At 34.0% G+C, this 136747-nt stretch overlaps 23 protein-coding genes and 1 non-coding gene across 38 annotated transcripts; 6 read left to right on the top strand and 18 right to left on the bottom strand.

Annotated features, from left to right (window-relative positions):
* Positions 1 to 1205: 1205 nt before the first annotated feature.
* TRNAN-GUU (transfer RNA asparagine (anticodon GUU)) lies at positions 1206 to 1277 on the bottom strand. The gene has a single exon. It is a non-coding gene; the product is annotated as a tRNA-Asn (tRNA).
* Positions 1278 to 2937: 1660 nt separating this feature from the next.
* On the top strand, positions 2938 to 5727 carry LOC127248481 (laccase-11-like). The gene is made up of 5 exons (XM_051270838.1): positions 2938 to 3176; positions 3450 to 3601; positions 3714 to 4087; positions 4279 to 5202; positions 5298 to 5727. The coding sequence occupies exons 1-5, from the start codon at positions 3069 to 3071 to the stop codon at positions 5426 to 5428; spliced, it is 1689 nt and encodes a 562-aa protein (XP_051126795.1). The 5' UTR covers positions 2938 to 3068; the 3' UTR covers positions 5429 to 5727.
* A 125-nt stretch (positions 5728 to 5852) lies between these two features.
* LOC127248484 (putative glucose-6-phosphate 1-epimerase) lies at positions 5853 to 8332 on the top strand. The gene is made up of 10 exons (XM_051270841.1): positions 5853 to 6000; positions 6109 to 6216; positions 6493 to 6603; positions 6769 to 6820; positions 6934 to 7071; positions 7185 to 7283; positions 7438 to 7535; positions 7673 to 7780; positions 7876 to 7957; positions 8100 to 8332. Exons 1-10 carry the CDS (start codon positions 5933 to 5935, stop codon positions 8163 to 8165), a joined length of 930 nt encoding a protein of 309 aa, XP_051126798.1. The 5' UTR covers positions 5853 to 5932; the 3' UTR covers positions 8166 to 8332.
* LOC127248485 (phosphopantetheine adenylyltransferase) lies at positions 8278 to 11215 on the bottom strand. 2 transcript variants are annotated; one of them, XM_051270842.1, is made up of 7 exons: positions 10844 to 11215; positions 10589 to 10730; positions 10438 to 10509; positions 9448 to 9507; positions 9201 to 9295; positions 8810 to 8879; positions 8278 to 8729 (listed from the first exon to the last, which is right to left on the bottom strand). In XM_051270842.1, exons 1-7 carry the CDS (start codon positions 10906 to 10908, stop codon positions 8610 to 8612), a joined length of 624 nt encoding a protein of 207 aa, XP_051126799.1. In that variant the 5' UTR covers positions 10909 to 11215; the 3' UTR covers positions 8278 to 8609. The 2 variants fall into 2 exon arrangements, with proteins under 2 accessions (XP_051126799.1, XP_051126800.1); XM_051270843.1 differs by having other exon boundaries at positions 10839 to 11212.
* Positions 11216 to 11657: 442 nt separating this feature from the next.
* Positions 11658 to 14405, bottom strand: LOC127248482 (uncharacterized). Of its 2 annotated transcripts, XM_051270840.1 has the most exons (5): positions 13783 to 13965; positions 13576 to 13694; positions 13374 to 13476; positions 12219 to 12427; positions 11658 to 12135 (listed from the first exon to the last, which is right to left on the bottom strand). In XM_051270840.1, the coding sequence occupies exons 1-5, from the start codon at positions 13813 to 13815 to the stop codon at positions 11862 to 11864; spliced, it is 738 nt and encodes a 245-aa protein (XP_051126797.1). In that variant the 5' UTR covers positions 13816 to 13965; the 3' UTR covers positions 11658 to 11861. The 2 variants fall into 2 exon arrangements, with proteins under 2 accessions (XP_051126797.1, XP_051126796.1); XM_051270839.1 differs by having other exon boundaries at positions 13576 to 14405.
* Positions 14406 to 14860: 455 nt separating this feature from the next.
* Positions 14861 to 20409, bottom strand: LOC127248609 (protein MODIFIED TRANSPORT TO THE VACUOLE 1). The gene is made up of 5 exons (XM_051271046.1): positions 19970 to 20409; positions 18268 to 19020; positions 17916 to 18071; positions 16811 to 17764; positions 14861 to 15235 (listed from the first exon to the last, which is right to left on the bottom strand). The coding sequence occupies exons 1-5, from the start codon at positions 20174 to 20176 to the stop codon at positions 15194 to 15196; spliced, it is 2112 nt and encodes a 703-aa protein (XP_051127003.1). The 5' UTR covers positions 20177 to 20409; the 3' UTR covers positions 14861 to 15193.
* A 4922-nt stretch (positions 20410 to 25331) lies between these two features.
* On the top strand, positions 25332 to 26839 carry LOC127248877 (putative germin-like protein 2-1). Its single transcript, XM_051271424.1, has 2 exons — positions 25332 to 25449; positions 26274 to 26839. The coding sequence occupies exons 1-2, from the start codon at positions 25332 to 25334 to the stop codon at positions 26837 to 26839; spliced, it is 684 nt and encodes a 227-aa protein (XP_051127381.1).
* A 4453-nt stretch (positions 26840 to 31292) lies between these two features.
* LOC127248683 (germin-like protein subfamily 1 member 13) lies at positions 31293 to 32326 on the bottom strand. Its single transcript, XM_051271151.1, has 2 exons — positions 32146 to 32326; positions 31293 to 32057 (listed from the first exon to the last, which is right to left on the bottom strand). The coding sequence occupies exons 1-2, from the start codon at positions 32258 to 32260 to the stop codon at positions 31504 to 31506; spliced, it is 669 nt and encodes a 222-aa protein (XP_051127108.1). The 5' UTR covers positions 32261 to 32326; the 3' UTR covers positions 31293 to 31503.
* A 7510-nt stretch (positions 32327 to 39836) lies between these two features.
* Positions 39837 to 46501, bottom strand: LOC127248518 (ferruginol synthase-like). Its single transcript, XM_051270880.1, has 5 exons — positions 46319 to 46501; positions 46197 to 46274; positions 45815 to 46099; positions 40934 to 41830; positions 39837 to 40539 (listed from the first exon to the last, which is right to left on the bottom strand). The coding sequence occupies exons 1-5, from the start codon at positions 46499 to 46501 to the stop codon at positions 39934 to 39936; spliced, it is 2049 nt and encodes a 682-aa protein (XP_051126837.1). The 3' UTR covers positions 39837 to 39933.
* Positions 46502 to 47088: 587 nt separating this feature from the next.
* LOC127248465 (ferruginol synthase-like) lies at positions 47089 to 49249 on the bottom strand. The gene is made up of 2 exons (XM_051270814.1): positions 48297 to 49249; positions 47089 to 47993 (listed from the first exon to the last, which is right to left on the bottom strand). The coding sequence occupies exons 1-2, from the start codon at positions 49176 to 49178 to the stop codon at positions 47388 to 47390; spliced, it is 1488 nt and encodes a 495-aa protein (XP_051126771.1). The 5' UTR covers positions 49179 to 49249; the 3' UTR covers positions 47089 to 47387.
* A 1684-nt stretch (positions 49250 to 50933) lies between these two features.
* LOC127248517 (cytochrome P450 76T24-like) lies at positions 50934 to 52901 on the bottom strand. Its single transcript, XM_051270879.1, has 2 exons — positions 51938 to 52901; positions 50934 to 51566 (listed from the first exon to the last, which is right to left on the bottom strand). The coding sequence occupies exons 1-2, from the start codon at positions 52829 to 52831 to the stop codon at positions 50958 to 50960; spliced, it is 1503 nt and encodes a 500-aa protein (XP_051126836.1). The 5' UTR covers positions 52832 to 52901; the 3' UTR covers positions 50934 to 50957.
* A 4636-nt stretch (positions 52902 to 57537) lies between these two features.
* On the bottom strand, positions 57538 to 61808 carry LOC127248712 (ent-copalyl diphosphate synthase 1-like). Its single transcript, XM_051271201.1, has 15 exons — positions 61502 to 61808; positions 61341 to 61412; positions 61096 to 61184; positions 60687 to 60993; positions 60422 to 60605; positions 60120 to 60334; positions 59890 to 60010; positions 59686 to 59798; positions 59342 to 59568; positions 59138 to 59253; positions 58699 to 58797; positions 58376 to 58624; positions 58189 to 58300; positions 57913 to 58113; positions 57538 to 57836 (listed from the first exon to the last, which is right to left on the bottom strand). The coding sequence occupies exons 1-15, from the start codon at positions 61584 to 61586 to the stop codon at positions 57633 to 57635; spliced, it is 2394 nt and encodes a 797-aa protein (XP_051127158.1). The 5' UTR covers positions 61587 to 61808; the 3' UTR covers positions 57538 to 57632.
* A 6288-nt stretch (positions 61809 to 68096) lies between these two features.
* Positions 68097 to 69882, bottom strand: LOC127248772 (cytochrome P450 76T24-like). 2 transcript variants are annotated; one of them, XM_051271291.1, is made up of 2 exons: positions 69024 to 69882; positions 68097 to 68782 (listed from the first exon to the last, which is right to left on the bottom strand). In XM_051271291.1, exons 1-2 carry the CDS (start codon positions 69791 to 69793, stop codon positions 68698 to 68700), a joined length of 855 nt encoding a protein of 284 aa, XP_051127248.1. In that variant the 5' UTR covers positions 69794 to 69882; the 3' UTR covers positions 68097 to 68697. The 2 variants fall into 2 exon arrangements, with proteins under 2 accessions (XP_051127248.1, XP_051127247.1); XM_051271290.1 differs by having other exon boundaries at positions 68097 to 68798; positions 68915 to 69881.
* Positions 69883 to 73553: 3671 nt separating this feature from the next.
* LOC127248878 (glucan endo-1,3-beta-glucosidase, basic isoform-like) lies at positions 73554 to 74727 on the bottom strand. Its single transcript, XM_051271425.1, has 2 exons — positions 74630 to 74727; positions 73554 to 74515 (listed from the first exon to the last, which is right to left on the bottom strand). Exons 1-2 carry the CDS (start codon positions 74712 to 74714, stop codon positions 73554 to 73556), a joined length of 1047 nt encoding a protein of 348 aa, XP_051127382.1. The 5' UTR covers positions 74715 to 74727.
* A 443-nt stretch (positions 74728 to 75170) lies between these two features.
* On the top strand, positions 75171 to 81211 carry LOC127248636 (uncharacterized). Its single transcript, XM_051271089.1, has 15 exons — positions 75171 to 75363; positions 75631 to 75781; positions 76497 to 76594; positions 77291 to 77352; positions 77465 to 77556; positions 77640 to 77763; positions 78108 to 78194; positions 78902 to 78992; positions 79108 to 79215; positions 79480 to 79580; positions 79739 to 79804; positions 79890 to 79977; positions 80081 to 80141; positions 80610 to 80673; positions 80899 to 81211. Exons 1-15 carry the CDS (start codon positions 75303 to 75305, stop codon positions 81034 to 81036), a joined length of 1392 nt encoding a protein of 463 aa, XP_051127046.1. The 5' UTR covers positions 75171 to 75302; the 3' UTR covers positions 81037 to 81211.
* A 1076-nt stretch (positions 81212 to 82287) lies between these two features.
* On the bottom strand, positions 82288 to 84983 carry LOC127248632 (patellin-3-like). The gene is made up of 4 exons (XM_051271081.1): positions 83472 to 84983; positions 83273 to 83397; positions 83048 to 83183; positions 82288 to 82813 (listed from the first exon to the last, which is right to left on the bottom strand). The coding sequence occupies exons 1-4, from the start codon at positions 84498 to 84500 to the stop codon at positions 82526 to 82528; spliced, it is 1578 nt and encodes a 525-aa protein (XP_051127038.1). The 5' UTR covers positions 84501 to 84983; the 3' UTR covers positions 82288 to 82525.
* A 246-nt stretch (positions 84984 to 85229) lies between these two features.
* Positions 85230 to 89635, bottom strand: LOC127248633 (ferrochelatase-2, chloroplastic). Its single transcript, XM_051271082.1, has 10 exons — positions 89409 to 89635; positions 88864 to 89182; positions 88577 to 88720; positions 87885 to 87986; positions 87141 to 87244; positions 86934 to 87060; positions 86708 to 86860; positions 86448 to 86548; positions 85947 to 86148; positions 85230 to 85848 (listed from the first exon to the last, which is right to left on the bottom strand). The coding sequence occupies exons 1-10, from the start codon at positions 89453 to 89455 to the stop codon at positions 85624 to 85626; spliced, it is 1524 nt and encodes a 507-aa protein (XP_051127039.1). The 5' UTR covers positions 89456 to 89635; the 3' UTR covers positions 85230 to 85623.
* Positions 89636 to 89867: 232 nt separating this feature from the next.
* Positions 89868 to 94044, bottom strand: LOC127248634 (TOM1-like protein 5). 6 transcript variants are annotated; one of them, XM_051271085.1, is made up of 10 exons: positions 93674 to 94044; positions 92553 to 92666; positions 92347 to 92425; positions 92160 to 92246; positions 91958 to 92071; positions 91651 to 91808; positions 91501 to 91570; positions 90898 to 90983; positions 90643 to 90801; positions 89868 to 90540 (listed from the first exon to the last, which is right to left on the bottom strand). In XM_051271085.1, exons 1-10 carry the CDS (start codon positions 93691 to 93693, stop codon positions 90159 to 90161), a joined length of 1269 nt encoding a protein of 422 aa, XP_051127042.1. In that variant the 5' UTR covers positions 93694 to 94044; the 3' UTR covers positions 89868 to 90158. The 6 variants fall into 6 exon arrangements, with proteins under 6 accessions (XP_051127042.1, XP_051127040.1, XP_051127041.1 ...); XM_051271083.1 differs by having other exon boundaries at positions 92148 to 92246; positions 93674 to 94043; XM_051271084.1 differs by having other exon boundaries at positions 91501 to 91567; positions 92148 to 92246; positions 93674 to 94043.
* Positions 94045 to 97009: 2965 nt separating this feature from the next.
* LOC127248631 (uncharacterized) lies at positions 97010 to 100497 on the top strand. Its single transcript, XM_051271080.1, has 8 exons — positions 97010 to 97380; positions 97732 to 97867; positions 97987 to 98056; positions 98159 to 98252; positions 98775 to 98988; positions 99371 to 99512; positions 99855 to 100025; positions 100121 to 100497. The coding sequence occupies exons 1-8, from the start codon at positions 97014 to 97016 to the stop codon at positions 100310 to 100312; spliced, it is 1386 nt and encodes a 461-aa protein (XP_051127037.1). The 5' UTR covers positions 97010 to 97013; the 3' UTR covers positions 100313 to 100497.
* Positions 100498 to 101622: 1125 nt separating this feature from the next.
* On the bottom strand, positions 101623 to 107741 carry LOC127248630 (uncharacterized). The gene is made up of 11 exons (XM_051271078.1): positions 107557 to 107741; positions 106854 to 107006; positions 106592 to 106764; positions 104655 to 105091; positions 104481 to 104568; positions 103757 to 104103; positions 103300 to 103661; positions 102998 to 103169; positions 102666 to 102827; positions 102490 to 102578; positions 101623 to 102037 (listed from the first exon to the last, which is right to left on the bottom strand). Exons 2-11 carry the CDS (start codon positions 106964 to 106966, stop codon positions 101887 to 101889), a joined length of 2094 nt encoding a protein of 697 aa, XP_051127035.1. The 5' UTR covers positions 106967 to 107006; positions 107557 to 107741; the 3' UTR covers positions 101623 to 101886.
* A 4121-nt stretch (positions 107742 to 111862) lies between these two features.
* LOC127248885 (protein PSK SIMULATOR 3-like) lies at positions 111863 to 115671 on the bottom strand. Of its 2 annotated transcripts, none has more exons than XM_051271436.1 (13): positions 115291 to 115671; positions 114805 to 115124; positions 114168 to 114484; positions 113982 to 114074; positions 113815 to 113905; positions 113636 to 113729; positions 113434 to 113561; positions 113167 to 113236; positions 112962 to 113068; positions 112761 to 112877; positions 112599 to 112675; positions 112467 to 112514; positions 111863 to 112386 (listed from the first exon to the last, which is right to left on the bottom strand). In XM_051271436.1, exons 2-13 carry the CDS (start codon positions 115114 to 115116, stop codon positions 112041 to 112043), a joined length of 1800 nt encoding a protein of 599 aa, XP_051127393.1. In that variant the 5' UTR covers positions 115117 to 115124; positions 115291 to 115671; the 3' UTR covers positions 111863 to 112040. The 2 variants fall into 2 exon arrangements, with proteins under 2 accessions (XP_051127393.1, XP_051127394.1); XM_051271437.1 differs by having other exon boundaries at positions 113455 to 113561; positions 115291 to 115669.
* A 1326-nt stretch (positions 115672 to 116997) lies between these two features.
* LOC127248572 (farnesylcysteine lyase) lies at positions 116998 to 125191 on the bottom strand. 6 transcript variants are annotated; one of them, XM_051270984.1, is made up of 6 exons: positions 120588 to 121106; positions 119156 to 120516; positions 118695 to 118868; positions 117836 to 118195; positions 117580 to 117752; positions 116998 to 117377 (listed from the first exon to the last, which is right to left on the bottom strand). In XM_051270984.1, the coding sequence occupies exons 2-6, from the start codon at positions 119663 to 119665 to the stop codon at positions 117104 to 117106; spliced, it is 1491 nt and encodes a 496-aa protein (XP_051126941.1). In that variant the 5' UTR covers positions 119666 to 120516; positions 120588 to 121106; the 3' UTR covers positions 116998 to 117103. The 6 variants fall into 6 exon arrangements, with proteins under 6 accessions (XP_051126941.1, XP_051126937.1, XP_051126936.1 ...); XM_051270980.1 differs by lacking the exons at positions 116998 to 117377; positions 117580 to 117752; positions 117836 to 118195; positions 118695 to 118868 and adding exons at positions 121126 to 121197; positions 121284 to 122325; positions 122437 to 125191 and having other exon boundaries at positions 119705 to 120516; positions 120588 to 120808; XM_051270979.1 differs by lacking the exons at positions 116998 to 117377; positions 117580 to 117752; positions 117836 to 118195; positions 118695 to 118868 and adding exons at positions 121126 to 121197; positions 121284 to 122325; positions 122437 to 125191 and having other exon boundaries at positions 119705 to 120516; positions 120588 to 120750.
* Positions 119879 to 120502, bottom strand: LOC127248516 (uncharacterized). The gene has a single exon (XM_051270878.1). The coding sequence runs from the start codon at positions 120500 to 120502 to the stop codon at positions 119879 to 119881; it is 624 nt and encodes a 207-aa protein (XP_051126835.1).
* A 5652-nt stretch (positions 125192 to 130843) lies between the features above and the next one.
* LOC127248803 (S-adenosyl-L-methionine:benzoic acid/salicylic acid carboxyl methyltransferase 1-like) lies at positions 130844 to 133428 on the top strand. The gene is made up of 4 exons (XM_051271337.1): positions 130844 to 130963; positions 131101 to 131514; positions 131979 to 132233; positions 132853 to 133428. Exons 1-4 carry the CDS (start codon positions 130889 to 130891, stop codon positions 133180 to 133182), a joined length of 1074 nt encoding a protein of 357 aa, XP_051127294.1. The 5' UTR covers positions 130844 to 130888; the 3' UTR covers positions 133183 to 133428.
* Positions 133429 to 136747: the final 3319 nt, after the last annotated feature.

The following is a 136747-nucleotide window of genomic DNA, read 5'->3' as shown; positions in this document are numbered from 1 at the left end:
TCATTTTTATTTTTGGAAATATAATTATGCACTTTAATCGCATTTTAAATTTTATAATTTTTTTAATTTTAATTAAATTATTTACTTATTTTAATCTTAATCTATAATTAGTTTTACTTTATAATAATTATTTTTATTAATACATTTCTTAATTACTTACTGATTATACTTTACCTAAATTTTCGTATCTACCGTAATAGTCCCATATTTTCTGGGACGGAGGGAGCAACTTTCAAACGCATATATAAATAGATATCTTGAATTCGGCTCCAACTTTTATTAAGTAGAGTTCAAGCTTGTTTAATTAAGTAAATTAGTTAGAATTTCATTATATTTATTTATATATATATATATATGTATATATGCGTATAATTGTAAATAAAGTCAATTGATCTTATTTTACTTTAATTAATTTATTGTTATTGAGTTATGAGGAAATGATACCTCATCTAATATTGACAGCTCTAAACATCCCCGGACAAAACCCTAGTTTCTTTCTTTTAACTAGGCGTGTGAATTCGTGTTTTTGGGTCGTCTTCGTGTCGGGTTGAGTCATAGGAATAACAAAAAAACTGTCAATCCAAACCCGACCCGAACCTAAAATTTGACTTGAAACCCTAGACCCAAACACAATACAAATTTTTTCAGGTCGGGTTCAGGTTGACCTGAATTAGTTTCAGGTCACCCGAAACCCGAATAAACCCGATATGAACTTGACACGAAACAGACCTGAAGATTTTTAAAAAAATTAAATTGACCTAAAAAATATCATTTTTATTTTTATATTATTTTATATTTAAAATAATATAAATATTATAAATTAAAATAATAATAATAAAAATTTCAGGTCAATCCAAAACACGAAACCCAAAACCTAACTTGATTTTGATATTTCAGGTTATCAGGTCAACCCGAAATACGACCCGAACACGACACGAATTTTTTTCGTTTCAGGTTCGGGTCGACCCAATTTTTTTCAAACCTGAAATACCCGAACCTGAAAAATTTCAGGTCGAAAGGGTTCGATTTTTCGCGTCGAGTTTACTTTTGACACCCCTACTTTTGACACATAATCCAAAACTATAGTTTGCAAATATCGCAGAACAGAATGAGACACGATGAGATAGAAACAAAGAAAGGGAATGGTTCCCTACTCTTAACGGTCAAAGTGAGCCCTGAATTCGTTAATTCAGAATAAATCAAATCTCCCCAAATAGGATTCGAACCTACGACCAATCGGTTAACAGCCGACCGCTATACCACTGAGCTATTGAGGAACAACGGGAGATTCGATCTCATAGAGTTCAATTCCCGTTCTCAATCTATGACCAATATGAGCTCGAACCCTCCTCCGTAACTCCCGGAACTTCAAACATTCAGTCATATACTCCCTCCGTCCTAAAACTATAGTTTGGATTGTGTTTGGCACCGGATTTAAGACATATTGATATTATATTGGTAGCGGGGGTAAAAAGTACAGGTAAAAGACATTTTTGCCATTGTAAAAGATAGTGACAATTGTGTAATAATAATAAAAGAATAATGGAAGTTATATAGTGATATGATTATTTATGAAAATAAGACTATTATTTTGAGACGAATTGGGGCTGAGAGAGTATATATTAATATCAAATTCAAATCAAAATTTTTCCAAACCCATAAAAAAAACAATACTCATCACACGAACCAAACGAGTGCTTGCAAGTCAAGTAGTTTTAACTAATTTTAATTTTAAATAATATTGTTGGCTAAATTGGCCATTTAAATAAATATTATATATATTACATATATACATACCCGAAACCATCTCCCTCGTATTACACTCAAAATATTTCTGTGCTCTCTAAAATACCTAACAGACCCTTCACGCCATTGCTTTAACTGTTACACACTCCTACCATATATATATATTTAAAAATAAAAAAATAAAAAATTAATAGGTGCTTCCAGTAATTTATTTTTATCAGCTAGCAATTATAAAATCAATTCACAACTCTATATACCCTCATTGGGTATATATTTATGCTAATATGGTTGTTATGTTTCACTAAAAAAAAGTTTGACAATTTTCTTATAAAAGACAAAACATTCACTACAAAATATATATATATATATATATAACAAGAATTTTGTCTGCAAAGTTCACGTAGTAACGCCGTCAAATTACAAGAAAATGGTATTTTTATAACGAAATTTTTATGTCCTTCAATCCATTTTTTTCCGTTACTAATGACATTAGAGATAAAATTAAATGAATCTCGTTAGCTACGTGAACTTCAAGGACGTAATTTCTATTACAAATATATTATTTTCTCACATAAAATTAACAATTTAATAAAAAATATTAATTTTTATATGATCGATTCGTACTTCAAATGAAATACACACCTCAAATTAATTAATACACACACTTTTTCTTCTAATAAAATACTCCACCCATCTCACATATAATGTCATATTTTTCATTTTCATTCGTCCCACATCTTATATCACTTTCATTTTTTGAAAAAGTATTACACACTTTAATCATATTTAAAAAATTTCAAATTTTTTAATTTTTAATTATACTATTTAATTATTTTAACCTTAATCTATAACTATGTTTATTATATTATAATTATTTTAATAATATATTTTTAATTATTTGATAATTATATCTTTCTTAAATTTCTGTATCTACAATAACACTGACATCAGAGAGTATCGTTAATTTAATTAAAAAATCCAATCTTCCAAACACGACTTCATGAAATGAAACCCTAGCTGTTGGTGTCTTAAAAATGGAGGGTTTCTAAGCCTTGAAGTTAGTCAATGGCCCATGAAGCATCGCCATCAGTATCTTGCTTTTAAGGTTTGATTTCGGATTTTATATTACAGCCCACTCTTACACATCCCCTTCACCTACTTCTTCTTCTCCATCCATCGATCTTAATCAAATTATTTGGCAATGTCATCAAGAACCATGTTTGTATGTATAAATACAGACAACATATGATTCGATCCTTTCATCGATCCTCACCTCTCACAATTAACTAATTACTCGAAAGAATAGTTTCTCTTTGCTAGACATGGCTCGTCCCTTCTCGTTGCGAATGCTCGGCTTTTGCATCGGCTACTACGTTCTCCTTTGTGTCGCGAGTTGGGTTGAAGCCGACGTGAAGAGATACCAATTCAATGTAAGTAGCCGGCCGGTCCTAAAAAGGACCGGCCAGATAAAATTCAATTGTAGTATGAGTCGATTATTACTGCAAGAAAATATCATTTTTGTAACGAAATTTTTTCGTCTCTGAATTTATTTTTTTTCGTTACTAATGACATTAGAGAGGGAATTAGGGATGAAATTATGTTAGCTACGTGAACTTTAGAGATAAAATTTCGTTGCAAATATATGATTTTTTTTTATAATGTATGGTAACGTGTAGTAATGTACATGTCGATGTGGTGTGTAGGTTCAAGTGACGAATGTGAGCCGGTTGTGCCATGCCAAGCCGATCGTGACGGTCAACGGGATGTATCCCGGGCCGACGATCCGTGCTCGCGAGGGAGACCGGGTTGTAATCAATGTCACCAACAATGCTCAATACAACATGTCGATTCATTGGTATGATCGATCGAAATCCCTAAACACGACTACCTTTTGAGAGCTTTTGTAGCCATTTCGATTGGATATTTTTGTGCTAAGATATCTCGAACTATATGTTTGATATTTGTAGGCATGGATTGAAGCAATATCGGAACGGGTGGGCGGACGGGCCGGCGTACATTACGCAGTGTCCGATCAAGACGGGGAGTAGCTATGTTTATGACTTCAACGTAACTGGACAACGGGGGACTTTGTGGTGGCACGCGCATATTCTTTGGCTTAGGGCTACCGTCTACGGCGCCATCGTGATTTTGCCTCCGAAAGGGACTCCTTTCCCCTTCCCCCAACCCGACCGGGAGGAACTCGTCGTGTTTGGAGAATGGTGGAATGAGGATGTGGAGGAGGTCGTGAAACAAGGGAACGACCTCGGATTGCCTCCGAACATGTCCGATGCTCATACCATCAACGGCAAACCCGGGCCGTTGTTTCCATGCTATGAGAAACGTAAGATATAAGATTATTTGTATATAAATTAGTCATTAGTCGAGTACTTTGCATGCTGCTATGCTCTATTTATACTTACTTCATTTACAAGGAAGTAAACATAAATGTAGAGGACAGAAGGAGTCAGATCAAACTGGACCTGTATTACATGAGTCAACTAACAAACAATTTATCGCGATTTTATCGATCAGATACGTTCGCGATGGAAGTCGAGCAAGGGAAGACGTACCTTTTGCGCCTAATCAACGCGGCCCTCAACGACGAGCTATTCTTCGCCATCGCCGGGCATAACATGACCGTGGTAGAGATCGATGCGGTCTATACGAAGCCATTCTCGACGCACGCTCTACTCATCGCGCCCGGCCAAACGACAAACGTATTGGTCCGCGCCAACCAAATCCCGGGGAGATACTTCATGGCGGCGCGGCCTTTCGTCGACGTCCCCATCCCGATCGACAACAAAACCGCGACGGCTATATTGCAATACAAAGGAGTCCCCGACGCCATCGTCCCGACACTTCCTTCCTTACCTTCCCCGAACGACTCGGCATTCGCCCTCGACTACGCGCACCGCCTGAGGAGCCTGAATTCCGGCAAGTATCCGGCGACTGTCCCGTTGAAGGTCGACCGGAAGCTGTTCTACACGATCGGGCTCGGCCGGAACGCCTGCCCGACATGCGTGAACGGGACGCGCCTAACGGCGTCGCTCAACAACATATCGTTCGTCATGCCGGAGGTCGGACTGCTCCAGGCGCATTACTTCAATAGGAAGGGAGTTTACGCCGCTGATTTCCCCGACAAGCCGCCGACGGCGTTTAACTACACTGGAGCTCCGGTGACGGCGAATCTCAGGACGGCGAGGGGGACGAGGCTGAGCAGAATACCGTACAACACGACGGTGGAGCTGGTGCTGCAGGACACCAATTTGCTGACTGTGGAGTCGCATCCTTTCCATCTCCATGGCTACAATTTCTTTGTGATGGCCACCGGAATCGGGAATTTTGACCCGGCGAAGGATCCGGCGAAGTATAACCTTGTTGATCCACCGGAGAGGAATACCGTCGGAGTTCCCACCGGAGGATGGACTGCAATTCGATTCAGAGCAGATAATCCAGGCAAGCCAATTGTATACATACATACATACATATATATGTATAAAAGTTTTATCTTTTATCGGATTAATTTAATTTTGGGAATTGGATGGATGCAGGGGTGTGGTTCTTGCACTGTCATTTGGAACTGCACACAGGATGGGGACTGAAAACGGCGTTTGTGGTGGAAGATGGAGCAAAGCCTGATCAGAAAGTGATTCCTCCACCCAAGGATCTGCCGCCATGTTAGGGAAGGACGAACACGAACTTGAACAAGAACACGTTGTTGTTGAATCGATCAATGCTGCTTTTCTGGGGCTTCTAAATGTAGATAAGATTATTACAGTGCCTCAAAGCAAGAACACTAAGAGGCAGTCTTATGTATGTATATGTATATGTATATATATAGTCTGTGTGTTTGGATTTGAGGAAATTTCAGAGAGAAGACTTGAAAGAAGAAGAAGAAGGAGGAACTGTGTGTGTTTGTTCTTTGAGTTAAGGCAGGATTGGTCTGTCTGTGATTGAATTTGTTTCGTTGTAATAAAAAATTCACTGTGTGAAGAAATCGATGATTCTTTCTCATCGTCAAGATCGAATTTTTTATTGCATTGACTTTACAATTTCGCTGTAATTTTTTAAAAAATGGAGTAGAGAATATTCAAGAACCTGAATATTCGCATAATTAAAAAAAGGGAATAATTAAAGAAAAAGGGTAAAGGCAGCTCGAGACTCGAAGGCATTTAAAGCGAAGATAATGGCGGTGTCGACGACGTGGTCATTCTCTCCCACAATCTCCTTCGCCGGATCTCGCGGAGTTACGCGGTGAGTTCGAATCGAATCCATCAACGGCGGTTTCCGTCTGTCTACCTCTGCAATTCTATTGTAAAAATAAAGAAGAGGACAGTGAATAGCGTTTGAATTCCGCTGCAGGTTTTCTGGTGTGACAATGGCGTCCGCCGCAGCAAATGTCGAAAACGTGAAATTGACTAAAGGCCTGGGCGATTTGCCCAAGGTAAATTTGATTTCCGTCCATGGGAGGTGCGTTTAATTTTTCCCCCTTTTTCTTCGATTGTTTCGTAGTGGAATCAAAATATGTGTATATATGTTGAATTGCAAAGCTATTGATGCCTGAAATTATTCTAAATGGATACTGTGTTCTTCAATACTGCCTGGCGGATTGTGATCTGATTGATTCAATTTGATCGCCTGTTAAAAACCTAGAATGCTGTGTAATCGAACCATTACAACCTTGTCTGCATTAGCTATTGATTTGGATATGGAAGCTTCAATTTGTAAGTGATGTTCATGCTGCAGTGAAGCAGAGGTGTATCTGTTTGGAGGCTGTGTTACATCCTGGAAAGTATCCGGAAAAGACCTTCTGTTCGTCCGTCCAGATGCTGTATTCAATGGCCAGAAGCCAATCAGGTATCGAAAGTTATCTAAACCATACATTTGCAGTTAATTCGGGACACAAATGGCTGTGTTGTTTGTAATTTGATTTAGGCATTTAGGCATTTGTTGGTATTGAAATTGTTTCGATTTGAGGCTATCCAATGTTTTAATGGTGTTTTTGTGTTTGGGAAACAATAGCGGCGGCATTCCACATTGCTTTCCACAGTTTGGACCCGGCGCAATGCAGCAGGTAAATGATCTTCGTTTTGTAAGAGAAAATAGATATGTCAAAACCTCGGCTGATTTTTTTGTGTCCTGAAGCTAACTTTACCTGGCTTGATGTTGTCTGCTCGATTTACACAGCATGGATTTGCGAGGAATATGAACTGGTCCGTTGTTAATTCAGAAAATGTAGAAGGAAATCCCACAGTAACTTTGGAGCTGAAAGATGAGTCGTATAGTCGCTCTATGTGGGATTACAGTTTTCAGGCTCTGTATAAGGTAACTTGTTTCCATTTTTATGTTATAATCCTCGCCGTGTTAATCATAATCGGCTACATGATTTTGCCAAATTGGGTATGCTTTAAGTTATGTTGTTTGCACACTTTTTGCAGGTCACACTGGAAAATAAAACCCTCTCGACAGAATTGAAAGTAACGAATACTGATGCAAAGCCATTTTCGTTCACGACTGCCCTTCACACATACTTCAGTGTAAGCCAAAGATTCGATTTTTCTATGCAATTTAAGAAGAAGCATAGAACTTGTGACTAAATAATGTATTAATATTTCTAGACTTTTTGTCGATATATATACTCAGTTTCTTTTGGATTCTGAAATTTTTTGTTATTTGTTTCATTTAAATCAGGCTTCGGCAGCTGCTGCTTCTGTACGTGGCTTAAAAGGTTGCAAAACACTGAATAAAGATCCCGATCCCAAATATCCAGTCGAGGGTAAGGAGGAAAGGTGCGTATCGATATTGTGGCAGCAAACTGTTATGTTTACAGAAATTTTTAGATTGCATTTCAGTTGTTCATTGTCGGATGAGAGCTGCTCGATTTGAATGTGCGGTTTTTTTTGTTGATGTTTGTTATTGGAAACAGGGATGTGGTCGTATTTCCGGGATTCGTAGATTGCATTTATCTCGACGCTCCTTCGGAGTTGCATATGAACAATGGTTTGGGTGATGTGATTAGCATCAAGAATACGAAGTAATCGTGATTTTATTTGATTATTTCTCTTATTATTTCTCGATGATCGCATCTTCCCTGGCTTTCTTTCCTTATTCGTGTTTTTATGTCCGCAGCTGGACGGATACTGTTGTGTGGAATCCACACCTGACAATGGAGTCTTGTTATAAAGATTTCGTTTGCGTCGAAAATGCCAAGGTACAATGAGCCTCCGAGGTTTATGTTCATATCAAACCATCTGTCTCTATCTTAATTATGAGACAAAATGGTGCAAGATTTTCGTGGATTATAAGCAATTTTACCTAACATAAGTATTACCGGAAATCAAACTTTGTCTCAGATTCGACAAGTCGAGCTGGAGCCAAACCAATCTTGGACAGCATTGCAATATTTAACCCTGGCGTGATGTTCGAATCGATGATTTTTTTTGGGTAAGAAATGCTACTATGTTCGAATCGAATTGCAGTTTAAACTATCGGCAGTGAAGAAATCCCGAGTTTACATAAATAAGGACATCGTGTATAACTTATACTCTTATTTCTTCATCAATAATACGGTTTACTTCACACGCTAGTTGTCGCTGTTCTTGCTGCTACTAGACTAAGAATTCGAAACATATGAGTCTGCTAAGCGCTGTGGAATCCGTAAGATGAGTAACAAGATTTTTCGATGAATCTAGGACAAGGGCGATCGTGTATACATACAGTTGATGAAACAATACGCGCATGTCGTATGCTACTCTTGGCATTGATCCATACGTCTTAACTCTCCGGGTGAAATTATGCGCGCACACCTCCGTATCTCCGAAAAAAAAAAAACAAGATAATTGTCAAAGCAAATAAGTTCGGTGTTAAACTTGACCGGGTGTCAGGTGAAGGTTGCTCAGTTTCTCCGCTTCAAGTTTCCTCAACGCCGTGGAACTCAATTTGTCTCCGCCGGATTCTTCTTGGACTAAATCGACGACTTCAATCTGCAGATGTTTTAGATATTCAATTTAGAAACAACAATAGTTACAAGGGCGGTGCAATTAGATTCGACTATTTTCAACACCTTTAGCTTCGAAAGCCCTCTCTCTGCTCGTTTCCTATTCACGGATAATCCTCCCGGGAACGTTTCCTTGCTGCCGAACAAATAAATTGAGTGAGCTATATAACATCCTAAGAACTATAGATACAAGAAAGATCTGCGAGAATAGGCGAGATATGGAAAATTCTTCGATAGAAAGATGGATACATATGTGTTGCAATAATTTTACAATAACTACTGCTTGTTTTGATGAAAATCCACACCCATTCATCGATTAAGTTTAAACTTTTCAACGAGGTTTGGCATGCCACATTCTATGCCGAAAAAAAGGAGTTCTAAGGATATCGCGGCGAAACAAATATCAACACAGAGATATGTATGTAATCTATTTCAAATAGTCAGAATAAGTATGGACCTGACAATGATGGCCTCCAAATTATGGTCAACAATTGAAGGGCCATAAGGATCGACGATTGGCTCTACTTGCACAGCCAGCTCTGGCTTAATGGACTGGAGAGAAAATTTTAACAAGTTGCGCCCCGTAAAAGTATACAAATTCAATTTAAAGTGTGGTAACAGCAATCCAGTAGTTCAACAATAATAGAAAACATAAGGATATACAAATAGGATGCCGACTTCGAATGGTAGAACTTAAAAGTTACCTTAATGTAATCTTCTACATTTTTCATCCTTTTCTCAATTGGCTCTATCAGATGAGAATACTGCAAAATAGTTAAAACAAATCGTAAAATTTACCAATTTCTGCACGGATAGGAGTTAACACATTATCTTATCTAATCTTGGATCCGAGTTATAAATATTCAACAAGAACACTCGAACGACCATGGGAAAATCCAAGAAGTTGTGCCAACTCCAAAAAACAAACTCATCTATACTCCCAAAAAAGTGAGTAAAGATTGCGCAGTATTGCAAATGTTCCCTAACTCACATGTACCGCAAAGCAATGCAGCCCTTTTAACAATTCCAACATGTTCACAAGGATGCGCAAATACGGATCGAAATGCAAACCAAACTAAACAGCACATTACAATTTACTACAAATTCCAGTTCGTCTTAAAACCAATAAGTTGCTATATATATAACAATCTCAACAAAGTAAAACTATAGTTTTGCTTTATTAATCTTACTTACAAGTGAGGACTTTTGTATTAACAAGCAACTTATGATTCAAGATAAGTTCAGAACTTTCATAAATGAGAACACAATTTGATGCATTTCCATAGTTAATCACCACAACATATTATTAAGCTATAATCATCACTACTTACGATGAATTATTTCGCCACGATCTCTATTGGAAACATATTAAAACTCCATTCCAATAATAGGTACGAAGCATTATAGATATTGCAATCTAAATTTGCTGGAGGTGTGCAAAACTACTATTAGATTTTGTCCGAAAATTCATCAAACCTTATATATATATCACTACTAAACCCCAACAAATCCTATGGGTTGTCGTTCCCATCTGACAACGAAGTTAATTTTGATCTAACTTGGGTTCAGAAACACAATATGCAATTTATCAATCCAAAAACAGATTATGAATTTATCCAAACATAAAGTAGACTTCAACACCATGAAAATCCTTCTAAGTTCCATCATAAGAACAAATTAAGCTCAATCCGTACCTGTTTATTCGCAAGCATCGGGCCATCGCAAACGCCAACCACAATCCGATCCCTCGCCACCACCGCTGCAGCCTGCACAGCTCAATCAATCGATCAATCGATTATTCAAAGGGGATAAACACACATACACACGCAAAAACGGCGGGTAGACCTTGAGAAATTGGCGATGGCCGTCGTGCAGGCGGTCGAAGGTGCCTCCTAGAACCACCGCCCCGTACGAATCTGGAGGGGATGTGGTCGGATTGGGACTGTGATTGTGATCCGGAGTCGCCATTTCCGCCGAGGCACAGAAGCTGACTTGCAAGTGAGACAAAAACGAAGGAGACACAACAATTAATGGAAGATTAGGTAGACCAGCAATCGCTATCTGTATACATATATATATTTGCCCGCAAAATTACGCTACACAAATGAGGAGTTGGGTGAGCTAATGAGCGAGGCGCTTTCTTCCCCAATTGGGGAGTCCGCCATAGCTTGGAATTTCTTCCTCCAAGTACATTGAATCTGGACAGTGGCTGGATTTCACTCTTGAGACGGCACTCTTGGTTGGATCTAATCGAAATTAGGTATTTTTTTTCTTTTTTACTGATTTCAGGTGGAAATCAAAAGAGGGGAAGGAAATGCTTGCTATGCAATGGGTGGTTCAGATTTCACAAGTTGTCGTCGGAATGGGAGGAGTTCGATGTATTCTCTCTAAAAATTTTGTGTATTGGTGGAAGACGGACATGAAGATTCAGTAATTTTGTATTCCTTGAATTCAATCTCTTCGCCATTTGCATATAATTTGTTTGTCGTATAAATTATATACATTATCCTCACAAATTTCTCACTATTTATCAAATACATATTTTTTTATTTTTATAAATATTGGAGTATATTTTTCTTTTTATTATTTTCAAAATTTTATTCTTCAATAAATTTTTATTTTTTATTTTTATATTTCTTCTTTTCCGACGTCTCGTGTACACATTTCATGTTGCTTGAAAAACGATTATAGCATATTTAAATTATTTTCACTTTATATTCATTTTAAATTAGAATTGAAACACAGCCCAACTCAAATTACTATTTTAATAATTTTTGTCCGTGCAAGTCACATTGTTAAAATGAATCACACACAAAAATTTGTCTAGCAACGGCCTAACTTCAGATATGGACAATTATTTTAATACAATACATATAACAAAAAATATACTTTAATATAATATATGAACAGATGATAAGATCACTCAAACTATTCCCATATATGAATAACTTCAACAATTTTTCCAATCAAATACTACAAATTTCATAAATATCATCATCATCAAATCGAAGGAATGTGTTTTTCATTTAAAACGGAAGAACTGAGCAGTAAGATCTCAAAAGCACATGTCCGTACTTAACCAAAAATTCAAAATCAAACAATGCAGAAATGGATCAACTTAACTGGGCATAGGCGAAGCTACACTGCTCAAACATTTCTTCAAGAAGCTGTCCAGTTTCGAGGTATACACGTCCGGGAAAGTCCGGTAATGGTCGACGTGAGGAGATGGCCCGAAGTTGAAACACCACACTTCTTTCCCAGCCCTCCTCTGCTGCTCCATGAACGATTCTATTGCTTGAAACGGAATGACCTTGTCCCCTGAGCTGTACAGATAGAGCTGAGGGCAATGCGGCTGATCCGTCGACAGACAAGAAACGATCCTCAACAACTTCCTGTTAGAAAAAAAAAAAAAAATTAGTCGGGATAAAGAATGTTCGTGCTTTCAGACATTATTACAAGCCTTATGAATATTTACTCTTTGGCGAAAGGTAGGTTCAGAAGATACGAGAAAAGTTTCTCGAATGTAGATAACATCCAGGGTTCAATTGAAAACGTTTCCTTTGGCTCCGTCTTCAAGCCATTTTCCATGTTTCCTGATTGAGGTCCTGTGCTTTTATCCGGAGAAGGATAGATTGCCGAGCTGTTTTTCTTTAGTAGGGCTGTCGTGAATCCAGCTGCCCATACCTGAGGCGATATCAGGGCTTCATTGTAGGATCAATCTTCGACAAGTTCTTTAAAAAATTGTATGCATTTGTAAAGAATCGTTAAACATGATTGAACAACAGCAAGCAAGATCTTATGCTACATTGCATTTTTCCTTCCAACAGATCCCTTTTTGCCGAACAGAGTACAGATAAAAATTTGCCTAATTTTCATACTTTAAAAAGAAAATTGAGCGGCAGTTACTGTATAATTCAGCACAATGCTCATAACACACCGCATTGAATAACACACAATACACAATATACTGATAAACATCAGACGATTTATGTTAACATAATACAAATTACGTACGTAGTGATAGTACATGTCCACATGGTTTCAACTAATATGTATATGTGCTGTCCCATTGCCAATACATTGTCTCAAATAACAAGGTCGGAAAATCATTTAGGGTGTGTTTGTACAGATTTCACCAGATTTCTAAAACATCAAATCAAATACCTTTTATTTTTTATATTATATTAAAAAAACAATTTTACATTCAAAATATCTCAACACCTAATTATATCACATCGTACCGCTATACAAATTCAAAATTTTTACTATTCAAATCCTAACTCAAAATCCAAACACCCAAACAAACACACCCTAATTAGTCGAAAAGTTGCATAAACATTTAAAACGAAGAAACTCAAGCACCGGAAACAATCCATTTTCGACCAAAATTAGAGATACAGAAGGTAAGAACCATTCACAATCTCTAACCTACAGTACATTGCACATCCATTACTCCAATATAACCAAAAGTTCTTAACTAATCATATTTCAGCCACGACGAAATCCAAAGAACCACAATCCAGCAACTAATTACCACCTTTGAACAACCCACGTCGTTTCTAATAAACCAATTTTCCATTAACCAAATAAGGCACAGAAATCAGTTACAGAAAACAGATTCATCACAGACCTTAGGATCCAAATTGGGATCTCCTCCAGAATCCACAACACATCCTTTAATCTTCTCCATCAAATCCTTCCTATCTCTCAAATTAACAAGAATCGAACCGTACCTGCAGAAGAAACAACAATCATATCAAACAAGTAAAACAGTGCTCAAACACCTTAATCAGTAAGATCAAAATAAAGAGACGAAATTCGAATCAACCTACGCTAGCCAACCAGTATTGCTGAAGGTGTGGAACATCAAGAACCGGTCTCGGCCATTGCTGCTGTTCGACAGCCATTCGGCGAGCTCTTGAGCCAAATTTTCGATCCTCTCCTCCAATTTCTTCCCCAAATCAAACCACAGCACATCAGTCACCGATGCCACAAACGTCACAGCATGAATACCTTTACTGTTGTACATCTCCACGTACCTCCTTAAATGCTTCGGCTTCGACCCCAGCCATCCCAGCACGACGACGGTAACCTCAGGCCCTTTCTCGTCGTCAAAAAGTCCGCCGTGCGGACCATCGGAGATTCGCGTAGGAGCAAAGTTCCAATTGCAGGAATTCTCCTTTGTTCCGAAGAAAATCCGATCTAAGCAACCGCCGGAGACGGAAAATTGCGCCGGAGAGAAGTTTGCAAATGAGGTGAGTGAGAGAAACCTCTGGTTCGGGGAACCGAGTGAGAGTTTAGACACTCGCTGTCGCGATCGAAGGTGAAGGCGCTGGCGATTGCGACAAGGAAGCTGGAATCGGACGTTTTTTACATGGGAATTGAAATTGGCGGAACTGAAAATGCGGGCAGAAGCCGCCATTGATGAGAGCTCTGCAATGGCTGCAAACGGCGGAGAGATTACAGGAGACGAAACTTTCGAGCATCAGGGGGAAATTAAGAACAACCTCTGGCGGAGAATCCGATAATCCCGGAGCTGAACAGCTGTCGATCTCCTTCTCTCCTTGCAGGGACCGTTCAAGATCAACCCTAAGAACCCTAAATCCATCCCATCTTCCAATCCAATTGGTTCCCCAATTCGTTACGCCTCGTGCACTAATAATACTTGTCGGCTAATTTACGCCTTATTAATTGCATTTACGTACGGACAAGAAAATAAGTGTTCATAAATATAAACTTAATTTAAAAAAATACATCCAAATTGGAAAAAATATTCCATTGTATATCAAAATTATCGTCTCATTCAAATTTTTGATTCAATTAAAATTAAAATTTATCAAATTTAGTCTCAGCTAACAAAAATCGATAAATTTTAATTTAAAAGAAACCAAAATTCATAAAAATTGTCATTTTTTAATGACTACAAATTAGATTTGAACTTATTTCTATATTGATTTTACATATATATATATATAACTAAAATAATAATGAGTGTCATCCACCTGATTAAAAATATATTTATTAAAAAAAAAAAATTGAAGGCAAATTTTGGAGAATCATATATTAATTGCAGAAAACAAAAAAAAAAAAAAAAAAAAAAAAAAAAAACAAATACAGTTGACAACCTAAACATTACAAAGAACCAACAATGTAAATTGGGATGAACTGAGTAGAGTTTATTATAAGGAAAAATATTCAAAATGATGTAGTCGCATAAAAGCATATGCTGTTCATCAAACTTGACTTCACACGGATGCTATAGGAAAAAGATTGTTCACAAACTCTTTCTGCTTTCGAGCTGCAACGACGATGGCGTAGGCATGTTCTTTAATACGAAAAATAGAAGCTTCTAGGAACCACGGCCGTGCGAAACTTTACACTGACTGGATCGGCATTGCTGCTTGTTGGCTTCACACATTTGGGGATTGTTTGCTCGGATACAATGAAGAATCAGCTCACACGTTTTGAGTCGCGTGCTGCAGCCAGATGATCCTGCAGTAGCAACAAAGGGTTACCGTGTTGTATATAATTAGCGGCTCCAAATATTTCCCAGAACATATATAATTGACCTTCTATTCAGAGATTACGTAATAAGGTAAAACAAGAGATAAACTTGAGAATCCGAGCATAACTAACCAAAATCACAATTTTACCAAACCATCGAAAGCTACTCATATAGCGTTAAAGTAGACAAATTTGAGCAGCACCTGTGCTACTATCAACTAGAACAATAATCTACGCTCAAATAACATATTGAAAACTAAAATATTTTTCGTTCTTTTCCTATAATCTTTATTTAACAATTTCAATTTTGACTCCAGTTGTAGAATGTAATTACAATGATTCTACAGAAATAAAATTGTATGCATCAGCACAACTAGCTTGAGTACATCACATCACTTGTGGTTTTGATTTATACAAAGAGATGTGTACTCTAAGACTCAGTAGTAGAGAAAGAGATGTGCACTGTAAACTTAGTATCGAATATAAACCTCAGATAATACAAATAGTAATCACATCTGGAGGTCAGCTCAGTTTGAAGTGAGAGAGGTGTGTAGGAATATGTCAACCGTTGGAAATCAAGCAAAATCATTTTGTATGTAACTTTCCAATCATATAATCACTACACTCCCAATCTCAGAACTCAAAAAACACTGCTCTCCAAATCCTGGCACTTCACTATACCAGAGGGAAGGGATTTGGAACAATAAACACCGCATTGAAGTTAGCACCACCTAATTACATACAAACATCCAAAAAAATGCTTCAATGAAGGCAAGCCAACATATTGTTGGTTTCCCGCAGGTTATCCCCGAAGTCAACAACGCCAAATATAGAAGGATAAACTGCGTAATATACCCTTGTGTTTTACTAAAAATGCACAAACCATCCCGTGTTCTATTTATTGCATAAAATCTTATCGTGTTAGCATAAAGCCTACTTCGAATATCTTTCTCATCCAAAAATAACGACAACTAAGATTGCACAACTATTATGTGTATGACCTTATATTGAATGAAAAAAACATTGTAAAATTTCTAATATAGAATTCTATTAATAAAAACATATATATAATGTCGAGAGCTTATTTCTCCAATCTTGTTGAAGAATTTAGGCGAATTTATTATATTAACTTTCTAAAAACCATCTGTCTAGTATGCGAATGACCTTGTATCACATAGAAATGAGCATTGTACAATTTATTATAAATGTCTATCAATAAGAAAAAATTAAATAGATGATATCAACGGCTTGTTACTCCAATCTTGTCTCAAAATTTGCGTATATATCCATCTTTGAAAGCAATCATCATAATAAGTGTGTGATTTTACTAGTCATTAATTTTGGACAAATGAGGTACTCAATGCGACTTATGTTAACACAAGTAGATTTTATGCATTAAATAAATGTAAAGTATTCTGTTCATTTTTATTATAACACTAGGGTGAGTGACATAGTTTACCCAATATAGAATTATGCTGAAAAAGCAAACTGATTTGTGTAGTTTACTGAGATAAAATGTGCCACTGATTCATAAGTTAAATGGAGAAAATAACACAAACATACCGAGATAAAATCAAATGCTCTGTTGTCCTCTCTCTTGGAGTCATTCATCAGTGAAGTCGGAGGTTGACTTGCCATACCAGGGTTAAAAATATCAGGAAATGGTGAAGTACTTCCACTGTAAGAGCCAGCAGCATTTATGTTCGGATTCGATTGCAGATTGCCTAGTTGCTGAAAGTTAGACATGGTAGCAAGGAACTGCTGCTGAGCAAGAAGATTTCCCATAGCATTATAATTCATTGGGTTAGAAGCAAGCGCTGGATTGAACATCAAACCAGGTGGCAGGTTGTAGCCCATGGAAGCCATTGGAAACCCGGGATTTGTGCTAAGCCCGGCAGCTTGAGAAGCAAATCCACCATTCAAGATGCTGTTAGGAGATGTATTATCTTGGAAGGCACTGGATACCGAGCCCACCCTTTCTGGCTCCTTCACAGTGCTTCCATTTTGCTTTTCAAATGGATCACTTCCGCTTATAGACAGACTACCCATCAAGTCATTAACATCATTTTTTGTATTTCCATGCACCTGGGAGACCTCTGTAGTCGAGCCGAAAAAGTCGAATGGTTCTGGTTGAGTTTTCTGACCAGTCCCTTGTGCTTCGGTAACCCCCAATTGATCACCAGACATACCAGTAAAGAGATCAGCATCATGGTTCTTATTCTGACTGTTGTGAAAGGATACATCTGCAAAAGGATCATCATCAAGTTTTTGTTCAGCAAGGTTCTCACCACCGCTATGACTATCTCCAAATAAGTCATCAATCAGCGGGGCAGACGTTCTGGCACCAGTAATTTTTGCTTCACTTTCTGCTGCTTTTGAATCTTCCACTCCAAAAAGGTCGTCTGAATCACCAGTGTCTATCAAGTCTGGTAAATTTGAAGGCTGAGGAGTCTTCACCAATTTTTCTTCACGAACGATACCTCCGCCACCATTTCCATCACCAAGAAGGTTCAACACCTATAATGGTAAAAGGTTATTTTTTTATTTATTTATTTATTTATTATTATTATTATGTTTTTCCTGTGTGCATCCCCCCTCAAATACACACCACTCCTTTTCCCTAAATCCTAAGCATAACAAGGAAATCAAACATAAACTAAAATCTTACCTTATTTGCTTTCTCCCGCAGAGATGCTTGGGGAGATTCAGAACATTGGACAACCACATCCCTGTTGTCACTAAAGTATGATGATATAACTGAAAATTGCTCAGTGTCTTTCTTTCTCAATACTGCCTCAAGGACACACAATGCTTTCATGCGTACCTAAACAAGTAGAGCATATTATCAAGGCACATGCAATACCTTCTAATACTATTAATATAAAATGCTAGAACTAAGTATCAGGTTGGTAAATATAACTAACTTTAATCAACATTCACTTCCTCTAAATATCACCATCTCACTTTTACTGCTCGTCTGCTGGAGAAAGCACTAGTCAAATACAACTGTAAAGACAAACCTGCCACATAGGGGATCTCAGTTTTGTTTCAATTGCATGCCCAAGTGATATTGCATTTAATTTTGAGGCCTCCACCATAAAAACATGAAGTGCATCCCGAGTAGGCTGTAAACGAACACCACCAGATGTTACAATTGTCTCTATTAATCTCTCCTCACGTGTCTTCTGACCCGATGTTGATCTCAAATCTCCATTACTGGTTTCTGCTTGTGTTGCATTGAGGTCCTGTCCCCAATTTCCAGAACCAGCATTTTTTGAGAATCTAGAAGAGCTTTGGGTTTCAGTATAAGAACCAACCCCTTCGTATTGGTCTGAGTAATCATCTTCCCTGGTCAAGGATCGCCGAAGATTAGGACTTCTGTAAGTCCCAGTGTCATTATTTTTCCTGAGTGACGGTGACTGTGTTAGACTGCTCAATCCCTGTTTAATTGTGGCACTTCCAATGTCAACAACCTCACTTATGAAGGACTTTCTGTCATCTGAGGGCATTTCAAAGTTGGTATTTCCAAATCCTTGAATTCGACTGCCAAGACTACTTTCCTTAGGTGTAGCTTTGCTTTCATCTGATGAAAATAAAGCAGAGAGTGTTTCCTGTGCTGTTTCACGCACAGCTTTGTTCAGTGCATCACCCTTCAAAGGATCAGGCTTGCCCTTGTAGTGAATTAACTGCCGTACAGCAATGGAATGCCGTTGCATCTCCCTTCTGAATTCTGCACCTGATTTCCCTACTGCATATTTGATGACTCTTAATGCCTGAATACACACAAATAAATAATATTATATTGCAATTAACAGATTAAAGTTCCATGGACATACTAGTTCCACTAAGAGAAGATAACCTAGAGGTAAATGCATAAAACCTCTTCTTAAGAAAAGCCAAAATTTCCCAAAATGGGAGTTCCAACCAACAAAACTAGATCCCTCTTATACAACAAACTAAGATCCAGAACATGCAGGATTAAATATCACTTAAGAAATTTATATAACCAGCATACCCTACAAAGCTCTTACTAGACTTAAACATCAATATATTTGATTGTGTCAAGTTGTCAACTCAAGACCCCTATATTTGGCCTGACCAGAAATATATTTGATTGTGTCGTCATAAATTTTAACATAACTGAGCAGGCAGAAATACAGGTAAATATGATTGTGTCAAATCAAGACACCTAGATTTGGTGGGTAGCATATATGAATAAGCATAACACATTACAGCAATTAAACTGAGATGCTCCTACATCGTAATTCCCAACAGTAGTTACATTTATCTAATCCAATTTGCTAGAAGTTAACTAAGCCCATGAGATCCCAGTTATGGGGAAAAGTTAAACAAGTGTTAATAACGTCCAATTCTTTCAAATATGCCACAGAGCTCAGCACTCAACCTTAAAACTATAGTTAAACACTACACCAGCTGCAGCTCAGATAACAATCCCATATACAGATCAATTACCATCTTGACATGGTCTAAGCATCCTTTGAAGATTGTTCGTGCTAATTCGAGAAACAAACATGCGTCACTAATGCGCAACCCTAACTCACAAGGAAAACTGTGATACAACAAAAATTCCTCCGCCAGCAGTCTTGATAAAAACAAAAACAAAATCATCAAATACCCCGAAAATGCTTCATGTCGGCAACAAGAACAGACCACACGCATAAAAAACTAAAACTACCAGAAGCAACCTAGGAAGTAGAAAACCTTTTGCTTGACGATAGGAGACTTGTGATCGAGGCGCTTAAGGATAAATTCGGAGACTTCCTTAACGATAGAGACCGGCGACGACCTCAGCAAATCGCAAATCTCTTCCAATTTGTAAACCGGAGCAACTTTATCCTCATCCGCCGTCGCAGCATCGATCAATTTCGACCTCCAATAGGCCTCCACCGCCCTCCTGCTCTGCTCCATCCCTCCAGAATCCCCTCTCTACTCAGCCCCTCCCAATCGATCTAAACGGAGTAACCAAAATCGTTCCAAACAGTCGATCCAACGATTTGACTACTTAAATCAATAAAAACTTAACGGATCCACCGACGGGGGGGAGAGCAAACGCAACCCAATTTGGAGTGAAATTCGTCTCTTCTCTGCTCGGAATTGGGAAGGATCGGCGATCGCTAGCTATTTCTTTTCAGTATTATTATTATTATTATTATTATTATTTTGTGTGATTAAAAAAATAGTCTTAAAAAACATTTTAATCTGTTCCTTGTTTTTAATATTGATGCAATAAAAACAGAAAACATCCAATAACTTCTTGACAGCTCATCAGCGGGCTCCAGTCGGCGCGTGTTAGCTGGCTCAAGGTAGAATTGGGCTGCGGGTTCGATTTTATTTTATTTTTATGCCTATACAGTTACCTATACCAACATCTCCATTGTGAAACGAACGGCGGTGTCCGGTAGAGCTATTAAGCAAAAATCGAGTCGAAGTTCCTTCGTGGATATTAACGAGTCGAGTCGAGTTGAGCAACATAAATAGACTTGTTTAATTAATGAATGTATCTGAATTTTTTTCGAGATTATAATTATTATATAAAATTATAATTTATAAATAAATAAAATATTAATTTAAAATATATAAATAAAATAATTTTAAATTTTTTTTATAATTTATAAATAAATTTTAAAAAATAAGACAAACGAGTTTGAATGAATTCAAACGAGTTTAATCGAAATAAAACGAACATAAACACGAACTCAAACAACAAAAATTCTTAATAAACCGAACTCGAACACTACGAATAAGTTCGAAAGCTTGATGAACAAACACGAATCTTGTTCGCGAACATTGACGAACACTTAAAATTTGAACTCGACTTGAATCGTTAACTGCGGATTACCACTTTAAAAAAGAAAAATAAATAAATAAAATAAAATAAAATAAAATAAAATGAAATGGCCCGTGGAACAGAGTTCAAACCCTTATTTGATTGCGATTGAAAAGTTTTGACATGGACAAAGAAACTATTTAAAAATCAATTCTACTCTTGGGCCTTGGATGGATTTGTTGGGCTCGATCCAATCTCCTTTTTTATGGGCTCGACCCATATATATATATATATGTACCCTTGGTTGTTTTTGCACATATATATATCACTACAAAAAATAATATATTTGTAACGGAATTCCGTCCCTAAAGTTCATGTAGCTAATGTAATTCCATTCCTAATTCCGTCTCTAATGTCATTAGTAACGGAAAAAGTAGATTTAGAGACAAAAAAGTTTTGTTACAAAAATGATTTTTTTTTTTAATTTATATTTAATAAAATACATCTAGCTTTAATATTTTTTTTTACATTATCATCCAAAAATATGTATCTTTTAAATTATATATATATATATTAAATTAATCTTTATAATTAATAAATAGAACAATTTTGAATAAATTAATATGTAACTCGGATCATCACTCAAAATGTTTGAATTGTATTTGTTTGGTTTAACATTTCCAATATAGTATTAGAGTTGAAACTCTTGATCATTTTTATATTATATTAGAACAACTTTAGGATCTCATAACTCTCTTATGGTTTAATATCTATTTATTATTTTTTCTCTTTTCATATATATGGTTTGTTTATTCTCTAAAAATGAAATCTTTGAACTCCTCCACTCAAACCAAACAAACATGCATTGCATTATCAAACCTTTGAATGAATTGTTAAATTTATTAAGAGGGATGAAATATTGCAATAGTGTGACATTGAAAAGGCCAAATGATAAATAAATGGTTCATAACAACATATATATATATATATATATAGATTATTCATGGAAGAGCCAAATCTTGAAGATTATTCAGCATATTTGAAATTTGAGCAGCAGAACCATCTGTTGATGTAAGCCTTCTTACAAAAATGCACATTTGTTTTGGTCATGGGCGTGCCCTCGGATCTGGATCTGGACCTGGACTTAGAACGGGAGTTAGAGCTAGAGCTAGAGCCAGAGCCGTGCGCCGAATCTTGCCGGGCTGGGCTAGCCTCCCCTCGTTTCTCATTGCGGGCCCGGTCAAAAATCATCGAGTATTGCACGGCTGAATTTTTGACATCCCATGCGCCAAATTTTGGCAATGCCATATTGTTCTCTATTTCTCTCATATTTTTAATAATAATAATAATAAAAAGAGAATACGACGACAAGAACAACAAGGATGATAATAATAATAATTTGCTCGATAAATTTGAAGGCAAAAAGGGTAAAGAGTTTCCTCCTCCCTCTTTTTGCCTACAAGAAATCCTCGAAACCCGAATTTTCTCCACTTTGTTGTGCCTTTTTTATGGGGAAGGGCCTTAAAATTTTAGTGCAAATATTGTCTAAATATGGTTTCAATCCATGTGTATTCTTTCCTTCACCATGTTTTTAGGATATAGCCATATTATTTTCCAATGGCTTTATAGACAAGAATCATCGGAGAAATTAAGGATATAGGCTCCAAGATTGTTTTTTTTTGTTATTTCAATACATATATACAAAGCAATATATATTATTACCTCTTTTAATTTGTTATATGGTTTCATAAGATCACATCATATTTATATAAATTATTATTATATATATATATTTATTGTTCTCTAAACCTTGATAAAAGTGAAATATATATTAATAATGAATTAATATTTTTTTTAAATTTTTATACAATTTTTTTTAGTATTTGGACTTTAGGTTATAATATATATATATTTTTTAACAAAATATCATATCAAGTATTATTTAAATAAAAAATTCACACCTTCGAACTTATAATATAAACTAAAAAAAACACACTTTCTATTTTATACTTTGATTTAAATAACAAGTTGAAGATATTTTACGATAAAAATGAATACTTTGAGAATGTTAATTGAACTGAAAAATTATGTCGAGAATATAAAAATGATGAATGTGTGACATATTAATATTTTGGGAAAAACGTAAAAAAAAAAAAGTTAAAAGAAAACACCCATTAGACAATACATAATTTTAATTAATATACGATATGTTATGTTAGTTGAAACTATATGACTGACAATTTTATTTATAAAGTATGTGATACATTTATATGTCGCAATTTATGATGTTGTTAGTTCGTATACTATATTCATATTATATTAATATAAATAATATATTATTTTTGTTTGTCTTTCAGAGTCACGTTTATTTTTTGCATTATCATATTTACATTAAAAATATTTTTATATTTGTATAATTTTTTTACAAATGTCTTTCTATTAGTATTATAAAACACTAATTGAAGTATTTTTATAATTTTTTCTTAATTTGTATATATTTTGATATAATAATTAATATTTGAGACACTACAAAATTAGTATTACATGAATGATGAATTGCATTATAAAAAAATATTAAAATGATCTGAGTTGGGTACTTACACACGACCACAATTTCTTACATGATGCATTGTATACAACCCTAAAATACGTGCGTGTATATATATATATAGATAGATAGATAGATCGCATTTTAAAATACTCCTCTGTACACAAACTAATGTCTTACTTTTCTATTTGGGACGTTCAACAACTATTGTCCTATTTTTTTTTTAAACACAAATTTAATATTTTTACCCTTCATTCATTTATTACTTTTAATCTCTATCATGTACTTAAGGGCAAATTTGTCCATTCATAACAAAAAGACAATCACCTAAAAAAACCGTGTAAATATACTTTAGTACAATAGAAAATGCACGAAGAAAGTACTAATTATTCCATTAGCCTATCAATTAATTGCCCCCTTTTTTTTCTTTTTTTTTTTTTTAATATCTGTAGACAAAAAACATGCAATTTTCATTTATAGCAAATAGTAATTACATCCTCTTTAATTTATGCTTTTCAATATTCCAATCTATTTATATTACTGATATAATTAATTACATACTCAATTTATTGAAATTTTTTTCTCGTTTCATTAATTTACTCATATATTTTTCAAAATATTTTTATTTTATATCATAATTAACCAATATAAATATTATATTCATTAAAATTTGTATCCAATTCAAACCAACATATAATTGGTAGATTGGAGGGAGTGCTATTTTATCAATGATCTTATATCTATATTATTTTATATAGATGCATAATAAAATTAATTAAATACTAATTGCACTGTCCTTTTCTATAGTTTCTGTATCGAAGTTTTGTAGGTAATTCCATTTTAAGATTGTATACAAAATCTAACTGTGGTTTCATAAAATTGCACAAAATTCCCTATATTTTTAAAACTGCGTCAAACTCCCTAGTGGTTTCATAAACTTCGTGTCTAGCCCGGCGGTCCTTATTTAACTGTATTTGACCTAAATGCGCCCAAACTGCGAATAAATTTTAGAATCTCAATTTTTAAACCCCTAAAATTACAAATATAATTTATTTTTCTTATATTTAGCCTAAAAAAAAGTAAAAATGAATTTACTCGCAGTTTGGACGTATTTAGGTGAAATACCATTAAATAAGGACCGCCAAGAGAGTTAGACTCAAAATTTATGAAACTACGAGAGAATTTGACACAGTTTAAAAAATATGAGGGATTTTGCACAATTTCGTAAAACCATATATGGATTTTGTGCAATTTAGCCATATATATATATATAATGCATGTAATAAAAGTTGCCAGCAGTCATAATTTTGTATTTTACCCAAGGGAAGACACGCCATTAATGTCCCGCAAGCAACTAAAACCTCTCATCATCAGAAGGATGAAATTTTAATACGGCATTATATATTTCTCAATGACTGATTCTTTATTATTATTATTATTATTATTATTATTTTGATCGAAATGATTCTTTTTTTCTTTTAATTTAATTATAGTTGGGTATGGAATTGGAAATACGTAATTAGAATTGATCGTTCGACGAAGATTTATTAGACTCTTCGATACAAAAATTTCCAATTGAAGTAAATTTTAATTCAACGATTACTTCAAAAAAAAAAAAAAAAAAGGTTTTCTGCAATATTTTAATTTTTTATTTTTTACATTTAGTTTCGCCATTGCAACTATAAAAAGTCCTTTCATTAGCTGCAATAATTAGCCTCAGCTATATTGTCTTGAAAAGTTGTCTGATAATGTCTGAGTTTCAGTTGTTTATGGCCATTGTGGCTGTCGTTTCATTCACTGTGTGTGCTAATGATCCATCTTCACTCCAGGATTTCTGCGTAGCCATCAAGGATTCCAATGCTTCTGGTATGTATATATATATATGTATATATATCTATATCTGTGTGCATGATAATCAACTAAACCCTAGCTAAATCAAGCCTAAGGATTTGTGCTTATTTTTGTTATGAACAACACGAGTTTCATTTATTTCAGTTAGGGTTTCATGGCTCCATTTCAATCATTTTCTTTATTTCTTTCTGTGTTGTCTTAAATTGCATAGAAGTTATTATTATTATTATTATTGTTATGATTATTTTTATACATGGGTATGAAATGATGCTGAGAATAGAGTAGAGAGGAGTGAGGCTGAGGATCCCTCCCCACCTAGGGCGTATTTATTTATTTATTTATTTTAAAAATTTCTTAATTTTAGGTATTTTTGGTAATATTTTTTGTGTCATAAAAAAAAAGCGCTAAATTTTTGTGCTAACAGCACACCGTGTGTTGACAGATAACAGACAGTATTACTACAGATAATACACAATAAACGTTAATATAATACAAATATAACATATGAAATAACAACATATACTATAGTCTTATAGCATATACACCACATAGTGGTATAAAATACACTTGTAATTATGAAAAATAATATATTATCTTTATTATACACAACATGTACGGTGTATAATAAAACGGCGTAATGTTTGTATATATTAATTTGAGATTTTTCTATATCAGCACCGTAATTGTTCCCATAAAAAAGTTATCGGGCGAACAAACCCACAATTTTTAAGCGATCCTTAATAGAAAAAAAAAACAAGTTAATTTTTACCAAAAATCGTGACGGAACATATCCATCAATCGAGCTATTGTAACTAAACATGGATGAACAATGAACACAGTTTTCGTGAACGGAAAGATATGCAAGGACCCGGAGACTGTAACAGCCGAGGACTTCTTCTACTCCGGCCTACACCGGCGCGGCAATATCACGAGCTCATTCGGCACAAAGCTCACCCAAGTGTTCATAACTCAAATGCCAGGCCTCAACACCCTCGGCATAGCCATGGTCCGGATCGACTACTTGCCGGGGGGCCTCAATCCGCCGCACGTCCACCCCCGGGCCTCGGAGATGATCGTCGTCCTCGAAGGGACAATCCACGTCGGATTTATTACAGCAAACCCTACAGACCCTAATTCGAAGCCCAAGCTGTTTGCCAAAACCCTTTTCCCTGGCGACGTGTTCCTCTTCCCCCAAGGCCTTGTCCATTTTCAGCACAATGTCGGGAATTCCAGCGCCGTCGCCATAGCCGCCCTTAATAGCCAGAACCCTGGCTTCGTCACCCTCCCGAGGGCGCTGTTCTGGTCCGAGCCGCCGCTTGATCATGAAGTCGTGGAGAAGACGTTCCGGGTGGAGGAGAAGCTTGTTGAGTATTGGCAGTCGATGGCATGGAGAGGGAACAATTAGGGTTTAATTAGGGTTTGTAATTACAGAGTTACATGAATGTATGGTGTTATATATATATATATATAGATTGTTGTTGTTCTGTGCAGTGCAGCCCTGATGATTGTGTGTTTTTACTATGTATTACTTTGAATAAATTAGGGTTTGTTGCAGATAATTGCGATTGATTCAATCCATTTATTAAGTAAAACTATTTAGGTCTAGCATTTATGTATTTACTTTTTGCAATAACTAGATCTATGAATAAATTTTATTTAATGGTAAAGTTTAATTTTAATTTTGGATGGAAATAATTCTTTGATACATGATATAAATATGTACTGACGTCATTTTGAATATAAAATTAAACTTTAGTAGTCTCATTTATTTTTTGCTTATTGATTTTTTAATATTAATTATTTATGAAAATATAGTACAAATGAAGAGAAAGAGACAAAAATATTTTTATTAGTGTCTTATAATACTATTATAATGACATATATGAAAAAAATTATACAAATATAAGGATATTTTTAATGTTAAGTAATGAGACCTTTGAAGCCGGATGGAGGAAGTATGTGTTTTGATGTCGTAATTTTTTTTTGGAAAATTTTTATAAATAGTAAAAATCTAAAAAAAAAAAAAAAAAGAAAAGGTTAATGATCGTATCATCTTTCATTCACACTCTAAATATATTTATTATTAATTAGGGCTTCGAAAAGTTTAAAGAGACAACTCGGACAATATTAATTTTTTGAGGGAAAACAACATTCGAAAGAGATAAAGATTTGTTCCACAACTAACACGTAAAATATTGCCTTTGGCTGAATTTGTCACAGCTAGTGTATTAATTATTTAATTAATTACGATTACTTCCTCATAATCATCTTGATTGCATATGATTTACTTTCTGGCTGATTATTTCTTCCCAACATATATTATTTTATTTATGAAATGAGAACCTGAAACCATTATTTTCAAATGTGCATTGGATAAATTTTTGAATCAAGTGTAATAGTCTGTAAGCTACGTTACTCGGGTAACACACATTAGACAAACTCTGCGACTGCGTGATAGATTAACTCATTTTAACCTATTGAAAAAAAGGAATTTTTTTGGGAAAAATAAGTGCTGCACCAATATACTTTCGAATACTTATTCAAAGGCCAACTCTTGAAGTATAGTTATATCACAGTTATAACGATATCTTGTCAACGAAATAAATGCAGAGACCAAAACAATAAATAACAAGATATTTGGTAACCCGGTTCGGTTATAACCAACCTACATCGGGGGATTCCAATCCAGGATAGGTTCATTAATCAGTGCTGACTAAAAACAAAACACCCAAACTCCTTCAACCTAAACTACAATGCTGATTACCTAGGAAAACTCCTGCACAGGCGTACATTGTCACAAACGCATACGGACAACTAACAAATAACTGGGCTGCTCAGATTCTGAATATTCTCCTGTTCGGAACTCCGATTTCTCTTCAACCGACGAACTCTCCGGCGAGATAGTAGTATATATCACTCACTCAATACATGGAGATAGAAAGGGTTGAGATTGAGATTTTTCTCTCACTACACACTCTCAAAACCACCATACTCCTTCACCCTTCGCACAGACCGAGCTGTAAGGTCACCAGCACGTATGAAGTTGACATACAATTAATTCTCTTGAACCAAAAAATGAATTGTGTGTTTCTATACACTTCTGATCACAAGAGGACAAACCCAAAATATCTATTTTGTCTTCAGAAACTACCATCATAGGAAAGACAAATAAATACAACTAGATGGGACTGCACATGTCAGTTGTTGTTTATGGATTCTGACGACAACAGCAAGACATAGAAGATTTGTCAATATGCCAAAAATATGTGATGGGAGATTTTTCATAACAGAATTTGTCATTTCTTGACCTAATTTAGAATTTAGAATTTTATTTCTAGAATTTTATTTCTAAAATGAAACCAGTTTTGGAAATGTGAGTAATTAATATTATTATGCAAAGATGATCATCTCAATAATAATAATAATAATTAATTAATTAATTAATGATGATGGACAAGCATAACACATTTGAGTGGGTCAAATTAAACTGGTAAGTTTTGACAATGTAAACATGAGATGGATTAACTAATTTATTATTACAAATGAGGGGTTTACCAGGCAATATTATTATGGTTAATCTACGTGTTTGATCTTTTAATTTTTTATATTCTTTTCAATAAAAAAAAAAAAAAAAAATTTCAATAAAAATAAATTATTTTTATCACAAGATATTTAAAGTACATAGTAAAAGAACTCTATCCAAACAAAATTATAATTTCCAAAATTCTTTCACAATTTTCAACAAATCCTAAACACACAAAAAAATCTAACCAGTAGTGTTTTTTTTATTATTTCAATATTTATGATTATATATAATAGTATGTTTGTAATTTATGTAAAAATTAAGAATATATTAGTATGAATGCAAAATTATTTTTACTATAATAAGAATAAATATTATTTTAGTGAGACAAACCACAATTATAAAAGTTAATACTTTCATCAGGGACGGATGAATTATATTATTTTTTAATTGAGAATGGTTTAAAAATAAAAGATCTCATTTATATTTTATTATATTCAAAATAATTCAAAATTTTTAAAATATTTCTAAATATATCTAAACATGTGAAGTAACTATGGGTTGGAGAAGGGGACATTTTATATTAAGTTATAATTTGTTGATAGTATTATTTTCTTCTATCTTTCTCTCTTTGATGTTGTCAATTTTTGTTGTGTACACTCTTTCTTTGGTTACCCTTTTGGGTATATAAATTCTCAATATTCAAAATAGAATGTGCAGTAATGGCAAAAGAAATGAAAAACAGGAAAAATTTAAAAAATAAAAAAATGGAAGACTAATTTATTTTTTTTATTATTATATACTAGAAAATGAAAATTGAAAATAATATATTTTTATTGAAAAACGTATTAAATAAATAGCGTTGATTTTGATTTGAAATAATAAAAAAACAAACCTAATTTTTTTTTTTCTCTTAAATATTTTTTTTATTATATATTCAATTTTATATAAACTAATTTTTTTTTAGCCCATATAAATGCCTTTTTTTTTTATGTCATGTAAAATTTTATCCATTATAAATAATATTAATATTAAATATATATTGAAGTAATAAAAAATAAAAGGATTGACTATTTCTATGAGATAAAAGCCTCACAAATTTTTGATCAGATCAATCACTAATGAAAGACTTTTGTGATGACTTGTTCTTTATTTATTTATCTCGTATTTGTGTTTTTTTTTTTTTTTTTTTTTTTTTTTTGTGTTTTTAATATAAATAGTAGTTTTGATCCAAATGATGTTTTTCGACATAGATTTTGTTATTAAATGACTGGAAAGATTCCAGTAAATTTTGTTATGTAACTTTTTTGCATATCTTCTCTTTCATTATTTTGTCATTACTTTTTAAATTTTTGAGGTCATATTTTAATATTTTTAAAATAAAAAGAATTGTTCAATATACGCGTTTAAGGAAAAAATAAATAAATTAATTTTTTTTAAAAAAATGTTTAAATTACATCATAGCAAACATATATATGAATCAATATTTTAATAATCGATAATATCTCACTTGAAACATGTATGATTGTTGTAGGCTGCATAAAATATTTTTGACAAGAGAATATTAAAATAGCAACTAAAAAAATTGACTATCTTACAAATCTAATGTAGATTAGATTAAATGACAAAATTATTAAATATGGCAATTTGCTTATTGACTTGCTTCAATGGAATTTTAATTAATTATTTATATGTCCAACAAATCCAAATTGAAATCTAAGTGACATCTTAGTCTATTTGGGAAACACTAAAATCAGCACCGTGCTGATTTTTAAAATCAATATCCATAATATATACAAACATCATATGTTGTATATAATAAAAACATGTGTTATTTGTTCATAACTACAAGTTTGTTGTATAATAATATATGGTGTGCTAAAATCAACTATAATATATGTTGTTAGTTCATGTATTATATTTATATTATATTAATGTATACGGTGTACTGCTATAGTAATACCGTATTTTGTCTGTCAGTACACGGTCTACTATCAGCACGGTGCTGAATTTTTCTTTAACAGCCGCTTAATCTTTTGAGCTTCTTATAATATCCTCAATGATTAAAAGAAATGAGATATGTTTCAATGGTGCAGTTACTTTGCTGAGATACAAAATTTAATAATAATAATAATATTATTATTATTATTATTATTATACATGTACATTCTATATAAAAATATATTATCATATTTTTTCACAAAATAAGTTATATATGTTCTTTTGAATTTTTTAGTTTTATTATTATTTACTATACAATCATTGCAATTCGGTGTATTATTTTCTTCAATAATACATAGTAACCAAACAAAAAAACAGTCCAAACAATAATACATTACTACAATTTAAGGAAGTTTTATTTTATATCATCGAAGAAGTATACAAATTAAAGACAACAGTACAGTTATTCGAAGCCAGCTGAAAGGTGAATAACACAAATCACCTGTCGATGCAAAAACGAAGCAGTAAATTAAGTTCCATCCATATATATATATATATATATATAGTCGAAGTATCATCGATGATCATCTGCGCCATTAATTAATTTATTCGAAAGGTGCTTGGAGCTGGTCGACGACATTCTTCCCAACCTGGAAGGCCTTCGCCAATACATCATCGTTAATTGGCGGTTCCGATCCGAAGACAGCGTTGGCAATGGTAATAACTCCCGGATTCTGGCTGCTCAGGCCGGCGAAGGCGACGGCGTTAGTTTTTCCGACGTTAAACTGGAAGTGAATCAAACCCTCAGGGAAGACGAAGACATCTCCAGGGTACAAATATTTAGTAAATAGCTTATTTTTCTGGTTAGGGTCTGCCGGATTCGACGTCACGAATCCGACGTACAGAGTGCCTTCCACCACTATAAGGATCTCGGTGGCGCGTGGGTGCGTGTGCGGCGGGTTTTGGCCGTAAGGGGCGTAGTCAATTCGGACGGCGGAGATTCCGAGGGTATTCAGGCCCGGAATCTGGTTGACGTTCACCGGAGTGACCCTCGACCCGACGGCATTGTTGGTGTCGCCGGGCTTGTTCAGGCCGTGGAAGACGAAGTCGTCGGCGACCACCATGTTTGGGTTCTTGCAGATCTTCCCATTCACGAACACTGAAGAGAAAAAAAAAATTAAATTGAATTGACTGAAGAACAGATTAATTATTTTTAGGGTTTGGGGATGGAAATTGATTTGATTTACCAGCTGCAGCAGAATCGTCGACAGCAACGCAGAAGTCTTGAAGAGGGCTTGGATCAGATGCATATGCGAATTGGAGAAGATAGGAAATTAGAAGAATGTTGATGATGGCCGCCATGGATGTTGGAGTTCTTGGGTTTTTTATGTAAAAATTTGATCTTGAATTAATGTTTGGGGTTTGAAGGAGAAGTGAGATTTGGGGTCGAATTTATAGTGACTGTATTGGGAGACATTTTTATTATTTAATTTGATTTAGGGCTCTGAAAATTCAAAACACGATTACTTATGATTAATATGGATTATTATTATTTTAGTGACAACAATGTTTTGGAGATGAAGATTTAAATATTGTTCAATATCTAACACGCATGGCAATGGCAAACACAAGTCTTTGTATGAATTTGTCGTAGCAGCCGTACGAGTAATTAATTTTTAATGATTGCTTCCTAATAATCATAATTTCTATTTGTTTTTATAATATGAAAACCCGCCGCTACAGAATAAATTTTTGATCGAATTTAATAATCTGTAAATTAGTCCTGACAAAACAAATCACACTACACGAATCATGTGTGACAGACAATACCTGAAGACGTGAAGACGTCGGGGTCACGAGTCCATCCCCACGTCACCTGGCCAAGCAGCGCTTGATCTTAATTAATCTAAGGTGTGTGCCTTGGTGTTTATTAATTAATAAAAACACATTAGAACATAGCCCTAGTATGATCCATATTTGTTTATATATATAGTTTTGGTACTATCTATCAATAGTACATTTTATTAAAAAAGCAAAATTATATCAAGTTTTATTTATTTATTTATTTTTTTATAGAACATCACATAAACCTTTTTTTTTTAAAAAAAAAAAAAATTAAACTAAAAAACGTCCAAAACTTTATCTAAATTGAACGTTATGATAGCTAAAATGAATATTATTCCAATATTATCTAATTGAATTCAATATATTGGGATTTTTGGTAATAAAAGCAGTTTCATTTCATGCCATTCAATCATAAATTTTATTCATATACATAACTATATGTATTTATAAAGATTTGATCTTCTAAATTTTAATAAATTTTTGGATAAACAGTTAGTCCCATAATTGGACTTCCTTATCATTTTACTCTCATAACTAGAGCCTATCGTAAACTAGTATCATAAGTAAAAAATTTTCATTGTTTTAGTCCTCCAGTGCCGGAGACACCCACGTGGCTTGCTGGAAGCCACGTGTCCGCCAGGTTAGCGACACCTGACGGACACGTGGATTTTATTTTATTTTATATATATTTTTTTAATTTTTTTTTCAATTGGACCAAATAAAAAAATTAAAAAAGACAAATAAATTTAAAATCAAATCTTAAAAAATGAAAAAAAAATTAATAAAATCCACATGTCCGCCCGGTGTCGCTGACCCGGTGGACACGTAGCCGGCGAGCCACGCGGGCGTCTCCGGCGCCGGAGGACTAAAACAGGAAAAAATTTCTCTTATGGGACTACCAGTTTGTGACAGACTCCACTTACGGGACTAAAATGATAAGAATGTCCAGAACTAAAAAAACAGTTTACCTTAAACTTTTTTTGTCTAAATCAAATGGCAGAGAATTGTGACAAACCTACACAATTAAAATTGAAATTATATACCAGAAGTTATAGTTGTTTGTGGCTTGGATTTTGAGTTGAGATTTGAATAGTAAAAATTTTGAATTTGAATAATTATATGATGTGATATAAATAAGTATAGATGTGATGATTTGAATGTAAAATTGATTTTTAGTATAATATAAAAAATAAAAAATAAATGTTTGATTTGATATTTTTTTAAGAAAAAAAAAGGAGATGAATAGTATATTTAAAACTCAATCCCCAAACAAACATAACTTATATAATAATCAGTCAAATTAATAAAATTGGCCAAATGATTGACAATGTCTGCATTATATATATATATATATATATATATTACTAATCACCTACTGTAATATTATTATATATGGAGTAGTTTGGGTATTGAGTCAAAAAAGGGTTAGAGAAAATCTACGCGTTCTCTGTTTGTATAGTGATTTATTATGATATTATATATATATATATATAAAAATAAAAATTAAAAAAAAAATAGATAGCATTATGATTGTATAGTAATAAAAAAAAATGTTAAAAAAAAAATAAAAAATCTAAGGCACATGAAAACCGATGAAAGGTCAATTCTTGCAACTTTTGATGAAGTCTTTGTTGGAGACACCCACAAAGATTATTTGTAGAATTTGTATTACTAATGATAAGAAATGTAATCCAAGAGCTTCATATCAATTAGAATAAGCTAAAAATTGTTTTACATCGTAGAATAAATATTAACATTAACTTATTTTTGTTTGATTTTATTATTATTATTACTACTACTAGACTCTCTTATCATTTTAGTCCTCTAAGTGGAGCATGTCGCAAACTAGTTTCATAAGTGAAAAATTTTCGTTATTTTAGTTCTCCGGTACCGGAGACGCCCGCGTGGCTCGCCGGAGGTGACGTATCCGTCAGGTGTCCCGCCAGGTTAGCGACACCTGGCGGACACATTGATTTTTTTTTTTTTCATTTTTTAAATTTTTTTTAAAACTTACTTTTAATTTTTTTTATTTGATCCAATTAAAAAAAAATGAAAAAAAATAATAAATCCACGTGTCTGCCAGGAGTCGCTGACTTGGCGGGACACCTGGCGGACACGTCACCTCCGGCGAGCCACACAGACGTCTCCGGCGTCGGAGGACTAAAACAGCGAAAATTTTTCACTTATGGGACTAGTTTGCGATAGGCTCCACTTACGGGACTAAAATGATAAGAGGCAATTACGGGACTGAAAAAACAGTTTACCCTTCTTTTTAACAAGAATTATATTTAAACCATTATTCAAACCAAAATCCAAAACTAAAAAATAAAACAAACGTAACCCCCAAGGAACCATGTCAGACAAGTTAAAGAGATGTTACAATTTTGATGTTAAATTATTAATTTTTTTTTAGTGGATAAACTATATATGTTTTATGTATATGTTTTATATTTTTTATAATATTAATCGAAAAATATGTCAAAAATATTTTGTTAGAAGAACCCATCCTGAAGAAAAGCAAATTATTTTGTTATTTTTGGTTTTAATACTGAGTTGGATGTAATATTTGGCTATATATATATATATATATGATAATTTTACAAAAATCATATTAAAAATAATAAATAAAAGTAAACAAAGCCAGGCGCAATGTATGAACATTTTGATGATTACGTTACGATAAATAATTAATCTGCCACAATTTCAATGTTCAGTATGTTTTGGTAAACCTGCTAAAGAGTTTGTTAGAATATTTTGATTGATATGATACTTACATTACATGTTGTAATATTAATATATATATATATATATATATATTGGCAATCGTACGTACTCTGCATCCACTGTTCTTGTCTTCAATTATTTTACATATATTAATAAAATGACCAAAAAACATGTTATATGAGGACAGGCAGTTATCGATGTAAGAGACACTTTAATGGTAATTACTTTTATTAATATTTATAGATATATAGTTCCTCCGTCCCAATATACTATGTCCACGTTGCCTTCTGTCTGTCCCACGTACCATGTCACTTTTTTTTTCGAAAAATAATTATACAATTTAATCTCATTTTAAACTTTTTAATTTTATTTTTTTAAAATTTTAATTAAACTAATTAATTATCTTAATCTTAATTTATAATTATTTATATTATAGAATAATTATTTTCACTAATACATTCTTAATTATCTACTAATTACATCCCTACTAAAATACCGTGTCTACAATGTAGCAGACACGGTACGTGGAACAGAGGTAGTACAATTTTGGTAATATAAGTGATTATATATATATATAGTAGTCCTTTTGGCTGTATTATATTTATATCTAGAAATAACGGGTAGGTTATATATGGCCCTAATTGGATTATAACACATTGTGATAATATGCCAAAACAATCGTAGGACGTGCATATTATTAACACATATTGTTAGTTATATACTTCATTCGTCTCAATTATGGTGTAACATTTATTTTCGGCACAAAAATTTAGGCTAGTAGTATTAATAGGATAATTGAAAAATTAAACGATACTCCCTCCGTCCCACATACCGTGTCTGCTACACTGTAGACACGGTATTTTAGGAGAAGTGTAATTAGTAGATAATTAATAATATATTAGTGAAAATAATTATCATATAATATAAATAATTATAAATTAAGATTAAGATAACTAATTAGTTTAATTAAAATTAAAAAAATAAATAAATTAAAAAGTTTAAAATGAGATTAAAGTGTGTAATCATTTTTCAAAAAATGAAAGTGATATGGAATGTGGGACGGATAGAAACGACAACGTGGACATGGTATGAGACGGAGGGAGTATGATGAGGGAAAATAATGTATATTTATTGGAGCGTTGTGATGAAATAAAATTTGGGATAAGAATTAAATATATTTAAGTATTTCATATTTTAAAAATATTGGAGGATATTTGAGAAAAATAAAAAATGAAACGTTGTCTGATGTTCGGGACGAAGGGAGTATTATCTTCTTTACGTTTTGAAGGAAAGTATACATTTGAGTTTTTGTAGTAAATTAAAAAATAATAGTATTTTATTGGTCAGTAGAAGTGGATAAATGATTTTGATATTTTTGCTCTTTTGTAGTTTATGTATAAATTAATTGTATATTTGTAATTTATGTAAAGTTAAATATTATTTTAATATTAGTGTGATTATTTTTAGTATAATAGGAAATTGATATTTTTTAGTTGGACAAACAAAAATGATAAAAAAAAAAATACTTTAAGTTGAAATAGAGAATAAATATAATTCATTATGTTAACATTTGATATAGCATATATTGACACTTATATATTATATATATTATATTATGTTTGTCGGGAATAAATGTTGCATCAAAACTCCTTCAAACATCTAAATTAAACAATGGTCAATTTCCAAAGCGTAGTTACGTTATTGTCAACCGTATGCATGCAAAAATACAAAGTAATAAATGAGACAAGAATTGACCATTAATCCAAGAATTGACAAAGTAATAAACAAACCTACATCCGAGGATATCAATCCAAGAATAGTTTCACTAATCAATGTTTATTAAAGAACAAAGATAAACCACAACTTCTTTAACACATACCTTTACAATGTTACCTAGGAAAACTCCTCCACAGACTTACCTTGTCACAAGTTCGTACTGACAACTACCATAAAGTATGATTGCTTACAATCTGAACATATCTTCTGATCGGAACTCTAATAACTCCTTCCTCCGTCAAACTCTCTGGCGAATAAAAGTGATAAACACTCAATTAAAATATGGAGAAGAAAAATGGCAACGTTGAGAGCATGAACTCTAGTTTTTATCTCTAAACAAAACTCTCCAAACCCTACTGAGAACCAAACATATTTTCTCTAACGACTAAACAGCCACCATGTTGTGCATCCAAGACAAACCCATTAAATTCCCTTTGCACATAAGTGATATGAGGTGTTCCTGCATAATTCTGATGTCAAGTTGACTATCTCAATTCATTCTTTTTGTCTTGTGCATCCACCAAATCGAGAAGGGACAAAACAATCAGAGTTACTAACAGATTGTTGCAGCAACTTGATGGTTCAACATTGCTGCAATTGGTATCTGACGAGTGACAACGACAGCAACAAAAAGGGCGGTTTGACCATATGTCATAACAAGTGATACGATATTTTTCTATTTAACAATGTTAACACGTAATATGTATTGATGTTGAATATATTCCACATTGGAAATAATATTGGGACTCCGCTATTTTATAAGGGTGAAGGATTAAGTACTTAGCACCAATTGATTTTAAATTGGAGCCTCGGATACTATTATTATGTATTGCTATCACCCTGATAATTATATACTTGCCCGTCTACCTGGTGTATGGATCCCTCCCCGTCAAATATAGGATTATTAGACTAATGAGAACTAACATATGTGATTATTCTCTAGCAAATCAATTCAAATAAACGATCAAATTAATAAAAACTATTGTTTATAAAATAAAAATTACAAATATGTTTTCATCTTGATATATTATATTTATACCAACAAGAATTTTTTTGTCGTGAAACATGTGGATTTATGTAAAAACGAATTGAGTACATGACTCTGATGGCTAAAGACTTTAGATAGGCGATTGATGAGTGTATTATCTCACAATTGCTTAAGCTAATAATGCTATTCGATCGTTGTAATTAATATACAAGATCGGTATATAACCGAGCCATCATCATCGAATCAAGAAGTCACTTATGCCTAAAAACACAGCATTATATTGCGGAGATATTAGTGAGTGAATATGACAATTTTTGCGGCTTGTAAAATATACTTATCAGAAAAGGTTAAATATTAACAATAACTCAATAGAATAATAAACAATTGAATATAGACTTAGATATAAATCATGATAAATAAATAAAAAAAATGCTGGATTTTGGTGATAATAATTACTTAGAATTTGTAATAATTCTTGATCAATGATGGTGCTTGTTTGGACAAATTCCATATCTCGTGAGTTTTCTGCAACGACTTTATGTGTTCATTGTTATATTCATAATTCTATCAAACTTATTACCTCATATCAAATTATGATTATCAAGGGAAAAGTTTATTTACTACTATACAAATTTAATACGAACATTCATTCCTTATTTTAAATTATACCTTGTATATATTCTATCTTGTAAACTACACAGCAAATATTGATTAATCAAATTTAAAGTAAGATATATAATGTACTAAATTTTGGTGGCTCTATGTTATTACAAACGGCATGGATCAGCTGCTGATCCGATCCAGTCAACATAATGTTGATTTGATCGGATCAACATATATTACAGGGATGACTAGCATATATTTATACCTATCTCAAAATATTTATTATATATCATATATTATATTATAGGGTAAACAGATTTTAAAGTCTCGTAACTAGACTTTTTTATCGTTTTAGTCTCGTAATTGGAGTATGTTGCAAACTAACCTCGTAAGTGAAAATTTTTTGCACTTGTAGTCCTTCGGCGGCAGAGATGCCTACGTGGTACCCACGTCGTCGCTGGAGGACATGTGTCCGCCAGGTCAGCGACATCCGGTGGACACATGAAATTTTTTTAATTTTTTTAAAAATTATTTATTTATTTTATCTTAATTTCAATTTTTATTTTTTTGAAAAATTTTTTAAAAAAAAAAATTAAAAATCCAATGTTTGCCGGTGTCGCTGACCTGGCGGATACGTGTCACCCGGCTAGGTACGCGGGTGCTACGTAGATATGTCCAGCACCGAAGAACTAAAATTGCAAAAAATTTCTACTTACGTAACTAAAATGATAAAAATCAATTTATCTTATATTATAACTTAGCATATATTATCTTATAACACAACATAAATTGAAATATATATAAAAGATATATTGGTCATCTATGTACTTAGTTGTCTATTAGTTGTTTTTTTTTTTCATTCATTAATAAAATTACCTTCAATCTTTACTGCAAATTCTCTTGTTTAACTATCTTAATTCATGTAATTCGCATCATATGAAAAGATGTTAGTCAGAGTTATTCAACATATATTCAAAACAACATATTATTAATTTCCCTTTCGAGCAACAATACCATAAAAATATCAGAGTTTCAAAAACATGCTAAAGGAGATATATTCGAAATACATGAGTAATTTCAAACTATCAATTAGATTACGTTAAGCAATATCTCTAAGTGAAGGCACAGCTATGAGCGGAAGACGCTTGTGCAGTGCGACACCAAACCTGTCGCTAAAGTCGAGTTGTTGTCCTTCTTCAAGTTTCCACTCAAAGTTATGAATAAAAAATGCGATGACAAGATGCAGCATTCGCTCGGCCAATGGCATCCCCGGGCATATTCGCCTGCCGGATCCGAAGGGCAGATACTCAAAATGGTGACCTTCGAAGTCGATTTTGCTGTCTAGAAATCTCTCGGGCTCAAAGGAGTCAGGATTGGACCAGATGTTTGAATCTCTTCCTATACACCATACATTGATTAAAATTATTGTGTCCTTTGGGATCGTATATCCCATGACTTGTATGTCGGCTTCGACCTTGTGGGGTAGTAAGAGTGGTCCGGGAGGGTGATATCTGATCACTTCTTTAACCACAGCTTGCAAGTATGGAAGCCTCGATATATCCGATTCTTCAACTTGTTTGTCTTCTCCGATTACGGTCCTCAACTCTTCTTTTAGTTTGGCTGCTTTTTCTGGATTGCCTAGCAACTCTGTCATGCCCCAAACTATTGTGCTCGACATTGGATCTGCTCCCGCCATTAGTAAATCCTATAATAATTAAATGTTTATGTTAAATGATGGAAATGACCGTCCCATTTAAAAGATATTTGATACCTAAACTTCAGATATTATATTAGATGATGTAAATGATCGTCTCACTAAAAACTACTTGAGACCTAAGATTTTGATACCAGATGGTGTAAATGACCGTCTCACCTAAAAATTATTTAAGACTTAAGGTTCTAATACCATGTTAGATAATGTAAATGACCGTCTGATACCATGTTAAATTATATAAATGATGTTTCAACTAAAAATTTAAGCTATTAGGATACGTATAATTTATTTATTTCTTTATTTACAAACAGGAATCAACCGACAGTTTAATTAAACAAGACTTAAATGGGCTTCCAAAAAAAAAATTTATACGAATTTACGAAACCATGATGAGATGCTTGATCTCCTCGATGCTAATGTCGTGTTCCTTTCTGTTATTGGCGTCAAGAAGCGCGGCAAGAAAGTCGTGTTTTTGAGAAGACATCGACTCTAATAATCTCTTCTGAATCACATCTTCAAGAATCCCCAAGATTTTACCTAGAGATCGCTCTCCCCGGCGCTTGAGGCCCTGCAGATCAGTCCCTTTCAAAATGGCGAAGTAATCGGCGATATTCGGCGCAGAAACTGTGTCGATTACATCGTCCAAGGCCTTCTTGAGCTCGCCGGCGGCGACTGAATTGAACTCCCCGAGATCGAAAGAGAACATCGTGGCAGACATGAGGTTCAGCGTCGTTGTAAACACGACTTCTCCGATATTCACAGCTCGCCGGCGGGCGGCGCAGTCCTTCACGTGGTCGTAGAGCTGGTTCAGCTTGTCTCGCCGGAGGCCCTGGCTGGCCTGAAGTTTGGCCGGAGAGAACAGCAGTTCCCGGCAGATTTTACGGCACTTGCGCCAGAAAGGCCCGACAGGGAGAATGCCGAAGCAATACATGTGGTGGTCGCATGCCTCGGAAGCCGCCGGAGCGAACCTGCCGGAAATGGCGAGATCGTGCTTGGTGAGCATTTCTTTGGCGACCTCCGGCGAGGAAACGGCCACTATATTTCGGAACCCTATCTTGAGAGACATTAATGGGCCGTAAGTTTTGGAGAGGTTGGCGAGGGATCGGTGTGGGTTCCGGCCAATTTGGAAGAGGTTGCCGATGATCGGAAATGGATAAGGCCCCGGCGGCAGCCGGACGCTTTTCCGGTGCGCCGGCACCCCTAATCTATTGGTACGATGAAATAGATTAGGGAAAATGACATTTTTGTAAAATGGTTTTGATTGTACGGATTGAGAAATGAGCTGATAGGCTCACTAATATAGAGTGTCCATGAGGGGTGTATTTGGAATTTTAGGATGTGCGGTTGGCGCCCCAATGCACTATTATAATTTCTTTATTTAAAGAAAGAATAGATTGAATTTTTATTTTTTTTATATTATATTATATTATAATTTTTTTATTTACAATATTGTAATCTATATTTATATTATACTACCTCCGTCCCGCGTATCGTCTCTGCTACACACTGTACACACGGTAGTTTTTAGGAGGGGTGTAATTAATAGATAATTAAAAATGTATTGGTGAAAATAATTATCCGATAATATAAATAATTATAAATTAATATTAAGATAATTAATTAGTTTAATTAAAATTAAAAAGTTTAAAATGATATTAAAGTGTGTAATCATTTTCCAAAAAATGAAAGTGACATGGTATATGAGACGGACAGAAACGACAACGTGAACGTGGGACTGAAGGAGTATTAAATATGTGTTTAATTTCTTATTTTTTTTATTTTTTTCAAATTTATATCCGATTTATAATATTATATTATTATGATTTTATAAAATAGTAAAAATAATGAGGTGAATGTAATTATACTAATACAAGTGTTAAAAAATAATTTAAATATTGATGTAAATGAAAGAGAAAGAAAAAATAAATAAATAAATAAATTAAATCAAAAATTAAATCATCATTTATGTTATTAAAAATGTAGAATAGTTTGCAGATTATTATATTTGACGAAATCTTATCCAATATGTACTCTAAAAGTAGTGATTGCGAGTTCAGCAGTTTAAAATATTTTTAAAATTAATTTTGATTTAATAAAATAAAATAAAATAATCGTAATGAGTCATGCTGATAAGCATGCAGTAATAAACAATTACACCAAATGTATCTTTTCGAAACAAAGCATTGCATTGAAGCATTTTTTAAAAATAATACTCCCTCCTCCGTCCACAAATTAATATTTTATTGTCCTATTTAAAACATTCAATAACTACTGTCATATTTTTTTTAAAACATAAATTTTATTTTTTTACTTTTATTTATTTATTATTTTTAATATCTACATTATAATAAAAGACAAATTTGTCAATTCATACCAAAATACGATAACCTAAAAACAGTGTAAATATATAAAATCATGACAAAATCCGATAAAGGATAATTTAATAGTATGAAAGTGAATTTGTGACTATGAAATTATAAGTATAAACTATTGACACCTTCAGATTATTAAATTCAATCGAAAGATTTTCAGAAATTTGACGAACATTACTTTTGTTAAAATTAATATTTGGTCCAATTTTTATTTGGGAATTTGCTGACTGGTCAGGTTTGAGAGTTTAGTATCACGTGTTTATTATGCTACGGGTAGGTGAGATCTGGCCTCGGTAATGTGTTTTACAATTTGTTTTATTACACAACTAAAAATAAATAACAAAAAGACTAACTTCATTTTTCTATTTATCAAAAGATTAATATGGAGTAAATGTTTTCAGCACTCAAATTGCATTTTATTAATAAAAGAAAACATATATTTTTTTTCTGATTATATATTACTCCCTCCGTCTGTCTCAAATACCATGTTCACGTTGTCATTTCTGTCCGTCCCATATACCACGTCACTTTCCTTTTTTGGAAAATAATTACACACTTTAATTTCATTTTAAATTTTTAAATTTTTTTAAAATTTTAATTAAACTAATTAGTTATATTAATATTAATTTATAATTATTTATATTATCGGATAATTATTTTCACTAATACATTCTTAATTATCTATTAATTACACCCCTTCTAAAATACCGTGTCTACAGTGTAGCGGGACGGAGGGAGTACATTAATTAATTTTGGTCAAATATAATTGAAAATTTTAATCAATTTTAGTTCTATTAAAAATAAAATTTATTAATTCTGATTCACCATTAATTTTCAATTGAACTGTTTAAATGACATTATAAATGGATCAAATAGGACCGTACTGAATAACTTAAAACAATTGAGTGAGGTTTACAAACAATTACCAAGGTTGTATTGTCTGTTCATTTAATACATTCATTACATATTCATTGTCTAGTAAAAACTGATCTATTGCATCGAGTGAATATATATAATATTATTTCAAATAAGTAATACATATACTCACAACTAAAATATTTTTTTAGTTACTTAAAAATAATTAGAAAAATCAATAAATGATATTTTTAGCATTGATCCAAGAAAATACAATCCTAATAATTATAATTATATATATATTTTACATTTATGTAAACTTTTAAAAACTAGTTTTAATTATTTTAATTTATAATTTTAAAAGTGGATTAAAGAATAAAACTGCACTCGTTATCTTTCTGTCAATTTTCTTGTATTCAGTTTTGCTCTTGTCTTCGAGTGTCTCATCAAGCGCGGTATCTGAATATTTATCATACAAAGTTGATCTTCCACAATTCAAAGTTGACCCCACCAAATATCTTGACAACATGAAGATCACTCATCTTACTTCCACTCAAATGAAACTTAGGACTTTGATTCTAGTTGTTGTTAGGAAATGAAGAAAAGAAAAGAAAATATGTTGACTAAATACGATCAAAATGATTTATGACTAGAGACGGCTTAGTCAGGTATTTACACTAGTATTTTCATGTGTTTATTACAGAAAGAATACACCAAGTATCTATAGATGTGTCGACGAAAACCCTAGCTCAATCGGAGATAGAAGAATTGGATGTACAATATTCCCCGACTTGAACTTAGGTTTCACAACACATTAATAAATAAATTGTGTTTATTCTTCAAATTTAAAAATTTATAGATAAGATGATAATTTAACATGATATGAGAGCCGGAACCTCATGTATTCAAGTACTCCTTATTTTTCTATAAATAACAATTATATGAATATGAAAACAATAAAACATATTCTCGTAGATCTATTATAGTAACTTATCTTCAACATACACTCTATTTTGAGGGATAAAAAAATATTCTTTATATATTCTTTTTCTATATAATTTTTTAAATTTACAAATTATAACACTCAATATTTTACTATTTTTAAATATTTAATTTATAATAATAATTTTTATTAACATTTTTAAATATTATATGGGTAAACTATATTTATTATTCTTATTGTTTGATTATAAAAGATAATAAATCTTTAAAATAAACAAATTAAATTTTAATATTATTAAAAGTATCTAAAAAAAAAAAAAAAACACACACACACAGTGATCCACCTATCCGAGAAGGTGAAAAATGCATTTTCCATACTCCATTGAAGGAGCTTTTGGTGGCCAATCCTGCATATTTGGAGGAAATCATCTCCCGGTTGGGAGATGGTTTTAAACTAGGAAGATCGGTCGTTATTTCCTTTGACAATATGTGATTAAAGTTATATATGTATATACTTTTTGTTTTTTTATAACGGATTGAATACTCTACAAACTAGATTTGATAAGGCAAGTCACATTAGGCGAACTATTGTGGCAGATGGATTTGAAGGCGTGATAGATCTTATGGTGTTTATTAGTCAGATTATAAGAATTTTCCATGTAAAAATTCTCTACATTTCATTTTATTATTTCAGTAATTTATTGTCCATATGAAGAAAATGTGAGTGACCGGCTTCATGTGGGCTAGATCGGATACGGATCCAAGTTGTTTCTTATACAACATGAAAGATACCTTACATATGCATATTAATTGTTCAAATGCTTCTTACAAAAAATTATTAGATGATGAAGCTCTGCATCGAAGGAACAACAATAACGTGTTGGCTGCATCCACGGGCAGAAACGAACAACAGATTTATTCACAACGACAATGTAACTGATTACGGATTTCCTATCTCTAAGTCTCTTTAAATAAATCATGACAATATATGAAACGGGCTCAGCCCAATACTGGATACCGTCAGCCTGAGGAAAAATGACAAACTAGATTCGAGACATATTAAGGAAAAAAAAAAAAAAGGGAATGAATTTACTGACCACGATGAGATGCTTGATGTCGTCGATGCTAATGTCGTATTCCTTTCTGTTATTAGCGTCAAGAAGCGCTGCAAGAACGTAGTGTTTTTGCGAAGATTCATTGGAAGAAATCGACTCTAATCTCTTCTGAATCACATCTTCAAGAATCCCCAAGATTTTCCCTAAAGATTTCTCTCCACGGCTCTTGATGCACTGCAGATCTGTCCCTTTTAAAATGGGGAAGTAATCGGCCATATTTGGTGCAAAAATTGTGTTGACACTCCATCCAGGGTCTCCTTGAGCTCCCTGGCAGCGTTCGAGTCGAACCCCCAAAATCGAAAGAGAACATGGTTGCAGACATGAGGTTAGTCCAGGTTGTATAGACGACTTCTTGGATATTCACAGGCCGGCCGCGACTGGCGCAGTCCTTCACGTGCTCGTACAGCTGCATCAACTTGTCTCCCGGGAGGCCCTGGCTGGCCTGAAGTTTTTGTGGCGAGAACAGAAGTTCTCGGCAGATTATACGGCACTTGCGCCAGAAGGGTCTGGCCGGGCGAGGCCGAAGCTATACTTGTTGTGGTCACATGCCTCTGTCGCCACCGGCACGAACCGCCCGGATATGTTGCGGTCGTGTTTGGTGAGCATTTCTTTGGCGACATCCGGCGAAGAAACAACAACAATATTGCAGCACCTGGCCTTTAACGACATTAATGGCCCGTAAGTTTTTGAGAGTCGGGCGAGGGATCAGTGAGGGGATCGGCCAATTTGGAAGAGGTTGCTGATGATCGGGAAGGGATAAGGCCCCGGCGGAAGCCGGAGACTTCTCCGGTGGCTGGACTTTGATCTCCGGAGAAGAAACAAGGTTGTCCATATTGTGATCGAAATAATCAGGCAGATCTAGAAAGTTGACATTTGTGATATTATAATTAACGTATGATTTGTTTGATGCCTGTAAGTGATGAACTGTGAACTCGTGGGCTACAATCTCCAACTTTTAATTTTTGTCCATCTCTTTATTAAGCAAACTTTACGTTGGGACTCCCGTTTGCGGATATATAATTAATTTTTGTGTTTCGTTTTTCTAACCGTTCGAACTTTTAGGTAAGACAGTCATTCTGCATCCGAAGTGATATTAGAGCGGGACATCATAATTGTTTACAACATGTTTTTAGCAATGGAAATTATATACTCCATTAATGATCTTTGAAGTCAATTATTGATATAAAAAAATTTAATTATTAAATAACCAATCTCTACTATCTAAATAAATAATGTATACTAACTAAATTCTCGTACCCAAACAAAAGAGTTGGGACTTATAAATTTAGAAAATCCCCTAAAAGAGCACAATTGAATAGCTCGAGAACTCGTAGCCGCTATTCGAAAGTACGCATTAGGTAAACCTCCAGTCGAACCTAATACCCTGCAAACTAGGCCCGACAAGCCAAGTCACACCAAATACTCCATTCGCTTGCCATACACCATACACTTGTGTGGCAGGTAAACTTGGAAGCGTCGGAAATGCACACAAGAAATTAAAGCTATGTTACATATGCATATTAATTGTTACAATGCTTCTAATAATGCAAAATAATTATAAGATAAATCTGATGGAAGGAACAGCCATGAGCGGAACACTCTTGCGTAGAGCGATACCAGACTTCTCGCTAACATCGAGCTCTTGTCCTTGTTCGAGTTTCCACTCAAAGTTGTGAACAAGAAATGCGATCACAAGATGCAGCATTTGGCTACCCAATGATATCCCCGGGCATATTCGCCTTCCGGATCCGAAGGGAAGATACTCGAAATGGTGACCTTCGAATTCGATTTTCTTGTCTAGAAATCTTTCGGGCTGAAAGGAGTCAGGATCTGACCAGATATTCGAATCTCTTGCCATACACCATACATTGATTAAAATTTGTGTGTCCTTTGGGATCGTATATCCCATGACTTGTATGCCGGCTTCGGCCTTGTGGGGTATTAAAAATGGTCCGGGTGGGTAACATCTGAGCACTTCTTTAACCACAGCTTGCAAGTATGGAAGCCTCGGTATGTCTGATTCTTCGACTTGTTTGTCTTCTCCGATTACAGTCCTCAACTCATCTTTTAATATGGCTGCTTTTTCGGGATTGCGTAGCAACTCCGTCATCGCCCAAACTATTACGCCTGCTGTTGTGTCTGCTCCTCCGAGCAGTAAATCCTAATTTCAGAAATGAATATATATGTTAATAATAATGATATAGATGACCGTCGCGCCTAAAAATTTAAGCTATTAGGATACGAATCATTTATTTATTTATCTACAAACGGGAGTCAACCAGCATATCCTTCAATGGAAAGGGGATAATGCCACCAAACTAAATTTACCCGTGGACAACGACAAACAAGGGACGGTAGGACTCGAACTCGAGACCTAAGGCTCTGATACCATGTTAGATAAGCTTTTAGGTGAGTCGGTCATTTATTTCATTTAACTGACTTGTTTCCAGGAAAATTTACTGACCACAATGAGATGCTTGATCTCCTCGATGCTAATGCCGTATTCCTTTCTATTATTGGCGTCAAGAAGCGTTGCAAGAAAGTCGTATTTTTGAGAAGTCGTCGACTCTAACCTCTTCCGAATCACATCTTCAAGAATTCCCAAGATTCTCCTTAAAGATTGCTCGCCTCGGCGCTTGATGCCCTGCGGATCTGTCCCTTTTAAAACTGGGAAGTAATCCGCCAAATTCGGCGCAATAAACATGGCGAAAACTTCTTCCAGGGCCTCCTTGAGCTCCCTCGCGGCAGTTGAATCGACCTCCCCAAAATCGAAAGAAAACATGGTCGCAAACATGAGGTTAATCGAGGTTGCATACACAACTTCTTCGATATTCACAGCTCGTCCGCGAATCGCGCACTCCTTCACGTGCTCGTACAGCTGCATCAATTTGTCTCGCCGGAGGCCCTGACAGGCCTGAAGTTTTTGCGACGAGAACAGAAGTTCCCGGCAAATAGTACGGCACTTGCGCCAAAAGGGTCCGACCGGGGCAGCGACGAAGCTATACTTGTGGTGGTCGCATGCCTCTGTCGCCGCCGCGACAAACCTGCCGGATGTGTTGCGGTCGTGTTTGGTGAACATTTCTTTGGCGACCTCCGGCGAAGAAACAACCACCATGTTGGCGAATCCGGCCTTTATCGACATTAATGGCCCATAAGTTTTGGAGAGTCGGGCGAGGGAACGGTGGGGGGTTCGGCCGAGTTGGAAGAGGTTTCCGATTATCGGAAAGGGATAAGGCCCCGGCGGCAGCCGGACACTTCTCCGGTGGATCGACTTTAATCTCTGGACAAGAAAGAAGGCTGTACATGTTGTGATTGAGATGATCAGGGAGATCATTAAAATTGACATTTTTGTAATGTAATTAACGTATGGTAAGGATTGATGAACTATATAGTGGCTATCATTTTCGTTTACATCATGTTTTTAGCATCAAAAATTAATTATTTGTCTAGTGAAAGATGAGCTGTTGGGCCAATTATAAAAATACGTATATAGACAAGATCTAGTCCTAAATTATACAGCGGCTGCCATAGTACAGTGATAAATAAATAAATAAATAAGTAAATAAAATAAATAAAAACCTGGCCAACACGCACCCATGCAGGATGGAATTTGGAATCCAACCCTCAAGTAACGATGTCTCACCGCTTGATCTACAAAGATTTGATAGGATCGGCCAGGTTGAGAGGGACATTTGTTGAGAGTCCAATACAAATAGAGATTTATTTTGTATTTATGTTATATACACTTCTTCCTACCAATATTATCTATTCGTTCTTTTATTTTGATCCGTTTGAAAATAAAATATTCATTTTCGTTTAGTAACTCTAGCGTCTATCTATTATTATAATTACTCTTAAATTTATATTTATATTACAAATATACTACTACAATGAATTTTTATTTTAAAGATATTTTAATTTTTTAACTTTTATTCTTACTATATCTCATTATAATACTAATATTTCTAAAACTTAAATGAAGAGAGTATTATTTTATATATATAAATTATTTGATGTTTGTCATGTAATCCTTCATCCCATACAAAGTATCTATATAGGTTAATATGGTGAATTTAGATAAAGTATAATTATTGATTAGAATTTTGACAACTAAATAATTTAGTTAAAATTTAAAAAATATATATGAAATTTAAAATGTGATTAAAATGTATAATTATATTTTTATTAAAAAAAATATTATATAAAAAAATATATATAAAATATATATATATATACATTTTATGTGGGAACCATGAAGTATTAATTAAAAGGATATAGATTAGTGGTTTTGAGGTGGATTTATAGTAATAAAATTATGGGTTCAAATCTCGATGTTTTTAAATTTTAGTATTCTTTTGTGCATTAAAAAAAAATATTAGATTATATTAGTATTATTAATTTTCTTTTTTGTATATAATTTTTTTAAAAAATATTTTATTTAATTATTTATATTTTTTTATAAGAAAAAAAAAATTATTTAGACCCCTTATTTTTGTTTAGCTCCTACCCTTCCGAAGTCAAACTGCCCATGCTTTGACACAATTTCATATTTTCATTTAAATTATTTAAGATTAATGGTTGAGAGACCTAATATGTAATATTAAACGTAGCAGCAGCATATATAGAAAATAAAATAATAGTCCCATCCAAATGTAGTGATCCAAACAAATAATAATAATAATAATAATAATAATAATAATAATAATAATAGTGACAATAATTGAAAGGCAATCACAGGTTTTGTTAAGTAAATATATTAATTGTGCAAGTTGATGAGAGCAGTTGAGGTTCTTTTGATTTGATTTAATTTAATTTGGCAATGTCCTGACAGATTATTATGTTTTTTTTTTTTTTTCTGGTTATTATTCACGTGTTTTTACGTAAATTATATTAAAATTTAAATTATGGTAATATATTATTAAAAGACAATAATAGAATTTCCAAGCTATTAACAAATCAGGTTGAGCATAGCTCTCGAGTTATCCAATTCATTTACCCCTTCCTCGTTCAATTTTGTGTTCATTTGACTATATTTTTACTTGGCTAAAAAAAAAATTATCAAAACAACAAGAATAATGACAATTAAAAGAAAAAAAGTGAGAATAAATTTATTGTGAAGTCATAATTAGACGCTGAAGCTCAGCATTGAAGGAACAGCTATAAGCGGAACCCTCTTGCGCAGCGCAGTGCCATACTTCTCGCTAACATCGAGCTCATGTCCTCGTTCAAGTTTCCACTCAAAGTCGCGAACAAGAAATGCGATCACAAGATGCAGCATTCGGTCACCCAATGGTATCCCCGGGCATATTCGCCTTCCGGATCCAAAGGGTGTATACTCAAAATGGTGACCTTGGAATTCGATTTTGCTGTCTACAAATCTCTCGGGCTGAAAGGAGTCAGGGTCCGACCAGATGTTTGAATCTCTTCCCATACACCATACGTTGATAAAAATTTGTGTGTCCTTTGGGATCGTATATCCCATGACTTGTATGTCAGCTTCGGCCTTGCGGGGTAGTAAAAGTGGTCCGGGAGGGTGATATCTGAGCACTTCTTTAACCACAGCTTGCAAGTATGGAAGCCTCGATATGTCTGATTCTTCGACTTGTTTGTCTTCCCCGATTACAATCCTCAACTCATTTCTTAATATAGTTGCTTTCTCAGGATTGCGTAGCAACTCTGTCATGGCCCAAACTGTTACACTTGCTATTGTGTCTGCTCCTCCCAGGAGTAATTCCTAATGTGACAAATGGAATAAAATGAAAATATAGTAAAAATAATAGTTTTACACAAAAACATATATATGCAATAATCTCAAGACTGGAAGCATGATTGAAAAGATCTGATTAATATCAATTGATTTTAAATTCGAACTTCGAATCCCTTTTTAACAAAAATATCATTACTATGGCTCACAGAAAGAGTCGAAAGATCACGATCCGGCCATTCAAGCTACACTTACTATTATTTTTAAATAAAAAGTTTAAAGAGGCTAATCAAGCCTTTTAGATATAAATGATTGTTTCGTCTAAAAGCTTAGTTGTTATGGATACACGTCATTTATTTATTTATCGGGAGTCACCAACACTTCCGAACAATTTTACTCACCACGATGAGATGCTTGATGTCGTTGATGCTGATGTCGTATTCCCTTCTGTTATTGCCGTCCAGAAGCGCTGCCAGAAAGTCGTTTTTTTTAGAAGATTCTGTAGAATTCATCGACTCTAATCTCTTCTGAATCACATCTTCAAGAATTCCCAAGATTTTCCCAAAAGATTTCTCTCCCCGACGCTTAATGCCCTGTAGATCTGTCCCTTTTAAAACGGGGAAGTAATCCGCCAAATTCGGCGCAAAAACTGTGTTGAACACTTCTTCCAGGGCCTCCTTGAGCTCCCTTGCGGCATTCGAATCGACCTCCCCAAAATCAAAAGAGAACATGGTTGCAAACATGAGGTTAATCGTGTTTGTATAGACGACTTCTTGGATATTCACAGCTCGGCCGCGACTGGCGCAGTCCTTCACGTGCTCGTACAGCTGCATCAATTTGTCTCGCCGGAGGCCCTGGCTGGCCTGAAGTTTTTGCGCCGAGAACAGAAGTTCCCGGCAGATTGTACGGCACTTGCGCCAGAAGGGTCCGACAGGGGACAGGACAAAACTGTACTTGTGGTGGTCGTATGCCTCGGTCGCCACCGGCGCGAACCGACCGGAGATGTTGCGGTCGTGTTTGGTGAACATTTCTTTGGCGACCTCCGGCGAAGAAACAACCACAATGTTGTGGCACCCAACCTTTAAGGACATCAATGGCCCGTAAGTTTTGGAGAGTCGGGCGAGGGATCGGTGTGGATTCCGGCCAATTTGGAAGAGATTTCCGATGACCGGAAAGGGATAAGGCCCCGGCGGCAGCCGGAGACCTCTCCGGCGCGTTGACTTTGATCTCTGGACAAGAAACAAGGTTGTATATATTGTGATCGAAATAATTAGGCAGATCGCGAAAATGGACATTTTGTGTTATGATTAACGAATGGTTTTTTTTTTTGGTAAGGATTGATGAACTGCTGGGATAATTAATAGATAGTGGGTATCATAACATGGTTTTAGCATCGAAAATTACAGTATAATTATTTGTCTAGCTATTGATGAACTGAAAGCGATTGATGAACTGAAATAAGTTTAAATGTATTTTAATTGGGTGTTAATTTGGGTTTTTAGTGGATTCATTGGTGAGGGTGGATATTAAAATGACAATTAAAAAGACTTATTATATTTTATTTTAAAGATATTTAGTTGTGTTTTGGGTATGAATTTTTTAGAATTTTTATTATTAATCGTTGAGAGTTATGAAAATTTTATTAAAATATCTATTTCTGTTATCTTTTAAATATTTTATACAAAATATAATACTCCTTCTGTTTCATATACCGTAAGATACACTGTAGATACGAAATTTCATATAGTTTTAGAGCATATGCTAGATTTCAATATCCTCCTAACAAATAACATTTGAAATCCGTGAAAAGAATCATTAGATATGTAAACCTACATCCGAATTAGACATATGAATGTATCCAACTTGGATTAGAAATGATGATACAAGAGTACTTCCCGAGGTTGTTTCTTTATAAGTAACAACCTTGTTAGTTGACATTCGAAGAAATAAATTTCGATAGTATTATCTAATGTCAAAGCTAAATACATAGTTATTGAAAATTGTTCATAACTTCTATGCTTGAAACAGATTTTAGAAGATTTTGCCATTCCAAATGAACAATTTACAGTTTATTATAATAATACAAGTATCATCGATATCTTGAAAATTTCAATTATGAACGAACATATCATATTAACATAAGATATCACTTTATTCCGTTTTCTTATGTTAGATTTATCTTTATTCTTAAAAGAGAAAACGCATGGCATGTACGTGAGTACTCACAATATGGTCGTGATAGCTATCTTACATATATTTATTGTTACAATGAAAAATTATTAGAAAATCGATGAAGGAACAGCCATGAGAGGAACTCTCTTGAATAGCACAATACCAAACTTGTCGCTAACGTAGGAGCTCTTGTCCTTGTTCGAGTTTCCACTCAAAGTTGTGAACAAGAAATGCGATCACAAGATGCAGCATTCGGCCACCCAATGGTATCCCCGGGCAGATTCGCCTTCCCCACCCGAAGGGTAGGTACTCAAAATGGTGACCTTCGAAGTCGATTTTGCTGTCTACAAATCGTTCGGGCTGAAAGGAGTCAGGATTGGACCAGATGTTTGAATCTCTTCCCATACACCATACATTGATTAAAATTTGTGTGTCCTTTGGGATCATATTTCCCATGATTTCTACGTCGGCTTCGGCCTTGTGGGGTATTAAAAATGGTCCGGGAGGGTGATATCTGAGCACTTCTTTAACCACAGCTTGCAAGTATGGAAGCCTCGATATGTCCGATTCTTCGACCTGTTTGTCTTCTCCGATTACAGACTACAGTCCTCAACTCATCTTTTAATATGGCTGCTTTCTCAGGATTGCGTAGCAACTCCGTCATCGCCCAAACTATTACCGTCGCTATTGTGTCTGATCCTGCAAGTAGCAAATCCTGCACACAATTTGTAAAAAATGATATGAAGCGTACATAATACTTCTTTATATTCTAGTAAGACTATGCAAAAACATCCTACTTTATTTATTTTGCGAAACCACTCATCCTAACTGCTTTGACGCAAGGGAACGATTAAGGTGCTGAATTGGAAAAATCATCGCCCAACATCCGTAATATATACAAACAACATACAATCTTATTATAATAAATAAAGGCATGTGTTGTTTGTTCATATTTATAAGTGTGTTTTGTAATCGTATGTTGAAATCAACTATTTGTGTTTGTGTTGGTGTTGGTGTTGGTTGTTCATAATTACAAGTGTCAAGTGTATTGTATAATATGTGGTGCGCTGAAATATTGCTTGTATTGTATAGTGTAAGACTATAAAATGTGTTGTTAGTTATGTATTGGCAAACATGTGTGCTCCAGCCTGTCATGCGGATGCCACGTGCACATCTGATCAACTGTGTCAAAAAATAATTTCCTTAATACATTTATGAAGAATGTATTTTATGAAAAATGTATTATCCATGAATATATATATAAAAAAAAAAAAAAATTATTGGGAAACATGGTGAAACATAACCTTAAATTTTCTTTTTTTTTTTTTTATTAAGATAAATTTGTTCGCAGGCCTATTAATTTAATCTAAGAGACAATCATGTGTTTGGTGTGGCAATTTCTGCACTAAAATTATAATTAAAAAGCATTAACATCTATTTCATTTGGATTGAACAAAGCTTTTTCTGCACCAAGCATAATCTCATGACTACTATTTCTCCACATCTATTATTGACTCATTGCTTGGACATGAAAAAAAAAGAAGCTTGGACAGTAATAGAAGACTTCAATATTTAAGTAAATTGTATATGTTCTAAATTAACTAAATCCTATCAAAGCCCAAATATATTGGCCCAGCTAGTTAATGGCCCAAAATAAGTTAAATTATACTCTCTCCGTAATCTAATTGTGTTTTCATTTAATCAGGCACGAGTTTTAAAAAAAAAATATGTAAGAATAGAAATTTTTTTCTTTTTTTTTTCCTAAAAAAGATGGTATTTTTTTTTAAAAAAAAAAAGAAACGAAAATAAATTTGAATAAAAAAAAAAGAAAAAGAAAAGTGAAATATTTCTTTGTATTTTTAATAAAAAAATGTTCAAACCACGTGTTTTATTTACTTATATTATATGAAATCTCCTTATATTAAATAAAAATATACATAAATCATTATTTTTGCTCGGCATATATAAAACATATTTTCGTAGAAGCTCATGTTTGAAAACAATGGAATATATCACGCAATAAAATTGCTTGATATGTATTTTCTTAAGGGGTGCTTGATATGTATTTTCGTAAGGGCTGTTTGGTTCATGGACTTTTGTTTTTTTTTTTTAAATTGAAATTTTACATCAGGATTTATATGTTTATATGTGATGAGATTTATTATATTACCATATGTTTAATTGGTAAAAATATGTGGGATTTATATTTCACACATCTTATTTGTTTTTTATATGAGTTGAAGGATTTAGATTTTTTATATTCTAAATGACATAATTGTCCCCCTTGGATTTTATTTATTTTGATAAATTAAACATCTAATTTATAATTAATATAAATTAAAGAATGACAATAGGTTAGCGTAAACTCAATACCCAACCCGGACCCGACCTATTTATTTGAAGTTGAGTCTAATTATTTGAGTACTAGGTTTGGGTTCGGGTCATGTTCGGAGTAACATAATAATAATATATCAACTATACATATAAAAAAATTTCTAAAACTATAATTATATTAAAAATAGGGTAAATCATATAATATCCATTGTGTTTCAGTAAAAATACACAAAACATCTTATGTTTAATTTATTGCGTGAAACCCAATGTAAAGTTTGCATAAAACACCATCTTTGTCCAAAACTGATATTTAGTTCTAAATAAAAACCTAAATTACGAAAATTTTATACAAATAAAAAACGTAAAATATTATAAATATTTTTTTAATAACATAAATAAATAAATAATTGATCAATCATTTATTTTTATAATTTTTATAAAAATCACATAACAATTTGTTTTCAAAAACTATAAAATGAAAGATTAAAATCAAATATTTATTTATTTCAAAAAAAATTATTTAAAATATTGTGCGTTTTTTATTTGTATTAAACTTGATTAATTTAGGTTTTTATTTAGAATCAAATATCAGTTTTGGACAAGAGGGTGTTTCATGCATATTTTACGTTAACACAAGGAGGTTTTACCAATAAATTAAACACATAGTGTTTTGTGCATTTTTACTAAAACACAAGAGGGAATTATATAGTTTACCTTCAAAAATATTTTTTGAGTTTAACTTATTCATTATTTTATTATAATATTTTTTAATAAAATACATAAATTTTAATAAATGTTGGATCCAGTACATGTGCAATTTTAAATTAAAATTTAAGAATAGTAAGAAAAAAAAAATAGATTTTTTTGGATTCATCCAGTCTTACAGGGTATAGTTATAGTCAGATTTGGTGTAATCGAATCCAATTTGAATCTCGAATCTAATAATATATATCCAAACTCGACTCATGGTCATCCTTATAATTTTATAAGTCAAATAAAATTTATTAATAATAATTTTAAACAATGAATGTGTTAATTTATTTTAAAAAAATATTGTATCATAAAAATTAATATAAATTTAATTAAATATATAATTCAAATAATAATTAATTTTAAAATTATTTAATTTTTATTTTACATAAATATAATATTATATATTTTTAAAATTTCAAGAATCGGATTAAAAAGTATCAGGGATACTCCATTAAAAAAAAAAAAAAAAAAAAAAAAAAAAATTCTTTATTTGAAGGATTTTAGAACATTTCTTAAATCTCATCATTTTAAATTCTATCCTTTATTTTTAACCGAACATAAATTTTATGAGATTTTAAAATCCAAATTCATGAAATCTCTTTAAAATTAAATCCTTAAACCAAAACAGTTTCTAAAGGAATGTTGGATGGCTTACTCTGCAAATTATTGTGCCAAGTGCTTCACACTAAACCCTAAATAGTAATTCTTGGGGAGAAATTTTGCATCTAATTTCTCGTCCACATTAGTAGCAACTAATTATTTATTCATCTGAGAAAATTATTAGCTGCTCATTGCCAAATAGTTATTCCAACATTTACATAAAGATTCATCACACATTTACAGCACTCTTTCAAAGAGTACCTTATCAATGTGGCTGTTGATGGTTTCAGGGCCAAAGTAGCTCCTGTAATAAAAGCTTCTTGCAACTGTAAGAAAGTTTTTCTTGAGAGCAGAATCCATGGATGATTTTTTCAGCACCAGTTTCGCCAATTGTTGCATGCTTGATTCGATTTCGGCTGTCGAGATCCCACCATTGGCATCCTGCAATTCACCGTTCATTCATAGTAAGTACCATTAAAATGCCGATGAATAAAGATAAAAATCGTGGTTGATTAACCTTTAGGCTTTGGTGAAGATGGAGCTGGTCGCATACTGCGACAGTGGCCTTCATCAGCTGTTGATACTCCGAATGCAGCAATGGAGAAAGCTCCTGTGATGTTGCACAACTGCTTAGATTTAGGATTTCTATTTGTAGCTCTGCTTCGCCCTGCCTCGGATCATCTTCTGCTTCTATCCATTTATTCAGCCAATTACGCCACTGGATAATGCAGGTAACTATGTTAGCATTTTTTTGTCGTTAACTGGTGGAGAAATATCGAGCGTTGAAATTTACCGCATCATTGAAGCGATTATGGTCGTCAGGGCAGTGTGCCAACTGAATGTCCAGTGAGATCTGATTAAATGCTCTAATCATCATCGCGCCAAAAATGGATTTTGTGTTGTACCTGGAGTTTTGTCGCAAGACTTGTGAGATCAATGTGGAGAAAATACTATGCGGCTAAAATTGATTCCTTTGTTACCTTGCTCCATTGTTATATTTGGGAGAGCTCCAGGCGAGTTCGAATTCATTCACAAAGTCGAGCTTTTGTTCTTTGGATCCGTGATCAAAATGGGACACGAGGGTCTCGACTAGAATGACCGTTTTGGCCCAAGTGAGGCGCTCCAGCGCTTGTTCAGGCGCGAAAATACTTGCAGCTGCAATGTAGTAAGCTTGGAGAAGGCTTTCACCAGTTAAACCAAACTCGGCAAGGGAAAACTTTCTGCACCATCTGCACTCGACAAAAAATTGAAATTAAGCTCATCCAAATCACTCGAAAAAACAATTTGAAGTTTAAAATTTTACTTTTGGATGCTCCTCAGCTCGTCCTGATGCAATGCCTGGCAGTTGCTGTAGTCAAGCTTCGCGAGCTCCAAATACGTATCATTGTTAACATAAGGCATCCTGATAAACGAAACAGCAAATACAACATTCCTTTTGCGAGTTCAAAATACAATTTATGCTGATTCGCAGATAAAACAAAAGGGCTAATATATAATAAGGCATGACAAAGTGTAAAGGAACTTCCAGCGATGCAACGTTTTTTTTATCCTTGATCAAGAAGACAAACTTAATTAGGCCATCCTCTGTGCAGTTTATATTGAATTGTTAGTGATGTCACAAGGCGGTTGTCGTCATCTTTCGCGACAAACCATAGGTTGGTATTCTAAATTTTATATTCCAATTTGCGGCTAACAAAGTTTGTCTTCAATACAGATCATCAGAGCCCTTTATTATAACTCACCTGTATAATGTTTTGCCTATCCAGACATCGTCGTGACCGCCATATTGGTCGAGGAAAAACCTCGTCTCCAGTCTGGGTAAACTGGCATACCACGGCACATCCAGTGCATATCCTACCTGTTCATATTTTCGACGAATTATTAAGCTATTATAGCTTACAGATTACAAATTTATAAATGGAATATGAACCATGTAACCATCTAACCTCCCCTGGAAGATCTTTGGTGATGATCCACTTATCCAAAAGCTGATTATCAGCGCGTTTTTCTTGCAAATACTTGGCTGAAAACTTCCGGGCATCGGAAAGTATGTCTTCTCCGGGGAACATGAGCTGAGAAGCTCTGTACAGGTTGTACATTCCGGTGACAGCCTGGCTCGATTGTCCCACAAAGCAGAAGAATTCTCCACCTCTCATAAAATTTTTGAACACATCTGCCATTAACATTTTAACAGAAGCTCGGTTAGGCATTTCGTCCAACATCTCATATGCATCTTCCGAATATCAATTATTGCCATTAATATTTTAACAGAAGTTTGGTTGAATTTTACCTGAGGAAACTTCGTATCCCTGCATCCTCATCAACCTGAACGCCATCGCCGTGTCATCAATGTCCTGAACCTCGGAATCCCTCGCCCAGCAGATTCCTCTATTTGTCCAGTACCTTGATTTGTTTTTTTCGAAAAATGCACCAATGGCGAATATTTAATTACAGTTATACAGTCCCATATATATATATATATATATATACCTACCTGTGAACATAGTGGACACATTCATCTATCTCTGACTGAAAGTATCGAGATATTCCCAGCCTCTGTAGCCTGTCCACTGCCCAGATATGTTCGAACAAGTCCACCGGATACACATTGGGAACTAACAAACGACAGAAACGCCACCAAATTATTTTTAAAATCAAGGACGACATTTATTGAAGGATTCGTAGACGAGAAGATTAATTAAGGATTGTAAACAAATTAATCACCTCCTCCATTGAATTTCTGGACCATGTTCCCGAGATACCCGAGGCATTTCTCGTCCTTGGTCTGTTGGAGAGCGAAGGCGGTGGACGACGGAGAGAAGAGGAAAGAACCGTTCGAAGATTGCAGTTTCAAAAGCTTCTCCCACACAAGGTCTGGCATTCCTTCCAGGCTATGGAGCAGCGTTGTCGGCACTGTGTGCATCACTTGTCTAGGAATCCTAATTACATATATATATATATATAAATGATGGATACATTCAGACAATAATATGTATATATATGCCTATATATAAATTAGGGTTTACTTTTTGAGCTTTATCTCCCTTCTCTGGTAAATCTCCTGCAAAGCTGGAGCTTCGTAAGGGATATCAATGTCTAATTTCTTGGCTATGTCCATCAGCGATGGCATTGCCACTTCGAATCCAATCGGCATGTGCTCTTCGTTTTCGTCTTGGAGCTTGTGGATATTCTCTTTGATAAATGAAATCCCTGAAAACATATATATACGATTACATGTATATATATATTTATATGTATTGATACGTCCAGTTAAATGTAATTAAGATGAACCCTTTTGAGCTTGATGAGGATGAAGGTTCCATGTCTTCAATGCAGCGACGCAGCCCAATGTGTTGATGATTCGGTCGTAAATTGAGAAGATTTCTGCGTCGCCCCACGACCCGTCGGAGAGTTGGTTGCCGGAAATCCAGTCGAGGCTGGAGGGGAACTGCGGCTTACCGCCGCCGGCAATGTCCTCCACCATGGCAACCCACGCGGTGTCGTATGGAGAAACAGTTATTTCGCCGTCGCCCATGGATTGAAGCATCGACCGAATCAATTCGACATGATTCCTTACCTTGTCAGATTCTTTGGACTCCTATTTGTAGACAACAAATATAAAAATTAGATAGAGAGAGAGAGAGAGAGAGAGAGAGGGGAGTGGACAAAAATGGAATTAAAAGCATATTTTTGAAACTACTTGGAGAGCATCTTCTTCTTCATGTCTATCGTTTTCTTCCACAGCAGTCTTCTGTTGCCAGTAGTACTTCACCGGCAAATCCAAGCTTTCTGCATTTGGGAAACGCCATTAAACTTTACTGTATATATACACCTTTTATGGCAATTACATAAGTTTCATAAATATGAATTTTGCAGCGATGATGATTACAGTCTCTCTCTCTCTATATATATTTCTGTGTCTCTCTCTCATACACAAACACAAACCTGCTTTAGATTTTTGCACTGCACGGCATTGGAAAGTCGACAAACCAGAAGCTTTCGAAGGTTGAAAAACGCCTACAGTACGTACAATCAACGCCATTAAAAGAAATCAATAAATCCATCCACAGAAAAAATAAATAAAAAAAAAAAAAAAACAAATTTACCTGCGGCGGCGCGCCTGCTCGCCGGAGAAGCGCCGAGCAGCGTCGACGGAAGAAGGGACTGTAGAGGAGCAAATGCAGACGCCATGGAAGCAGGCCCGCTGTGAGCTTGAGTCAGTTTTTTAATTAATTAACGAGAGTAAAGCAACGTTATTGGAAATGAATTGGAATCAGTGGAGTAGTTACACATATATTTATAGAGAGAGAGAGAGTGGAAATATTTTAGTGAATGAATCAGTGAAGACGGTCACTGTGCAGCAGCTTGACCAGACGAGACGAGACGAGACCATTTGCAGAGTTTCATAGAATCAAGAAGAGGTAATTGCGTGGAGAAGATGCAGGCCTACCACAAACATGCACGAGTCATAAAATTGAAAATTGAAAGGGCGGTTCGACTACGGGTTAGGTATGGTGTGGACGACAAAGTTGATTACCATACCAAGAACTTACAAGGGTGTGTTTGATCGGGGATTTTCTTCAAATTCACTGTTCATTTAATTTTATTTTTTCTTTTTGAAAATATTAAATTAAAAATATATTTTTTTTTTTATATTATACTAAAAAATTAATTTAAATTCAAAATATCACGTCAACAATTATTTCAATTCAAAATTTTTACTTTACTGGTAAATCCCTTAATTATCATATTTAAAATTAATATTGCCTCGGTCCTTTTGAAAATAGCACTTTGCCTCGGTCCTTTTGAAAATAGCACTTTAGAGTTTTGTAGTAGATTAACAAACCATAATATTTGCGTGCAAGACAATTTGACAGTTTTACCATTTGAATTTTTATATAAAGTAATTATATATTTGTAATTTAAGTAAAAATTAATATATATTTTGGTATCAATTTATAATTATTTTTTAAAAAAATAGAAAATGAATACTTTTAAATAGAAAAGACAAAAATAATAAAAAAAATATTTTGAATTTCATCAGAGGAAATATTATACTACTCCGTTCGTCCCAAAAGATTTGTCTTGTTTTTCCATTTTCGTCCGTCCCAAAACAATGGTCTTGTTTCCTTATTTAGTAGCCGTGGTCCCCACTTTATAACAAAATTATTCATATTTTTCCATACTACCCCTAATTATTACTTTAATATACTCTTTAAAATCTTTTAAAAAATAAAGGCATTTTAGTCGTTTATATTCTATTTTATACCCACTTTCAATTAAATACTATTATTCCTTAATTCCTGTGCCAACTCTCAATAAAACACTTCTTTGACAGAGGGAGTAATATATTGTGAAACTCAGTGGATTTATAGGAATTGGCTTGAGTTTACACAAAATATTATGAAAGTGGGAAATGAGATGAAAAGAATTTGGTGAAGATAGCAACAAATTTTATCATCAAAAAGAATTTGGAATAATTGAGAACACGTAGGAAAGGAATCTTAATATGAAATTGTAAGAAGGCATAATGGGCAGGAAGTTAATTAGTACTCCTTTTGTTTTGTAAATTAAATACTCCCTCCATTCCAAAAATAATTATCCATTTGTTTTTAGTATGTAGTTTTAGAAATATTAATATTATATTGAAATATAGTAAAAATAAAGTAGAAATGACCAAAATAACCTTATTAGTATGTGTGATATAAAGGTAATGGCATTTGTGTAATACTATATTGTAAGTTGTAAGGGTATTTGTAATGTTAGGTAGATAGTACAGTTACTAAAAGAGGAAATAGATACTTTGTTATGGGACGGACTAAAATGAAAAAATAGATACTTTGTTATGAAACGGAGGGAGTAATATATTTCATTTATCATTTTATCCTCTCAATTTAAATTGTACTCACATTATATTTAGTAAAAATATATACTATAATTTATTTTAAATTTCTATCTATTATTTTTCTTTGTATTTATATTATTGTCATTGATAGAGTTAATATATATTTTATACTCCATCTGTCCATTTGAACTGGACATAAGTATAATGAATATAATATTATATTGATTGATTATCATGTACAATAAGAATATTTTTAAAAAATATATGAGTAAGTTTACGAAGCGGAACAAAAATATTTGATAAATTGAATGTGTTATATTTATAAATAAGTGTAATATAAAGAGTATAGATAAAGAAATATGTAAAAATTGCTTTACTATAAATGAAAATTGTAAATATTTTAATTTTTGAAAAAAAAAAAGTATAAATTTGATCAACATATTATTTTTCTTAATGCTCGTACCAAATTTTTTTTAACATATTTGCACATATTCAAATATATATATATATATATATATATTACAACATTAAGGTTAACCATTCCACCATTTTGTTACATACTACTCCCTCACCATCTTAATATAATAGTTTTATTTACTATTTTTGTCCGTCCCAAAATAATAGTTTTATTTTCATAAATAATCATATCATTATATAATTATCCTTACTTTTTCATTATTATTACACAATTGTTACTACCTTTTACATTAATACACTCACATGGACAAAAATGTTTTTTACATATATTTTTTACCCATTATCAATATAATATCAATATTTTTTAAATCTTTATGCGCAACACAATCAAAACTATAGTTCCTGAACACAGTGAGTATTATAATGTCACTATTTTTTATTTTAGCATCACCTTAGACTTTATTTTGTGTATTAATTAAATATGAAAATATTACTAGTTGCCCTATGGCAAATTGTTGTGACACAACAGCCAATGAGTGTGAGGTTGAAGCCACAAAGTAGTTATGTACTTATTAAATTTAATTTAAAAATCCTTTATAGTTACCATACATGTACACACACAGACATTCTTATAATTTATTTTTGTCATACTGTTTTAAATATAGTTTAAAGAAAAAAAACACTTCTTCCATCCAACATGTATTTATTTATTTATTTATATAATTTTAACAATATTAATATCTTATATGTATATAGTATATAAAGGAACAAAAAGTCAAATTTACCCTTAGAGAAAAGATAAATTAATAAAAAAAATAAGAATGATATTTTTAATCGTTATTTTTTAATAGCAGGTGACCTGAGGCGTCGGAGTCACAAATAGTTCTTCAGATATATTTGCTTATATCTTTTATATTCCTACAAATTTGTGTAATAATATATATTATTTGTTGATGTCTTAATAAAAAAAATATATATATATTAAATGGTAATACAAAATTAGTTCACCATGTTATATTTTTTTTTTCATTATTTTGTAACATATTATTGGCTATGATTATATAATTATGTTAATACTGTTGTTTAATGACGAGTGTAACAAATATGAGTGGCTGATTTTGATGACAATAAGCATGCTTTTCGAACTTTTTTTTTTTATTTTTTGGATTTGAATGTTGATTTAAATATTATTTGAATCCGTCTAAAAACAAGAGTGACATTTTTAAATTTAATAATTGTAGTACTTACATAATATACTAAATACGGTTACAACTTACAATATATTTATATACATAAATATGATAACTCTTATATTACACATTACTAATATGAATATTTTTTTATCTTTTTTTTTTTACTATATATCAATATAATATTAATATTTAAAAATATATGAGACACTCTTCTTCCGAGAGGGAAGAAATATTTAATATTAAAAATTATGAAAATTGAATACTAGAAAAAATATTGTATGTTAGTAGTATTATTTTACATTTCTTGCTTTATATTATAATAAAATGATTTATAATATGAATTGTTTAATATTGGTACCTAATTTGTTGTTTATATTTATCTTTTTTTTTTTCTAATTTTATTATTTTGAAGAAATTTTATTAGATACTAATATATATTATTCATTTCTTAATTATTATAGTATGTGTTGGGTTTATTTGTCCAACAATTTTTATTTTTTTTTTAAAAAAACATTTTCAATATATACAATATATATTTTATTTTTTTAAAAAAATTAATATTTAATACTACAAAATATTATTTTTTTATATATTATCGATACAATTTTCATGTCACATTAAAAAAAAAATTAATAACTAAACCCAACAGATTTGGTGGTGGGTTGGAGCCTCTCCTCTCATTTTTTTTTTTTGTATAAATTTATTTGTTGTAATAGTGCACTTGTTATTATTTCTTATTTATTTATTTAAGGAAAAGAGGAATTATAAATTGAATCAAGTACATGGATCCATTTACATAGGGTCATGTTTGGTTTGTTTTTATATATTCTGTTTAAATAGTAATTTAATATGATATCTTATTAAAAAATATATAGGTGTAAATAATGTAATGTAAAGATATTGAATGAATTAAAATAAAATCATACTCCCTCAATCTTATTATTTTTTCTTGTTTTCATTTTGAACAGCTTTTTAAAGTAGTCTAATTTCATTTATTTTTCTTTATTTTTTATTTTTTATTTTTTTTTACTATTTTATTTTATGTTTTAGTTAAAAATACATTTAAAATGGTATCCAAAAAAATGTGTACAAATCAAGAAAAAAAAATATAAAAATTTTGAGACATCTCAATTGAGAAATAATAGAAAATAAAAATAAAAATATATAAATTGAAAAATGTCTACACTCCACACACATATATAACTAATATTGTCCACATTATTTTAAAAGTGTTTTGAAATTTTGGTGAAAAATTGGAGAATATTGAACATGGAGTTTGTTCTTTATTCTATTATTTTTTTTTTATAAAAAAAATTAATACACTACTATATTCATTATTTTTATATTTTTTGCACAATTTTTCGTATAAAAAAAAATTCATTCCAACAATCTCACAAAACAAACACACCCATAGTGTTTTTATTAAAAAAAATATTATTAATATCATATTTAAATAAAATAATTAAATATTACTAGAGTGAGAATTTTATAATGAATAGTCCAAAGGTTGAAAACATGTCCAAATACACAATTTAAACAGAATTCCGTGACAATTTAATAATAAAATATTAATATTAACTTTAAACATATTCTGAAGAAATCCATGACAATTATACAAACAAATAATTTTGTGAATTTTGCAAAAATTGTGCAAATATTGTAAATGAACGATTAATTTTATTTTTTTTAATTATTTATCGAAATAATTCGTTACCAAGAAATAGACGAATTTCTTTATATTTTGTAGTGCACTTTTGTGACAATTAAAAATAATAAATATTGTAAGGTATTGTCCCCATAACTAAAAAAGTTTATGAAATTAAATATTATTAATAACAATGTTATGATGGCAAATTACGATAATGTAAAATTTAAATTTATTTCTAAAAATTTGTCAAAATACATGAAATTTTTTTCAAAATAATTATAAATAAATTACTCTTCCACTGAAAAAATTATAACATAAGAATAGGCCTCAATTGAAAAAAAAAAAAAAAAAATTAGTTATTTTAGTATCGTAAGGGGAGCATGTTGCAAACTAGTCCCATAAGTGAAAACTTTTCGCTTTTTTAATCCTCCGGCGCCGGAGACGCCCGCGTGGCTCGCCGGAGGTGACGTGTCCGGACACGTGAATTTTTTTTTATTATTTTCTAAAATTTTTTTAAAAACTTATTTTTAATTTATTTTTAATTTTATTTGTATTTTTTTAATTTTTTATTTAGTCCAATTTTAAAAAATTAAAAAAAATAAATAAATCCACGTGTCCGCCAGGTGTCGCTAACCTGGCGGGACACTTTGCGGACACGTCATCTCCGGCGAGCCACGCGGACATCTCTGGCACCAGAGGACTAAAACAACGAAAATTTTTCAATTATGGGACTAATTTGCGATTGTCTCCTATTACGAGATTAAAATGATAAGGGGGTTGGGACTAAAAAAATTAATAGTATAATAACTTCTTAAAAATCACCAGAAGCATATATAATCGAGTGTGCCTTTATTTTTCCACATCTTTAGTTGAGTCGTTGTATGTGATTTTTGTTGAATATAAAAAATTAAAAATTAAAAATAAAATAAAAAATAACAGTTATAAAAAAAAGTCAATGACAATATGAATTAAGGCAGATGTGGTGCGAGTATGATACAACAAAAAATAAAATAAAAAATAAGTGCGATGCTGATTGAAGTGTTCCAGCCAAATTAAATATACTCTATTTGATGTGACAGTCTAACAGTTAAGAAGCTTTGTGAGAATTTTTAATTTAGAAAATTATATACTATTTTTTTACCATCTTTTTCTATCTTATTTAAAAATTATATCAACTTTTATTAGAGTAAGAATAATTATAAATTAATACTACTAAAGTATTTTAATTTTTACGTAAATTATAAATATACAATTACCTTGAGATCATCGATTCAAACTCCGATATCCAAACCTAGTTTGCATACTATTAAACTCGACCAAAAATTTACTCAGCGGACTTTAATTAATCTCAATAAAATAAAATAAAATAATATTATACATCATAATCCCTCGTAGTGAAAGTTATTACACTTGACCAAAGAGTATATTAGGTTCATATATCCGATGACTTTATTCCGGTTCAAAATATCGCAAAGATCCAATGAACGAACCCATAAATTTATATATTGATCAATCATAAAAACTTTTATTGTTATCAATCATCCTCTCGGATCATTATTTATATAATTTCTACGATTCTTAAAAGAAATTATCCCAAAATATCAAATTAAACACAAAATTTTTACTATTCAAATCTAATCAAAATTCAAACCTCCAAACAAACACACCCTAAAAAAAAACATTTATTTTTATTACTTTTGAAATGAATTGAACGATGGAATTATCTTAAAAGAAACGCTCTTGCGTAGCGAGAGATATAGCTTTTCGGCAACGTCGACTTCTTCCCCGACTTCGAGTTTCCAATCAAAATTATGTACTAAAAATGCCAATAGGAGGGGAATCATTGGACTCGCCAATGTAATCCCCGGACAAATTCTTCTTCCCGCGCCAAATGGAATAAGCTTGAAATGTGTTCCGATGAAATCAATGTCCGTGCCCAAAAATCGCTCCGGCTCAAAGGAATCCGGATTGGACCAAATTGTCGAATCTCTCGCCGTGCACCACACATTGAACGCAATTCGTGTATTCTTAGGGATCACAAATCCCTCAAAATGTATGTCCTCCGTTGCCTTGCGTGGTACTAGAAGTGGTCCCGTCGGGTGATACCTAAACACTTCCTTGATCACCGCTTGCAAATATGGAAGTCGCAACATGTCCGACTCAAGAACTTGTTTCTTTTCCCCGATCACGGTGGCTAACTCATCTTTCAAGATTGCTCTTTTTTCGGGGTTGAGCATCAATTCCGTCGTAGCCCAATTCACTGTAGACGCGGTCGAATCCACTCCTGCAATGATCAAATCCTGTACATAAAAGCATACCACTTTCATTTGAGATAGAATAGTTATTTGATATGACATCAGATCTGAAAAACGAGAATACTTAATATTTTTTTAAATTTAAATTTTTAGATGAAAACCAGAAGAAGATGCTTGATCTCGGCCATGGTGAGGCCATTTTCCGAGTCATTCATGAGATCAAGCAATCCTTGGAGTATATCCGTCTTTTTAATATAACCTAAAGCAGACCTTGACGATAATCTCATTTCGATCACATCCTCAAGAATCGCGAAAGCTCTCCCGGCCGAGAGCTTGGCGCGGCGGCTGATACCCTGCAGATCAATCCCTTTCAAAAAAGGGAATAAGTCCGCAAAATTAGGCCTAATATAAGATTGGATCACATCCTCAATGATGTCTTTCAGCCGTCGAATGGAGTCCGAGCCGAAGTCGCCAAAATCCCGAGAAAACAGAGTCTCCGACATCTGGTTAAGCACGGTAGTGTGCACCACTTCTCCAATGTCGACTGCCCGACCTGCGGCGCAGCAGTCGCGCAAATGCTTGTGCAGCTGCCGCAACTTCTCCTGTCGGAGGCCTTGGCTGCCTTCGAGCTTGATAGCAAGGAACAATTGATTTTTGGTTATTTTACGAAGTTTGCGCCATAGACTTCCCACAGGGAGAAGACCCATGGCGTACTTGTCGTGGTCCCATGCTTTTGCGGATGTGGGCACGGAACGCGCCGAGATGGCTTGGTCGTGCTGAGTCACCAATTTCCGGGCCAATTCCGGCGACGACACCACGACCAAGTAGTCGCGGCCGACCTTGACGGACAACATCGGGCCGTAAGTTTTGGAGAGGTCGGCAAGATATCGGTGTGGGTACCGGCCGAGTTGGAGCATGTTGCCGATGATCGGAAACGGATACGGCCACGGCGGCAGCCGCCGCCTTCCGCCGCTTTGGACAAGAAACAGTATTGTCCCGGCGGCGATGGAAAGGATCACACAAATTGTGGCAGTGTCCATTCTGTAATGAAGCTACGATGGGTAATTTTGGGTTTTGAATATGGACCATATGTATTGTGCATCCACATTGCTATGTAATAGGAAGAAGGAAAGAAGAAACTATTTTGAAATTTTATTTTTTAATCAATTATATAAAAAGAAATGGTTAATGATACAATCAACCAAATGAAAATTATAATGTATATATGAATTATTAAAACCTTACGCCATCGCTAGTGTGGCTTTTGGCAAGATGGGTGACAAGAGGAGCGTAATAAAAATAACTTATCCAATCTTCTCGGGTGGGCTCCATTTTGATTGATTTAGTAGCAGTGTATTCTTTTATAAAACTTTTTCTAATATATTTTTGAAAAAAATTACTAATATATTATAGTACATATTTATTATTTTTTATTATTTATATAATTTTTTTTTATCTCAATAATAGTTGTAGGAAAAAAATTGTTTTATTTTTTAATAAATACAAAAATTTGTATAAATTATATTTTCTAAATGGATCATTTGATTCTCCTCCGGGTCGATTTGTTTTTCAAATTGGTTTTTTATGGCTTCTTTGATCCGAAGAGATTTGGTCTTCGGTTTGATTTTACCGAACTTTGGAAGGCTTTGGTCTCCGTGCAGGCGATTTGATCGTCGGCTTTTGATTTGATGTCCTATTTGGACAATCCGAGTCTTTGATCTGTGATTTGGCTTTGCCGCCTTTTGGAGAGCTTTTGATCATCGGCTATGGATTTGATGTCTTCTTTAGACGATCCGAAGCTTTGACCTTTGCTTTGGCTTTGCCGCCTTTTGGAGAGTTTTGGTCTCCGTGTGAGCAATCCGATCGTCGGCTTTGGACTTGATGTCTTCTTTGGACGATCCGAGACTCTGATCTTTGTTTTAGTTTTGCCATCTTTTGGAGAACTTTGGTCTCTGTAGCGTCGGCTTTGGATTTGATTTCTTTTTTTAGACAATCCGAGTTTTTAATTTTTGCCACTTTTGGAGGACTTTGGTCTCCGTGTGGGCAATTTGATCATCGGCTTTAGATTTGATATTTTCTTTGGACAATCCGCGACTTTAATCTTTGCTTTGTCTTTGCCGCTTTTGGAGGCTTTTGGTCTCCGTGCGGGCGATTTGGTCCTCAGCTTTGGCTTTGACATGTTCTTTGGACGATCTACGGCTTTAATCTTTAAGGAGGTGGATTTGGTGCTCCATAACACTTTTGGCGGCATGTCCCTTTGACTTTTGGATCGAAGAGGACCTGATTGATGCTTTTGACGAAGAACGTGACGAACACCTTGAAGCTTTGGGATGAACTTAGGAGACTCTTCCTTGGCTTTGACAAATTCCTCAACGGCTTTGAAAGCTTTGATCCTTCCTCTTGCTCGGACATACGATGAAAAACGTTAACTTTATCGATTCGTCAACCAATATTGGATCATTTGTCTAAATCAGTGTCTTTTGACGAGGAACGCTACGAAAGACACAAAAAACCTGAAGAACAATATTGAGAGAGTCTAAAGACTTAACCCTTTGCTTGAATCATCGATGTAACTTCCGTGTGTCAAATATGAAGATTTTATAATCTTTCATTTTCCATCAGATATTGTTTTCCATTCTTTGACGGATTTTATTGTGCACATTCATTTCTCGCCAAGATCTTTATTCATTTTCGAAAGATATTAATTTATATACTTCCTTTATTAACCAGATTAATTTATTTTAAACAGATTCATGCACATAATATTTGTATGATATCTTCTATTTTAAACAGATTCATGCATTAATGATTGATATTTATTATACAAAAATTAACATATGTGCATAATTAAATAACATATATTTATTTTATTGAAATTTTATTTTTTTTCAAAATACATGATATTTAATTTAATTTAGACATTTAATTTTTAATGTCTATAATAATAATAATATTTTTGTGTGTGTTTTTTATATGGAGTAGTTTATAGTATTTTAATTTTTGTATTATTTATATAATTTTATTAGTATATTAATTCAACATTTTTCAATAAAATAATTCTTCATAAATATTATTAAAAAAACACATATCTACACATAAATTAATATAATATATCATCAACTTATATTACCAATGTAGTTTTCCATATGATACATAAAAAATTAATTTATCTAAAAACTGAGTAAACATACTATTATTTATTTATTTATTTTAAAAAAAAACAGTATTAAATTAAGCACATGTTTTCATTTTAACAATTTTTTTATTCGTCCTTGATACTATTCTCTCCTTATCATGCATATTAATATATACTCCTATATTTTTACATTATTTATTAATTATTTTAATGTATTTTTATTTTTACTAAAATTATAAATTAATATTTATAAATTTATAGCAATGAATAATTTTATATTTAGATTATTTTATTTATAAAATATATAATTTTATTAAAATTAGGCAAAATAGAAAATTTTATTATTATTATCATTATTTTATTTGTTTTATAATATCTTACCTCATAAATTCTATATTAAAATAATAAAATAGAATAATTTTTTTTAAAATATGGTTTGTTCAATTTTGTGTTTTTAATAAATATATTTTTTATGTTAGATATTAAGAATTATATTGATAATAAAAATAATAATATTTTTGTGTGTAGATAAAATATAGTATTCCCCGAGACATTAACCACTGGACCATATTACAATTTTTGATATATAATACACTAGTTATTGTTTAATATTTTTGTACATTCCAAAAGAGTAGTCTCAATTTTCATAAATACTTATATTACCATAAATTATTTTATTTTTTTATTATTATTACACAAATACTATTATTTTTTACACTAATATACTCACAAGAAAAAAAAAACTTTTACTCATATTTTTTTATCAATTATTAATATAATATTAATATTTCTTTAATATCGTGTCAAATCCAAATAAAATCATACTCCCTCCGTCCATTTACAAAGGGTTACATTTACTTTTGACGCGGTGTTTAAGAAATAATAGTATTTTAATTACAGTGAGTAGTTAAAAGTAGTGTAATGACATTTTTGCTCTTACTTTTTGTGTAAAAGTATGATGTGATGTAAAAAGTAAGGGTGTGTATGGAAAAAAGTAGGATATTTAATGAAATGTAAACTTTGTAATTGAACGTCCCAAAATAGAAACATGTAAACTTTGTAAGCGGACCGATGAAGTATTTTTTTGACCAATGAGGTATTTATTTGTTAATATATTTAAATTATAAAAATAGGTTGGGCCAGGTATGGCCGAATCTTGGAAGCCCGGGGACAGCCCGGTTTGTTTTCAAGCCTATTTTTTTTCGGCCAAAATAGGATTGCTTTTTAATTGTCAAGAAGATTTTATTCTCATCATACCTATACTTTTATTAATTAGTCATACATTTTATAATTTTATAATTTTGATTTGCATTAGACTCAGAGAAATTAATCACTTATTTGTTTGTATCCAACATTTGTATTCAATTTACCAATTTCTTGTATCCAACATTTATCATAATATTTTTTATAATTCAATATGATTTTTTATTTTTTCTTTCAACAACTATTCCATCTAAAAAAATATATGTATAATAATGTCCGGAACGGTTTGGTGGCGTAGGGTTAGACGTGTGACCGTGAAGTCATGACTACCTGGCCTTAGGTAACCTGCCACGCATGATTCGCCAAAACAAATCCCTATATATATATATATATATTATATCTCAATTATTCTAGTAATACAATAGGTTAATTAGTACTCCAAGAAACAAGATTAGATTAAACTAATTAAACGACATAGGATATTTAGGGTTTTTATTTGGTAAAAAAAGCCCCCAATGCTTTTCATATTCAGGGTTTTTTAGATCCTCATCAATTAGATCAAACACGTAGGTTTCGATAGCCTTTTGTGGCTTTCTTGGAGTTCCCTTCTTCACGAACTCCGACAGCTTCGTATTGTACGTCCGGGCATTCTCAACGCTCGTCGCCGTCCCGCCGGCCGTCGGCCATCCTGTCTCCGCCACGACAACCTCAAGTCCGGCGCCGCCGGATTTCTCCAACGCCGCATTGAACGCATCGACGATGGCGCTGAACAGATTCTGGTACTGATACTCGCCGTCCTTCACCACCGGCGCCGGCGACGTGAAGAGGGCGTAGTCGAGCCGGATGTCCTCCGGCTGTCCGATGTAGGCAAAGTAGGGATAAACGTTGGCTAAGAAAGGGCCGCGATTCGCGGCGAGGAACTGGATAATGGGGTCGATGTACGATGATTGGATTTCTTGCCGGAAAACACCCGCCGAAGGCGGGTACGAGTTCCCCAGAACCGCCGCGCTCAGGACCGTCGAGACTTTGATTTTTCCGGCGAGGCCGGCGGCGGAAAGGGCTGCTTGGATGTTCTTCATTGCCGGCACGACGCTTCCGGCAATGGCGGCGCTCCCGCCGCCGCTGTCGAGGGGGCTGATCTCGTTCCCGACGGCGATGCAGCTGAAATTGGCGTTCTTGTAGCGGAGGATGTTGTTTTGGATCCACGATTTCGCCATTTCGGGATTGCTTGCAATTCCGCGAATGTCTCCATTATCGACACCGACGATGACTGAAATCTCTGGAATTAGGGCTTGCAGAATCGCCGGATTAGGGTTGTAGATTCGAATCCGGCTGATTTGGGATTTCCGGCAGAGACCGATCACATCTTCCGGCGACGGAAAATTGTCGCCGAGAGTGCCGTAGCAAGCTCCGATCTGAGCATCTGCAGAAAGATCGATCACAAAAAAAAAAAAAAAAGAAGCAATGTTTAGAAAACCCTAGTTTTCTTAGGACCTTAATTTCAATGGTGAAATGAAATAAAATTGCAGTTGCAGACCTGATGCGGTGGAGAAGATGAGCAGTGTTAGGGTTGTAAGAACCACAGGATTGCAATGGCTGTTCTTGAGGAAGGGTTTCTCCATTGTTGTAATGATTTTGAACTTTTTTTTTTTTGTCATGTTCTTGTGTTTTTTTTTTTCATGACTTTTATAGCAGCCAGTTTACTATATGAGCTAATTTGCAGTATTAATTGTCTTTAACAATATCATTTAATGTATATATCTAAATGGATTTCGATGAAAATATTAGTAATTAATATTACTTACATTCCCAATTAACCTAATTAATTATAAATGGATATAATATTTAATTGGTTGCCAAATTCATTAATGTATATGTATAACCATCTACTAACCATTCTAATTTAAATATTTTTAATTTCACAAGAAACCTATTTTATTTATTTAGGTTTTTTTTGCCAAAGTCTTTATTCCCAACCCGAACCCGAATCCGAACCCGAATCCGAAATCCGAATGCTAATTGGATCTATGATGTTTTCTACGCGCTCTCTAATTTGGCTTTCCATTGAAGTTTCGTTTTTCAATTGTTTCATTCAGTCCACGACGGGAAGTCGGGAACTCCATCCCACTATATATATTTTAATCATTTTGACTCCAACGATCAAGAAATCGAGAATACGGTACAACACCACCACTCAGGAGACATAGACAATGGAGAAGGGAGAGAGCTCGGGCAGCAGCCCCGCCGGCGATGATATTTGGGCAAAACTAGGTATTTCGATTCAACCCAGTAAAAATCCCTTCTTGGAAATGTGGCATGATTTTCTTCCGTTTTGTTCGGATGAATTACCGAACTGAACCATTCAAATACTGGATTTAGTGATACGATGAACTTTGGGGGTTTTTTCTGTTATTTGTAACCTAAGTTGTCTGCCTTGATTTACATATCGTTTGTTTGGGTGATGATATAGTTCTTAAAATGCTATTTGATTGCACAAAAAAAAAAAAAAAAGCTGCTAACAAAATAACTTATGTGCAGTGCCACTAGACTCGAGATATTCAGATATAGAGTTGAAGTCAAATGAGACAACAATCTGCTCGGAGATCACGAGTTCGTCCAAGGAAAAGCAAGAATGGTGCAAGATAACTAAGGAGAAGGATCAAGTCTCTGCTGTTGTACAAAATATAAGGTATAATATATCTTCCTTTTCTCTCCCATAAATTATATATTATGTCATTCTTTAAGTTTATACATACATGTTAGGGGAGGGGTTAGCTATGAGTCTAGGTCATCTATTGAAAATATGTGTAACTTTATTGTGAGAAGTACAAGCTCTGTTTCTAACATTGATTTTGCATGTCGTGAATTATGGTCTATACTACATATTAAATCCGGAAATTTAAATTTAAAGATCATGGAATCCAAGTAGCATTTCTCTTGAATTAAGTGCATTTTCTTTAATCAATGGAATAAGCACATTATTCTTTTGTGAACCCAATTCCCACAAATGTATTGATGAATAAGCGCATTTGCGGAGTCTTTGTCTCACACTGCTTTGTGATCGATTGAGGTGTTCTGTAAATTTTCCTTTTTTAAGTCAAATTATATTGTTATATTAAGGTTTTAATCTACCGATATTTGATCAATGTGAACATTATATAAATTCACCTTCTTAGAGTAAGTAGAATGAGTTTTTTGTTTTTTTTAAAAATACTCAGTCACATATTCAGTCAAATAATTGATATGAACAGTATTGCTATATAATATATGGATTGTTTATATTCTTTGCTTTTTCAATCCTTCCACTAGGAATTTTTTGGTAGAATATTTTGATTACTTCGTGATTTCTTTCCCACCAACATGCATATCCAAGTAATTGACACCTGTTTTGTTTGGCATCCTAGTTCTGATTCTATCCTCGTCGATGGCACGATTGTTCAACACGGTGATACAACAATTGTTAGATGTGGCAGTGAAATAATTCCAGGTCCTGAGGTTGAAGGTAACAATTGGGAAAAAAAAACTATTTTCTCACAAGTCTTATATCAGACCACAAATTATTTTTTTAAAAAGCATCTCAGACATATTTTAAAGGCATATTTTTTAGTGGAACTGGATAGCAACATCAGCTGTACTTTACGACTAACTTCACCATGCACATCTATAAAGTTATCCTAGAAAGTTGGGTAATGAAATTTTGATTTGCAATGTACATGTTGACTTGTATCAAGCTCAAATACAAAAGGCAACACAGAAATATGTTGTAACTTCTGGCTGAGAAAAACTACCATAAAACTGTGGATGGCTTACTCACCTTTGGATTTTGTTATATATTCTGATAATGGGGAATCTCATGATAGTATACATGGGCATTGGGCATTCGTTGCACTCAATAGGAACAATTAGCTGAAATAACTGGAAGAAACATTTGTTTTAGCTAATCTGCTAATTTTCAATTATTCATGCTTATGAGTATCTTAGGTGTTTGTATGAAGTGTTTAATCACTTGTGGTTGATAGCTCGAATGTTGATAGATTTTTATGGAATTATCTGCACATATATTTAAGACAGCTATCAGTAGTTAGAGTTTAGTTTCAATGCCAAACACCAACAAGCAAGTTCCACAATTGATTAATTCTCCCAGTTTCGATAACCCTGTAGAACTTAAACATCTCATCTGTTTTTCTTGTGCTTTCAGGGTTTATGAAGTATAGGTTTAAATCAATGCCTGCCAAGGAAATCTGCAAGAAATCACTGAAGGTATATATAGAATCTTGCCTGGTGACACGGCAGACATTTTTTGTATGGAGTATGAGCAAATTTCTCTCTGTTTTTCTGATGTTAAATGTAATAAAATATTTTCTTTTAATAGATCAATCTAGATCCCGAACATGCGAAATGCTCCATATGTTTGAACGTCTGGCATAATGTTGTGACGGTTGCACCCTGCTTTCACAATTTCTGGTGAGTGCTTCAACTTTCATGCATGCCTTAGCAATTTTCAATTTTTTATTGGGGGTTTTTAACCATTTGTCTTTCGTTTACAGCAATGGATGTTTCTCAGAATGGTTAAAAAGGTGTCAAGAGAGACATGCTGTCGTCTTATGTCCTCAATGTAGAGCAGTCATTCAATCTGTTTCAAGGAACCACTTTTTGCATACAATTGAAGAGGTGTGTTTTTCTTTTTTTCCCTGTCTGATGAGCATAGAGTGTATGGAAAGTGCAGCTTCATATTCTCAAATTTCAAATTCTGTCTGTTATTCCAGGATTCTCCCGACTGATTTCTTATTTAATCAAGAGTTGCCATGAGCAATATCTTCTCTTTGATGGTGCTTTTCTGAAAATGGAGTGACTACTATTCACTTTTTTTCTTTCCCAATGTATCTTTGTCCTTTATATAGTAATACACAACAAGGATATGAAAACATAAATTTCTCTTTAACTCGCTTCAGTTCCCTTTGACTCGTATGCAACAGCTCCATTACTCTTGAAACCATCTTCTTTACATTTTGCAGGATATACTAGAATCTGATTCTTCTCTAAGGCGTTCAAATGAGGAACTTGCTGTTTTGGATTCTTATTCATTGATCAAGTCACCTCTTGTGAGTATATCTTTTGCTTCGTGATAGGAAAATAATTATTCAGCCCATTTTAGATGATTCGTGCTTTTATTATTTTGAGAAATTTGTTGATTTACTCTTTGCTAAGTTAAAATATTACACCGGTTAATTTGTATCCCACATTTGCTAATTGCTATCAAGGGTTTACATGACCGCTTTCAAAAGCTTCGCACCTTCTTGGAAACATGAAGTAAAGTAGATGAGGATCTCACCTATGTCTGATTCAGTAACTACTAAAGTAACTTTTTAGATATCAGTATTCGATTATTAAATACAAAGACTTTTCTAGGTGCATTGTTAATACAATGATATATTACTCATTTTCCATTTTACAAATAGAATACTTGGAAATGAAATTATTTAACTACTGACAAATCTTTGAAATAGAGAGGGCTTTTTTATACCACAGTTCCCGCATATTATGCTCTTCATTTTATCGTTGTGCTTGCGACATTTATCTCACTTAACCACCATCTGGTGTACCTCAATGCGTGAGTTATTCTCCTATCTATTCTTGCTATCTATCTAGCTTTGTTTGCTACTCTTTTAAGCTGTAACTGCTTGATTGTAACACTCCTCTCCTTGGATGTCTTGTACTGTACTAGTGTATCTCGTAAATTGCAATGACTCCATGAGTCCATGGCATACGAGAGAGTAGATGAACTTGGTGACTAATGAACTTATTTTAGGTTATTTGCAATGGAAGGAAACTACGCCGGAAGAGAGCACGTGCTCTTCCTGAAGAGGAAGATGCAACGGATTTCCATTGCCCTCAATGCCGTAATCACCTTTATCTTGGTTTTGCCATCAAAATGCCGTACTATATAGATGGGGCTAAACACATACCAATGACCGATGAGTTTTATATGCCAAATAATTTATACCTGTATTTTAGGAGCGGAGTATACTGGCTTCCAGTGCAATCAAAGTACAACTCATCTGCAATGCCATGCCTGTGGCGGGATGATGCCTTCCAGATCAAATGCTCCTATACCTCAGCACTGTAATTCTCCATAATTCTCTTATTTTTCTGCCTTCCTCATACAATGAGGCTATGGATGAACGGAGTGTTTTGTATGGTCGGGATGATGCACTTGAATGCTAGATTATGTAGATTTTCCTTTAAGCATAAATCCTAATGATTTTAAATAAATTGATAAGTTACATATGATTCAAAGAAAATCTGTGGTTAAGACAACAATTTCTATAATTTTATTCATAAATGACTTCTGTGTGCACGCTGCATATGGATACTTCCCTTTTTCAGGTGTAGGATGTGATCGAGCATTCTGTGGGGCTTATTGGAATGCCATGGGAGTTAGCAGTTCTGATACTCATCAAATATGCCTTCCCGAGACTCTTAAACCGGTCAGCATTGTTTTTGGGATTTAGATGTTTCTTTATTCTCCACCTTAAATACAGTTCACAAATTAATCCTGCGTCTCCATATGGATAGTCACCATTAAATGTATTCTCAAATATCTATTTTGGTCTTGTGATTGACATTCTGCATATTTGTTGGGCAGATTACTGATTATTCCATCACTAGAATTCCTTTTTGGGCACATGAAAGGAATAGGCATGAACAAGATGTATGGAACTTTCGGCATTCCCTGTCTTCCATTTTATCTTAATCAGATTGATGCTAATTCCATGTGTTTCTTCTTGTCTCTGTAGATTACGGAAAAATGTATTAGACAGATGGGGAGGTCATTGCAAGATGTAATTGTAGAATGGATTGGAAAGATGGGCGATCGAGAAATAGGTAAACAATTTTTACACCACCTATAGACAAATCATTAGCTTGATCTTATAAACAATAATTATGATTTAAAAAATTCAAACATGGAATTTAATTTTCTTTTCAGATCGGACAAGGCTTCGGTTGAACCATTCTGAGAGGATTACTCCTGAGACACATGTCTGCAGGTCTATTCTCTTAATTCTTAATATTCTGCAGTCAATTCTTTTACGAGTGAATAAGTAATTTTTGTAATTTTTCATTAGACATGTGAGATATGGAATAGAAATAAAAATTTTACAACAATTTCTCACAAATGTGCATAACATAGGAGAATCTGCACGGAAACTTTCTAAATGCCATTTCCATAACAAAAACGGGTGTCCAATCCTATATACCTCACTACCTTTGCCACTATATTGATTTGGTTAAACTAACAGAAGATTACGGGGATTTTAATTTGGGCAAATGAAGCTATAGATATAATAACAAAGAGTTACGCAAGAAGCTTTTGAACTTGAATTATGGCTTAAATTCCATGAATTTTATTCGACTATAAAAACATCTTTTATAGTCAAAATGTTAAAATGTTATCAATGATATATGACAGCCGGCAACTCCCTCATGATCATCGCGATTCCTTTGCTTTCTTGCAGTGAATGCTACGACAAATTAGTCTCTTTTCTCTTGTACTGGTTTCGGATCACATTGCCTAAACATGTAAGCTTTTGCTAACTCACCATTGCTGTCCTCCATTGCTTCAGCCTCCGGCTGCTTTTTATTTTGACAAGTATATACTGCTCATTACTGTACTCAGAATTAATCAACAGCCTGTCGAGTGGGCAAACTTATTTGGTTGAATTTACTTATAGTAGAATGATTTTCGCAATTCTTTTCAGTTTTGTGGAGCATTAATATTGTGTTTCTGCATTTTATTCGCCGTAGCTTCTACCTCCTGAAGCGCTGCAGCGTGAGGACTGCTGGTATGGATATGCTTGTCGGACGCAGCACCATAACGAAGATCATGCTCGGAAGAGGAACCATGTGTGTCGCCCGACTAGAGGTACTCGCATCCCGCCTTAGGAAGATGATCTCGTGAATGTTGATGTTGTTGGCACGCCTAGTTTTGCTGTCATAGTACTTGAAACGGATATATGGCGTGCTCTGATGTAATAATATATATATATGTATGTATGTATGTATTCCTTGATTGACTTTTTTATTCGACGCACGCTATGTGATTATTTTGTGAGATCCGTTATGGTGGTGTCCCATTTGACTTTCCAATGCCCCTTGGGGGTGTTTGTTGGTAATTCTATTTTATATATATATATATATAGTCAACGTATATTTATACAGTATACATTTTAGTGTATGTTTTTTTATAATACAACATTGTGATATGCATTCTATTATATATACAGATTGGACTAATTAACATGCTCTAACTACTTTTTATTTTTATATTTTGCTATAGAATCGTGTGTATATATATATATATATATATAACAATTAAAATGTCATGTGAAATATTAGCAGAATTTAATTCATCAAATCGTAATACAAATATATTGAGCTATATTGTATACCAAAATGCTATAAGCATCCAAAAATAATATAGCTCAAGTAGTTAAACATTCTCGGTAAAATAGATAAATAAATAAATAAAATTCGATTCAATTATGTTTTGAAGTATATTTTCGATATACTATTAATAGTAGACATAGAAACAAGTGCAACAATCCCCTTATTATGTCTCACATTGGATTCCCTACAGTACTTCTGGTCAAGTTTTTGGAAGTGAGATTTCCAAAGGCTTTTGGTTCTGCCTAGAAACCCTCCCCAAAGGGCAACTCTGCACTAAACTGCACAGTACTCTACCGGGTACCGTTATTATTTTTTAATTCTCATCTCTTTATTATTTTAAAAGTTTAGCTGAGCCTCGTCTCGTAATAATCTTAAAGTAAATTTTTTTTTTTGCTAAAGTAAATTTTTTTTTTTTTTGCTAAAAATAGTATTTTGATGTCCGTAGTGCTGATGCGATTGGCATATTATCGCCGACGTCGATGTTTATTTTGACGGAAAAATTTTACTTTATGAATTATTTTCAGATAAAATTCATTTAAAATTTTAAAAATAATAAAAGATGACATATACCGAACTAAAAAAATAGTTTACCAATATATTTTTGTAAAATAAAAAAATATACGTAGTGAAATCTACGGGACGATGACATATTAACCGCGTTAGCATCAGCTACTATTTTGGCGAAAAAAATTTTAATTAGTGAACTATTTTGGCGGCCTACAATAATACAAGGGTCAGACGTTACTTAAAAAAAAAAAGCAGTGTATCCAAATATATATATAAATACATGAGATGCGAAGAAACCCATCAATGGCAGCTTCTGCAACAACACAACACAACAAATTCACCATAATGCATAAATTTATACATACACCCAATCCAAAAGAGGCCATTGTTGGCAACACAAATTTGGCTATAAAACCAGAAAGCAAAAAGGGACAAACCCAAATGATTTGATGTATCTGTTTCATATTCATATTGAGATTCAGTCAACAACATCAGCAGAATTAGGGTTTGTCTTGAACCTGTAGAGCAGCTTCTTCTTCCTTGAGGTGGGATTGTTAATGGCCAAAACCACTTTTCCAGGCTCCCCAACTCTGTAGCTGCAAGACACCATTTCAACTCGATCTTCATCACCACTACTGCTGGAATTAGGGATTTTCTTCATCTTCTGTATGATCACTGTGTATCCAGTTTCTGCATTGGGAACAAATTCAGCTCCATAGCTCACCTCCCATCCCACCACTCTTACCTCCCACCTCACTATGCATTCCTGCATCACCCAATCAAATAATTTTACAATTTCCCGAAAATTAAAAAAAGTGTTCTTGTGTTGTGTGGAGTGGGAAAAAGACAGTCAAGAATCAGGAGGTTGTCTTGTCTTTTTGGTTTCAGACAACTGATATAATCCAACATTGTCAGATATTATTATCCAGAGAATCCAAAGAACAGTAAACATATTTGGATCAAAATCTGCCTTCAAGAAAATTGAATAGAACTAACTCACTTCATCAACAGAGAATTCAACAACGTGCTTGGCTGAAGGTTTCACAATGACCTCAGAAACAGTGTCATCTGTTCCAAAGTTTCCTCCATTGCTTAGTCCACCATACTGCGTTGGAATTTGCTCACCACATACGTACCTGTTTAAAATTTCAAATTACACAAAAATATACAAAAATATGAACTTTACTTCAACCAAGAAAATTTTTTTTGAAAAAAGAAAACTAACTTCAAAAGGGTTTCTGTAGATTTGGAAGGACCAGCAACCACAAACTTGCTTTTAGTCCTTTGAGTAAGAAAAGGGCTGATCATTTTGCTCAGTGCCAGGTACCACCATGGCACATTGATGAAGATCTGCAGAAACATTCAAGAAAAGAAATTTAATTAAAATTAAAAAGGTTAAGAACAAGAATGGTTAGAATCATTACTTGCTTGGCAACAAATTCAGGGTAATTGTCCTGCAGCAAGTGAAGGGCCTGATTTGTTGCCTGTCTCAGCTCCCATCTGTTAGGCCCTGGAGAGTTCTTGAGATCATTAACCTGAACAATGGTGGAAATCCCACCAGGCCTGAAATCCAGCTTCCTGATGCTCCTTTCAAGAAACTGGATTCTCCATCTCAGAAACCTCTGCCTCTTCAATTCATCAGAAAACGTGTTCTGGTAAAGCTCCTTGTCCTGGAACTCGCCGTAGACATTGTAGCACACTGGATGACCTTCCCTGCTGTGTCCGTACGTGTAAACAACTCTTTCCAAATCCCTGCAGCCAAGATCTTCCTCTACAAGCTCGTCGATTCCAAATTCTCTTCGCCAGGTTATGGTGTTCTTGATCATGGTGAAAGCTTCCTTAGCCTTGAATTCTCGGGCCTGGAGGAACTTCAAGAGGATGACGTCACTTCTATCGTCTTCCAGAAGCTTTATTCCCCAAATGGACACTTTCTGAGAGACGATTGTCTCTTCGGGCTTCTCTTTGGACCTGACTGCTGCAACTATGGTCTCTTCAATGGCTTCCAGAGTCTTTGCCCCATCGTCTTCCAATAAAGCTTCTGCAATCGTCTGCACTGGCGGGTCAAGGGCGGAATCTTTTTCAGTTTCAGAAACTGATTTTGCTTCTGGTGTTGTTTTCTTCTCCGCCCCTGCTGAAGCTTCGAATTCATGGCGGTCGAGGGCGTCCTGGAGGAGATGCTTTAGCTCCTGGAGGGCTTTCTTCTCATTTTCAGGAAGATCAATGGCTTTGGTCTGTTCTTCATTGGACTCAAAGTTGCAGGCTTCGTCTCCAGTCTTCTCAGGCTCGTCGGGCATTGCCAGGTCATCAGGCTCCGGCACCAAGATCGGCACTTTCTGATCGGATTCTTTGCCGGAATCTTTCTCTTCAGCCTCCGGCACATCGCTGACGACCAAGAGGACGCCACCACCGCCGCCCATTTGCTCCCTGGGAAGCTTCTGGTCTTGCTCAGCCATGGCGTTCCTGCGGGTGTGCAGAAAAACTTAACTTACTACAGAATTTGGGGTAAAGCAATGGCGCTGCCGTGCACAGATATAATGAAATGTAGCAATGGAAAAGGAACGGTTTTTGAGGTGGGTTTGCTGTTGAAATGCACTGTCTAAAGTGAATAACAGTGAGATTATAGGGAGTCCCGGAGCGCAGCGCCGCACGCCTCTAGAAATCCTCGTGGTCCCGGAGCTTCCAAGAATGAGCAGCAATGGCGGATCATGGGCAGCTGGGGCTGATGATGTTACTTATTTACAGACTGGAACAGGTCAAAAAGGCTAAAAGCCTCAACTCACTCCATCACTCATTACATTACACACTCTTTTCCCTGTTTTCAATTACTTTTTTCAGGAAGGAAAGAGGGTCCCATAGCCATAGCCATAGCCATAGCCATAGCCATCCTTTCTGGCTTTCTGCTCTGTTTCCTGCAATCCCTCCACTTTACAGGGGAGGGTTCTTGATATTTTTAGAGTTTGAGTCATATGCTTATGTGTTAATTAATTCGGAATTAATCCTAATCATTTAATTATATTAATTAACTAGAATAATTTATTTAATTTAGATTATTGAGAATTGTGGTTAAATTTCAACAATTCCATTAGTAAAACCAATTTTGATTTTTCCCATATTTATTATTCATCTTGTCACTCAACAAGTGGATCAAAAAAAATATATATATATATATCGAATAGAACATGTTGAAAATGGCAAACATAAATCTAAACCTTAAAAAGCATTACCAGAGTATACATATAATATATATATATATATAATCTCCCAATAATAAGATAATCTTTTCCATATTATATAAGATATTTAAAATCCTTATGATCTCCCACTTCTTACCCTTCCCCAAAAACCTTTCTTCCCAACAGAACCATGTCGTAATTCACAGCACTTCAGAACCATCAGCATTTCTGCCACGTGTCAAGTAATCATTGTGCCACGTAGACCTCGTCTGATTTGTCTCATCGTCTTCCTCCCCCTCTGTATGTATCTGTTCATCTTTCAGTAAAGTATTTTTACCATAGCCAGAGATTGATCGGTATTAATAAATTTGTATGTACAGACGCCGGCGAGAGCGCCGCCGTGTCATCGGAACAACGGCAATATACCCCACTGATGTAGAAACCCTTCCCCCGTCGTCACTTCAAGCACCAGCAGAACCACCACCGCCAGCATCGCCGCCCTCCCGTTCCACGTTTCCGCGCTCCGAGTCCACCCCCACTCCCAAACAACCACAGGCGGCGGCAGCTCCCGGCGCTGGGAATCGTACGCCGCGAGAAGCTCTTCAACGCTGCCGAGCGGAACCAACGACTGCAAGAAATGCACAAATTGTCGATCAGCTGTAAGGAACAATGGAGGAGATTGCTTGTGAATTGTTCGATTCGACGATGCTAGTTAGGATGCAATACCTGTCGTGCTTCGAGGTTCGACACAGCCATTGCTCCGACGTACGGAAGGCTTTCGATTACTGCATCAGCTAAATCGGATATAAATGTCGGTTCGCAACCAAGCGCGGGAACACGCCCCCATTGCTCTATCCCGGATTCGAGGGCCAGTTCCTTGTACTCGACGTCAATTTCCTCTAATGTTTCAATGTGTTCGCTGACAAAACTACAACGAAAAGAAAAGAGTCGACAATTGATGGAATAATTAAAATAGGGTTCGGATCAGCTGTCGATCCGTTAGTCGGCATAGTGCTGATTTGACCAGATCAGCCTATGGTACTTTATAATACATCGTCTATTATATTATTATTCAGCATACGTTATTTTATAACAGAACATATGCTAAACATATGTTGATCACCCTTATTGATCCGGTCAAATCAGCACCATGCTGATTTAGTCGGATCAGCACATGATCTGCAGTCATTCAAATATCCTAACCAAGTGTCGATTGTAAAATGTTACCTGATTGGTACAGCCAGAAGTTTTTTCACTCCTTTCTGTCCGAGTTCGATTATCGTCTCGTCTGTGTAGGGTTTCAACCATTCTACAGGTCCAACTCTACTCTGCAACCAAATCAGGCCAACCAAATCGACTTACCAAATGTTTAGACCGAATCATAAGGTTCAATATAATTACGAGCTATGGTGGAAGAACTTGAGCTAAAGAATGAGTATCGATGAAGCCATGTGGTAATACAATTCCAGCCTGCAAAAGTATAGTACCTGATAAGCGAGGGTATATGGATTATTGATCCCTCTTTTTTCGAGTTCTTCCATGATCAAGTCCACGCACTCCTCCATTTCAGCTTTGTACGGATCGCCCGCTTCCTCGACATATGCAAGCGGCACTCCATGAGCACTAAAGAAAATCATCACCTGTATATATACAAGAAACCAGCAAAATAAACATATTGATGATAAATACAACATCTCCCATATGGCATCGTACCTCCTCAGGATGGTCAAATTTTTCCAACTCCTTTCCGATTAAATCTGCCATGGACTTTATATACCCTTCCCGTTGATACCAGGAAGGAATTACGGTGTGCTGCATGTTGACAAGATACTCATCCTCCCTATTAACAGACATCAAATCAATCAGGAAATTGACGCGCAGATTACATAATATGAACTGATATCGATAAGATGTGCTCACCTGAAAATGCTCTCCAGTAGGCGAAGGCTTGAACCACTTGTCGAAATTGAAAACTGGGGATAGAGGGGAAGCACGACAAGCTTTGTAATTCCGTCTCGTTTTATCTGGACAAATGTTATAAAAAGAAAATGGAAGTTTTAAGTAATATGTCAGTGCTATCAAAACATTAATTCCACCAAACAGTTAATTCTCTTCCAAAATCTATTAAAACTTGGCGAGCTGCAAGAACTTGATATGGGACAACCATAAATTCTCTTGTAACAAAATAAACGATACAGCAAAGTACACAAAATCAGGGTAAAATAAGCATTGATAAAATAATAACTAGTGACGACACTTTATATTCAAGGTGATAAATGCACATCAGCGTAAGAAAGACGACAAATATAATTGTTACAAAAACTAAAACTGATGAAATGCATTACCGTGACAAGAATGGGATTAAAGTGGAACCCTAACATAATTAATTAGAATAATAGTTCTACTAAAATACTAAGAATCTACTGTATATAAAGTAGGTAAAACAGTGTAAGAATTTTACATGTACATACTATAAATATATCATGCTTATCCGATGACAACACAGCTTGATGACGAATGTATCAATTTTTCAAAGCAGAAATAAAATAAGTTACAACTGAAGATAGTGCATTTATGCAGAGAAATCTGATTTCAAGTAATTATCAGATACAGCAAACTCAAACATGCACAAGGCCCACAATACAATCAACCGTAACAACTTACCTGTTCAATAGCTTCTTCCGTAAATGGATGCCAGTAGCGCATACCAACATACACCTTTGCCGGAACATTCTTCTCATACAGTGCCTTTCTTAACATCTCGGCCTATATATATAGATATATACATATATATATATATAGTCAATCCAGCTAAAGAATATTAACATATAATGTAATAATGAACAAAGCAATCTCATTTAATTCTTCCTATCTCAAGCCATTTCACTACAGGTCAGAAATTTATAATCAACTGCCGGAACACAGAAAAGCCACAAACATATGAATCTCCAAAAACTCCATCAATATACAAGTCCAACAGAATAAACCGGTCCTTTCTAATGCCAAACTGAAACTTCTTGACCATTTTGCCCACCTATCGATTCCATTTACATTACAAAAATTGAATAGATTACCAGCTCCAAAGGAAATCCCTTAAATTATATGCTCAACAGAATATAACATTTTAAAGCACTATATCATTCATATCCAGCGCCATCGAACACAAGTTTTTATGTCATCTGATAACAAATTGTCCGTTAGAAGTACCTGTTTTACTAACTGTAATTTTATGTATTCATGAAACCAAATCACAACCTTGTAGCCAAACATATAATCCATAATTTTAGCCTATGAAAATTAAAAAAAAAAAAAAAAAAAAAAAACATAAGGTTTAGTCGAAGAGAAGAAAATCATACCTGAGCATCAGTAATGCGCCGGAGAGGAGAGCCACCACCTATTGAAGCATATCCTTCTTTACTCTTCGGTGATCGAACAACAGATATGAATTTCGCTAGAGGCTTTTGAAGAAAGCGAAACAATCTCGGTAGGCGAATAATATCCTACTTTCCAGTATTAAAACATTATAAACAAAACAAACGAGGTAAACATAAGAAGAAGTAGAATCACAAGAAAACTAGCATTATTTACACAAAACAAGCAAAGTAAAATAAAATAAAATAAAATCCAAGTGACAGATGCTAACTGGATCGGCAAACAGATTAAACAAGAACGGCTGCACGTCATCTAAAGTCTCGGGACCTCCAAGGTTCAGCAACAACACTCCCACTTTCTCATTACCAACATTTGCAGTGGTTGAAACTTCTTGAGCTTCAGAGGCAACAAGTGCACCCAACTGTGAGGAATGCTGGCGTGATTTCTTTGTCGATTGAATCTTGGACAACCCTAAGGTGCATCTTGCAGCTGGGGATGTTTTGAACAGAGTAGCAAATGAAATAGACTCTGACTGTACCCTTATGCAAGGACAAATCCCCGAAGAGGAAAGTTTCGCCCTCGGTCGTAATCTATCAGAAAAATTAGCACAAAGCCATATGGAATTAGATTACTCTTATTAAAAATGACGATCTAACCCTTGAACCCGTTGATGAACCAAATCGAATTTTAGAAAATTACAGGTATCACAATCAAAAGAAACCCATCCCAATTCCCAATTCCCAATTCCCAACCCTAGGTGCACCAACACAAAGTTTAAAAGGCAAAAGAGGTTAAAAGCATGAAGAAGGAGCTTACAACGAGGGGTAAGGAGCTTGAATCCGCACATTCATCGACTGATTCATATTCTTCGAGTAGGGATATACGACGGCAACGAGCACACACTGCTTCAGTGCTTGTGAGAGTAAAAAACAAGAAAGAGGGCTTTTGGGGTCAGCAGTGGCTGTTTCATCCGTGCCCTTACGGCTCGCCACGTGTTTTATGGGTTTATCCTCTGCTCAATGAAAATCCCACAAATTTCTTGTGGACTATTCCCTAAATCATAGAAAGAAAAATCTTACTCGGTCTTCTTCAGTGTAGAATGTAGATTTTATAACATTGAAACTGACTCCTCCCCTCCTTTGACTTATCTGGACTTCATTCATAATCCATGGATCAGACACAATCCACATTGGGTAGAAATGGACCATCTAAAACAAGATGTAGCTCAGAATGATGTCTGGTTAAATACATAAAAGGAAATAACCACAAGCTCAATGAGGAAGAAGATGTATATAGCTACTTAAAAAAAAGATATAGAAGGTCAGTAATGTAACAATCTACAGGCAATTCAAGCTAAACATTTAACTATATGAGCCTCAAAGTCTGGTTTTAAACTTTCATACTCAGCCACAAAATACAAGTGCATACATACATATATATATGTATATAGATATATATGTTGAAGAACTTGGTCACTCATGAGCAGTAGTAGTTAAGCAAGGCACACACTGGCGGGCAATCTATGTCGTCGAACACAAAAAACATGCAGCCAATCGATGCCTCGACTCAGTCGCTGAAGTCTGTGCTTCCACTCCGTGAACTGCTAGCATTCCGGCTGTGCAACGAGAGGTTTCTCAAGTGGCTGTTGAGAGTAGAACCATCAGCCTTATTCTCCTGGAAGAACTTCTCCCGCTCGACATGTTTGGCAGGTGGGGGTGGGATTGCAACAGTTGGTTTGCCTGTATTAGGTTCCGGATTCAGCCCCAAAGCCAATGATCCAATGGTTTCGTGTCTGGCCTCCATATTCGGTGCTCGTGTTGGTTCTGGCTCCACAGGTAATGGACGTATGAGTGGGCGATGGATCATTTCCCCGGGAATAGGCCGCCCCATCAATCCAATGTGATTGTCTTCATCTTCAGGCCGGATACAAGCTTTTCCTTTTCTTATCCTGGTCGACATGGAAACTGATGTTCAAGGCATGTCTAAAACCGGGCACATAAAATGAAGATGAGCATTTTCTAAATAAAGAGCCGTCAATAAATCTGCGTACCGTCTGAAGAGTTGTTCAGCCTCTTCCTCTTCCTCCTCCTCATGGATAATGTTATTTGATGTAGACATTGTCCTACCAGCCACAAGATCGTCATGTCTCCGTAACACTACTTCAAGCTTCTCGTTAAGCTCAACTGCTCGTGAAACAGTTCTTTCATCCCTTTTAAGATAAGAAGATTGGCACAATTAATCACCCATATAACTAGTATATGCAGTTCCAAATAACTATAGCAGTGTCGCAGCAAGAAGCACTTACCGAGATGTAATTGCAAGATGCATTACGCGTTGTTTCTGAAATGAGCATTGCTCAACAAGATCAAGTGTAAACTCATCCTTTGCTCCCTAGAAATACAAAAAGTTAAAATTAAAATTAACCAATGGTAGACAATACACGCGTTGAAAAAAAATGGTGTTACATTGACGAAGTGAATATATAATGTACAATTATTCAACATTTTCTCTTCTTGGTGTTCTCAACTTCAAGCCTCAAAACTAATAAACATTGACTTCTTTATGTTGATTTTTTGTTCGAAAGGCTTTGTGCGCCGTTCAAAGTTCAGACTTTAACATTAATAATTGCTTCGAGTCTCTATACCGGTTGATCCTTTCATCGTATAATTGCTTTGCTCAACTATATAGATCATATAAGACCATTGTGCTTGATTAAAATGCATCCTAGCTGTCAACACAATTCCTCCCTCACACCCTCCTTTATACATATTAGGAGTTACGACCGGCAATGCCACTATGATGTGGGCGGGGTTTGCCAAATGTTATCCAAATAATATATTATCAACTTAGATTAAGATTACTAATCACATTTTCTAGCAAAGGGGTGTTATGACAGGAGTCATAATACCTGAGCATCGACGGTGTTTAGGACATCCCTCAATACCTCCAATGCAGTTTCTGCTTTATGAAGAATACTGCTGGATTACGGAATAAAAGGATGAATATAAGTGATTATTTTTCTTCTGCTTTATAAGGGACTAGTGGGCAAACATTATACCTCGAGTCGGACACACTCTTGGCTGCTGCTTGTGGTGATTTCTTTTCAGTTTCGGGAGGAGCAGTTTCCTTGTCAGATGGATTATTCCTGTTCACATTTGTCGTAGAATGAGGTCTTGGGATTTCATTCGGCCTCTGAGGAAACTGCACACCTGCTTTCTGCACAATAGTATTTGCCATTGCTTATTGTTAGGAATTTCAAGAAAAGGAGAAAAAAAAAATGAAAAAAAGGCATCAGCCATTGACAAATATCAATGTTGGAACGAAATCGGCCAATGTAAGACATGTATTATGCATTCAAGACATACCACCAATTCATAGTATGATGCATAATATTGAGGAAACCTTCCATTAGCTCCGCCAACAGATGTCTGAGCTGCATCTAATAGCAGGAAAATCTTCTCCCTGACAGGATGATCTGACTGTATACAATTAGAGAATTTACTTAAAAAGTCTTCGATTATCTGAGAATGAAAATCGAATCCAGAATATGGCAACCTTTTTCTTAACTATTTTCACAAGGATGGGCAGAATCCCGGCTTCAATCACCTGCCTATGTACAGGATCCCCAATATTATTCATCAGCATCTCCAGCAACTGTTTATGCAGTGGTTATAGATCAATCCAAAAAAAGACATCATGGTGTCAAAGCTTAGGCAAGGTAGAAAATATGATTTTCCAGAAAATAGCAACTCACTGTTACAGCATATAGTTGAGTGTTGACGTTTTTGCTCCCAAGACGTTTTTTAATAGCTTTTATGACATCTTTAGCTTGTCTGCAACATAAGCACATAGAATTCTACTGGATTAAGGCACAGTTGTGATTTAATCACCATCAAAGACTGAGTGCAATTCTTCATCAGAAAATTGTACTGCATAACGATTTGAATAATGTAATGTTACCCGTGATCGCGTGCAACTAGTTCACAAATCTCAATGTCTTTAGTCCAGTCCACTTCAGTAAGTTTGTCGCTTGTCGCAGAACTAACAAGCTCGGAAGCCATAGCTATATTGGTCCTGCAAGGATAAACAGCAAAGTGTTATATTGCAGGAAAATAGCTCAAAGATGTATCAGTGCATCACAGATTAAAATTTCAAATTCATCACTCAAACCAGCTGCTAAACTTGCATCATCAATGGTGAACAACTAACTATTCAAAGAAATGAATACAATGAAGCACAGAAAACTGCAAATATTTCCACCAAAATGTGTCTAACACCTCAACACTGAAAAACCATTGCTATTTTGGAGTTAAGAAGTGAATATTGACAACAAACTGAAATTTTCGCATTGTAAAAACTACATATCATCGACTGAGTGTACCAAAGAAGCAGAAATTTGAAATCAAGATACTATTTTGAGGACCAAAAATGCACTTTAAACAAATTTATTCGAAAGACAGGACTGACTCTGTGGCATTTCATCCAGTTAAATCTGGGCTCCCAATTACTCTTTCCTGCTATCCTTTTCTTGCTAAATTTCACCAATCTCACGTATAAACTTGAAGAGGGCTTAGAAAAACAATCTTCAAATTACCCATTACTGCAAGATCACAACCAAGAAGAATCTAGAGAGAGAGGGAGGGAGGGAAGGAGAGAGAGAAACGCATCCATCATGCATCAATCACAAACTAGATTCTAATTCTCCATCTCTTTCATTCCTAAGAAACTTCAAACTTGAAGAACACACACCAAGCATCTACCTGTCGCATTCCTTCCCAAATAATTTCCAGAAACTCAATTAAAAAACGATGTGGGTTTTATCCACCCCGTTCAGTCCTTCGCTTTGCATCCACTCTTCAAACATCGAAAAAGAAATCATCATCTCTTTGCCTACCAGCCCATTCCAATTCAGATCTCAAAGAACTTCTAAAACACGCGATCTCTCCGAAAATTCAAAATTACATATACTAGTGATAATAAATTCTCCACCTCTCCATAAATGAAAAGCAAAATGCAACGCTCCTCAAACCACACAAAGAATATCCTCACAATCTAGTACAGTCAAATTAAAAAAAAAAAACCTGGAACAATTAGACATCATGAATCAGCAAGAAAGATAACCACCGACCTGCGGGCACCAGCAGCAGAGCAAACCAGAAGGCTAAACTCAACAATTTGTATGTATGTATGTATGTATGTATAGCTGTAATTATTGATGACACGTATGTACAACTGGATACATATGTGCGTCAATCATAAAGGCAAGAAAATTAAATTGGGGATTCTCTGCTAATTAGGTATTTTTAAAACTTTAATAATGCCCCTTTATTTCTTTCCGCGGTTCTTTCAGCTTTCTTTTTTTATTTTTCCGCCATTAACAAACGGCTCCGACAACAATAAACAATTCGAAAGAGGAGCGATACAGAATCTCCCTCCGATCGGGGTTTTCTTTCCTTAATCTAATCACCTGCAAACGAATGACCGCCACGACCGTGAAAGGGACGGTGCGTGTGAAATGGATCAATGGCGGCGCCTGTTTGATGTTAACGCTGGCCCGCCAGGAATGGCTAGCGACACTCGACGTAGCGTATCGGTGGACGAAAATGCCCTCCCTCTGTTAACCCTGAAACTCCGCCCGCCGCCACAATCATGGAGGGCTTTACCGTCATTTCACAAAGGTAAATACACTGAAATGGAACCGCGACGTGTCACCGCCGTCTCACCACAACAAGCCTGCTAAACCCACCGGGCGGTGACACAAATACGCAGACGTGGCGGCAGACAACTGGTCGTTGATAAAATAAGCCTGGGAAGAGGCACAGATTAATATGGTGAATGTCGAATCATTGTGCGCCACGTGTCCTTCAAACGTCCGTCGGGTCGCAACGGGTAAGTTCGGACAGCGATGAGACAGCCCAACAAAGGTCGTTTCTTGTTATGTGCTACTTGCCACCCCAACCCACCCTTTTCGATTTCTTTTTATTTATTTATCATATGTTTTTTTTAAGAAAAATAATAATAATAATAATAATATAAAAAAAGTTATGTGCTACTTGCCACCCCAACCCACCCTTTATTAGTTTAGAGTAAATATCATGTTAGTTTTTGGTTTTGATTTGAAAAAAATTAAGTTTTAATATCTTAAACAAAATAGTGAAGTCCCATAAATCGCCAATTGGTGTGGGGAGTGATCTTGTGACCGTAAGATCATAGATTCAAATCCCGACGCTTATAGGTTCATCTGGCACACATGATTCGTCTAATATAACTTATCTTTTCGGGTCTTCGATTTTTATCTCATATATTTTCCGACTTAAAAATTAAAAAAAATAAAAATAAAATAATATACCCTGAATTTTGTTTGATGTTATCTTTCAATATAGATGATAAAAATTTTAAGTTGGAAGCAATGAATAATGTAAATTCATATCAACGGAAGATGATTTTATATCTCTAAGAAGAGTAAGAAATATTATTTCACCTCGAATGAACCCAATTAATTTCTTTATGAGAAGTTAGAATTTTTTTCCCTTTTAAAAATAAATTACACTAAAAATTCTAATAACTAAATAAAAAACATATTGAAAACAAAACTCATTGAGACGATTATTAAATCAGTCTCGAAGGAGTGTCTAATAAACTAGATGAGTATTTCAATCTACCATCAACAATGTATCAATTTGATTTTAGACAAGTATTTGAACATTTAAAAATATGGATAGCTTACTATAGTTTCTAAAAGAATTTATTATACTCCCTCCGTCCCATAACAAGGTATCTATTTTTCCATTTTAGTCCGTCTCATAACAAAGTATTCATTTCTTTTTTTTAAGTAAATGTACTATCTACGTAACATTACAAATATTCTTACAACTTACAATATATTATACAAATGTCATTACTTTTATATCACGCATACTAATAAGGTTATTTTAGTCATTTCTACTTTATTCCTACTACATCTCAATATAATACTAATATTTTTCTAAAATTACGTGCAAAAAACAAATAGATATTTAGTTATTGGACTGAGGAAGTATATTCTTTTGAAAGTGGATTGTATATATTTTTGGGTTGACGTTGATGTTGTCTATGCAAGGTGTATACAAATATGGCTCAATTTGTCTTAAGCCCAACCAAACAAACAGATGGCTCAAAAATAGATCAAACTCATGAAGACTGGGCTGAATTGATCGAGAAAGTTTGTTGGTCCCCAATCTATACGTGAAAATAACAAAAAACAATCGTAACAAACGTTCTGAAGGTGAAGACAAATAGTGGAGAAAAAGATTTTTTCTTGATTGATTTTGTTAAATGATTATATATGTGAGTGAAAAAATATAATAGAGGTATTTGGTACATTATAGTGTATCGATGAAAAAAAAAAATAAGAAAAAAGAGAGAACATCGAGAGAGTAAGGATGATGGATAGCTCTTGGTTGGGAAACAAAAATGTATGTGTTAATGTGTGTACTCGATTGTATCCAAATATCATTGTGTTTTAATGGTTTCGATAGTGAATCTCGTCTGGGTTGAAACCCTAAAAAATCGTCTTAGTAGAGACGAACTGAATTATCAATTATCTTGTATTTTCTATTGGATCACCGGTGTGTTGGAATGTGTTGAGTGAATTTGCAAATTTGATTTTCAAAGTAAGTTGTTTTCGCAGCTGTGTGAGTTAATGGAAATTTGAGGTCAACTTATCTAAAATATATTTTTTTAAAAAATTGTAACTATATATTAATTTTTATTTTCAAATTACAAAAAAAATACTCTCTCAGTCCTGGATATTTTGTATGTTTTACCGTAGATACGAGAATTTATGAATGATATAATTAATAAATAATTAAAAATGTATTAGTGAAAATAATTATCATATAATAAAAATAATTATAGATTATGAGTAAGATAATATAATTAAAATTAATAAAATTATAAATTAAATTTTTTTACATAAAATTAAAGTGTATAATTCTGAAAAGAATATGTGGAACGAAAATGAAAAGATTGACATGAGAAGTGGGACGGATGGAGTATCAATGCACAAGAAAAATACTTCCACAGTCGTTCAAATCTATGTTCACTTTCTTTTTTCGATTATCATGAAAAAATATTTTCATTTTTGTTAAGTAAAAAATCATTCCATTTTGTACTGTTTTTTACTAAAAATTAATAATTATTAGTCACTTTTATTAAAACTTATACCCAATCATTTAAATGAGCACACGTTTGCACTACAGTTTGCACGACGGATGGAGTATAAAATATTACCCATTTGTTCACATAGTTCACAATTTTACATCGCGTGGATAAACATTGACCGGCGGCTGACTCGAAAGTCGCAATAATTTCAAGTATTATATTAAACCACGACTTATTATCTATAGATTATATATTTATTATTATTATTATTATTATTATATGTTTCGACTCCGGCGGACCGGAATTAATAAAATCGTTGAATCCGTACTACTGAACGCACTGTACTATTCGATGGCATTTCGCCGGAGCTCTCTTCTGCTGAGGAAGGCGATTGGTGGCAGCCGTGCAGCGGCAATCAATTCCTCCTACACCAATCTGTTCCGTGATTCGTCTGATTTGCGGAGGTGGTATTCCAGCTCAGAGTCCGATGGTAACTGTGCCGCCGGGTCAGCGGCGGGTTACCACGTCACTCACGGGCCGTCCTATATGCGGGGAGCGGTGTTTTGGGAGAAGGATAAGCCGCTAACTTTCGAAGATTTCCACATGCCTCGTCCCAAGGCCAATGAAGTTCTAATTAAAACGAAGGGTAATTTGAATGGAGTTTTGATTTTTTGAATCCATATTGAAGATAAAGTTGTGTATCGTGCTGTGAAGGATACCGATTTTCTGTTCATGCTAGATGTAATTTGGTTGCGTAAGGATGGTGATTCTGATGCTCGATAATCGATATGATTATCTCCTTTATTTTAGTGTCTGGCTTGATTTTGATAGAGGAGTTTGCTTCTACTTGATTATTCTTCCGTTGAATTTCAATGGCTATGTCATTATTAGATGTGTGTATATATAGCATTGTGGATGGCGAGTCTATAATTTGATGTTGATTGAGTGAAATCGAGAGGAATGATTTGCTTTTCCCAATTATGTTTAAATAATGCAGCTTGTGGGGTGTGCCATTCTGATCTACATGTGATCAAAGGTGAGCTTCCTTTTGCCAGCCCCTGTGTTGTAGGGCATGAGATTACCGGTGAGGTGGTAGAGCATGGGCCGCTTACCGACACCAAAATTGTGGAAAGGTTTGATAAGCTGTGAAGAAAACATGTGTATTCCTTTTAGCCTTTTCCTCCTTTACATAATGTCCAGCAGGGCAACTATACTACTGTTTTTTTGGATTTTTTATTCTCTTGCATTTCAGATATCCTGTGGGCTCTCAAGTAGTTGGAGCATTCATAATGCCGTGTGGAAGTTGTTTCTTCTGTTCTCGGGCAAGGCCTTTTTGAATGTTCAGCTGCCAATGAATATTACTTTCCATCGAAATTTGATTTGGGTAATTTTGAGAACATTATTGGTTTTTGGTGTTAAAACAGGGTCAAGATGACTTGTGTGAGTCATTCTTTGCTTACAATCGAGCAAAAGGAACACTTTATGATGGTGAAACAAGGTTGTATCTCCGTAGCAACGGTACATCCCTAACAACATAGTACTAGTTTTTGTGATATGATATAACTTGCTTGTGAATAAGTTTCAAATTAACTACTTCTGATAACTTGTGAATCACTTGAATATATATCCCTATGATTTGATTTTTACTGGTAACAATTGCAGTAGAAGTGTAGTTCTTCCAGTAAGTGTGCATGATTTACATTATAAGCACTGGAAAATCTTCTCTCGGTACCTTGATTGCTTGTTCTATCATTTTTAGTTTTATTCGAAACGGTATTCTATTATGCTGGAAAGCCATGTGCATTCAGTCATTCATTCATTCCTTTATTTATTTTTATCTTTTTTGTTGTGGCATCCGTATCTGGTTTGTGTTATAATTTAACTGAAATCAAGGTATGCGTTGAAACCAATTGTGTTGCTTATTGTTCTGCTTTAATGAATTCCATTCTCGTTTTCAAATTGATTCTACTATTCTGTGTGTCAACTTCTTGCCTACTTCAACTTGATCTGATATATGCACTGAAATTCGCTGCCCCTCAGACAAACCAGTATACATGTATAGCATGGGAGGTCTCGCTGAGTTCTGTGTGGTGCCAGCACATGGATTGGCAGTTCTACCCAATTCATTGCCTTACGTAGAATCTGCTATACTAGGATGTGCAGTTTTTACTGCATATGGAGCAATGGCTCATGCGGCTCAGGTAAGACCTGGAGATGCCGTTGCTGTGATTGGCATTGGAGGAGTTGGCTCGAGGTAATAATTGAATACCCGTAGTACATTGTTATTGCTTTGTGTTGTCAAATAGTTACTATGGATGACTACCTTTAGGATGTTATTTCTTGTTGGTTTTCATGCTAAACCCTTTTGGAATTGGTGAAAAGTAAAATCAGGGAGTTCTCTAAACTTATTTGTTCCATGCTATTAATTTGTGTTTTTGAGAATGACAGCATATTTACATAAGTCATTTAAAAAGCATTGTGAATAGACTCTTTTATCATCTGAGACAGCTATGTGAAATATATCCATACATTTGGATGGCACTCAATGCATGCACATAATATACATTCGGCTCTGAAAATATCTTACGGACTTAATAGTTAATGGATAATAAGGAATCTCATATTGCTTGGTACAGTTGTCTGCAAATAGCAAGGGCATTTGGGGCTTCTGAGATTATTGCAGTCGACGTTCAAGATGAGAAACTGGAGAAAGCTAAGGTATTTGGAGCCACTCATGCTGTCAATGCCAAAAAGGAGGATGCTGTTGCAAAAATCAAAGTACGGTAATAGATATATTACCTATCTTTTAAATTTCTAGCTATTAATTGAAAATTCTTAGACGAGATGATTATGATATATGATTATAACACAATGAATTCTGCTCTATTTCTTTGGTGGCAATTAAATATCACACGGCATTGTGCAACATTTTCATTGGTGCATTTTCTTCCTAGAAGGATACGTAAATATTGTTCATTGAAGTTTTGAGTTTTCTTCAAGTGATATCTTACTAGAAGCATGGGCACATCTTTTATTCTCAACAAAACTGTTTGGTTCAAACCTCGGATCGACTTCCCAAATCCTTTATATATATATATATATATATATATGTTTAAACAGGAGATTACTGGAGGAAGGGGTGTAGATGTAGCTGTGGAAGCCTTAGGAAGGTCACAAACATTTGCACAATGTGTACAAAGTGTCCGGGATGGAGGGAAGGCCGTGATGATTGGCCTTACGCTCTCTGGTGCTAAAGGGGAGGTTGACATTAACCATTTGGTTCGTAGACAGGTGCGCTCTTGTTCGATTTCATCTAGCCAATGCTACATTCAATATCTTTTTATTAAGCTATGTTAAAACGAGGCAGCAACGGATCCATGGTGCAGATAAAAGTAATTGGATCGTATGGAGGCAGGGCAAGACAGGACCTTCCGAAACTGATTAAGCTGGCAGAGAAAGGCACATTCAACCTGGAGGCAGCTGTGTCAAGAAAGTGTAGATTCGAGGAGGCGGGGCAGGCATATCAAGACCTCGACAAGGGAAGTATTGTCGGGCGTGCCGTGGTTGAGATCATGTAATAAAATACCTACCCAATGCCCCTTCCCCTTCCCCTTCCCCCTCATCTTCATCATCATCATCTTCTTCTTGGCATGAAAATGTGTAGCTCAGCCCCTACCCTACACTGCCTAAATAAAACTCACTTTGTTTCTAACTAATTCTTCATTTTATGAAATGGGATGGGATGGGATTGCTCAAAGTTTCAGTTCTTTCCTAGAGGACAACTTGGCATTGCTATAACAAAAAACAGAGTATTGAGTTAAATAATTTGCTATAGGTTTGTTTATTCATCATCCATCGTTTTTCTTTAATATATATATATATATATTGTATAAAATTTTAGTGTAATCACATTTTAAGGCTTTTGAGTTGTTTATTAAAGTCTTACTGTGCAACATCAATTCGTTTTTCATAAAAATATAGTACTAATTTTTTTCATTTTTCAGCGGTTCATTTTTTTGTATTTAAGAAAGTTTTCTATTCTTTTGTTTTTAGATTTAATTAAAAATAAATATCTTGAAAATATAATTAAAAAATAAACTCCATCCGAACGGCTTAAGCAATTATCTCCGGGTGTGTTTCTTTTGATGGGTTTGGAAATTTTTTGTTTGAATTTGATATTAAAATAATATATGATGTGATATTTTGTGAGATATTCTTTTTTTTTTTTTTAGAAACACAAAAGTCCAAATAGTAAAAGTTTGGAATTTTTGACAAAAGAAACCGTATTTTTATTACTATTATTTACTCAAATACTTCTCCGCCAAATGTAGGTTCAGATATTTGAGTGTAAAGTTTAATAAAAATAAATTATTATTATTATTTTATCTTTTAATAATACAAAAATAATTAATGTAAATACAACAATAAAAAAAATTAATATAAATTTAAATGATAGAAAAAAGTGATCATTTTTTAACTTTAAAAACATGAATGAATATAATTATATTATTACCTATTCAAGAATATATATATATATATACACATCAAAATGCACTTGAACGAAATCCTTGGCACTCACACACGTGGAACAAAATAAATGGGGGTTGGATTTGTCTGACGAGCCTAGTTGTAAAGTACGTTATTAGAAAAATAAAATAACAATAATAAATGATTAATTCATCAAATTCAAAAAGCTTTAAATTTCAAATCATGCAAATATTCTTTTTCTGTTCTGTTTTTTGGTTATATATATGTGGCTTAGTGAAACTTCCTATAAAGATTGATAATCTCAGCTCATGTCCAAAAATGGTTCCCAGAAAAAGCTTCACCAAACCACACTAAACCTGACCTGAGCGAGGATAACATAATATCTAAATGTACACACACATAATAGAATCATGCCATCCTAAAACCGAACTCAATAAGAAATCATCTATCACAAATCAGAAGAAAAATTACATACCGGGCATCCCGTGGAGCGAGCTTATAGCCGATATTTCCATCAGGGGCGCCCGCTCTGCGCTTCTAAAGTTACATGAAATTCCCAAAAATCGGTCCCAACGAAAGAATGTGTATGGTTTTAAGCCGTTCCCAATCATTTTGCTTTCTAACGATTCTATGCCTACAGTTCCCGCTCCATCGCATGGTTAGTTTACATCTCTTTCCATTTGTTGACATAGTTAATGAATGAATGTGCAGGGTTGCCACCCGGTGGGCCACGGATGCGGCTTGATTTTCTGACCATGGCTTCATCCGTTGCAATCTTTTCCGAATGCACCTTTGATCTTTTCTCAATTTCAGAGCTGAAACAATGACAGAATACCATCATTTCCACGATTTCGGGTATCAGAATTTAAAAATGCAAAGATGGAACAAGTGAATATTTACAATTCTTCGAATTCCTACACATTGGAGGATAGTACAAAGACAAATCTATAGAAACAATAAGATGTTCGGATGAATGAGAGTCACAAGTGGACTAACCATCTAGATGCCGTGTTCTCGTAATTCTACAATAAAAATAGTAGATTACACAAAGGTTGTACATGTAATCATGGTTTATAACAGTCGTTAAGACGTTAACAACACAATCCTTGCTCAGATATTCAATGTACTAGATCATTGGACAATAAATTTTATTAAAGCATTACATTTTAATATCAAAACTTTACATGCTTTTCATTTAAACGCATTGGCATCATAATTCAGTACTAACCAGACAACACTGAAACAAGAAAGGAATGAATTAACATACCATATCTTGCTGTAAAATTTTTGAAGCTGTTTTTTGAGAGCCCTCTCTCGCATGCCTTTGGTATTCAACGAGCCAATTAATGCATCAAGCTGTCAAAAGAACAAGTATATATAAAGCTTCAAGCACCTGGATTCAAGGGAATCACACTCTCGGAAATTAAAACCTTAGCATTGTACCTGGTCCTTGTTTTCATAATATCCCCATTCTGTAGAGTTGGAGTTCTCAACAAAAATTCTCCCATCGCGTCGATAAAACCAGTATGTGCGATGGTCTCTGTCTTTCCCTAATGGGCTAGTGCGTATAACTCGCTTCTCAATCTCCCGTTCAAGAAATTCTTTCTGCATAAGATGTAGTAGGTGGTGAGTTTACATCTCAATGAAGAAATTCATAATACACATAATTCAATGCCTATCTGATATTCCCCTCCATATTTAATGAAAGAATTTTATAAATATAAACATAATTGTGAATCAGTTCAACCATAACACAGAGACAGAGAGAGGCCCACCCTTTCTTCAACACTCTTCTTCTCTATTGATTCCTTGATTTCATTTTTCATCAATTTATGAATCTCCCTCTTGGATGGATGATTTCCATTTACATCTTCAGATGAGCTGTTGATATCAATCTTCCGCTTCCTAGCTTTCTTCTTAGATGTTCCGTTCTCTTGTCCATTTTCCCTATTGATGCCAGATAAAGAATGGATAAAGAGATCAGAACAAGGGCAACATATAGGTCACTTTGTGCTCAAGAAATAAAAATAAGTCAAAACTGTTTCCAGATGAATTATTCTGTTGAGAAAGAGCTTGCCTGTTATTTTTCTCCGAAATATATCCATTCGAAATAGCACCAGATGACTCTTTGAGATCTTTGGCAGAAGCTGCTGCCTTCTTACGCTCCTTTTCTTCTCGCCTCTTTCTACCTTCAATCAGTGCTTCATCTCTTCGTGCAGCAGCAAGTGCCTGCCTTTCTTCAACATGCTCATCCAACTTGTCCTTGAGTGCTTCAGTGTCCAGTACTTGACCAACCAGCTCAGAAAAAATTACTAGCTTGACAGGAACTTCTAGCAGGCAATAATGACCTCGCTTAATGGTGCTAATTTGCAAAGATAATTCATTGGGACATGTTTCCAAGAAATCACACAGATAATCAGTCCAGGCACTTGGTCTTATCTGAATCAAAGAGTTGGAGCAAGGGGGTGAGAATAGTTACTAGAATAACAAGCTAGGATATTTTCGATAAAAGATTAAGTAATCAAATTGTTCACCTTAGGCTTCCTTTTTTTCTTTTCTATGACAAGTGAGAACTTCCCATTGTCCTTTATAAGAAAACGCAGAAGAGCCGAACACATTTCCACAAGGAGCACAGGAGTCGCGTCCGAATAACAGAGAGAAGTCTCAAAGTCTTGAAGGGAGAAAGGAAACAGATTCAACAACTTCCCAAAAGAAGTACAGAAGTCCCAAACCATCAAAAGATCTCCCACACAATCCATTGGCACCATAAAATCCCTGCCAGGGGAAGGCCTCTCTGTAAGTAGTTGATCTTCCTCAGTTGGTTTCACAAGCAGATCTTCGATTGGATACTTAATGGACTGATCTTCTATATTCTCTGTTGCTGCAAATACCAATTAAGGCAATTAAAGAGAGACAGAGAGGAAGTGATTCCAGGAACATAGGAGGTGATATTGTACTAAATACATGAAAATTTGCAGTTTTCAGTTCACCCCAAAAAAAAAAAAAAAACGAAAAAGGGAAATAGAAGGCAAATGACAGCATTGCAAGGTAGGAAAGTAATATACATATTTTATAACAAGAATAAGCTCAAGGCAAAGGAAAAAATAAAGGGGACGCAGTTCACCCACACACCGATACCCAAATCTTTCTCTAAAGTCATTTAATGCCAATATATACACCACACTCTGAAGGACAGAAGAACATGACCCAGCAAAAGTTTCTCTGCTTAACCAAAAAAACAGGCCAAATGAAACTTACCATCATCTGTACTCACTCCAGGCGGTGAAGAATTAGATTTCATTTTTTTCCTCCGAATGTATACCTTGATCTCCTTCTCACCTTCCATCTGAGTATATCATCAAAATAGCATATTATCACCAATTATAAATTTCCCTAAAGAACTCAAAAAGATGAAAACTGATTCTAATTTACCACAGCTTTTTGTGTCTCTTCGCCTCTTTTTCTCTTTCTGTTACAGACTATCAATCCATTCTGTAAAATGTATTTTGTTTTGAGTTCCTTTGGAGGAGTAGTGGAGATTCCATGCTTCTTTGCTATATTATCATGTAAAACCCAAGGGAGACTCCTATATGTTGAATCTTTGATAAAAGACTTCAAAACCCTTTTACTAAAAGGGGGATTCTTGTCTTTCAAATCTTCACCGTTTACCAATGCCTTTTCATTCATCTTGTGATTACCGCCAAGCCATTCGATCTCATACTGAGTTTTGTCAGAACCCTCAACAACTTTTGTAACTTTACACAGATACAACCGCCCATCCTTCTTTCCATATACTTCAGCACCCTCAGTAAAAGGTCCTTGTACCTTCGCAGAAATAGAATTCACTAGATCTTTTAAGTTCAGCATACCTGCGATGAATAAATTCGAGTTAATTAGGATGATTAATTTCCTAATTGGAGAAATTGCATGGACCTGCATTTGATTAAAGCATCAGGTCCATTGGCAATACATGGAGTGCACAAAAAATCTAACCCGTAAAACATGGAAACACACAGATTCAACCCATCGAAAACAGTATGTGTCATGTTAATAAAAAAAGGACAAATCTTCAATTTCATGGGGCAGTTACAGAATGTGGCATTCAAGACATAACTCCAACCAACAAACAGAATCGTAACTCTATAACGAGTTGAAGCCATAAATTATAAGGATGTGTTATCACTTATCACCGTACAAAATGCTCTAACCTCTTCTTTACTTTGGAAAAAAATAAATAAAACAGCTGCCTGGTTTGCAGATTTAACAAATTACTACATTATTGCAAGTGGAAATCAATAATGGAAATATGAAGCAGAAAGAGAGAAAAAGAGAGTGGATTCAGCATATTATATGTTGAGGAGAATTCGTTTTGTAACAGGCTAAAACTAGTAACGACAAAGTTTTGAGCAACTAGCATTTCCAGAAACATTCTTCTTTCTCATCTACTTAAGTTTCACCATATTAGTTTTGCAGCGAAATCAATACAACAAACTTTATATGAGAACTTGAACTTGAATTTGGAGCAGCCAATACTCTCAAGCAACATGGGTGATTGATTATTCAGGTTAATTGTGGTGGCAATGGATGAAGCTACTTAAATTAAACTCAATCTACTCAACTTCTCTAATTGCCTGTTTGAAAATTGATAAGCTTGATTAAGCAGTAAGAGTAATGTTATTTTGCTTTCTTGTCAAATAAGGTTGCATACCTAGAATTACTGCATGCCTATATTATAGAGTTGAGTTAAGCCTCACCAAATTCGATAGTCAACTAGATTAAAGCTGTATCATAGAATAGTTATAAGGGAAAAGATTCTAATTATTATGCAAGTACACTCTTCGAAATGTTGGGAACTTCCGTAAACAATAAGATTCAAAGTTAGGGGGAAAGGAAAAAAGACCATGAGCGAAAAAAAGACAATTTATAGGCGAAGCATTTAATGCATTTTGTCGTCTTCAATGAGGTTTCGAAAAGCCAGCTTCATAAAGGCAATAAATTTGTTTTATGCTTGCTAACGTACCACGTGGCATTTTATTAATGGGGTTCCGAATGTAAGATGAAACTACCATAACAAGGTTTCCAGATACTTGCACGTTGGATTTCAAAAAGCCGTTGATAAAAGGAAACTATCAAACGAAATCCCCAACGACTTTTTAAAGTTTCACATGTTACCACTTAAAGTACATGAAGCAATGCATCAAGGAATTTGATAAACTGGCCACATCTTTGTTCTGCACTCAACAGTCGTGATGCATTAGTCAAAATCAAGGAACAATACTGCTACCAACAACAAGCTGAACCACACTAAAGTTAGACACATCAAACATATACTGATATATTTTCAAGATGAACAAAATTTCTCCACTTACTGAATTGGACATCGCGGAGCACAAGAGCTACATATTGTGCTGGGATATTTTGTATTCTTTTGGAAGCTTTTTCTTCTGAGATCAGGGCTTCTTCATAGGTCAAATTGCCCTTTCCCGTAGCTTTGCAAGTCCAAACTCTTTGGCGGTAGAAATTGAGCCGCTTAACATAATCACTGGGAAATTCAAGATCCACACATTACAAAAAGGACAAAGAACAAAGCAACATTTTTCTGAGAAGTGCTGGAATAGAAACAGAATTTACTTGTAGCTTCTCAAGATTTCTTTCGTGAAAGGAATTTGGAAAACAAGCTCTTGAGGGTCCAAATCCTCAGGCTTTACAACTAAAGGGAAGGGCTTTCGTTTGTAAAGGGGCATTGATTCAGGCGTCGATTCCCTCAAAATTCAACTTCATAACCTGTAGATAAAGATTAAACATCGATCAGCAATGCCAAAAGGGAAACCACCGATGAACTAAGCAACAACGAACAGAAAACCTAGAAACGCGATAAAAACAAGAAGAACAATAACCCTCTCCCAAATTCGCCACCAAAAAAACGCGAAACATCAAATCTCAAGAAAACAATTCGCAGCGAAAATCAACAGCAAAGGCACAGTCTATTGCAGAGAAATCAAAACGAAGCGAAAAGGGGGAAATCTAGAAATTCCCAATTTTGACCAAACGAGACGCCGCAGAAATCCGAAGCGACCGAATAAGAGAAACCAAAAATCAAGTACAGACACAAAACCAAAAATCCTGCATGCATTGAAGCTTCATCGAGTCACAGGCTAATCCAGAGAGGAATGCAACCCCAAAACCCCAGTCCAGATTAAAAAAATCCAATCCCTCAGCAGTTGCAGTGGGGATTACCCTCGGGAAAAAGGCCGTCATCAACACATGCAACAAAAAGAAACCAATTTCCCGCCAGGAATCGATTAAAAAAACAGTAATGGACGCAGAAACATACCGAGGGGAGGAAATCGAGTGGATTGCAGGAGCGGACCGATTGAGAGGGTTTTGATGACAATGTGTTTGCATATATAGGCGCGAGGGAGGAAGAGAGGGAAGAGACAAAGGGAGGCGGTGAAGATACGCTTTTTGGCCAAGGAGGACTACTGACTGACGTGTGGGCGTAGCTGTGCTGTGCCTGCCTTTGCCCCTCCTTAATGCTCTTACTCCCCAACTCTCCCCATTTATATTATTTATATTTATATATAATATTAATTTTAATTTAATTAATTATAATAATTTTTTCAAAATATTAATATTATATTAAAATGTAATACAAACAGTAGAATAATAATGCTAAATAAAGAAAAAATAAATATTTTTGTTATGACACTAGTCAAAATAAAATAAATAAATAATTTGTTAAAAGGCACAAGTATAATATATTGCTTTTGTTTTAGTAAATGTTTGTGTTCATGACATAATTTTTAATAACTATATTATTATATTGGTAAAATAAATATATAGATAATAGTAATATATTTGTAAATAAATATAATATAAAAGAAAATAAAATAAGAAGCACTAAATAATTACTTTTTTAGTTTCATTGTAAGTTTTAGTTTTGCAGTATATTAAAATATTAATATTATATTTGAATGTAGTAGAGATAAAAGTAAAATGATTAAATTAATTTTATTATATTGTATAATGTAAAGATAGTGAGGTTTGTCTAATATATTATAAATTGCAAGGGTATTTATAATATTAGATAGATATTAAAAGAAAATAAATACTTGTTACGGGACAAATCAAAATTGAAAAAATTGATAGATTGTCGAGAGACGGACATAGTAGTCTTTTATTAGTTGTGATATTCTGTAAGAGATTTTGAAATTTTTTATTTATATATAAATTAATCGAATAATAATATTTTATAATTTATGAAAAAATTAAAGTATTTTAATATTCGTGTATGATACACCATGACATTTGAAAAAATAAAAAATATTTTAAGTTGAAATGGAAAAAATATTTATTAATAGAAAATACATATTTTTGTGGACAACTAGAAAAGAAATTATAAAAAAGATATTTTTTGGAGTTCAGATGTTTTTGAATTTTAAGAATAGTAAAAAATTAATGTAGTGTGATATTTGATGAGAGAAAAAAAATATTTGATATGATGCTTTTAAAAAGTACAATAATGCCAACATATCTAAAGATATTGTGTCAGCAGATATTTTAATTATGTATTTGTTTGGAGTTTGAATATTTATTTAATGAAATATAAATAAATATTGATATACTGTTTGAAATATAAATTTAATTATTAGTAGAATATATAAAATAAAAAAAAAATTGTTTGATTTGATATTTTTATAAATTTTTTTTAAAAAATGAGTAGTAAAATATCCTCTAAATTTTACAAACAAATCCATTGTATATGTATCTACTACTCTCCTCTTAAAAAATAAATATTTGTTCTTTTATTTATGAAACTCAATAAATATTATTATTTCAATGATACTTTTGGTATGTTTTACATGTTTCAAATTATTTTGATGTATAATGGTATTGGCATGAATAATGTAAATTTAAATAATGTCTCCATATTAATGAAAATAAACAAATACTTTGTATTTAGACTACCAAAAATATAAATAAGATACATATATAGACAGATAAAGTATTATTTATATTTCAAAAGTAAATTCATTATTTATACTTTCTTTCATCTTTTTGAATGTATTGTTTTTTTAGAATTTTGTAATAAATTAAAAAATAATATTATTTTATTGGTTAGTGAAAGGGTAATATTATTTATATTTTGGTATTAGAGATGATTATTTTTTATTAAAATAAAAAATAAATAATTTTGAGTGAGACAGACGAAAATTATAATAAGAATACTTTAAATTGAGACAAAAAAATATAATTTTATAAAAAATAAAATTGTATATAATGAAAATAAAGTATAAATTATATGATTAATTTAAATTATTTTATAAAAATATAAAATTTTAAATATATATATATATATCAGTGTATTATTAATATATATAGAGAAATCTAAAATTATCAGTCCATTGAAAATTTAAGTTTTATTATTCTAAATTCAAAGTGCAAACAAATACAACTTTTGTATCATAAAATATTGTGCCAAATAATTTTCATAATGGAGTTTCACTATTTTATTTATTTAAGAGAATGTGAAAGGTGAATATTAAATTTGGGCTTTTATTAATGTACACTGAAAATTTAGGTAGAGTATAATTACTAAATAATTAAAAAGTGTATTAGTAAAAATAATTATAGATTAAGATAAGTAAATATTTTAATTAAAATTAAGAAAATTATAAAATTTAAAATTTAAAATGCGATTAAAATGCATAATTATATTTTTAAAAATAGAAATGACAAGTTATGTGGGACGGACGAAAATAGAAAATAGGGACGAATGGAGTAATTAATAAGATTTCCATATAACTTTTTTACAATGATTTTTTTAGGAAGTCATTTTTCCACTAAGGGTGTGTTTGTTTGAGAGTTTGGATTTTGAGTTGGGATTTGAATAGTAAAAATTTTGAATTTGAATAGTTGTATGATGTGATATAAATAGGTATTAAGACGTGATGTTTTGAATGTAAAATTGATTTTTAGTATAATATAAAAAATGAAAAATAGGTGTTTGATTTGATGTTTTTGGGGGGAAAAAGTAGGATGAACAGTGGAAATCCAAACAAATCCCTCAAACAAACACACCCTAATTTTATGCTTTAGAATCAAAATTAAGAAAAGCATTTATTGAAATATATATATATATATATAGATATATGTCATTAATGATAGTCCACGGTTGAGAAGTCGAGTTTGGTCACGTTGCAACGACCTAAGGTAATTGCAATGTTGCAATAGATTGTCCTTACTATATATTTTTGTGAGCCAATATTAGTCTATAATAAGGTATGTATTTTGTTTTTGTTTTTGCTTTTGATATTTAATTTAAATACTTATTTAATGTTACAATATATTTTATAAAATTTTAAACTATAAATAACAAAAAAGATAGAATCAAAAAAAAAGAAAAAAAAAAAAAAAGAAGATAGAGATGGTTTTATCCATGGGTTTCCGGTGAGTGTCCGATAGGTTCGGATGAGAGCTTTCGGTGAGAAATTGAACATTTTTTAATGATCGATTCTGATGGGTGTCGAAGCTTAGAATGAATAGTCGACCTCCAAATTTGTGACGTGATTACATTGGACCATTCACATTATGAACTAAGTCTTAATTCAAATCTCTTCATCAATAAAGAAAATTCACAGCAATATCAAAGGATTTCGTTGTTACCATTTTTTCTCCTCTTCAAGTCATTTTTTTCCACCGCCGCCACTTCCTCCTCTTTCGCCATTGGCACCCCCACCACAGTGCCTTTGCCGCTGCTGTCACCACCGCCACCGCAACCACCACCACCAGATCGGACACAACTTCTTTTGTGCCACAACCAAGCACCACTTGTGCCGTTGTTACCGCCAATATATCTCATCATCATCCACATCTTCCACAAATCAACACGGTCTTATTCCGTAATGGATGGCCGGACGGTGGATTCAAACTCCGATGTCTCCAAGTCTGATGGGTTCATCAAGTATGACTGGTTTGACGATTAGATTTGACGCCCCCAAAGGATAAAGATTTTGTTATGTAATAACAAGATCAATAAACAGAATAATGTTAAATTATTTTAAAAATCATTACATAATGAACATATAAAGAAAAAAGAAAAGGATTAATAAACAGAATAATGTTAGATTATTTTAAAAATCATTATATAATGATCATATATAAAGAAAAAAGAAAAGAAAAGAAAGTACAAACAATCATTCTCTTAAATAGAATTAAATGACTTCCATTTTAGACTTTCATTACAGAGTCTATTTGTTTGATAGATTTTTAAAATTTTTACTATTCATTTAATTTTATTTTTTTTTTAAAAAACGATCAAATCAGATATCTACTTTTTATTTTAGATTAATTTTATACTTAAAATATGTTCCAACTATTCAAAACTTACAAACAAACACATATTAATATCTCAACTCAAAATCCAAACCTCGAAAACCACACCCTAGTTGATATTTCGTAGCATAATATAGTAATTATTTTGTTGAATAGGCTATAAAAATTATGTCTATTCCATTTTTTAAAAAAAATAAAAAAAGAAAAAAAAAATTATGCATTCAAAATTTTATTACTCATATTTAGTAATAGTTAAATTATCATTAATTTTTTCTATTTATCCTATTATTTTAATAGAAGAAATATTTATTTTTATTTTACTTTTTATAATCATTCCTCAAAAGCTAAACTCATTCAACACAAACAGCTATATCATCTTCAAGTGTGGCATTACATACTCATCAATGAGTTCTAAAGCTCCAACAATGGCATCCATCGAATTCCTCAAAGCCACATTCGAGATGAAGATATGCATCATCGACTTCACAGTTGTTGCCTTCTTCCCGGATCGATTTCTCCGTCTCCAGAGTCGCCACCATTGCTTAATTTTTTGATCACGCCTGGACTTGCGTGGCTCGAATTGGATGAACTCGTCGTCCCTTCTGCAACGGGCAGCTGATTGAATTTCTTCGAAGGAGCAGCCGGGGATCTGAGCGACGACCTCAAAATGCTGCGCCGATGCACGCTCGATTTGGATCGAATGATCAAATAGTTAAGCCATAGGAGAAGATCGAGAATGTAGTAATCCGTCTTTCGCTTGTCCGCGTGGTGGAGTGTCTCGATTCGCATGACGTCGTTAGAGCTCGATGTCCTCCGATTCAATTCAGACCTGCATTTACGACGAAAATAAATGCCTATAGTTCAAATCACATGTGTAAGATCTTTCGACGATGAACATTAAGTACTCACCCGGTGGCGTTCGCCCACTCACCGACCCAACCAAAGCCATGATGAGCTCTGTAGACGCAACAGAAAGGCGAATATGATTAAAAATGATCGAAATTAGCGTCGATCACTTTAGCTCGAGGCTTCAAATCTTACTTGGCTGTGTTTGTCGCGATTTGCACAAGCCAATGCAACGTCTTTTCCATCTCGTCTTTGATTTCTGCAACGGCGAGCTGCAAAAAAAAAAAAAGAAAAACAACTGCATCACAGCGCAAAGATTTGCACGTAATCGAACCGGAAATATATTCGAAGAAACACCTCTTTCTCGACGTGGAAAGACTGCATTTTTGTTCGTAAAGAGTTTTTAAGATTCGGCGGTAAGCTCTGATAGAGCACATCTCGGGAATTCATAGGTATTGAACTCGAACGGGCTACCTGAATCGATGAAAAGAGTTTTCGGAGAAATGTTAGAAATGTATTGAATGGAAATGCGAAGACGTAGTTTTAGATATAACTCACAATTGAGTCGATCAGAAGAACGATGTTAGCGTAGTGTAGCGCAAGCCCGGCCGGGCCTAATGTTTGTTGATCATTTGCGATTCTTTTCTTCGTCGTCTCAGCTTCACCTGTAAACGCCGTAATGTGCCAAAGGAAGTAATATTTTGAATGGAAAATGATATGTCCGCGTAGTATATTATTCTTGAAAGCGAGGATTCGGACATACCTGTGTTGCCAAATGTGTAGCCTATTTCTTGATTCAAAAACAGAACAATGTCGACAAGCTTCTCCATAACCTGTGATTCAGCATCAGACAGGTTTTTATGTCGATTGGTTTCGCAAATTACTGAAAAAACACACGATTCATTCGACAACTTCTTGAACGCTAACGCAAGAAATTTGAATTTAGGCTAACATAAGATCTTCTTTCGGAGATAAACATGAAAGATCGATCATTTTAGGACAACGGTCATAAAATTCTTGAAATACATACATTTTCATGAGAGGGGGTTACCTCTTCCAAGCTTCTCGACCACATCGACTTTTTCTTTAAGTTCTTCACTACCTTCCTTTGGCTTTTCAGTTCCGCAGACAAAATGCTTAGGCTGTTGTCCCTGTCCCCTGCAACCATTGAAGGCGATACGATTGAATTCATTAGAAATAAAAAGAGAATACAAACAAGACAATGATCTTACCATCATACGAGGAATTGAATTTAAGCGACTCTAGCCGCTTAAGCTTAAAATTGTCTTCGAGTTTGTCCAATACATGGAGTTCCTGGTATAGCTCCTGCAGAAAAGAACTAACGTTCGAAAACTTGATTTGCAACACATAATGTCAATCATAATATCGACGAAATGGTAGCTATACTGACGGCTGTATGTTGAACAGAGGTCATTAGCTGCAGCATCACAGATTCAGCTGTTTCCCTCAGCTGCGCCTGAGGTGTTCGATCTCTACTTCGTCTGTATAAACAAACCAAATAAGAATCAAACAAACATAAAACTATCGACATAAAGTTTTGAAGTTTCAGAAAGTTACTTCTCGAAGAATCTGTCCAAGTTGTGCCATTGAGGATCTTTACATCTGTTTCCAAACCGAATCACTTCTCCCGCGAAAACTTTCAGTTCCTCTCTGAGATCACATATCTAAAACATTTCAATTCCTCGATTTTAAACCATTTAGTAACAAATTGGAATAAATAATTCGACCTCCAAGCGAGCGAACCTTTTGTCTGCAGCAACAATACTTAGAAGTTCATCGATATCATCGGATATTAGCTTTTGCACGCCTACTGCAGGCAGCACTACTTCTTTTAAGTGGCGAATGTTTCGCTTCGAAAGTGATTGCATAAGATTTGAACCCTTAACGATTGTATTTGCAACTTCGAATGCTAAGATGGAAAGTTCGCTGTTTTTGGTTGTTGCCCCCGACACAAAACCACTCTTAATGTTCAAATTTGAGACACTACTCCCGAGTATGTCTAAAACATCCACGGCCCTTCCAAGCCCGACGCTGCCTAGCCGTATACTCACTTCTGCAACCTGAAGAAAACAAACAATTAAGCTATAGTTCATTCCATAGCTAATACTTTGCTCAAGAAATCGGACAATACAAAACTTAGTATCGAAAGACAAGTATTAATAGTTCTTGCTTCCTCGGACTTCGATCATTTTGTTATAATCTTGATTCTTGATACAAACAGAATGTAGCAATCCCAACAGGGTCACAGAGGTTGTACTGATGCCAAATCAAATAATGAAATGTTATCGACATAAGGCTATAGATCATGTCGAATTTCGAAAATGGCATATTGATTATTGAATCATGATCAAAGACAGAATATCGATTAACATTTATATACCTTTGAGCGTGACAAGGATCTAGATTTCCTGTATGAACTCCTCTGGTACCTGGGAATCCCATCGTAGAATTCATCGTCACTAACATTAGCATAGCCAGTCGACGATTCCTTATTAAGCATTGGGTTATCCTCGGATTCCTTAGCCGCCATTGTCTTCTCTTCAGATTCCTCCATTGTTGCTGGAGCTGCCACAACCTTACTGGTGTCCCTCTGCACCTGCATCTGCCCTTGATGGTTCAATTTCTCCTGATCAGTGCTTCTGCCTGCATATGGATTTGGGGATGGAGTCGCCTTCGAGCATCGCGCTCCCATATTTTCCTCTGTTCATGGAAATAAAAATTCTACAAATAAGAATTACGAAGATGATCTCACTAAGTAAATTAGGGTTTCAATCGTGGAGAAGACTTGCAGCAAAGCTCAAGAACAGCGACGGTTATCCATACAAAAACCTAATCATTGCAGAGTGAAATTTCAGAAATAACTTACCAGCACAAGAATCGAATGCCCGATTTCAATATTGAAGAAGAAGATTGAAGAAACTGATCATCTACCGGCTCCAGCAGCTGGAGGGATTTCCGGGATTTGGGGTTTTCCCTATTTTTAATTTTTAATTTTCTTTTTCGTGTTTTTTTAAATGGGGTTTGGTGGGCAGTGGTTTTTACGTGCGTTTGTTCATCGTCGTGGATGCAGAGGAAATACATGGTGTAATAAAGAGAGAGTGTTGAAAATGGAGTAAGGTAGAAGTAGAAGATGGGGATGGAAGGAAAAATGGCAGGTAGAAAAAGACAGACAGGAGGCCATTGGAGAGTAGAAATGGAACTCTGCCAACAGCCATCATCAACCAACACTGCAGCGGGCATTGACTTGGAATTAGTCAATGTTTCAGACAGGAAGGCACATTGATTTATTTCATAAATAAATCCGCACAATTATTTTAGCAAAAGGGTTTCTCTTTTATTTATTAGGTTAAGAGGATAAGATAGGGTTCTGTAGCATTTCTTGAAATTTAATTAATAGGAATTGATATTTGTTTTTTTGTTTCGAAGATAGGATTTTTTATTCAAAGATTGGATTTTTAATTCGACGATCTTGGAGATGCCTATGGTAAAAAAGAAAAAAGTTAAAATGAAATTGAGCTCCTATGGTTATGTTGGTCATCCTCATTGAAAATGTGTTGGAAACATTTTAATTGACCATGGAAAGTGGTCAAATAATGGATTATTTTTTCTAATTCGTGCGTACAAAACCAATTCCTTACTATAAAAATTTCCTAACTATTTAATTTTTTTTGGTTTTGTATAAAAAATAATGCTGCCACATGATTTTGAGGGGTTGTAAATCATATATTGAGTGAGAAAATCATAAGGGCTGTGGTTGTTTGATGGTTTAAAATTATTAATTAATTTAATTCAAATTTTAAAAATTAAAATCTTGAAAATCGACTATTCCTTTTTCTTTAAAATAATTAAAATTTAAAAACTTCAAATTTTGAAAAATCTTGAAAAACCCACTATTCCATTTTGCTTTGATTGTTTGTTTTGTGAAATTCGGTGGAAAGAAAACTTTTTCATATTAGGTACAAAGAGCATGTAGTATATTTCTCCTTCCATTTCGTAAGCATTTTTTTTTTTTTTTTTTTTTTATAAGATAGTTTTAAAAATATTAGTATTATATTATGATATAATAAAAATAAAGTAGAAATGACGTGATATAAATGTAATATATGGTAAGTTGTAAAGCTATTCGTAATGTTAGATATATAATACAATTACTAAAAAAAAAAAATAAATACTTTGTTATGGTCGGACTAAAATGAAAAAATAGATATTTGAGTAATATCTTTTGAAAAATATACATGAAAAAAAGTAGAAAAAGAACAAAGCCTTGTCTTTTTTGACACTATTTATTTTTTTAAAAAAATATATAATACCAAATATATATTTTTTCTTATAAACTATCAAATCAAATAGTAATTTTTTTATTTTTTAAAAATTTTCAAAAATTCAAATCTCTCCAAAAACCTGTCTAGAGTAATTGTTGAAATTCACAGTTGAAATAGTTGCTATTGAAGACAAATCCTTTTTATTTATCCCCGCCATTGATTTTCTTCACCCAAATTTATTCATATTTCCCCAAACAACAAGAGCATGTATTCATACAATTATCAAAAACGAGAATCAAAGCAGCAAGGGATACGTTCGATGGCACAATATAACAAGCAGAGCATGTTGTAGGCTCAAGAACATCATATCCTTTAAACTCAATGAGCATCACCATATTCGAAAATTAAGATTCCAACTTACAATTCATTATGCAGCGTGGAAGAATCGTCGTCAGCAACAACGATCTTCAAGTTCGGTGAACTACCACGGCTTCGCCCAGAGAGTCGTGATAGGATCAGACGAGCAATGTTCTCAGCTGCAACAGCACTTGTTTCCATGGTGCTGGCTGCATTCTCGAAAGCATTAACATAATATAGATGTTTATCATCTAAAATGAAGGGAGCGAATTCCTCAGGCGCCTGGTAATGAGGATACGCTGCCCAATCGATTCTGATTGTCTCCGATCTCTCGCTGTAAGAGAAAAAGGCAGTGTGATTATGGAATTTACGAGCTCAAAGAAATATAGTGTTAGTTTATATTGTCGAACAGAAATCCTATTAAAAGAATGAGCAAAAGTCTCACGAGCTGCGGCTCTCTTTGGTCATTTAATCGGTGGCTGATCTAATACTTCCATGTAAGAAGATAAATTCATCGAAGACAATTAATAATATACCTGAAGATGTTATCCAGTAAGGCGTCCAGCATAGGTTCCCGGGAGAAGATCTTGTAGGTCTTATCTTTTTCGTGTTCCTTGAGAACACTGATGCTTGTGAATGGTAGATCATCAGACTCTATGGTGCCCACCAACTCAGGGATTTCCGACAAGGTATTTAGACCAAAATAAGCCTGATCACATGAAATTCTTGAAATGTTAAGATCTCAACCAAAAATTGAAACATGTAAAAGTCATGAATAGTCGGTATACTCACTGGATCTAACAGCCCCCTAACAAAAGTTGCATGAGTGTGCTGCAGTTTTCTCGGAGGTATTGATATTGCTGGATTGAAATGAATTTTTACTTCATCCAAGGGCGTTGCCACGGCAGTGACCTGACAGTTGTAACTTTTTCCTTCCGTGGAGTTCAGTTGATATTCATTGCTCAAGTATGATATAGATTCTATTTCTTCATTTAGGTGCAAGGCAACATCCGACCTGTTGATCAATCCGGCAGCCATCTGCCAGTTCCCTCCTTCAACGGCCCATAAATCACCTCCGGAACCAGCCATAGAGACTGCGCCGGCAAGCCCACTAATATTCATGCTTTGTCCGTAATTTATTCTGGTAATGACCTGAAAAAGGCATAATAAGATCTCCACTTTTGTTCAAAACAAAAATAATTATGCGCCCTAAAGCCATAGAGAGTATTAATGCAAAGCTCGCACACAACAACATAATGCCAAACATCGGCTATGAAAGAAAAGGAATCTGAGTCATGAATAGTTTCTAAAACTAACAAAGCACTTTAAGTGGTCGGAAACCAATAAGATTGGAACTTTCAAGTTTTACTTATTAGTCGTAAAAATGCACTTCTAGAACTTCAATAAATAGGAGTTTTTTCCAAGCTTCCTTTTTCGCCTATGCAATTTGATACTAAGGAAATGCAATTAACATATTGTATCAAAAAAATGTTCAGAAATAAACAAAATCATAGTCTCACAGAACTTGGGATGATTAATTACAGAAGAATATATGCCTCAAATGCATGACCTAATCAATAAATGATACTTGCACACCACCATATAGACAACCAAAACGACGATAGTAAGTACAGCAGAACAAAAATCTCACAGTGACAAGTTCTTCAATGAGTAACCGAGACAATCCGACTTCAACCAGCTTCTCTCCCAATGTCATTGTAGTCAGATTGTAGAGTTCAGCCCATTTAAGCATCCTGTCAACGGTTTCAAACACCGGCCGCGATCCAAAATCTTGGTAATACCTCAAAAACTTATTCACTGTCTCCTATAAAAACGATCTCTTCGATTTTATCATCAGGAAAAAATATAACACACTCACATTTATTCTCATCCTGTAGACTCACAGCACTTGTATCACATTACTAAGCATGAACTTGTTGCAATGGAGCTAACAGCTTGAAGAGATAAATAGCCATTAATAGAAGAAATAAACTCCAAATAAACATGCTTCAACTCGTAATTACACTGCTGTTTCACCATTAAAATAGATAATAATAATAATAAGAGTATGATATCGCAGTAATTCACAAACCCTAGAAATCGTCTAAGTACCTCAACGAAGCTGTTCATCCGAAGGAGAGAAAAGGCGCCGTATCTAAACAACATCACAATCGAATTCACGAACGACAACAAGCGCTGAAATAATGGCGGCAGCCTGGTGTTGGAACTCAGTGTCTTGTACACAAACTTATCCCCATTCCAAATCCCCAAGGACAGCGAATCGTCGTCGAGGTCGGAGGTTTTCACTTTGAGGCCGAGATATTTGGTGTAATTCGCGGCGTGGTAGTTTTTGGGATGGAGAATCGAAGCGCCAGACTCGAAAGTCTCGCCGCCGATCGTGACAGTCGCCATTCGCCCTCCGACGACGCCATTCCGCTCGAATATTCTAATCCTGCCGATCGTTTGGCGGTCGGAGTATCTGCGGAGGAAGTGCGCGAGGGAGGAGCCGCCGATTCCGCTCCCGATTATACATATACTGTGTGGTTGAGCGTTCGCGGAATTCGACGAGAGGAGCAAATAGAGCAGCAGGAGAGGCGTGAATCGATGGCGACGCTCGAGCATTGTGATATGGCGTTTGTATTATTGTATCGAAGCTATGAAATGATTTGAGTTTTGGATTGGAAGCTTGAAGGAGGAATTGCAGTTTGACTTTTTAGAGCTGACTTTATATTACATATATATATATATATATTATGTGTTGTTTATAGTATCGCAGTGTTTAGCATTAAGTTCTGATATATCAAGGTGGTTTATATATCAGACACATTAATTAGATCATCCGGAGAATGGCGAGAACATCTTTCTGTACCACAGCCACCGTACATCAGAGACGCTTTGCATCCTTTCCTTCAGCATCACTTCCTTCAAGCTACATTCCCTGCCGTTCTGCTGACCGCCGCCGGCCGCCGCCGTCGCTGGATAACCGCCCCGCCAAATACCACGGTCGGGGCACTTTTCGACGACCTCGACGTTCCACAGGACCTTCTCACGCATCTTCGCGGTGCACGGGACGTCGTGCGTGATGGAGTTTCTCCACGGCGGGAGGCCGGAGTGGGGGCGGAGGAAGCAGCCCCACAGAGACCTCAGCCGCACCTGCATCCCGTCCCGCACCGGCTCCCATTCCGACGCAGAGTTGCTCTGAGACGGCCACCGCTGGATCACCTTCTTCCCCGACAAACCCCCCGGCATGAACGCCATGCTTGTCGCCGTCAGGTACGTGCCGAAGCAGCTCTTGAGTCGGATGCAATCTTTTCCATCGATGATCTCGACGCTCCATATCGCGTTTTTCGCGGATCCATCGCTGCCTTGGCTGATCGTCGCGTGGTTGTCCTCCGCCACCAGGTTCTTGTCGCGGTAGCTGATGAGCCGGACCGTGCTCGCTCTCAGGAAAAGATCCATGTTGGTCTCGCGCCCTGAATCAAATTCCGTCAGTATTTTCGCCGGAAGAATGCATATAAAGGTATTCCGTCGTCATATACGATACCTGGAATCAGAAATCGGAGCAGACGGGATGCAGCATGGCAACAGATCTGCAATCAAGACAAACAGGATGCAGATTTCTTGCAGGGAGATACGATGAATTTAGGATGAGAGAAAAGGAGCGGTGGCTTTTGAGGACGAAGGCCACCATTTCCATTTGTGGTAAACTGTAAAACCAATCTTAGAATCTCATTCTATATTTATCAAGCTTAGGATAATCGAAATCTGCAATCGACATTGTAATGATCAGAGGGAAGGCAGTCTACTTGTAATTGCAACCACACGTTGCCTAAATAAAAGGGTAGCTACAAGTTAGTTGGAAGATGTCTAAATTGTTGCAATGCAAGAACACTTCAATATCTACCAATTAACCGAAAACAGATACGAGAGTCAACCAAAATGATCATATCATCAACTCTCAATGATCCCGGCATTCATCGACATTACAATACACAGATTAAGTTCAGGTAGGTATGGGAGCTCCATGTTCGATGCAAGCAAAAGCATGTAAATTGGGCGAAAATAAGGAGTCGAAGAGTTACCAGATTAAAACAAATTCATGGGCTGGATGCCGGGGAACTATCTTCATCAGATGAAACATCGTTGTCGTCAAGCTGCAATAAATTACAAATAGTGAAAGATCATCATATATTCTTCATAATTTCGGAATATGTATTAAGAAGCTGTAAATTGTCCATACCTGAATATCCACCCTGAGGTTTTCGTCTCCCATATCCAATTGTTCTTGCTGAATTTGCATCACAGACTCTTCAACTGACTTACGACACTTCCCACGCACCTCAATCAGCTCCAACGTCGCAATCCCGCCAATCTCAGAAGGGATCATTTCTAGATCGCAGCAATCATGCAAGACAAGCCGTTGAAGCCTAGGGAAATGATCGCTCGAGGAGACGTCCCATTGGTTGAGATCCAGCCATTCCAACTTCAAGTATCTAAGCTGCTTGAACTCATCGTCGTTCGTGCTCCAAATCTCTCCCTGAAAGGCTTGATATCTTAATTTGAGAACCACAAGATTCGGCAACAACCCAATGATCGATATACTCTCCCAGGGCAGCTGCAGGTTGCATAGATTCAGCTTTTTTATGCTAAAGGGGATACTAATCGAAGATAACCCAGAGTCCCAACGGGAGACCGTCACTGTCAGTGACTCCAGGAGGTCGAGGAAGTGGAGATCAAGAAATGCATATTCCCCATTGCGTCGCTCAAACATTTTATACATACACTTCAGTTTGCGGAGAAGGGGGAAACATTTCATCATCTCTTCATCTTCTTCCTTACTTATCAGAATCTCGGAAAGAAATTCCAGTTTACTTGACTCTTCGGTACTACGACCTTCAGCAGGAAAAAAGGCACTTTCAGAGGAGAGGTACCGCAGCTTCGCCATCTGCAGTAACGGTGTGTACAAGATAATTCTGTTGTTCACTGTAAGAAATTCGAGATTCATGAGAAGATGTAAACCAGAAGGAATACTGTTTATAGCCATGTATCTCAAGTGAACCAAATTTTGAATTCCTGAATAATCATGATTAGAGTATTGCTGCTGAAAATGTAAAACTCTTAACGATCTCATGTTGAGGAGCGAGAACGATCTCTCCGAACCACAGCATGAAAAACTACGAACGCGTGCGCTATACGGCGCCAAATGACAAGGCAAAGCAAAATATGACTGATTCATTTGAACGGACAGATGATGGAATTTCTGGTTCCATATTGAGCAGTCACTGCAAGGAAGAAGTTAGAAGTAACACATGCCCGTCAGCACATTGTATTAAATCGACATCAAACATTAGTTGAAAGACATAAATAATATACAGAGTTAGCACCAAACTTACTGATCTACTAGTTTCGCAAAATTTTCCTTCTCGGATATTCTGAGGCATAAATCCCGCAATAAGTCATGAATAGCGCAAGCTTTGGCGCCACCATTTGATCGTCGTTTGACAATTAGTACAAGACTTTTAGCAATCAGTTCCTTCAAATATTCTTCCGCAACACTATCTGATCTCGTGTTGTCTTCTTCCTGTACGAATCCTTCGGCAATCCAGAGCTGTTTCAACTTCTTAACAGGGATCTCTGCATCTTCTTGAAATACTCCAAAATAAAGAAAACACGGTTTCAGATACGTTGGTAGCTGTTTGTAACTAAGTTCCAATATTCGCATCACTGAGTTGCTTTGTTCCGAAAATAAATAAGGGTCCAAACTTTCTCCAATATTTTTCCATGTGCCTTCTTCATTCTCTACAGTCGAAAGAATACCGGATATAACAACTACGGCTAGTGGCAATCCATAGCATTTTGCTGTAATTTTCTTCCCAATGTCTTCCAACTGTGGAGGGCAAGGGTTGTCTCCGAAAACCTTCATTTTCAATAGTTTCCAACACTTATCATCAGACAAGAGGGGTATCTCATGAATGATGCTACCTGGAAGCGCCACATCCTTGTTCCGACTAGTGAATATTATCCGGCTCCCATTTTTATCATCCGGGAAATATCTATGAAGGTCGTCCCACACATTTGAGCTCCATATATCGTCCATTACTATTAAGTATCGCCTATCCTTCAAAATTTTGTACATTTGCAGGGCAAGACTTTCCTCATCCATCTTCGCGAGTTCATCATCATCCCTCTCACTTCTTAAGCTCATCAAAATGGTGATCAATAGGTTTTTCAAATTATACACTTGTGAGATTACGCACCACAAGCTTTTGTCGAAGTGGTGACTAACCAACTGATGTGTATACAACTTCTTCGCCAAAGTAGTCTTACCAATTCCAGGCATACCAATGATGGAAATAAACTGACATTGTTCCCCTCCTGCTACCAACTGGTCCAAAATATCCCTTTCCAGATCCTCAAAACCAACCATTACATCGTCTGCAGAATCTCTTCTAGTTGGATGCGGCTGTGCAATGAAATCCTCTGCAGCTCTCGAATCGCCAACATCTGAATTTTTATTCATCAGCCGTAGCATAACTCGATCGAGCTTGTTTTTCTTGGCATTGATATGAGCCAACCTGATGGCAAGGTACCAAAGAGGAGCATCTCCAACAACAAAAGAGCTGATCAAATATTCAGATTCGTAAGCCACATCGATAATCTGCATAAAGTCATCAGATAATTGAGACACCTTAGCTCCCTTGACCAAATGCTGCAGACGCATCAGCCATCGACGGAGCAGTTTAAGCTGACCATTAATCTCAGCAATTCGATCAGCAACACCACCCATTATATAGTCGACATCATAGAGGAGTGAATCAACAATGGACAGATAATCTACAGTGCTATTTGTCTTTGGGAAAACTATAGCACGCGGTGTAATTTTCAAGAACTTGAGAATCTTGGTTTTCAAATGGCGAAAATGTTTAACACGAGAACCTAATACCAAACCATTCTTTGGCCAGATCACGACGTTCGTCGCAAGATACAAGAAATCGATTATTTTGACCTTCAAGAGATTTATATGCTCAGTAAGAACACTAATGGCGTGATCATTCATAGAATGCGTCGGTGAATGATTACTGAAAATAAGAGAGTGAACTAACATACCAGCTTCATTACCCACTTTTTCGAATTCCGCAAGGATTTTCTGCACCTGCTTATACTCCATGGCTTGAAATGGTCTGTCCCCGAGAATCACGATCAGAAACCTCAGCTCCTCCAAAACGGAAGCATTCAAAATCGGGGAGTTTTGATGAGGAGTATCAGCTAGTTGAAGGAGAAAACTGATGAAACCTGCAATAAGTTCATTCCTGTGGGGGATTTTCTCCATTCGAGAAAGCTGCTGAACCTTTGGCACTTTGAACCAATCCCCAAGGTCCTGCAAGACGCCCATAACCGTTTCTTCGAAGTTGTCGTAATTCCGAGGCTCAAATCCGTCGCAGCAGCCATGGGGCAGACCTAGTTTCGTGTAAAGCCTGGAGACGAAGGCAGAGTCAACCCCGACTTGCAGGAAGTAATTCAATAGGGTTTCGATTTGGGAATGGGAGAAACGGCCTGTGTAAGTCCATCGACTGATTTCTTTGATAAGTTTAGGCAGAGAAGACGAATCCATTCGATCTCAAAGCTCAGATGCAATGGCGTTGCAATCGAAGATCTACGTAATATACATGGAATGAAGATGCCACCGAATTCGGTGCGCTCCATTGACCTAATAAAATAATTGTGCTACTGTTCGTAAAATTCAATGAGCCTTCACTCGTAAACGCCATATGCTTCGTTTTCATACCTTCTCCGAAGTTTCCACATGTCCTTCTGGCAGCCATTAGAATTGCGGCTGCTTTAGGTTTCATTCCCATTCTGAAATAGCTTTCCCCACTCTGCCATACAATTTTTAAACGGCATAGGAGAACGACGAAACTCGCTAATGCTACTGTAGATTCGAGTTTCGGACCAAAATGCTCCATGAATGGCTGAGCCGGAAGAACTCCAATGATGCAAATCCGAGCGGTAACATATGAGTCTGAACATGAAAATGGATTTTCCTAATCCTGTCTGGTATTTGATCATCATACTTAAAATCATATCATCCACAACATTGCAAGGGGGGTTGGAGAGAGCCATTGAAGGATTTTTTGAATTGTTCTTCCTCTTCCTCTTATCTTTCTCCTTTAAATGCGAAGTACTGTAAGGGAGTGTTTGTTTAGAGGTTTGGATTTTGAGGTGGGATTTGAATAGTAAAAATTTTGAATTTGAATAGTTGTACGATGTGATATAAATAGGGGTTGATGTGATGTTTTGAATGTAAAATTAATTTTTAATATAATATAAAAAATAAAAAAATAAATATTTGATTTGATATTTTGGGGAAAAAAAATTAGATGAATAGTAAAATTTTGCACAAATCTTACAAACGAACACACCCTAAAAGGCAAAGTAAGCATTCCCTCGGCTTCCATGGAGGAACATAAATAAACGAACCCTAAAAAAAAAAAAAAAAGTGTAAATTACATAACACATGTCACATCCTCGTCTATTACTAAAAATGTAAAATTTATTGCGCGAAACTTTGTGTTAATAAACACCTTCATTATTCATTGATATTTAGTTTTAAATAAATTATTTACGCAAGTTTATACAAATAAGAAAAACAAAATATTTTAAATAATTTTTTTGCATTAAATAAATAAATAATTTATTAATTATTTATTTTATAATTTTTGGAGACAAATTATTATCTATTTTTATAAAAATTATAAAAATAAATAATTGATCAATTATTTATTTATTTATTAGGTCTAAATAAATATCTAAATTTATGCGAATTTTATACAAATAAAAACGCAAAATATTTTAAATAATTTTTTTGCATTAAATATATTAATAATTTATTAATTCTTCATTTTATAATTTTTGAAGACAAATTGTTGTTTATTTTTATAAAAATAAATGATTGATCAATTATTTATTTATTTATTAGGTCTTTATTTCAAACCAGTCATCAGTTTTGGACAAGAAAGGTGTTTCTTGCAAATTTTACATTAACATAAAGTTCACGCAATGAATAAAACCGGCGTGTTATATAATATACCCAAATAAAAATAAATATAAAAATAAACTATGAACAATAATGGGCTGTTTGGTTCAAAGATTTATCAGGATTCCATGGGATTTGGACATGAAATCCATGTTTGGTTAAAAAAAAAGAAGGTGAAATTTAAAATAATGAGATTTGAAATAGAGGTCTAAAATCCTACAAATAAGAGATTTTTTTGTAATAGGGATACCCCTATTACTTTTAAATCTCATTCTTAAAATTTTAATTTTTACATTTATATCCTCATGTAAAAATATAATAGTATTATATTTATATAAAAAACTAAATAATTTTAAAATTAATTATTATTTGAATTATATATTTAATTAAATTTATATTATTTTTTATTGTACAATATTTTTTAAATAAATTAATAAATTCATTATTTAAATTATTATTTATTATAAATTTTATTTGAATTATAAAATTATAGGGACGATCATAAGTCAGGTTCAATCGGAACTGATATTCATTCAAAATATATATTGTTAAATCCGAGATTCAAATTGGATCCGATTATACTAGATCCGACCGAGACTATACCCGGTAAGACTTGATGGTTCCGAAAATTTCATTTTTTTAACAATTCTTAAATTTTAATTTAAAATTACGCATGTACCAGATCCAATGTATATTAAAATTTATTTATTATATTAGAAAATATTATAATAAAATAATGAATACGTTAAACTCAAAAAATATTTTTAATATAATTATATTATTCGAAATTATTTTTTCATATGTATGGTTGATATATTATTATTATATTACCCTGATCATGACCCGGATCCAGACCTAATACTCAAATAATTGGACTTAACTTCAAATAAATAGGTCAGGCTTGGTCGGGTCTTGAGTTTACGCGAATTTATTGTTATCCTATAAAATTATTGATATATTTTCAATTTATATTAATAATGAATTAGAGGTTTAATTTGTCAAAATAAATAAAATTCATAAGAGGACAATTATGTCATTTAGAATATAAAAAATCCAAATCCAAGAAATATAAATCCCACCTCATTTTACCAACCAAACATAATATGAGATTCCAAATCCTAAATATAATAAATCCCATCACATATAAATCCTACTGTAAAATCCCGATCACACTAAAAAAAAAAGTCCATGAACCAAACAACACTAAGTCTATAAAGGCTGAATTCTGAGCGGGCTGGGCTTTCTATATGGACCAGCTGGGCTTATTATTATTATTATTATTATTATTATTATTGTATTTATTTATTTAGTGACAAAATGAAAATAGAGAAATAAAAATGTCTCCGCTTTTCTTTGATTGGGAAATAAAGAGAAATAAAATTCATTTCATTTGTTTAGTTGAGACCGAGAATTCAGAATTAAAAAATAATATAAAAATAAAATTAAGAGAATACAATGTGTTTATACATTTGTTTATTTTATCATTTTATATTTAATTTTTACAATTTAATTTCTGTTTATTTTTTATTTTTTTATTTTTACTATTATTTAATTTTTATATTATTAAAATCTCATAAAATATCATATCTCAATTATTATTAAAATATATTATCAAACTAAAAATATATCTAAAAAATACAATAATATTTTTCTTATCTAATTTATTATTTTTTTTAATGATTTTTTTTTTCAACTAGCAATACAGGACATTCTATTTATACGTTGTATTTTTTTACATTTTTCAATTAAATTATCTTTTATCAAATAAAAAAATCAATTATTATTTTGTATTGAATTTATTTTATTTGCAATTTCATCCTCAATTATCGTTTATGCTGCAACGCATCCTTACATCAATTGGACAAATCCATAATTTGAACCTAAAAAGGAACGAAAAACGTGCATGAGGCATAGATGGACGGTTGTTACGGTAAATTAAATTAAATTAAATTAAAATTAAATCAGCACATTAATTAATTAATTAATTAATTATTACGTACATTATTTATTTCACACACACGCCTCAAGTCTTGGTCAAGTGATTAAACTATGTGTCTGTAACAATAACTGTCACGTCTTTTCTCATCTGTATTTTGTGTTAACTTTATTTGAATATAATGAATACATTAATTAATTTCCATAAATATGTATTACTCTCTCCATCTCAGATATCGTGTTGCTACAATGTAGACACGGTATTTTAGGAGGAGTGTAATTAGTAGATAATTAATAATGTATTAGTGAAAATAATTATCCTATAATATAAATAATTATAAATTAAGATTAAAATAACTAATTAGTTTAAATAAAATTAAAAAATTTAAAATGAGATTAAAGTGTGTAATCATTTTCCAAAGAAGGAAAGTGACATGGTACGTGGGACCGGACAGAAATTGGAATGTCGTTGTGAGAAATGATTATGCGATAAAATATTATTTTATATATTTATTTAAAATAATACTCTATCTGTCCGCTAAATTTATTATCACTTTTTTTTAGTCCGTCCATTAAATTTATCTCATTACTAATTTTGACAAAGTTAACGATCAACGTTTAATTATTACCCTCTATTCAATACTGATTTACAATAAATACTACTAACTTTATTACCTTCTCTCTTTATTTATTTTATTTTTTAATTAAATTTTAAAAAATATCTTTAATTACCCATCACATTTTCAATAAAATATTTATTTTTCTGTGACCCAAATAAACTAATTTTAATGAACGGAAGGAATAATATACAATTATTATTCATAATAATTGGGGGCCATCTCAATATATATCCATAAAGCATATGTATAATTATATTAATTTTTCTGTCACAACTAATAATGTCACTAATTTTTTTTTTATTTACCATACTACTTTATTATTAATTGTTTATATAATTATTTTTAGTCCTCATGTCCGAGGATTGTGCTAAAAACTTATAAATAAAATTTGTGTGTAAAAAATTACTTCCTACACACAAGTTTTATTTATATTTTTCATACTTCCTCTGTAACATTTTTTTTTGGGTTTGTTCCAAACTCACTGCAATATTTTCTTAAATTAATTTGAGTTTGATATTAAAATAATATTTGATGGGATATTTTGCGAAAGGAAAAAAATGTATTTTTTTCGGGAAAACACAAAGTTAAAATATAGGAAATTTTGATTAAAGAAATAGACCTATAATATTTTGTATAATAATAATAATAATAATAATAATAATAATAATAATAGTAATAATAATAATGACATATCTAAAAGTTAACATGTAGATTACAACACAAACTTGTTTGGATAATATTGTAACAACATGCAACATGTGTAAATTGATTTAATTTAATTTCCCACCGAAGGGGAAATATTATTTCATCTATTAGCGGTAGCTTTGTCAATTCGTATTTGTTCTATTTATTTTATAATATTATTATTATTATTTATTCAAATAATCTGAGAATGAGTAATTGTTACTTTTCAAAGCGCTCTAGGTAAATTGTTAAGTTATTTGAATTCATAATCTTACGGTCATGGGTCCATCTCATACAATCGAACTATTTTTTACTGGATTTTCATACGATATTTTGTAAAAGAAAATAATGTATATATATTTTTAAAATTATACAAATTAAATAATATTCGTTTTAATTTGAAATTACAAAAGAACAAGCATATTATTGCACACAAAGTTTTTGCACAGTTACCACACATAAGTCAGTCAGATAATATATGTTTTTATTTAACACAATATATAAAATAACATAATCTCTCACAACACATGCTACAAATAATAAAATCTATGGTAAAAGTCTATATCATATTGTTGTCAATTTATGCATTATTTTTACATTATATTAGCATAATTTATGTATTGTACATATTTATATAGTGTATATATTATGTGTTGTTTGTCTTAAAAAAACTTGTGTTGTACTCCCTCCGTCCCAGACATTCTGCAGTATTTCTTTTTTAGTATGTCCCAAACACCCTGCAACATTTTCAAAATAGAAAATAATTAATTATACTTAATTTCTACCAACACTTTATCCCTCACATCAACTAAATAAAAAAATAAAATATATATTTCTCTTTCCATTACATCACTTAATTTTTAAATTATCCTACTTAATACTACCCACCTAAAAACCCATGCTAAAAATAAATATGGCACCTTATTTGGGACAAAGGGAGCATTATTTTTATATATTATGTACTGTATAGAACTATATCATAGGAGTATAATATTAATCAACCTATGTACTATTTAAAGTTTTCTTTCCATTAATATACCACTACTTAAAGTAAAAATAAAAAATAAAAAAAAACAATCGTACTATTATCTACTAACAAAGTATTAAGGTTATCTATTTTATTTTTTTTTTTAATTGTATTATCTACCTAACATTACAAATATCCTTACAATTTACAATATATTATACAAATGTTATTACATTTATATCACACAATACTAACAAGGCTATTTTAGTCATTTCTATTTTATTTCTACTACATCCCAATATAATTTTAAAATTTCTAAAATTACGTGCAAAAAGCAAACAGCTACTTACGAGACAGATGGAGTAAAAAAAAAATCCCAAATCGAGGTGAAAATTGATGATGACGTCACTATTTCTTACGTCAAGAATGACGAAACCCTAGCGTGTCACGAATTTCGTCTACATCAATAAACAAAGCAGCTGTCCGAAGTTGAATACCAAAAATCCATCCCAAGAAACTCTATAAATTGGGCTAAAATCTTCCACTTCATAACCCCAGAAATCAAAACAAACAAACACACACTCAACAACTGTAATTAATCAACAATGGAAGTAGTTCAGGTTCTTCACATGAATGGAGGTTCGGGAGACTCCAGCTACGCAAACAATTCCCTCGTTCAGGTACCTAATTAATCAAATCCAATATAATCTTGTCCAAATCATGCATATCTATATCTATATCTATATCTATATCTATATCTATATATATATATATATATAATTTGATTAATTAGTGTTTCGACGACAACGATGAGCAGAGAAAAGTGATATCGATGACGAAGCCGATAACAGAAGCTGCCATAACCGAGGCGTACACGACGACGGTGTTCCCCGGCGGTGACGTCATGTCGATAGCCGACCTGGGCTGTTCCTGCGGCCCCAACACATTCTTCGTGGCGGCTGAGCTTGTCCGAACTGTCGACAACCTCTGCCAGAAGCTCGGCCGCCGCCCGCCGGAATTCCAGATCAGCTTGAACGACCTCCCCGGAAACGACTTCAATACGGTTTTCCAGGCGATGCTGCCGGCGTTCCAGGAGGTATTCAGGCCGGCGGTTTCCGGCGGGACGAAATGCTTCGTGTCGGGAGTCCCCGGCTCGTTCTACGGTAGGCTGTTCGCCGCCGGCAGCCTGCATTTTGTTCATTCTTCTTACAGCCTCATGTGGCTTTCCAAGGTTAAAAACTATATATATATATATAGATTTTTTGGAACTTGACTATTATATATTAATACAAATATATTTTTTTTAAAATTATTAAATTAAATATATTTTTTACTAATATCAATTTTTTTTTATCTAAAGTCGGGTTTTTTTTTTTTTTTTTCTTTTTTTGTCTCCAAACCTTAGATTTGGAGTTTGTTTGGTTTTCTTATTAAATTCTTATTTATACATTATTTAAATATCAAACATAAATTGAATTTTTCTCAAACTCATTAAAAGAGACAGACAAAGTCTTCATTGCTTCGATCCAGCATAAAATAATTACAATTAATTAATTAGGGTTGTTTGGTTTTCGGGTTTTTTTTTGTTGTTGTTTAAATAACACTCAAATGTAATATATTTATATATAAAAAAATAGTAAATTTTGATTGAAAATTTTGCATATTGATTTTGATTTGAAATAATTTAAATTTTAGGTTCCCGAAGGTGTGGAATTGAACAAAGTGAACATATACATAGCGAGGGCAACTCCTAGAAGTGTGATCGATGCATACTACAAGCAATTTCAGGTCGATTTTTTGACATTTCTGAAGTGCCGGTCGGAGGAGGTGGTGAGCCGCGGAAAAATGGTGTTAACTTTGTTGGGTAGAAAAGGTGAAGATCCTTCTAGCAAGGATGGCTGCTATATTTGGGAGCTTCTAGCCCTTGCCTTACAAAAATTGGTCTCTAAGGTATTTTTTAAACACGTTTTATTATTGAATATTGTCTTAGTTAAATCGATCTTTTAATTGAATTATCGAATGGATCATATAATAAACACCTTTTAAATTTTATAATTTATTCTTATTCAAGGTTAACATGAATTTGACTTTCGAAATAATCGAATGGATGCAGTACTAATCAGTAATTCCGGTCCAATATTAAGGGAACGGTTCTGGTACTGATTTGAAAAAATCAACACCTTGCTGATTTTACAAACAATATATTATTTTATTACATATGACATATATGTCACTGTTTATTTATAATTACAAGCGTGTTGTATAATAGTATATAATATGTTAAAATCAACTGTTTTGTGTGATATATAAAATTATAACATATGTTGTTAGTTCATGTGTGTTATATTTGTATTATATTAACGTATATGAATATAATGTGCTGGTAGGGATATAATGTGTCTAAAGACTAATATTATTTGTTTCTTTGCATTTTTTTTTTTTGGTCATAAATTAATGTTTTTGTTTCTATTTTAGCAATAAAATCCTATATAATTTTTATTTTTATGTTTTTTGAATTTTTTTTTACTATATACTTTTTAAATTAATGTGGTGAATGAATTAATTGTAGGGTCGCATAGAAGAGCAAAAGCTACATTCATTCCACATCCCTCAATACACACCTTCTCCGGCAGAAATGGCGGCGGCAGTGGCGGCAGAGGGGTCGTTCGCGGTGGACTGTCTCGAGACAACCGAGATCACGTGGGCTTCCGGGTGCGGAGATGGCGCATACGACGTGGCCAAGTGCATGAGATCGGTGGCCGAGTCCCTATTGTCCGAACACTTTGGAAAAGCTGTAATGGATGAGGTGTTCGACACCTACCGACAAATCTTGTCCGATCGTATGGCCAAAGAAGATCCCAAGTTCATAAATGTCACCATTTCCTTGACAAGGAAGTAGTGATCGATCAATTGATCGTTTGGTAATAAATTAGTGTAATGTGCAAGCATTAAGACTTGGCTTGTCTAATTATGTTTAGCACTATTTATCGAGAAATCTGTTTCTCGATATATTATATAGAAAAATATATTATCTATTTATATCGCATTAAATAGATTTGTGTGTGCGTCACAAAATCCATTGGATATTATGTTTAATAGGTGGCCCAATAATTGTAACAACGATGTGTTTGGTTTATTAGGAAAAATGAAAAATGAAGGAGAAGAAAATTAGAGAACTTGGTAATGTAGCTAGCGAAATATAGTTAAAAATTAGTGTATGATTAGGGTTTTCGCTAATTGATGTAGACATTATGGATAAACAAGCAAAGAACTTGTATGATTAATTAGCACATTGATTTAATTTTGGTGTTTTTATTGTTTTATCATAGTAAAAAATTAAACTGAAATATTTTGTTATTATTGTTTTTTGTATAATATAAAGATCGAATTATAATAATTTTACGTTATAAATTATATTCCCTCCATCCATTAAAATTAGTTCATCTGGGTCAGGCACGAAAATTTAAAAAAAAAAAATATTTTATTGAAAAAGTTATAGGTAATTGAGGATATTTTTGGAAATTTAGTTAAAAAGTAAGTAAATTAAGAGAGAGAACGTAATAATAAAGTTAAATTTAGTAGACTCAAAATTAATAATGAGATAAATTTAATGGACATACTAAGGAGTAATATTGTGCTTTGTAATTCAAAAGATATGAGAACACCTTTTTTAGGGTGTAAATTAATATAAGAAAATGTGACGTGGTATGTGTTTCTCGTGTGGTACACAATTCCACCTCTCTCTCACTTTGAAGATAGGTCGCCAAACCACGACCAGAGTTGCGCCTTTTATTTTGAAATTGCATTAGGCAATTGGACCAAGCCGAGTCAGAAAGGATGTTATGACTCAAGGTGAATATTCGAGTCGAGTATTTAAGTAATATTGTCAACAAACTTTTGGTGTGAGAAAAAAAGCTAACGTAAAGAACTATTTACATCTTTTGGATGTCGGGAGTTGACAATACCACTTTGGCGAAGAAATTGTATGATTATCCATCTGTTGTAACTAGTTACACGATAAATATTAACCTCAATTTCCTTACAAGATGTATGGTCTAAGATGTCGACGATTGGTACTACATTAATTGAAGCTTGAGTTAGGACCATTAGCATTTGTGATCTAAGATATGTTACTGTGCAAATTTCGATTCAAGAATGATGAATCCAAATTGACCTCAATCCATTCAAAAAATTAGTAATTTGTTTAAATTATGTAAGAAATGATTTAGTCTCGTAATATAAACTTATGATCATAAAATTATAGAGTTTTACCCAATGTCCATTCGAATAGTAACGGCTGCATATTCCTATGGTACTAAAAAAAATGATTTATTTGAAAATTTATATTATTACATGTTCAATTCATTTCATATATAGACTCAAACAAAATCATACTCCAAAGTTATGGATTGAATTATGTGCTATGAAATGTGGTTTTTTGTTTTTTTTTTTGTATTTTTACTATTTTATCTATATTTTAAATAAAAGTATTACATTAAATATATATTTAAACTATTATATCTAATTACTTTTTTATTTTTTTATTCAAGAGAAAACAAACATACACATGTGTAAGTAAACAACATAATAATTAACAGGGTAAACTGTTTTTTTAGTCTCGTAATTGGACCCCTTATCATTTTAGTCTCGTAAGTGGAGCCTGTCGCAAACTAGTTCCATAAGTAGAAAATTTTCGTTGTTTTAGTCTTCCGGCACTGGAGACGCCCGCGTAGCTCGCCGGAAGCCACGTGTCCGCCAGGTGTCCCGCCAGGTCAACGACATCGGGCAGACACGTGGCCTCCAACGAGCCACGCGAGCGTCTCCGGCGCTGGAGGAATAAAACAGCGAAAATTCTTCACTAGGACTAGTTTGCGATATATTCCACTTACAGGACTAAAATGATAAAATGATCAGTTACGATTCTAACAAAAAAATAGTTTACCGTAATTAATAATCTGATAAGTTTACATATGTTTTTAATTTTCTTATGAATAAAATTATGTTCTTTTTACATACACCTATATATATATATATTAGATTTTTTTATTAAAAAATTAAAATATTTTTTATTTAAAATATTATATAAACAATTTATTATATATGCAAAATATCACAATTAAAACTTATTTACTATTAGGCTAATGTTGTCATAGCTTTTTTTTTTTTTTTTTTTTCAAATTTTTATTATTTGGATTTTGGAATCTGAATTTTCCAAAAAATATAGGATGAGTTTGTTTTGTACGTTGAATTTGAGGATTTTTTATACTAGGTATAAGTAAGCGCTTGACTAAGTTGATAGAAACATGTCCCAAAAAGTATTGCATGGATACACTTATATATATATATATATATAGTTATGAAGTATTTTATAAATTATCATATTAAATTATTAGAAAAAAATCATTTTTGGTCTCAGTATAATCAAAATTCATAAATTTTAGTTTCAATATAAAATTTTTATTAATTTTGGTCTCAATATAACCAAAACTTATCATTTTTTGTCGCAATATAAATTTTTTTTATCAATTTTAGTCCCAATATAACCGAAATTCATATTTTTTTTTTGTCTCAATATAATCAAACTATATCTTTTTTTGTCATAATATAATCAAACCTTATATTTTTTGGTCATAATATAATCAAATCTTATATTTTTTGGTCTCACAAAGTCAACAAATCGACGAAAAATGCTGATGTGAAAAGAAATCAAACCTTATATTTATATTTGAAGAAATTGCACAATCTTGCAGCATTTTCCGTCGGTTTGTTGACGATGGGACCAAAAAAGATAAGGTTTGATTATATTGGGACAAAAAATGATGAGTTTTGGTTATATTGGGACTAAAATTGATAAAAAAAAAAAATAAAATAAAATTATATTGTGACAAAAATAATGAATTTTGGTTATATATGGATAAAAAATGACGAGTTTTGGTTATATTTTGACCAAAATTGATAAGATTTTTATATTATGACCAAAATTGATGAATTTTGGTTATATTGGGATATAAAATAATTTTTTCCCTAAATTATTTAAATACAAATTTCAATTTTTTAAACCCAAATTAATAATTTTAAAGCGAAATGGCGTTTTGGTGTACTTTATGGTTGGCGTATTATTTACAACCCTCATTTAATAAATACTTGCCAACATTTAAATTTCAAATTTAGATTGGGATAAAAAAAAAATAATAAAAAAAAATAATAAAAAAAAATAAAATCCATTAATTAATATATATCTATACACATTTCATTTAATCAATAGCGCTGCAAATAAATTTGAGATATAAATGCTACAACTTTGAAAAACAAGAGGGTAATTTTTATTCAATTAATGTGTATTTAATTATTTTATAACATATAAATTCGCAATAACTACTTTTACTGCGCACCTAAAATTATTTTTGGACCAAATAGAATTGCCTCTAAGGATTTGTTTGTTTGTTTTTTATATTTGAATTTGA

The sequence above is a fragment of the Andrographis paniculata genome, unplaced genomic scaffold, assembly GCF_009805555.1.
Source record: "Andrographis paniculata isolate CXL003 unplaced genomic scaffold, ASM980555v1 Contig34END, whole genome shotgun sequence".
Classification (NCBI taxonomy): Eukaryota; Viridiplantae; Streptophyta; class Magnoliopsida; order Lamiales; family Acanthaceae; genus Andrographis; species Andrographis paniculata.
Note: the sequence above shows the minus strand (reverse complement) of the source record. Positions and strands in the feature narration are given on the sequence as shown.

What these genes read in the sequence shown, in the direction of transcription:
- LOC127248484 (XM_051270841.1), top strand. Translation starts at nt 5,933, where the DNA reads ATGGCGGTGTCGACGACGTGGTCATTCTCTCCCACAATCTCCTTCGCC. An exon ending in GGATCTCGCGGAGTTACGCG is followed by an intron (nt 6,001 to 6,108) that starts GTGAGTTCGAAT and finishes ATTCCGCTGCAG; the next exon opens with GTTTTCTGGTGTGACAATGG. An exon ending in TTGATTTCCGTCCATGGGAG is followed by an intron (nt 6,217 to 6,492) that starts GTGCGTTTAATT and finishes TTCATGCTGCAG; the next exon opens with TGAAGCAGAGGTGTATCTGT.
- LOC127248885 (XM_051271436.1), bottom strand. Translation starts at nt 115,116, where the DNA reads ATGGGAGCGCGATGCTCGAAGGCGACTCCATCCCCAAATCCATATGCA. An exon ending in CTACACATTTGGCAACACAG is followed by an intron (nt 113,069 to 113,166) that starts GTATGTCCGAAT and finishes CGGCGTTTACAG; the next exon opens with GTGAAGCTGAGACGACGAAG. An exon ending in CTTTCCACGTCGAGAAAGAG is followed by an intron (nt 112,676 to 112,760) that starts GTGTTTCTTCGA and finishes TTTTTTTTGCAG; the next exon opens with CTCGCCGTTGCAGAAATCAA.
- LOC127248634 (XM_051271083.1), bottom strand. Translation starts at nt 93,693, where the DNA reads ATGATGTCTAATTGTTCCAG. An exon ending in CTAGTTGCACGCGATCACGG is followed by an intron (nt 92,426 to 92,552) that starts GTAACATTACAT and finishes CTTATGTTGCAG; the next exon opens with ACAAGCTAAAGATGTCATAA. An exon ending in CATCATACTATGAATTGGTG is followed by an intron (nt 91,809 to 91,957) that starts GTATGTCTTGAA and finishes ACTATTGTGCAG; the next exon opens with AAAGCAGGTGTGCAGTTTCC.
- LOC127248631 (XM_051271080.1), top strand. Translation starts at nt 97,014, where the DNA reads ATGTTTCGACTCCGGCGGACCGGAATTAATAAAATCGTTGAATCCGTA. An exon ending in GTTGTTTCTTCTGTTCTCGG is followed by an intron (nt 98,057 to 98,158) that starts GCAAGGCCTTTT and finishes GTGTTAAAACAG; the next exon opens with GGTCAAGATGACTTGTGTGA. An exon ending in ATTGGAGGAGTTGGCTCGAG is followed by an intron (nt 98,989 to 99,370) that starts GTAATAATTGAA and finishes TGCTTGGTACAG; the next exon opens with TTGTCTGCAAATAGCAAGGG.
- LOC127248482 (XM_051270839.1), bottom strand. Translation starts at nt 14,165, where the DNA reads ATGGCGGCTTCTGCCCGCATTTTCAGTTCCGCCAATTTCAATTCCCAT. An exon ending in ATCCCAATTTGGATCCTAAG is followed by an intron (nt 12,428 to 13,373) that starts GTCTGTGATGAA and finishes ATATCGCCTCAG; the next exon opens with GTATGGGCAGCTGGATTCAC. An exon ending in AACCTACCTTTCGCCAAAGA is followed by an intron (nt 12,136 to 12,218) that starts GTAAATATTCAT and finishes TTTTTCTAACAG; the next exon opens with GAAGTTGTTGAGGATCGTTT.
- LOC127248633 (XM_051271082.1), bottom strand. Translation starts at nt 89,455, where the DNA reads ATGAATCAGTCGATGAATGTGCGGATTCAAGCTCCTTACCCCTCGTT. An exon ending in TTAATCTGTTTGCCGATCCA is followed by an intron (nt 88,721 to 88,863) that starts GTTAGCATCTGT and finishes ACTGGAAAGTAG; the next exon opens with GATATTATTCGCCTACCGAG. An exon ending in GGCGCATTACTGATGCTCAG is followed by an intron (nt 87,987 to 88,576) that starts GTATGATTTTCT and finishes CTATATATATAG; the next exon opens with GCCGAGATGTTAAGAAAGGC.
- LOC127248516 (XM_051270878.1), bottom strand. Translation starts at nt 120,502, where the DNA reads ATGGATCTTTTCCTGAGAGCGAGCACGGTCCGGCTCATCAGCTACCGC.
- LOC127248803 (XM_051271337.1), top strand. Translation starts at nt 130,889, where the DNA reads ATGGAAGTAGTTCAGGTTCTTCACATGAATGGAGGTTCGGGAGACTCC. An exon ending in CAAACAATTCCCTCGTTCAG is followed by an intron (nt 130,964 to 131,100) that starts GTACCTAATTAA and finishes AACGATGAGCAG; the next exon opens with AGAAAAGTGATATCGATGAC. An exon ending in GCCTCATGTGGCTTTCCAAG is followed by an intron (nt 131,515 to 131,978) that starts GTTAAAAACTAT and finishes TTTAAATTTTAG; the next exon opens with GTTCCCGAAGGTGTGGAATT.
- LOC127248636 (XM_051271089.1), top strand. Translation starts at nt 75,303, where the DNA reads ATGGAGAAGGGAGAGAGCTCGGGCAGCAGCCCCGCCGGCGATGATATT. An exon ending in GCTGTTGTACAAAATATAAG is followed by an intron (nt 75,782 to 76,496) that starts GTATAATATATC and finishes TTGGCATCCTAG; the next exon opens with TTCTGATTCTATCCTCGTCG. An exon ending in GGAATAGGCATGAACAAGAT is followed by an intron (nt 79,805 to 79,889) that starts GTATGGAACTTT and finishes TTGTCTCTGTAG; the next exon opens with ATTACGGAAAAATGTATTAG.
- LOC127248877 (XM_051271424.1), top strand. Translation starts at nt 25,332, where the DNA reads ATGTCTGAGTTTCAGTTGTTTATGGCCATTGTGGCTGTCGTTTCATTC. An exon ending in CAAGGATTCCAATGCTTCTG is followed by an intron (nt 25,450 to 26,273) that starts GTATGTATATAT and finishes CAATGAACACAG; the next exon opens with TTTTCGTGAACGGAAAGATA.
- LOC127248517 (XM_051270879.1), bottom strand. Translation starts at nt 52,831, where the DNA reads ATGTCCATTTTCGCGATCTGCCTAATTATTTCGATCACAATATATACA. An exon ending in ACATCAAGCATCTCATCGTG is followed by an intron (nt 51,567 to 51,937) that starts GTGAGTAAAATT and finishes TTGTCACATTAG; the next exon opens with GAATTACTCCTGGGAGGAGC.
- LOC127248609 (XM_051271046.1), bottom strand. Translation starts at nt 20,176, where the DNA reads ATGGAGCAGAGCAGGAGGGCGGTGGAGGCCTATTGGAGGTCGAAATTG. An exon ending in TGAGATCCCCTATGTGGCAG is followed by an intron (nt 18,072 to 18,267) that starts GTTTGTCTTTAC and finishes CTACTTGTTTAG; the next exon opens with GTACGCATGAAAGCATTGTG. An exon ending in TGCGGGAGAAAGCAAATAAG is followed by an intron (nt 17,765 to 17,915) that starts GTAAGATTTTAG and finishes TTACCATTATAG; the next exon opens with GTGTTGAACCTTCTTGGTGA.
- LOC127248481 (XM_051270838.1), top strand. Translation starts at nt 3,069, where the DNA reads ATGGCTCGTCCCTTCTCGTTGCGAATGCTCGGCTTTTGCATCGGCTAC. An exon ending in GTTTCCATGCTATGAGAAAC is followed by an intron (nt 4,088 to 4,278) that starts GTAAGATATAAG and finishes TTTATCGATCAG; the next exon opens with ATACGTTCGCGATGGAAGTC. An exon ending in ATTCAGAGCAGATAATCCAG is followed by an intron (nt 5,203 to 5,297) that starts GCAAGCCAATTG and finishes GGATGGATGCAG; the next exon opens with GGGTGTGGTTCTTGCACTGT.
- LOC127248518 (XM_051270880.1), bottom strand. Translation starts at nt 46,501, where the DNA reads ATGTCGTTAAAGGCCAGGTGCTGCAATATTGTTGTTGTTTCTTCGCCG. An exon ending in ACATCAAGCATCTCATCGTG is followed by an intron (nt 41,831 to 45,814) that starts GTCAGTAAATTC and finishes TGAGCCTATCAG; the next exon opens with CTCATTTCTCAATCCGTACA. An exon ending in AGATCAAGCATCTCATCATG is followed by an intron (nt 40,540 to 40,933) that starts GTTTCGTAAATT and finishes TAATTATTATAG; the next exon opens with GATTTACTAATGGCGGGAGC.
- LOC127248878 (XM_051271425.1), bottom strand. Translation starts at nt 74,714, where the DNA reads ATGGAGAAACCCTTCCTCAAGAACAGCCATTGCAATCCTGTGGTTCTT. An exon ending in CATCTTCTCCACCGCATCAG is followed by an intron (nt 74,516 to 74,629) that starts GTCTGCAACTGC and finishes ATCTTTCTGCAG; the next exon opens with ATGCTCAGATCGGAGCTTGC.
- LOC127248772 (XM_051271290.1), bottom strand. Translation starts at nt 69,793, where the DNA reads ATGGACACTGCCACAATTTGTGTGATCCTTTCCATCGCCGCCGGGACA. An exon ending in AGATCAAGCATCTTCTTCTG is followed by an intron (nt 68,799 to 68,914) that starts GTTTTCATCTAA and finishes TTTTATGTACAG; the next exon opens with GATTTGATCATTGCAGGAGT.
- LOC127248632 (XM_051271081.1), bottom strand. Translation starts at nt 84,500, where the DNA reads ATGGCTGAGCAAGACCAGAAGCTTCCCAGGGAGCAAATGGGCGGCGGT. An exon ending in CTGAATTTGTTGCCAAGCAA is followed by an intron (nt 83,398 to 83,471) that starts GTAATGATTCTA and finishes ATGTTTCTGCAG; the next exon opens with ATCTTCATCAATGTGCCATG. An exon ending in TTGAATTCTCTGTTGATGAA is followed by an intron (nt 82,814 to 83,047) that starts GTGAGTTAGTTC and finishes TGGGTGATGCAG; the next exon opens with GAATGCATAGTGAGGTGGGA.
- LOC127248683 (XM_051271151.1), bottom strand. Translation starts at nt 32,260, where the DNA reads ATGGCGGCCATCATCAACATTCTTCTAATTTCCTATCTTCTCCAATTC. An exon ending in CGACGATTCTGCTGCAGCTG is followed by an intron (nt 32,058 to 32,145) that starts GTAAATCAAATC and finishes TTTTCTCTTCAG; the next exon opens with TGTTCGTGAATGGGAAGATC.
- LOC127248630 (XM_051271078.1), bottom strand. Translation starts at nt 106,966, where the DNA reads ATGCCCCTTTACAAACGAAAGCCCTTCCCTTTAGTTGTAAAGCCTGAG. An exon ending in AAGAGACACAAAAAGCTGTG is followed by an intron (nt 104,569 to 104,654) that starts GTAAATTAGAAT and finishes TGATATACTCAG; the next exon opens with ATGGAAGGTGAGAAGGAGAT. An exon ending in AGAAGAGTGTTGAAGAAAGG is followed by an intron (nt 102,828 to 102,997) that starts GTGGGCCTCTCT and finishes CATCTTATGCAG; the next exon opens with AAAGAATTTCTTGAACGGGA.
- LOC127248485 (XM_051270842.1), bottom strand. Translation starts at nt 10,908, where the DNA reads ATGGCGGACTCCCCAATTGGGGAAGAAAGCGCCTCGCTCATTAGCTCA. An exon ending in TTGGAGGCCATCATTGTCAG is followed by an intron (nt 8,880 to 9,200) that starts GTCCATACTTAT and finishes TTTGTTCGGCAG; the next exon opens with CAAGGAAACGTTCCCGGGAG. An exon ending in GAGGGCTTTCGAAGCTAAAG is followed by an intron (nt 8,730 to 8,809) that starts GTGTTGAAAATA and finishes AAACATCTGCAG; the next exon opens with ATTGAAGTCGTCGATTTAGT.
- LOC127248572 (XM_051270978.1), bottom strand. Translation starts at nt 124,655, where the DNA reads ATGGATTCGTCTTCTCTGCCTAAACTTATCAAAGAAATCAGTCGATGG. An exon ending in TTTGCGAAACTAGTAGATCA is followed by an intron (nt 122,326 to 122,436) that starts GTAAGTTTGGTG and finishes TCTTCCTTGCAG; the next exon opens with TGACTGCTCAATATGGAACC. An exon ending in ACCTCAGGGTGGATATTCAG is followed by an intron (nt 121,198 to 121,283) that starts GTATGGACAATT and finishes AATTTATTGCAG; the next exon opens with CTTGACGACAACGATGTTTC.
- LOC127248712 (XM_051271201.1), bottom strand. Translation starts at nt 61,586, where the DNA reads ATGGCGTCTGCATTTGCTCCTCTACAGTCCCTTCTTCCGTCGACGCTG. An exon ending in GGGATACGAAGTTTCCTCAG is followed by an intron (nt 59,569 to 59,685) that starts GTAAAATTCAAC and finishes TGTTAATGGCAG; the next exon opens with ATGTGTTCAAAAATTTTATG. An exon ending in GAGCTGAGGAGCATCCAAAA is followed by an intron (nt 58,625 to 58,698) that starts GTAAAATTTTAA and finishes TGTCGAGTGCAG; the next exon opens with ATGGTGCAGAAAGTTTTCCC.
- LOC127248465 (XM_051270814.1), bottom strand. Translation starts at nt 49,178, where the DNA reads ATGTCAATTTTAATGATCTCCCTGATCATCTCAATCACAACATGTACA. An exon ending in AGATCAAGCATCTCATTGTG is followed by an intron (nt 47,994 to 48,296) that starts GTCAGTAAATTT and finishes TTCTGAAATTAG; the next exon opens with GATTTACTGCTCGGAGGAGC.